General features: G+C 35.1%; 3 protein-coding genes across 6 annotated transcripts; 1 reads left to right on the forward strand and 2 right to left on the reverse strand.

Annotated features, from left to right (window-relative positions):
- Positions 1-21,848: 21,848 nt before the first annotated feature.
- On the reverse strand, positions 21,849-25,899 carry LOC128214608 (uncharacterized). Its single transcript, XM_052921171.1, has 2 exons — positions 24,833-25,899; positions 21,849-24,130 (listed from the first exon to the last, which is right to left on the reverse strand). Exons 1-2 carry the CDS (start codon positions 25,893-25,895, stop codon positions 23,937-23,939), a joined length of 1,257 nt encoding a protein of 418 aa, XP_052777131.1. The 5' UTR covers positions 25,896-25,899; the 3' UTR covers positions 21,849-23,936.
- An 11,477-nt stretch (positions 25,900-37,376) lies between these two features.
- On the reverse strand, positions 37,377-115,774 carry LOC128213548 (dystrobrevin beta-like). 4 transcript variants are annotated; one of them, XM_052919364.1, is made up of 20 exons: positions 115,694-115,774; positions 83,072-83,173; positions 82,508-82,588; positions 81,712-81,925; positions 79,794-79,879; positions 78,459-78,610; positions 76,775-76,883; positions 75,237-75,403; positions 74,701-74,831; positions 73,302-73,337; positions 70,564-70,665; positions 69,761-69,863; positions 60,825-60,910; positions 57,700-57,907; positions 52,641-53,121; positions 49,981-50,019; positions 48,424-48,567; positions 48,092-48,149; positions 45,592-45,721; positions 37,377-45,028 (listed from the first exon to the last, which is right to left on the reverse strand). In XM_052919364.1, the coding sequence occupies exons 1-20, from the start codon at positions 115,710-115,712 to the stop codon at positions 44,873-44,875; spliced, it is 2,604 nt and encodes an 867-aa protein (XP_052775324.1). In that variant the 5' UTR covers positions 115,713-115,774; the 3' UTR covers positions 37,377-44,872. The 4 variants fall into 4 exon arrangements, with proteins under 4 accessions (XP_052775324.1, XP_052775326.1, XP_052775325.1 ...); XM_052919366.1 differs by lacking the exon at positions 115,694-115,774 and adding an exon at positions 93,023-93,100; XM_052919367.1 differs by having other exon boundaries at positions 44,872-45,028; positions 45,611-45,721.
- A 4,836-nt stretch (positions 115,775-120,610) lies between these two features.
- On the forward strand, positions 120,611-125,686 carry LOC128214255 (centromere protein W-like). The gene is made up of 3 exons (XM_052920630.1): positions 120,611-120,742; positions 123,503-123,616; positions 124,239-125,686. The coding sequence occupies exons 1-3, from the start codon at positions 120,656-120,658 to the stop codon at positions 124,263-124,265; spliced, it is 228 nt and encodes a 75-aa protein (XP_052776590.1). The 5' UTR covers positions 120,611-120,655; the 3' UTR covers positions 124,266-125,686.
- Positions 125,687-144,179: the final 18,493 nt, after the last annotated feature.

Here is a 144,179-nt window from a genome sequence, read left to right on the forward strand (position 1 = left end):
GTTTATTCTGAATTCAGGGGTGTTACTCTTTACTTCATACAAAATGGTTAACGAATACCGCAGGAAAATGCGAACATTATTGCAATGATATGTAAGTCATAATGACACAATATATTAAACAAACTGAATAATTTAAAAACAGAAAATTACTGACAAGAAATAATACTTGCTTACACAAAATACAAAAAAATATTTTGAATAAAATTTAATGGCATCGTCCGTTTTTCTCACGCTGACACCTAAGGAATTTATAGTAAGTTTCAAGTTGTCATAGAAATGATGCACTGAGTTTCATAGAATTGATTCTCATCAGTGATCAATAATTCATATCTTTTATCTAATATGTACCATTGTGTCAGTATTTCATGTATTTGTTAATTAAAGCTGGGGATCCATTGTTATATTATTATTGCTGAAATTTAGAATATATGTAAGCAAACACCACTGATTCTTTTAGTGTCAATACACACACATATTATAAGTTTACTTGATCTTTTTTATATCTCCAATGTGAAATGTCATTTCTTGAAGAATTTCATTTAATAAATGCTGCATCCAACCACTTAGTAAATTCATAAGATTATTAAACTACATGCGCCATTTGTATAATATATCAGTTATGTTTATTATTAATGACCAAATGATCTTGAATCCTGATATTGTTTGTGACATATGTATATGTTTGTATAATTATGCTTCTACCCATAGGCTTGCAGTAACTTCATCTTGGCACTAATAGTGCAATCATGTATAATTAACTTAATTTTAGTGTCTGCTCATTCATGTCATCATTGTTTCTGTTTAAAATAGAATGAAACATGATTTTTTCAGTTATTGTCAGCATTATTAAAAAATATTTTTAACTATTTAAAAACTAAGCTGTCTCATTGTGGATGTCAAATTTAAGTGTTAGAAATACTTACTTATAGTAACCATATTTCCATTTTACAGGAGCATAAAGTCAATAGACATGGAGTGTAACTTTTAATTTCGATTTTCATTAAACTATAAATGGTCATATTAAATTCAAAATCAAAGTCAATTCTTATGTAGATACCAAAAACAAAAATCTGCAATGTTTAACAGCATATAATACACTAGCGGCTCCATGTAGTTCATTTTGTGATTCTTGACGGCACATTTGTCCTATAACCTTGGTCCTCCACTGATAGCAAGCAATCTTAAGAAAAGTAAAATTACTTTGTAATCATTAAAATTATCTGTTGTCTGAAAAATCAGATTTATATCTTAAGTGGTGGTGGTGGGGGGGGAGTTGCCGGCGTTCCAAAGAGGCCAATGTTTCTATAAATTTGAAAGGTAATTTAACAAGAGCGTCGGTAAGAGATGATGGCTTTCACGATTAACAAACCAGTTCTTAATGTTTTGCTTTCACTCAAATGACAGTATACTGATAATTTAGCGAAGAAAATATAACATCTAAAAAAACATTACCTCACTGCTCTTCGTGTCTTTAATCATGTGCCTGTTATATGTATTAACATCACACAGGCTCTGCTGGCTTTCGCTGATGAAAAGCCTAAAATGATTATTTATATTCATCATCACAATTATGAAATGGTTGTGTACAGCATTATATAAACGTGTTAATCACAGAACTGAACAGTATATGTAACAGTATAATTTATATACATTTTAACAAACTCAAAAAATCATACTTGGGTATGTTTTCGTACCACAGCTGTTGTTTTTATCAAATATAGAGTGAACTTTAATACTATCAAGTCACTGTACAGTATTTGGTTAGCAATCACCCCATTGTTGTTTACTGGCGGTTCAATTTCATTGTAAATATTTAGGTGCAAAATACTCAAAATATGTACAAAGAGGAATTTCAACAAAGTAAGTTCGAGACCTGCAATCAAGTGTAGCCTAGGTCTCGAACCATTGCATTTAATTTGAAAGATTTTGGAATTATGAAGAGCAAGTGAAACTTTTAGGTGTTGAGGTAGATAGTTTATTAAATTTTGATGCCCAGATTTCTAAAAATGTGTAAAAATGCTGCTAAACTATTAAATATTCTTCAAAGACTAAGCGAATTTTTGACAACCAATACTTAGCTTATTATCTTGAAATCTTTTATCAGATCCAATTTCAACTACTGTCCTGTCGTTTGGCATTTTTGTAGCAAGACCAACACAGAAAAAATGGAAAAGTATCAATACAGAGCTTTAAAATTGTATTCAATGATTACACCTCAACTTACGAAAATCTTCTTCATAGAGTGCATTTGCCAACATAACATTTGAGTAGAGTAAGATACATTGCTATTGAAACTTACAAATGTATGTATGGTATCTCACCAGAAAATGTTCATAACTTTGTAACTTCTAATACATGTAATTTTGATTTGAGAAACGAAATCTGTGTAGACGTTCCATCAGTAAGAACAACTAAATATTGAAAAAACTCTTTCCGTTTGAGGCCAGTCAGGTATGGAACAGCCTCCAAAAGGAAATAAGGGTCTCCCAAAACTACCTTGAATTTAGAAGGCTGATCCGCACCTGGACATGTCCCTCCCTCTTATAAATGTTCAATGTGTAAATAATACCTTCTTGCTTTAAAAATAGAAGAAATTGAGAACTATAAGATGTTGCACAGAATATCTTTTACCTTTGTCTTAACGGAAAAGGAGTTTTGTTTTCAGTGGGATGGCTAAATAAATACACCCACTGGACAAGATATGGGATTTAAATACCAGAAAAGATTTCAGCCTTCTTTGACTAAGATAGCAAATTATTAAATTCAATTACATGGGCTAATATCTAATTATGTTTGTTCAAATTTATATAACATCTGTCGAACACATACAACTACTTGTGTTTCGGCAAGTTTTTTTTTTTCGGTGTTACGACTTTACTTTTTCAATTAACATTCTTTCACAGTGAGGAAATTTAATGTCTGATATACAAGAAAGAAAAGGTATGTAACTCAAACTTACCAGGCCCCAATATCACGAAAATACTTTTTTTTTCGGTGTTACGACTTTACTTTTTCAATTAACATTCTTTCACAGTGATAGGTGTAATATCAAAATAACATGATACATATCATACCTCCTCTAAGCAATACTTGCAAAGTGTTTTCCTATCATGCTAGATTAATTATAAGGTTGTTTTTTGTTTTACAAAGTACATGTCGATGTACAAAGCTGATATTCCCATGTATTCTTTGCTACTTACAATTTTGCTACCTCAATGTATATGATAACCATATATGGTTCTACACTTTTGTAGTGTTTTTAATAGTCACTGAAACTTGCACTTGCAAAGACATCTGGCTCATTGTTTGTGTCTAAAATGTTGATTATTATCATTTTGGGTATATATGAGATAAACAACATATCTGAGGAAATTTAATGTCTGATATACAAGAAAGAAAAGGTATGTAACTCAAACTTACCAGGCCCCGATATCACGAAAATACTTAAGTCAAATCTCAAACTCAGTCTCAACTCATGTCACCATATAAAAGCATAATTTTCTTCAAAATCTTTCAAGTTTTATACTTTTTGAAAATGTATTTTCTTAAAGAATTTGATAGAATATTTTTTTCCATATTTCAAAGAAAACTAATTCTAGAGCAAAAAAAATAATTGAGTATTTTATAATACATAATTGTACTCATATACTTTTTTGGCTGTAGAATAGATTTACCTTGGAATTTGGCCAAAGGCTTTTTAAAGCATATTCTATGATAGAATGTGCTTATAAAACTGTAAAAAACATGTATGATTTTTAACAAATGTTGATGCTATGTGGTATAATGTGTTGAGGCTGAGTTTGAGATTTGACTTAAGTATTTTCGTGATATTGGGGCCAGATTTCACGGTCGAGTCCAGTTTTTTAGTTTCTTAATCAACATACAAACAGTCCATTTTAAAATAGGTGACATGAAAAGAGGAGTCAATTCCCTTTAAAATGGTATGCAATATGTTGGTATAACTTTATTGTCTATTAGACAAACAAGCCAAATCCAATGTCACATTCTCGTCTTTTTCTGTAGTCAGAAACTGTACAGCAAATTCTAATTTTCAGTGTGTCCCCGTGTAAACAGGTCTACACACAGAAATATTTAAGTTATTTTATGCTTCCGATATAAAGAAAATACAATTCCGTTCCGATATCCATAAAAAAACGCCACGATTTTATGAACAACAGTATCAGTCTTCAAACTTAATCCACTTCAAAATTTCGTAAAAGGCAGCCATATTCGTTACAAGCGCTAAGATGATGAAATTAAGCAAGTTTCAAGTTTTATTTTCATCATGGCATGCGGCAGATTTCACAAGTGCTAGTGTTACGTGGACGGAATGTGTTCCGCTAACTTTTGAAATATAAACATGTTATCTTACTGATTTTTCTTGTTGAAACAGAGGAAATAATCCTTAAACTAAGTGTATCTGTCATTTTTTATATAAATTTCATTCTTTAAATGGTTAAAATTATCAATAAAACAAGAGCATGTAAAGTGGACCACGTTTCATCAACGTTTTTCAAGTTGTATTTTTTGCCATTAAACATTTGAAAAAAGTGCTGATATAACTCATTTTCTTTTATTAGTCATAATGAAATATGGATTCATTTGAATTTTTAAAATATCTGTTATATTTCCATAGATATCATACAATTTCAAATACCTTCCATTTTTGGCCGCTATGTGTTCGTTTTTTCCCCACATAATCTTTAATACATGAAATTGGTAACATTTAGTAAGTTGTAGATGGTCATATATGTATTTACTTTAAAAGATGAACATAAATTATATTTCAGTTAAATATTTTTAGTTATTTATACTTAAAAAAAATAAAAATTGCTAATGTTATGGAAAGACGGATGCTAATGTGACAAACACGGAAAATGTCCGGCAAGTGTTACAAGTAGGACAGAACACCAGAATTGCTAATGTTACAGAGGACTGAAACTGTAATTAATACTGTTATATTGTACATAACATTGAGCTTTTACATGTTTAATTATTATTAACCCTATCATTAATATTACAATTATGTTTATATTGCATTAACACAATATTATATACATGTTTTACTATTTTATACCATAAACATCTTCAGTTTCATTTCTTTTATTAGATGTATACATACATGTATGCATGTGAATATTAACAACAGGTATGCACCCTTAACCCATTAGCTACTCCCTGCTGTATGCTATGGTGCAATGTAACACAACAGCAAAGTAGGCAAATGTTGTGACTTTGTGCTTTTTCTCTAATACCTGGTTTATCCAACTGTCAACCTAGTAGTTAGTAGCTTGCTTGCTGCACATTTCATAACATGCCCATTTCTGTATTGGGTTTGAGTATTTCTAGCTTATTCTTTTCTTTCTGTATAAATATGTAGATTTTTTATGTTATTAATACATCAACTGCTAGAAATGTTCCCCAGCCTGAAAGCTGACTGGTTAGCCAGGCAACCACAGTGTAAGTGGACCTGGGGGCTCACCATAGCATTCTAAGTTTTCAGAGCATTAATTGCAATCCAGCTTCAATATATTGGTACATACAAAATTGAAATTAAACAAGTAGTAACTTCTTAACTCTCTTTTATTTTCAAACAACAGTTTATCGACATATACATGTACATGTAATTACTATCGCAAAGCCTATCGCAAAAATATCGCTATAATTCAATAACTGGTATCGATCAAACAATAGTATTCTTGAAAAAAATCTAAGCTACCAACGCAAGAGAGATGAGCAGGCTTCAAAGTGTCGATAAGAAAGTAACCACCCAGCTCCATAAGAGGCTGTTTATATTCATATAGATATCATACAATTTCAAAGACCGTCTATTTTTGGCTGCTATGTGTTGGGTTTTTTAAGATAGATATGTTTTCTTATAAATTTATATGATTAAGATGCTGCACAATATAATGTTGTCATAATAAAGGTGGACAAAAATCATAGTCTTCACTCTTAGATTAATTTTGTTTAATGAGTTCACAAAAGATTTTGCCTAGATTAAATTTGCCTCCTAAATGTTTCATCTTGAATTGACACTGACTCCTTAAAGAGTTAACCATTAATTGACTGTAAACAAAGTCTGATACATAAAGCATATATACAAAATATTATGAAACCTATATTTGCCTATTCTCAATGTTAGACCTTGAACTGATCTTGACATATCAAAATATGGGTTAGACTAACGAAAATCACAACTGTCACTATATGCAAAAAGGTTCCATTTTTTAGAATAAAACACTCAATTCTTTAATATTAAGTTTAAACTGATAATATAATCTTGACCCGGCTGCTGTCAGAGATGGGTACTCCAGAGAACGACTAATGTTCATGTTTTCTACAAAGAAAGGCTTCTCTTCCAGAGTCCAAGGGCTAGCTCTAACTTTTTTGAGGCACTGTACCAAGACACCAACGCCAGGAAGCGCTTCCATGTTGTTAGGAGTCTGTATAACCTGTGAATATATAACAATAGAATTAGGAAAGCATCTCAAACTAGCATTACAACTTTGACAAAAACTGCTCTGCTTGGACCATTTGGACATAGTTACTAGCCTTTTATGCATAACATCCTTTTTGTTACTATCTGAAAAATTGTTATGTTGATGCTTTCATTACTGGTGTTGTCAAACAGAGATTGTTGCCAATAACAAAAACCTGGAACAATGGGATTTTACATGCATTTTCACTGACTAAACTTTTTCATCTGAGTGTACATGTATAGATATTCAAAACTGCCATCTGAACAGATTTAACTACCAAATCCAACAATCAACAGTCTGGATAGCTGCATTGAAAAATTAGAAACACAAATTTATAAACTTGAACAAAAAATTAAACAGTAATAACGCAAGGCTTACAATGCATGGGCAATTTTGGCTGCCAAAAGAATGAAGTCTCCAACTGTGCACCTATCAATTAGTATTGTAATATTCAGTTTGCACGAGTATGTATATGATAGATTGTTGCTAAGCTCAAAAAATGGAAAGCATGTTTTTCCGTCTCAATATTGGATCCACATTTCAACCGAAAAGAATTGCATTTAATTTTTAAGTCATTTAATATAGTCAGTATTACATTAACCCTATGCATGCTGGGTAAAAAATGTTGCCTGCTCAAATGTTGTCTGCTTTGTTTTCCTGTCAATTTACTTAAAACTTGGAGGAAATATTGACTGAGTGGCAAACAGCTTGGAACCTGACCAGACGCAGAGCTACTCGGCATCTGGTCTGGTTCCAAGCTGTTTGCAAAAACTATAATATCGCCGCCAGCATGCTAAGGGTTAACCTAGTACAGCTTTATACTACATTTCATGGTCAGTAAATGCATTAGTTGTTACATGTTAATGTTATAAGACTATACAAGGCTAATTTAATTATATGGTTTGTTTGTTTGAATGTTCAGGCTAAAATATGTTGTCAAGACTGTGGTTTACAAGACTGAGAGCATAATAATCTGAGGCTATGTATAACTTACTTATTAGCGTCAATAGTGCTCAGTGAAACTGCTTCATGGTTTATCTGCTGATTGTCATCAGTAATCTGAAACGATATACAAACGTTTAGACAATATGCTCATGTAATAATCTACTGTGGCAAACACTTACTTGTAAGTAAATATAACAACAATTACTGAGTAACACACACCTCATGAACAGGGTTATCAGCACAAATCTGGTCCACATCAGAGGTAATATCCATGTTGTTGTCCCCAATTTTCGTCTCAGTAACATGCGATTGGTCTGCTTGTTGCATCTTGTCAGTGTTCTGAAAAGATATACAAATGTTAAGACAATATGGTGAGGTTACATTACTGTGGCAAACACTTACAAGTTACATAAGAGCAGGTTAACAGAACAATTACTGAGTAACACACACCTCATGAACAGGGTTGTCAGCACAAATCTGGTCCACATCAGAGGTAATATCCATGTTGTTCCCAATTTTCGTCTCAGTAACATGCGATTGGTCTGCTTGTCGCTTGTCGTAAGTGTTCTGAAAAGATATACAAATGTTAAAATAATATTACAATCTACTGTGGCAAACACAGAATGGCACAATTTCAATTACAGAACCACAGAATCTTACCAATTTATATGTTGTTGTTTTTTTGTTTTTTTTATTGGTCATCTACTAAATAAGGACCATTTAAATACCTTTGGTGCAAACAGTCCAAATATACTATTAATTGACTTGTTAAAAGCCTTCAAACAGTATTTCGTTCATCAGTCACGTTATCACAATAATATATTCAGTCCGTATCATAACACTAGCAAAACATTTCTGTCCATTAATAACGTTATCAAAATTATGAATTGTCTTCTAAATAACGATAGCAAATGAATTTGTGTCCGTAATATAACGATCGCAAGAGTATCAACTGAAAATCTAAATTCTATTCGTTTTCATTTGCAAAGCTGGTGTTGGTTGTGCAAATAAACGTTCCGAGAATTTGAAAAAGTACAAACACGCGATAAATTACATCAGAATATCATCGAACACGAGTCATCATTGCTAACGTCATCTTTTTCTATCGTTACCAACAATGGACAGAAATATTTGTAACATTTTCAACGGCTAATTGTTGTTTTATTACGCTACTGAGATCTGTTTACATACCCGCCTGGGCGCCGCCATTTTGGTTCACGGAATGAATAATGGGAAATCACACGCAATTCGCGAGTGATACGGTAATTTTTCATTGCAATCGTTATCGACAAACCGGACAGAAAAAAATTCCGTAACGATAGCAAAACAATTATCAAACCTGTTGATAGTAAAAATCGTTGTGAGATTGTTCTAAATGGTCGAAAACCTTTGGTGTTGAGTTTTGCAATATTTAGGTACGGCGCTCCCGTAAAACGAAATATAAAAAAACTCTGGCCTTATTTCCAGGTCACAACCTCATTGTTATTTTATTTGATATGTTATGTATGTTTGTTATTCATGTCGGAAAATGGCTCATTGAGCTAATGTTTCTTGTTAACACAAACCCGACTTTAAATAAAGATCCTTGTATCTTGTATTGAGAAGCCATGCACAAAGTTATTTTGGAAATTTGACATCACTGATTGCAATGTTACATACTTTCGCTAGCTTGAGCAAAATAACATATCACCTCCGTACGGTAACATATACAATTTTATCAATAAAACATCAATGCCTTTTTTCGCTTTAGAACAGTTCATCTTTCAGATCATTAAGGTGTAATGAAAAAAAAAAAAAAAAGACTGAGACATTCGCCTTGCTTCACGCCTAACAAACGTTCGAATACTTATCCTGTCTCATGTAATAATTAAACATGCCTTTTTATTCTTCATATTATTTTCCGCTATGTTATGCTTTTCCAAATGATCGAACGTTTTAGAAAAGTCGACAAATCAGCAAAATAACTTCTGCTCACCTAATTAAACACATGGCTGGTCATGCTATTTAATAGAAAAAAATGTCTATTGTGCCCATTTTGGCACGAACCCCAGCTTGAACTTCAACGTAAATATACTTACTTTCAGCCCATTGAATAAGGCGTGCATTAATCTATATTGTAAATTTACCAACAACACTTAGCATATCATCTAAAAACCTTTCTTGTGAATTTAAATAAATAAACCATTCTCTCCATTTGTCTGGAAAATAGTCCATGTTAAACTTTTATAAAATTCTATTCAAAATGTTATGCAGTACTTGACCTAATACATTTTTACCATGAAAAATAAATTCGTTTATGGTTTTATTTGGTCCTGATCGACCTGCGGCCCACATTAAAATATTATATTCTTAAGTTAATACAAGTTTAAATTATACTCTTCGGGTGGAAAAATCTTTATTTTAGATTATTTATTGGATTAAAATAATTAGTGAATTAATCGAATGAAACATTCCGAGGAAATTCGATAACTCCCTGATATCGGCAGATCCTTTTGTGAAAGTCTTTTGTATTGTGTCTGTTATCATTGCATTGTTTACCGAACATCGCCCTTGCGATCGACACACACAGAAAAAGCAGCAAACGTTCAATATCAACATTACACCCTTAGTAGCAATTTCAATTAAACAAGAAGTTCAGCAAGTCTTTTTCAATGAATTACTATCATATAAACCTGCAATATAACTACCTTTTTCTAAACCTTACATTTATAGAAACAAGTCCAAAGCATTTTTATAAGTTGTTTGCGCGTGTACTACGTTTTTTAGTTTTATTAGAATTGTTTTCCCCTAATATTGAAACAATATAAAACCAACTCATCAGGAATTCAATCGTGCGTAATAAATGAAGCAAACTGAGTTAAAATAATCTGACTAACATTACAATAATCTACTTAGCCCGAGTCGTTATTACTCATGTGTGTACAAGCACCGGTGTATTTACACACTATGCCATTTGCAACTCTAAGACCTCTCGGTTTTAAAAAGTCTAACAGTAGCGAACCGTTTGAATGTGTCCCTTTATCCGTTGATATTCGCGGTAATTCATCATCCGCATCAAAATACTCGGGTTGCGGGGGGGGGGGGGGGGGTACACGTATTCCGAATCTGCAATGGTTTAAGTGAGATTTTTGAGTCCGATATGCAAGATGGCGACAAAACAATGAAAAGTACTGTGTATCGTTATTCAAGTCTTGTTTGAGTATAATGCCTTTTTAAATCGTTTAATATACATTCAACTTGGTAAGATCATGCCTACTGGATAAACTAGGCACATTGTAACAAAGACTAAGATAGAGGTCTGTACCAGATTTGAAATAATCACCATTTAGTTAAATCCAAATGTGGGAATCTGTATATTTGAAGATAGTAATGTTGTCAGGGCCAATTTCTCCCTAACATATACAATAACACACCCTGAAAAACATGTGGTTCCTGAAAAGCTGAAGACCTTTGTTTATGTCAGCATTGTACTGTTGGCTGTGTTAAGTAACCTAGACCATGAATCTAAGAGAAACAAGTCTTGAAATGAAACCACAATTAAAATAATATAAGCTTAAATACTAATACTAATTTATATAAATGAGGTTTATAAATGGTATCAGTGACATGTTTGAATTCCTTCGACGCAATCAGCTACATGACATTTACAGAAAAACTGATTCAGTAGAAATCGAAGAATAAAAAAACAATCCTACTCCTACTTCATATGTTAACGAAACACTCGAGCTTTCGTCCAGGGGATTAGAGGAGAATCTTTGGAAAATGCCCGAGCGCTCCGGTAGTGTGTCGAGCATTTGAGAATTTAAGTCAGTGATTTTATGCTAGATCATTTTCGCGTGCGTACATCTTCTTGGGTTCCACATAAGAGCTTATCCCTCACTTAATGGACTATTTGAAATTGTGGGCACTTACAAATGCATGATATAATAACATATTTATATTGTTTCGGACCTGAACCCTCCTTGGAATAAAATAAATCCAATGTACTTGGGAATTTTACAGAATGATTAAGGAAACACATCAGAATAATTAAAATCAATACTCACGTGTAATCTTAAACTATTACTACAGTTACCAAGTTTATAGCAGTCTGGAACAATACAACAGTGATAAGGGATAAAAGAGCTTAACTTTAAAAGACTAATATCCATCTTTCCAGAAGTATTTATCCGCTTCAAGAAAGTAAAACTATCCTCAAGCGAATAACAAATTTCCCACCCATCGTGATTTACATTATGATGAGCATTGCTTATTTGGCTTTAAAAATACTATTCGTAAATTAACTTAAAACACTACTAAGTTCCATTAATTCATCAAACTTATCTGACAAAGTTAGCGAAGAAATCCAGCACTAAACATATGAATTTTCAATAATAGAAAATATATGCAGCCATTTTTTTATTGATTCGGTGAACGTCGGACTCGGTCATTATGTGTCGTTCATGAATATGATTGTGGGTAATTCTGTGAGTATATAAGAGCGGCAAAAGCTCATTTGAACGATGCTACCCGAAGTAATAACATTGAGTTGACATCATGGAACCAGCTACTGTTCAGGAAACCACTTCTGCAAGGATACCAAATTGGTATTCGGTCAGCACCCCTCTATCTTCAGTACCAGTTCTGTGCCGAAAACCATTTTGGTTTCATTAGCCACTTACCTTATACCTATATCCTGAGAATACCATATTGGTATAGATCTCAAAAGACGAAAACAACTGACTGACATTTTATTAAGTGTAATAACCAAATCTGGTAACTTCCCTACTAACAGTGTCTAAGTGTATTAACCACATCAGGTAACTTCCATCCTAAACCGTGTCTAAGTGTAATAACCAAATCTGGTAACTTACAGTGTCTAAGTGTAAAATTCACATCTGGTTTCTGATACCATACTTAAGTGTTTAAGTGTAATAACCATTCTTTCATACAAACAGTGTCTTAAGTGTTATAATCAAATTTGGTAACTGATTCCATACTTACATTGTTTAAGTGTAATAACCAAATTTGGTATCTTCCATGCTAACCGTGTGTAAGTGTTATAACTACACCTGATATCTGATACCATACTTAAGCGTTTAAGTGTTATAACCAAATCTGGTAATTTCCATATACCTCGTGTAAACTAAGTACACATACCAAATCTGGTAACTGATACAATACTAAGTGTTTAAGTGTTATAACCACATCTTGTAACTTCCAACCATATCGTGTTTGACTAAGTGTTAATAACTAATCTGGTATAATTATACAACATGCATATAAGTGGAGTACTTACTTAATAACATCTTTTGTCAACGTTAGAACTGCCTTGATCAAACCTAGTGAATAACAACTAAACATATTACCAGATCAGTACTATCTTCAACATAGTATTATCAACTAGCTGCCAGCCACAATCTAACCTGATCTGATAGATCACTCAACCACCGACCCTAGCTACATAATTTATATTAAGCATTGGACAATAAACACTGAACGATATCAGCCCTAACGACCAGGACGGGCTCTATCGCTACCTGATACAAGTCAACCACACGTGGGCACAACAACGCAACAGACGTCTCTGTGACGATATACCATAAGAACTGTATTAACCATTTAGAGGGAGACGTTATGGACTATCGGATGTTACCTTACGAACTGCTCGGAATAAATTGCTACCAATGAATTAAATACCTATGAAATTCATATGTTAGTTACAGTTTAATAAAAGTATTGAAGAATATCGCCTCTTTATCTGAGTCACCGAAGGTTAATCGAAAGCCAGGTTCAAACGGACCCTGTTACACTAGCTGTGCCGTAAAAAAGTCATAAGCTGGGTCCTAACAAATGTTGGCAGCAGTACTTGTTTGACAGTTTAAAAGAGGAATTTGGAACTGATGATAAACTTTCAAAATGGATGACCCAGAAGAGACAATCAAAAGACCTGACTAAAAATCCAGCATGTCTATTCTAAAAATGGAGACGATTTAGGCGATACTCATTTAGTTAAGCATAGCATAAACACCGGCAATTTCAATATTTATGCAAAAAGCTACAGAAACATGCTCAGTAGCAAAAATCTTAAACATAAACCCGGTTTAGTGGCAATGGGCAAACGCCAAAGATATAGAACACAAAAACCAAGCCCATGAGAGACGTAAGAAGTTCCCTAGGATTGAGTTCCTACTACCGACGATTTGTGCCACAATTTTCTACTCTAGCTAAACCATTGCATAAACTAACTGAGAAAGGGGCTAGTTTTGATTGGAATAACCATTGTGAACACTCATTTGTCAGTTTAGTTTAAACTTTATTTAATTTTACAACGTTTGTGAAACAAGCTATTCCAACTTTTATTAATCACTCTCGTTGGCACGATGTTGCGCGAGATTGTAGTCTTGTGATGACGGGGGAACCGGAGAACCCGGAGAAAACCCACTTGTCCGGCTGAGTGACCACTAACCAAACTCACATGCGCCCAGGCCGGGAAACGAACCCGAGTCGCCTTGGTGAGAAAAGAGTGCACTAACCACTGCGCTAGCCGGTTCAGTAAAACATTTTCACCATTACTTGTACGGACGGTAATTTACCGTACGATCTGATCATGGTGCCTTAAGATGGCTCACCAATTTTATGAATCCAGAAGGACAAATGGCCAGGTGGCTAGATATTTGTCTTTATACGATTATGTTATCCAGCATCGTGCTGGACGGGTTCATTCCAATGCGGTTGCCCTTTCGAAACGTCCTTGTCTTGATTTGAGCTGCAAGTACTGCAGCCAAGCTAAAGAGAAGTATTCTGTGTCATTCGTCAGAAACCTAGAATGTTGGTTGGCAAAGGAAAAATGTTCGGCAGAAGCAAACGAGGGCCTTACCAGTGTTTGTATGAACGTTGCTCGCGAAGTGTATAACGACAGTAGGGGTGTAGTTTTTACCAAAACTAAATCTGGTGATGGTAACAAAAAGGATGGTTCCACGTCCAGTGGTGGACTGATCAACCAAGGTGGGCGTGTTTCATCGGAAGTAAGAAGTACATCATGTACTAGTGTAGGCTGTCCAAGGGGCATTGAATCTGGTGACACCAATCTCCATGAACAGGTACCTTCATCTGAGAAAGTGTCCAACGATAAAAAGAGACATCTAGCGCAGTGTTGAGTATTGATTCCTTAAGAGAGGCACAGAAGAAAGACATAGCTCTTAGTTTATTATGCGAATGGAAGCGTGTCAATAGAAAACCAGACTGACATGAAGTTGCGCCGCAGTCTATTATTGGAATCAGATGGATTCTCTTGTCTTGTCTGACGATAATGTTTTGTACTATGACTGGGACCATGTGGAAAAACCTAATATTAAACAAAACGTCTTGCCAACCGGTATGCAACAACAAGTGAAACGTGAGATACGCGATGCTAATACTGCGGGACATTTTGGCGTTAAAAGAACACTTAAGCGAATCAAGTTACGATTATTTTGGTATGGAATGAAAGAAGCTGTTAAGCAATGGTGTAGGAAGTGCGATGTGTGTGCTGCCAAGAATGGTCCATCAAAGAAAGCAAAAGTAGGAATGAAACAGTATATCGTTGGGGCTCCTCTAAATAAATCGCTATGGATATAATGGGACCCTTTACGAACAGTGATCAAGGCCACATGTATGTTTTGGTGGTTTTTGATTATTTAACTAAGTGGTTGGTAACGTCTCAGTTGTTTACTGAGATGTGCGAACTTCTGGGAACTGATAAAAACCAAGACCACAGCATTTCGACCACAAGCCCACGGACTTGTGGAAAGGGCGAATAGCACTATTCAGATCATGTTATCAAAGTTTATTTCCGACAATCAGCGTAACTGGGACACAATTCTTCCAATAATAAATTTGGCATACAACTCGAGTGGACAAGAAAGCACAGGATATTCCCCTGCTTATCTTATGTTCGGACGAGAGTCCAATCTTCTCGTGGATCTTGCTCTTGGGTGTCCTTGTGAACAAGAGAAAACCCCATATGTGTATCATAATTACGCGTCTGAATTACACGACAATATGATCGAAACTCATGAAATCACCCGACGAAAATTTTGAAATCTAGTGAAATTGTTAAAAGGATATATGACCACAAAGCAGTTGAACATTATAGTGTTGGTGATTTGGTGTGGTTAAGTAATAACCTGAAGTTAGGCAAGTTGTTAGTCGCAAACTTTCGCGCAATTAGCTCGGACCATACACGGTCATTGGAACAATAAATGGTGTCGCTTACCACATACAGCGAAACGCTCATTCGAAATCAAATAGTATTCATCATGACCGCCTGGAAAAGTATAATGACACACAATCCTCCCGGTACGCACCTCCAAATAACTAACTAGTTAGTTCTGTTACAAAATTGTTTCTTGTCTATTTTCAGTACAAATGCAAGATATGCAAAAACAACTACTATGCCTCATTCTCAGCTTTCAGTAGGCATGCAATTGAAGTGCACCCGGGGTTTAAGCACAAGTTTAACACATGTGCCGCCATACTTTCACGTACGAATAAGAACCACGAATGTCGGGAAGCGTCATTTGTCCTTGTTAATAATTGTACGGGAGGCACTGGCTCTACTGTTGAGTACCAATTTCATAAGTGGAAGGTGAACTGTTTAAGTGGCCTTCATGAAAAAGTGACCCTTATTTTGAAGCCCACAATAGAAGAGAGGTTCGAAGAGTACTTCGGGAAACATACTCCAATGATTTCACCTGTTCCCTTTCCAAGGGTTATTATTTCGGATGACTCAGTTCCAATCGACGATGGACAAATATTAATAGCCACGCGAATCAACTTCCCAATCACCTCTACTCCCTCTCAAACTAAAAAAAAGACAATCTCAAAAACGCATTTTAGCGACCATATTCACTAAATGTAGAAGCAAATGAACACAAGAAAAGCAGACACACCAGTGAAACAATGAAAGACCGAAAAGTGGAAAATCCAAAGAAAACTGAAAGTTCCCTAGAGCAAACCAAACCCAAAGAAACACCTTAAATTAATCAACTAAAACCAATGAGAACAAGAAAGAAACACCAAAATGTACAATGCATAGTGAAACTTGAAATCTAACGACAAGGATCAAAATAAAGACGATTTGAAAAGGGCAATCAAAACAAAGGAAGAACCTAAAGCGCATGCAAACCAGACAACTGAAAGATCATCGGTGACAATCAAGGCTGTAGAAACTCTAAAACAAACAAAAGAAACAAGTAATGTAAAGAAACCACTCAAGAAACAGGAAGACAAACAATGTCAAGCTGAAATGATTCCAATCAACAAATTGCCAATTTTTGATAAAAATCATATCTGCACACCATTGGTTGACGAAGAGGACTTAAACAACGTGATCACCCTGAATGTAGGTGGGGACAGTGTTTAAGACCACCGGCAACACATTGGTACAAGTTCTAGAATCACCACTTGCCTCGTTGCGGAACCAGGCCTTCTTCGATAGGGACCCAGAACCATTACGTTTTGTGCTAGGATATCTACCCAATGGAGCTGCCCTAGACATCCGAACCCTTCCTCGGGACTTACCTCTCTTGCATCGAATTTATTATGATTCACTGTTTTATTAATTGCCTGGACTTACGCAGTTGGTTGAATTGAGGATAAACAACCAGGCAATGTAAAACAAACGAAGAATTTCTCTTGACCGTGGAGGACAGTTAGTTTTTTTTTACCATTAATATTGTTGTATTCTAGTCAGTGTTCATGATGACAGAAGAAAGTGTTTTTAATCTAGTCAATGACAGAAAATATCCATAGTGATTATATTTGATGGACATAAATTATACACGACTAAGGTGTTTATATAGTTAATGCTGTTCACGTGTAGTTAACTGTTTTAGGAAGAGGATTCTCAAGATTTGTGCGTGCTTTAAATTGTTCAGTTATAAGCTAGGGATGGCAACGAGTACTCGATCAATCAACCGAGTACCCGATTACCAAATCACTACTCGATTACTCGAAAAAAAAAATGTTTATAAAATTCACCAAATACATGATTTACAGATGTTAGTATCAGATTTGGCGCGTTTCCAAGAAGACAATTGACGGTCCCTCTAATCCCCACTGTGAACATAATTGACCCTAATAAATTAATTGACAGTTGTTGTGAGAGTTGCAAATTGTCAAACAAATGGCCCTAATTTGCAAATAGCACTGATGTCAATTAGCGAAGTTTTACATCTCTTACACAATTGTATTGTTTGCCTATAAGAGGGTTTTCACTAAACAATAGACGTTGACGAGCGAATTAGTAACGACCGTTACGAGCAATGATTCTTGAATGGGCGTATTTTTGCAATGCTTATCACAATTGATTGGTGGATATCTTAATTCAGGAATTTTGCATATTAATAAGGTAAATACCAATATTTCAGTATATTTTTTTTTAAATAATACTTAGTAGAGTAAACAACTAAACAAATTTGTAATTAATTTTCGTTCATTGTCATTCTGATTGTTGTTCATTATTGAGTTATTCCTGATCATTTAGACGCTTGAATATGATTTCCATTTATATTGAAGTACATATATATATATATATATATATGTATAAAATGATATGGAAAAGGACAAATTAAAAGCATGAAACAACATTTGTTTTCCTTTTATTGATTTCTCTGTTAAGGTACATAATGACAGTCTTATTAAAAGATAAAAATGGCCAATATTACGACCAACGCACAATATACATGAACTATACATGTATAAACGAACTCGTCTTTCCCGAAAACCAATTCAAGTTATCCGAGAAATCGAGTACCCGAGTACTCGATCGGAAGATTGTCCAAGTACTCGAGTACCAATTTTACTACTCGTTGCCATCCTTAGTTATAACTTGTTCATTCCAAAAATTAAAAAAAAGTTTAAAACTTTAGCTGATTGTTTTGAAAGAGATTGGGAAGTGACATACATATATTGTGTTTCCTAATAAGCGTCTTCGCTAAAACTTAACTTGCCAGGTTTTGGAAACCAAATTCAAACTTGGAAGAGGCCATTGTTACGGACCTGAGCCCTCCTTGGAATAAAATAAATCCAATGTACTTGGATATTTTACAGAATTATTAAGGAAACACATCAGAATAATTAAAATCTCTCTCTCTCTCTCTCCCTCCCTCCCCCCCCCTCTCTCTCTCTCTCTCTCTCTTTCTCTTTATTCGGTTTAACACTCACTTGATGTTGTTAAAAGTTGGCACTTCCACCAGGGTGTACTTACTTGAAACTCACATACATATTTAAATGTATCTTGTTAAGCAATGAATGCACTAAAATAGGGGAATTGTATGGTTAGCTCAACTTTTGATATAGGAAAGAGATGAGGTATAATTTTAAAAAAATAGGATTTTATTTATGTTATGACTTTTTCAAATGAAACCAAGATATGGCGTTGTCGATATTAGTCGCATTTGCATTTTGACATTCAACTGATCTTGACCTTTACATGTTATATTTTTAAATGATTAGAAGTTTAGGAAGAATAGTTATGACATCTATTCATCAACATATGTTGCGTTGTAATGCTTTTTGGGCAAATTTTCCCCCTGGGGTATTTTGGACACGTTTATATGGTAATTGATACCATTGATTTTTTTTACTAAAATGCAAATAGTTTGTGTTGAAAAGAACATTAGACAATGGTGAGGCAATCTGTATTTTATTTTACTCTTGTTCACTTACTTTTCTTATATTGCTTTAATATAAAAAAAATATATATATATCGGTACCACTCACAAAATGAATATTTTCATACTGTGAAAAATTACCGAAATACGATAAATTACCGAAATACGCTAAATTACCAAAATACGTAGATAATTACCGAACAATACAGACAGAAACCGACTTCTTTCCTTTGCTCCAATTCAAATATTCTCTCACAAATATTGTCCCTACTAAAATCCACCAACCCTGTTCTTAACCCATATACATATAAATTCACCTCACTCGCGCACTATACAATTGCATGTACCTTATCCGAACTGAATTTTTTCCCGAAATAGAAGCTTTCTTTGATCAAAAGCGATGTAGAAATACACTTTTAAATACGTTTAGAATAATTATAAATCACAAAGTGCCTTGAAACAAGTATGGGCTAATATTGACGTTTTCAGTGAAATCCCTTAAACCCAGGGGCATACCTAGTCATTCTCCAATACGCCCAGGCGTACAAATGAATTAAGGTTCCCGAAAAATGGCCAGGAAAAAGTCCCACGTCATGGGATATTGGTCCCGCTCCAACCCCGTATATTTTTTTTGGACGAGAATATAGAAATACATTTTTTCACTGCTCTCAAGTGTACGGGCACACATTTCAAAATGCTTCAGGTACGCCCCGCTTAAAGCTATATATATATATCGAAAAATGTTAGTTTCTAAAAATAAATTTGAAAAATACTTATTAGTAGCATGATATTTTAATATAAAACATTCATTATATCAATCACGTTTGACATTCATTTGTGCGAGGTTTATGCTTTTTTAAATGATAAGTTACCAACATAAAATAATTTGCCATTTGCTCACTTAACGTCTTTCCAATCTAAAAATACGAACTTGTCATTTGTCATTTACAAGTGAGGGGAAGGGATGAGTATTCATGCACTTGCCAATTTATTTCTATATTACTGCGCCGTACCATAATCAATACACGACAATTTTACTGAAGACTAGTGCATTGTTTGACCACGAACGTTGTCATGTCATAAATTATTTCTTTCTATGCACAAATTATAACCCAGAAGCGTATTATCACATCCTTTAGCGATTATCAGCATTTTAAGCGGGTTTTCAAATAATCCTTTTATTATAAACAGTAACAACTAATACATGTTTAGCTGTTTAGAGCCTATTCAATGAAAATGGGTCAATGTCACTGCAACAGGTTATAAAAGGTAACGTTATCGCATAATTTAGACTGCGTTATCGGGGTTTGATCATGTTCAATGATAGCTCTTTTATGAATGGGGAAGGATCGGATAATCGGTATCTTATCTCTGAACAAAACTGTCAAGTAGTTCAATGCGTGTGTTTTCCCTGTAGCTGGGAGCTCCAGTGTTCATCAGCAATGTTCTGTTTTATAATGACCTGATAATATTCTATGTATCATAATCACACCGACCAGTTTCACACGATGGTCTTATGGTAATGGGCTTGACTACCAATACAGCGGTCATGCTGCAGCCGTTTATCACAAATTCCTGTATGTTCATGTATAAAGGGACAGAAGTTTCTTACTGACATAATGTCACGTATACCGACAGAGTTCATGCCTAAAACAAGTATATGAAATAAAAACAAGGGGTACCTGTCCTTGTCTTTAAGAATATGTTCTGTTTCGATTTTTCGTTAACGTCTTTAAATTCTTTCAGACAAGTTTTATCAGTTTTCCCCACCCACACAGTCCTTCGGATGGTACTTAAACGGCGATGGCGTGTTTCACTTCTATATGCAAAAAGTAGTAAAGGTTAGATTATAAGGTAGTAAAACTACCCGCGTATTCAGATTCTCCGTTTTCCCACTCATTTTTCACTGGGGCCGTTGTATTTTACCATAGCAGTAACACAATATGTCTTTATTAAACAATGCAACTGGAACAGTGTTTATTCATGTCGTCTTGATAAGATGATCATTTGACCATAGTTTAAAGTAAATCTTTCAACGGGTTTAAAACTTGTTGAACAGGCACACAATCCTGTGACATTGAGAGCGTGTGGAGAAATGGGTTTTGTGTGTTGGGTTAATTAGGTGAATGATATAACCAATTAAGGACTAATATCCTGTTATTTTACTTAAATGTTGAGTCAACACAGACGGCATCATCATTATACTTTACATAAAGAATATTCTTTCATACTTTAACTGTATACTTCTGCAACTTCGGTAGCATCACGATATGTGGTATTCAAGAACTATACATATAACTTGGCGGTCTAGGTCTGAATGTCTATGTCAAAAATATTCTGGTTGCTGTGGGGAGCGAACCAACGACGATACAGCCAAGAAAAAAATAGTTAACTGACATCTTAGCCACCAAGACTTATGTAATTGCTGAAGGATATTTAAACTTTTATCGAATACATTTGTGACACCACGTAATAATGTCTATCAACCAATCACGTTACTACCTTTTGATGAATCGCGTTCTAACTTTGTTTTCAAAATTGTGGTTTCAAAGGGAATATTTGAGAAAATATCAACAATAGTTGAAGGGTTCCAGCTGCCAGTATCTTAGTTTAAACACCCCTGATGTTTTGTCACACTTTATTTTGTAATATTTTGTTTCGGTAAATATGCATTTTACAAACCATGACCGATTCCCTTTAACAATATGTTTATCAGAAGGATCTTTGGTCTAAATGCTTCTATCTAACAGGTGGAAAAACATACACTTTATTCAGACTTCCATAAGTTTATTGTATAGGGGCGGGTCCAGGAATTGACGTTAGAGGAGGCGTAACTTAAGCGTGCAACCTTTTGACAGAGTTTTATACAGAGATTATTCACAAATACATGGAGGCAAAAATGCCCAGCGTTTTTACAATGACAAACATAATAACATAGTGATCAAGGTACAGTTACAAGAAACTTTTATATGTACATCACACACATACACACACATTATTATACATGACATATCAATATATGAATATCACAACTATATGAAAAAAGACATAGGACGTTGTATTCATAGCGTGACGATTCTTTGAATGGAGTCAGTTTACCCATAATACATGTAACATGTTTCCCTAATTTGCGTAGCATTATACAAGTATACAGCAAGATTTCTATGAATATTATGACATGCGCCCCTACCCTATAACCGAAATGCATAATTATGGTTAAAAATGTTTGCAGGGATGTTTTTGGGAACTCCCACTAGAAATGTTTAACAATTCAAGTCAGAAATGGAGCATTTTAAGCGAAATTCACAAAAGAAAGCGAATACTTTTTTCTCTGATATTGACATAAAATGTTAAATCGGACGATATTAGGACGCCATTATGTATATGTATATATGAAGATTTTTTTACGCATCAGATAAGCCATACGGCCAATGAAGACAAACACAATTTTTATTTACAAATATTTACAGCGTGGTACATACACATACATGATGAGGAGAAGGCACACACTAATGTTTAAACAATGCTCTGAAGAAAACAATATTGCTTGTAATAGTAAGTCGTCTGACATTGCAAATACTATATACAATTATATTATCATAATATATATGCAAAAAGCTACAAAAACATGCTCAGTAGCAAAAAGTTTAAACATAAACCCGGTTCAGTGGCAATGGGCAAACGCCAAAGACATAGAACACAAATTCACAAACAAGAAACATAGAACAGCACACAACTCTACAAACAGCACAGTGCATAAATACTATAAATACACAATATACGTCAGACTTGAATTTTTAACAAAATCATTTAAAGGAAGATTTGATAATGGAATAAGATATTATGATAAGGGTATGCTTAGAATTATAACAGTTAAATGATTTACAGCTAAATATCGTTTGCGTCTGTTTATAAATTAAATGTGTAAATCTATTTACATATCTAACCATGCAGGGGCAGACCTAGCAACTGGTCGAATATGTTTAGGTAAAATAAAGAAAAAAACGTTTTCATACACACACGTGCTCTATCTTACTAAAAACGTGAGTAATTTAAACATGGCGATATAGCTAAATATCAATTCTTTCAGACTTTGAATAAAACAACTTGAACATAGCGATTGTTTAAACATTGATCGAGTTTTTTTTTTTTATATTTGCATTACATTGTAGGACACGAAGATATCGGCAATGTTTGGACGTGAATTAGCATAGCCTTTATTGATATCTTAACACCACTGAAATCTGTACGTGTAAAAGTTTGAATGAATGGAAATCATGATTTCAAAACAAACCTATACAGCTAGTTTAGTTTTGAAGACATTGCAACAACCTGACGGCGGTACATTTGTGATTGTACGAATACCACGTGCACGAACAATTATTTTATACACAAACAAAACACAATTCTAAAGCATTCAATGTTTATATTTACACTCTATACATATGTTCCCAATATTTCCTGCGGATGGTTCAATTACAACGCTGAAAGAGAGCTTCCAAGATAGTTAAACTTTGTATAAATTCGGTTTTTTGAACAGCGGCATCGTCAGTGGATTCACTTATTTCATCAAAATTTATATTCAAAAACAACAGAAAAAATCTCAGTAGTCATACATACATTTTACCGTAATAAAATTAATTTGACCAATTACAAGCGCCGTTTGTGTACTACCAGGGATAAACCGCTGATGCATTCAGATAATGGAAATGAATGCTATTGAAAATATATGCTTTTGTCGAACGAAACGCAGTAGGAGTATAAATGGTTCTACACCTCAACTGTGCTATTTCAAGCACACATCGGTGGTTATAAACGCTGTAGATGCAATTCACATTCAAGTCTGTGTGCTCGAAAAATGATATTTCAGTTTTTAAAGAAGCCGCATTCTTTGCGCGAGTTCATGGTGGTACCTCTGTATATTTCTTCTGTCAGACTCGCAGTACGCTCCTTCAGAACAAAGTCTTAAAGCGTTGCGAACACACCTCAGAGCAAACTGAATGTCAGTTTCCGCTTTCACGATCGCCTTGCAAAAATAGTAGATCATTTTTCTTCTGACCTCAATACCTAAAATGCATAACAGGGCAGTTATATAACAAATTAGCTTAGCATAAGATATCATTGAATGAATTGAATACATATTAGTATATCAGTTTTCGTAGAATATATATTGAATATTAGTATAGTGCGATATCACGTGTTTTGTTTAATTTCAATGTTTCGGCATTACGCCTTCATAGGGCCCAATTTCTCGAAACTTCTTAAGTCCCTTATAACAGGATTAAGCTAAGCTCACTATTTTTGGTTTTCAATAATGTGCGTTATATTTACTTCTTTAAGAACTTTTATACTTAAGATAGGAAATAAATATATGATAATCACAATAAACCATTTTCCTTTCATAAAAGTTCAATTTAAGTATGTATTTTAGCTAATTGAAATAAGTTACTTAAGCCTGTTAAGTTAAGAAGTTTCGAGAAATCGGGGCCATTAGATTAAATTTTATAAAAGCAAGTATTTTAATAATAAACAAGATGTTATCTGAGATGAGAAAGGCCTATAAAGATTGGTTCAATTAAATGATTGTTTTCGAATTGAAGATCCATTAAGGAGATTTAGAACACTTTAAGAAAGTAATCGGACGAAAGAAGCATATCACATAATAATAGTCACGGTCAAGTTGATTTACCTAACGTAAGCTCAATAGAAGAATACAACAATTTATTGAAACTGTAACAAGATTGAAGACATCAAATAAAATGTTATAACCTTCAAAGTAGTTGGTTTCCAAAATAGCCAGGTTTTCTTCAGCTTTCGTGCGACATGTTTGTGGAATTGGTACTGCAAAATCTATTTGAAAATCATTAGTTATCATTAAATAACTTTCAACATTGTTCAAAAGCGTTAGTCTTTTCCCATAAGCAATGTGTTCGTCAGCAAAATCTGAGCTAACAAAATGCTCTGCTCTTTCAAAATACTGCAGAGACCTTTCCAATGTTACTCCTTCCCTGTACCCATGAAAGTGTAGCCTTCTATTTACGTAGTGAGCTATCATGCTGGATACTGCTTTGATGAAACCATCCGAACATTGATCACTGATAACAAACATTTGCCTCAATTTCCCTTCACAGCGCTCCATGTCTAGGTCGGGTCCACCTGTAACCGCTTCAATAAAAGCGCTGTAACCTAGTACAACAACGTCCAGCAACGCAGTGTCTGCGTTTTCGGGACATCTGCTTCTCAGCTTTTCTAATAGCTCTTTTCTTTGTATCGTTTCATCAACAAGTTGAACTAGAAGCACACCAGTACAAATGTATTTCTGAAAAATGTAGCTTGCTTTTGTAGCGTTAAAACTGCATGATAACAGTTCACTTTCTAACTTGTCCATTTGCTCTTGCAGAAATATCTTCGGATTTAACAAAATACCATTGTCAATATTCTGCTTATGGTTGCAGTAAAAGTAGAGTATAGATTTGCATTTGGATATTGTTATGGTTGGTCTACGTGTGAACGGTTCTTTGTAGCCAGACCCAAATCGGAAATAAGCTTCTTTCAGTTGATTTGCTATTTCTACATACCCACATGAAGCGAATAGATCGATAATCGTAGGAACTCGCATGTATTTCATTAGTTTTTTAATAACTTTAAGTATTCTTGTTTTGATCGTATTTGCACTTTCTGTTCGCAGAGTTTGTCCAGCAATATTCAGGTAGGTTTCTACAATACATTCTATATTAATATCAACATATTCCCTCTCACTCAAAACAATAGTTTCTTTTAAAATACGAATAAAATCCTTTTTATTTTTTTCTGATCGAATGCTTATATCCATTTTAAATTGAAGGCCACTGTTTTAAACACCTCTGAATGCGGAACAGAGGCACACAGCTTAGGTTTCACAAAATATTATTTAAAATATCGAATGTCAATTTAACCTTGAGTAACTGCCTACCACTTAACGTGTATCGATTACGTTTTAAGAAATTAAAACGAATTGTATTATGTTTGCTGAATTCATTCATGCATGTTAATGATTTGTCAGTTTTCTGTTTAATGGGCCTTCCACCATATCAATATGGAAGGCTAATTATTTAATGCTTATTTTTTATTGTTGTATTTAGGTTTAAGGTCATTTTTGAAAAAAAGTAAACAAACATCCTTGGCAACATCTGTTCGTGTGATAAAGAGTTGAGAAAGGTTAACGAAATAATATTTATTTCAGAGAGTTGTTATGTCTCCCTCATTCATGGGGAGCCATATTGTTTTTACCCTGTCCGTTAGTCAGTCCGTCAGTCCGTCAGTCAGTCTGTACGTCACACTTTGTTTCCGCTCAATAACTAAAGATCCTCTGGGTCCAGGAACTTCATACTTGGTATGGTAGTTGTTCATGACCAGTAGATGACCCCTATTGATTTTGTGATCAAAGGGTCAAATGTCAAGGTTACCTTCAGGTAAAAAACAATATGTTGGCAGTGACCTTAAGCTTAAAATTGGTTTCTGCTCAATAACTAAAGAACGCTTGCAACCCGGATCTTAATACTTGGTCATGACTAGTAGATGACTCCAATTGATTTTGAGATCAAAAGGTCAAAGGTCAAGGTCACCGTGACCTTAAGGTGAATGAACGGTTTTGGCTCAATAACTAAAGAACGCTTGCACCCAGGAACTTTATACCTGGTATGCTAGTTGGTCGTGAATAGTAGATCAGCCCTATTGATTTTGATATCACTAGGTCAAAGGTCAAGGTCGCCGTAAACTTAAGGTGAAGGAACGGTTTCCGCTCAATAACTAAAGACACTTTGGGTCCAGGAACTTCCTACTTGGAATGCTATTTGTTCATGACTAGGAGATGACTCTTATTGATTTTGAGATCAGTAGATCAAAGGTCAAAGTCACCATGACCTTGAGGTGAAGAAACGGTTTCCGCTCAATAACTAAAGAACGCTTGCACCCAGGAACTTCATACCTGGTATGCTAGTTGGTCATGACTAGTAGATGACCCCTGTTGATTTTGAGATCACTAGATCAAAGGTCAGGGTCGCCGTGACCTTGAGGTGAAGAAACGGTTATCGCTCAGTAACTAAAAAACGCTTGCACCCAGGAACTTCATACTTGGTATGCAAGTTGGTCATGACTAGAAGATGACCCCTATTGATTTTGTGATCAGTCCGTTAATCAGTCAGTCAGTCCGTCAGTCTGTACGTCACACTTTGTTTCCGCTCAATAACTAAAGAACGCTTGCACCCAGGACTTTCTACTTGGTATGCTAGTCGGTCATGATAGTAGATGACCCCTATTGATTTTGAAATCAGTAGGTCAAAGGTCAAGTTCGCCGTGACCTTGAGGTGAAGTAACGTTTACCGCTCAGTAACAAAAGAACGCTTGCACCCAGGAACTTCATATTTGGTATGCAAGTTGGTCATGTAGATGATCCCTCATGATTTTGTGATCAGTAGGTCAAAGGTCAAGGTCACGATGATCTTGAGCTGAAAAATGGTGTCCGATCAATGATTGAATATCGCTTCCGCCCAGAAACTTCATACAATACAAAATTTACATTTTCCAAGATTAATCAACAACACTTTTTTCTCTTCACTATTTAATACGGGTGAATAAACCAAACCTCACTTTTGGTTCGTCTCCAGTCCAAAGTTACAAATTTCATGTCCTTCATTTATTTTTTTCAGATACGACCACACGATAGGGGAGACAAGCGCTTTTTAAAAAAAGCAATCTATAGTTATTATTTCGTTTGCATGTTCAGGGTCGTGTATGGAGAATGTTTGGTCCGATTGTTTTACTCACTACACCAACCTCCTACACTCATTTTACTCCCCTTTTAAGTCTCTTTTACCCTGTCGTCAAAGTCACTGTTTTAACTTTTGCTTGACATTCTTCCTTAACAATGCTTCCCTTATCCTACTTCGGATACTGGACTTACCGAAATACGCTATATTACCTAAATACGTAGATAATTACCTAACTACGCAAAAAAGCAACCGACTTCTCTCCCTTGCTCCAGGTCAACTCTTTTCTTACAAATATTGTCCCTACTAGAATCCCCCAACCCTGTTCTTAACCCATATACATATATCTTTTACCTCACTCCCGCCCTATACAATGCACTTCTGTCTCTGTTTTTTCATCTTCTGTTATAATGAGATTACGAAGCAAACAAAACGATTACCGTTTTTTTTTTGGACAAACTTGAAATCTGAAATAAGTAGTTATTTCATGTATACCTTAAACGAACTGAAGAATTTTTCCCGAAATAGAAGCTTTCTTTGATCAAAAGCGATGTAGAAATTCACTTCAACATAGGTTTAGAGTAATTATATATCACAAAGTGCCTTAAAATCAGTATGGACTAATATTGACATTTTCAGTGAAATCCCTTAAACGGTAAACCTTTATATATCGAAAAATGTTTGTTTCTAAAAATAAATTTGAAAAATACTTATTAGTAGCATGATATTTTAATATTAAACATTTATTATAATAATCACGTTTAACATTCATTTGTGCGAATTTTATGCTACTTTAATGACAAGTTACCAAGATAAAACAATGGTGCCATTTGCTCAATTAAAATTATCTTTCCAATCATAAAAATGCGAAAATGTCATTTGTCATTTATATGTGAGGGGGAGGGGGGCGGGATTCATTGAACTTGATAATTTATTATTATATCACTGCGCTGTACCAAAATCAACACACGACAATTTTACTGAAAACTAGTGCTTTGTTTGAACACGGACTTTGTCATGGAAAATGAGATGTAAAATGGCACTATAATAAAATTTTATTCGGTGCGTTTACCAACATAATTACTTTCTTGGACAAATACAGTGAGAAACAGCAAATTCACTGCACTATACCCTGTAAAATCGTGGTCTTTTTACGTCCATTCAATTTTCCCTGCAAAAATATTTTGTCCTTAAATGAGTTTGTACTCAATTATTAATTGATTATTAATATAAATTAACACCCTAAAGCGATTATCAGGATTTCCCCATAATCGATCTAGCAGCATCAAGTTGCTTTCTATTTCAAATCATTTTTTGATGCGTTTTCTTATCATTTTTTTATAAAAAAAAAAAATTCTATGCACAAATTATCATCCCGAAGCAATTATCAACATGTTCCCATAAAGTCGATCTAGCGGCCTAGGGACGTGAAAATAGAGGCCTAGCGGCCTATATATATATATATATATGTATGTATGTATGTATGTATGTGTGTGTGTGTGTGTGTGTGTGTGTGTGTGTGTGTGTGTGTGTGTGTTAAAAAGTAATGTTATCGTATAATTTAGGCTGCGTTATCGGGGTATTGGGAAGGAACGGATAATCGGTACCTTATCTCTGAACAAAAATGTCAAGTTATAGTTCAATACGTGTGTTCTCCTTGTGGTTTGGAGCTCCAGTGTTCATCAGCATTGTTCTGTTTTATAATAATCTGATAACGTTTTTTTTTGGACCATAATCCTACCGACCAGTTAAACACGATGGTCGTATGGCAATGGTCTTGACCATTTCTGAATGTATATGTCAAGAACATTCTGGTTGCTGTAGGGAGCGAACTAACGACGGTACAGCCAAAACAGAAAAAAAAGTTAACTGACACCTTAACCACTAAGACTTATATAATTGCTGAAGGATATTTAAACTTCTATCGAATACATTTGTGACACCACGTGATAATGTCTATCAACCAATCACGCTACCGTTCTAACTTTGTTTTCAAAATTGTGGTTTTCAAAGAGAATATTTGAGAAAATATCAACAGTTGTTGAAGGGTTCCAGCTGCCAGTATCTTAGTTTAAACATCCCTGATGTTTTGTCACATTTTGTAATATTTATTTTCGGAAAATATGCATTTTACAAACCTTGAGCGAGTCCCTTTAACATTGTGTTTATCTGAAGGGCCTTTGGCCTAAATGCTTCTACGTTTATCTCACAGGTGCAAACACATACACTTTATTCAGACTTGCCATAATTTAATTGTCTAGGGGCGGATCCAGGAATTGACGTTAGAGGGGCGTAACTTAAGGGTGCAACCTTTGACGGAGTTTTATACAGAGATTATTCACAAATACATGGAGGCAAAAATGCCCAGCGTTTTTACTATGACAAACATAATAACATAGTGATCAACGTACAGTTACAACAAACATTTATATGCATACCACACACATACACACATATACATGACATACCAATATATGAATATCAAAATTATATGAAAAAAGATATAGGACGTTGTGTTCATAGCGTGACGATTCTTTGAATGGAGTCAGTTTACCCATAATACATGCAATATGTTTCCCTAATTTGCATAGCATTATACACGTATACAGCAAGACTTCTATGAATATTATGGCATGCGCCCCTACCCTATAACCGAAATGCATATGGTTAAAATGTATGCAGGGATGTTTTTGGGAACTCACCCTAGAAATGTTTAACAATTCAAGTCAGAAATGGAGCATTTTAAGCGAAATTTGATTACTTTTTTTCTCTGATATTGACATAAAATGTTAACTCGGACGATTTTAGGACGCCATTATGTATATGTATATATGAAAAAGTTTTTTTACGCATCAGTTAAGCCATACGGCCAATGAAGACAAACACAATATTTATTTACATATATTTACAGCGTGGTACATACACATACATAATACTGTATACAATTGTATTATCATAATATACGTCAGACTTGAATTTATAACAAAATCATTTAAAGGAAGATTTCATAATGGAATAAGATATTATGATGAGTGTATGCTTAGAATCATAACAGTTAAATGATTTATAGCTAAATATCGTTTGCGTCTGTTTATAAATTAAATGTGTACATCTATTTACATATCTAACCATGCAGTGGCAGACCTAGCAACTGGTCGAATATGTTTAGGTAAAATAAAAAAACGTTTTCATACACACACGTGCTCTATCTTACAAAAAACGTGAGTAATTTAAACATGGCGATATAACTAAATAGCAATTTATCTTTCAGACTTTGATTAAAACAACTTGAACATAGTGAGTATTTAAACATTGATCGAGTCCTTTTTTTATATTTGCATTACATTGTAGGACACGAAGATATCAGCAATGTTTGGACGTGAATTAGCATAGTCTTTATTGATATTTTAACACCACCGAAATCTGTACGTGTAAAAATTTGAATAAATGGAAATCATGATTTCGAAACAAACATATACAGCTAGTTTGGTATGGAAGAAATTGCAACAACCTGACGGTGGTACATTTGTGATTTGCACGCACAATTATTTTATACACATACAAAACACAATTATATAGCATTCACTGTTTATATTTACACTGTACACATATGCTCTCAAAATTTCCTGCGGATGGTCCAATTACAATGCTAAAAGAGAGCTTCCAAGATGGTTAAACTTTGAATAAATTCGGCTGTTTGAACAGCGGCATCGTCAATGGATTCACTTATTTCATCAAAATTTATATCAAAAACAACAGAAAAAATCTCAGTAGTCATACATACATTTTACCGTAATAAAATTGATTTGACCAACTACATTGATGCAATTCACATTCAAGTCTGTGAGCTCGAAAAATGATATTTCAGTTTTTAAAGAGGCCGCATTCTTTGCGTGAGTTCATGGTGGTACCTCTGAATATTTCTTCTGTCAGACTCGCAGTACGCTCCTTCAGAACAAAGTCTTAAAGCGTTGCGAACACACTTCAGGGCAAACTGATTGTCAGTTTCGATCGCCATGCAGAAATAGTAGATCATTCTTCTGATCTCAATACCTGAAATGCATAACAGGGCAGTTGAATAACCAATTAGCTTAGCATACGATATCATTGAATGAATTGAATACATATTAGTATATCAGTTTTCGTAGAATGTATATTGAATATTAGTATAGGGCGATATCACGTGTTTTGTTTAAATTCAATGTTTCGGCATTACGCCTTCATCAGGGCCCAATTTCTCGAAACTTCTTAAGACCTTTATAACAGGATTAAGCTAAGCTCACAATTTCTGTTTTTCAATGAATTGCGTTATATTTGCTTCTTTAAGAACTTTTATACTTTAGATAGGAAATAAATTTATGATAATAACAATAAACCATTTTCCTTTCATAAAAGTTCAATCTAAGTATGTATGTTAGCTAATTGAAATAAGTTACTTAAACCTGTTAATTTAAGAAAGTTGGAGAAATCGGGGCCATTAGATTAAATTTTATAAAAGCAAGTATTGAAATAATAAACAAGATGTTATCTGAGATAAGAAAGGCCTATAAAGATTGGTTCAATTAAATGATTGTTTTCGAATTGAAGATCCATTAAGGAGATTTAGAACACTCTAAGAAAGAAGCATATCACATAATAATAGTCACGGTCAAGTTGATTTACCTAACGTAAGCTCAATAGAAGAATACAACAATTTATTGAAACGGTAACAAGATTGAAGACATCAAATAAAATGTTATAACCTTCAAAGTAGTTGGTTTCCAAAATAGCCAGGTTTTCTTCAGCTTTCGTACGACATGTTTGTGGAATTGGTACTGCAAAATCTATTTGAAAATCATTAGTTATCATTAAATAAATTTCAACATTGTTCAAAAGCGCTAGTCTTTTCCCATAAGCAACGTGTTCGTCAGCAAAATCTGAGCTAACAAAATGCTCTGCTCTTTCAAAATACTGCAGAGACCTTTCCAATGTTACTCCTTCCCTGTACCCATGAAAGTGTAGCCTTCTATTTACGTAGTGAGCTATCATGCTGGATACTGCTTTGATGAAACCATCCGAACATTGATCACTGATAACAAACATTTGCCTCAATTTCCCTTCACAGCGCTCCATGTCTAGGTCGGGTCCACCTGTAACCGCTTCAATAAAAGCGCTGTAACCTAGTACAACAACGTCCAGCAACGCAGTGTCTGAGTTTTCGGAACATCTGCTTCTCAGCTTTTCTAATAGCTCTTTTCTTTGTATCGTTTCATCAACAAGTTGAACTAGAAGCACACCAGTACAAATGTATTTCTGAAAAATGTAGCTTGCTTTTGTAGCGTTAAAACTGCATGATAACAGTTCACTTTCTAACTTGTCCATTTGCTCTTGCAGAAATATCTTCGGATTTAACAAAATACCATTGTCAATATTCTGCTTATGGTTGCAGTAAAAGTAGAGTATAGATTTGCATTTGGATATTGTTATGGTTGGTCTACGTGTGAACGGTTCTTTGTAGCCAGACCCAAATCGGAAATAAGCTTCTTTCAGTTGATTTGCTATTTCTACATACCCACATGAAGCGAATAATCGTAGGAACTCGCATGTATTTCATTAGTTTTTTTAAAAACTTTAATTATTCTTATTTTGATCGTAATTGCACTTTCTGTTCGCAGAGTTTGTCCAGCAATTTTCAGGTAGGTTTCTACAATACATTCTATATTAATATCAACATATTCCCTCTCACTCAAAACAATAGTTTCTTTTAAAATACGACCAAAATCCTTTTTATTTTTTTCTGATCGAATGCTTATATCCATTTTAAATTTAAGGTTATTAATTAAAACACCTCTTAAGTCAGAATGGAAAGGCAATATGCTTAGGTGTATACATTTTTATCTATTGCTTATTCAACCATTCCACTCAACGTGTATCGGTCAATTCATTCTTTAAAAAAAAAAGACGAATGTTGATGTCAGGCATTAAAGACGCGGCTGAATAGGTTTTATTGAATATTAATATATATCTATTTATGTTCATGAAACATTTCCCTCGTTCAGTATACAGTCTACATCGACAGCCGTTAATGAGGACATGTGGTTGTGTTCGTAACTAAAAAAGCCAATAATGCAACCAGAGCCATAGCGGTACATTGCATTCCATTGTATGGAGAAAACAAAGTTTGCCCTTGGTGAAAATGTCCTTAAACACCTCTTACCATAGTGAATTTTCGCGTTTTCTTTCCCCGCAAAAAGATGGAGGAGGAGGCTGAATCGTTGTTTCACGTGAAAAATATCGATACCCCATTGGCTCAATAAAGTCATTTGACAATATATACAATTGTTAACATTCCGAACAAACACGGACATAGCCGAACTATGGCGGTTTAATCAACTTCTTAGATCGTAGTTACTCGGTCGTCTCCGGCATGGGTAAATTATTTAGACTGGTACCTGGCATTATCACCGATAAAATTATTGGTCGATTCGGCCGAGATATCATTTCGACCTGATCCTTTTCGGCCTACTTTTATTTATTAATGTTTGTTTTAAATCGTGTAAATTATGCTTTGAACATTCATTTTATATCAGTTAAATTTAAATTGTGTAAATTTCGTTATTGCGACTTATATTTGTTAGTAAAATCGTGTGAATTAAGCTTTGTACTCCCATTTTATATCACTTAAATTTAAAATAATTAATTAATGTCGTGTTAAGGCACTTATAGTTATCAAATGCATAATTTAAACTATTATTCACAATATGCCCATAAATTCTCACATGCTTATTTACTACCACAGCGTGTATATAAATCGTTTTCACAGAAAGTAAATTTCTAAAATAACGAACTCGTATGACCGGCGACCTGTCAATACAAAAACACAGAGAATAACTTTTTCAATTTTCTGTTTTAAACATTAGGCTTATTCGTTTTATATGACGTTTTGGAAGTTTTACACGCATCAAAACGGTTATTGACGACAAATTTAAAGTAAAGTTGAATAAGAGTTGATATCATTAACAAATCTTCTTTTTTTTCATAACTAAAATTTATCCGTATACACTTCCCCATTGACAATTGCAAACATGTATCCCTATAGACGCGGCCGTCTAATAAAACTTTATTTTGTTTCTATTTCATGGCTTAAAGTGACTCGCTCATGTTTTTGGACCAAAAATTAGTTTTCCCGGCAATGCATCTGAAAACACCTATTTTTTTATTATTTTACTCTATGATATCGAACTTGCAGAAAAAAAATAAAGTTATAGCATAAAAAAGTATTTTGGGTTAAGTGGGGTAAAGTAAAAAAAGAGTAGGAAAAGGCCGGCAAATCCACACGCCAATCGGGACTTTAACAAAATTGGGGGATATGTTGACCTTTTAAGGATACATTGATAACATCACGTGATAATGTCAATCAACCAATCACGGAACACCACAGCGGTAATTAATTTTCAATCGCGTTACTAACGCGATCGAAAATTGTGGTTTTCAAAGACGATCTTTGAACACACCTAGTTTTTATAAAGTATATAAAAATTATGCACTGTACGTGTGTTTGTGGAGTTTTGTGCTGTTGTTCCGTGTTTATTGTTTGTGATTTTTTTGTTTTGGTGTTTCATGTCTTTGTCGTTTACCCTGTGCCATTAAATTGGGTTTATGTTTAAACTTTTGGGTACTGATCTTGTTTCTGTAGCTTTGTATATAAATATTAGCATTTGAAGTGCGTTATTCAGGAGTAGCTCGTACAACCTTGGCAAACGGTTTTTGTGTAATAAGAGATCATTTTGCGAAGGAATATTTTTCAGAGTTTCGTTGTAATTTCATTGTGCAGGGAGTACGATGTCCTATTTGGCACTCTACACATACTTCTTAATCTCCAAAGACCCTGCACATTTAACTCTATTTAACTCTCTCTATGCTTTAAACCTATTATTCGACACTACAGTTTTCCTTAACAACGCTATCCTGTCCTACGTTTCACTCTCGCCCATGCCCAACTCTTTTCTCACGTATCTTTTCCATACCGTGTATCTTTACCTCACTCGCCCTATTTCATCCAGTATAAGAAAACATTCACTATTGTACATTGTCTTTCATTTCTACCCAAAGCGATTCGGGAAGATAATGCTTTAAGTCTTATAATCTATCTAGGTCTAAAAGAAGTCCAAGCATAATCTAAGAAACCGCCTGAATGAGGAGAATTGTCTTTTCTGAAAAAAAAATCATGGTCATCAAATTGTAGAAAGTTATCATTAATATCAGGAGAATGTGTGTCTCAGTGTAACATAAAAGCTCATCTTTGATGGAGTCCATTTTTTTTATAGGTTTAGGGTTAGAACTGGAACGCATGTTGCCTGATCATCGTTGAGATCTGGGTTAGACTCAATGTCGCCCAATAAAAGGAATCAACTCGGCTCTATTAAATGAAATGTGTTAATTTTAACTATTATAAACAGCTTATTTATTTTGCCCATGAATATAGCCCGTGCTAGTTTTGAGCATAAGCACAATATAATGATGCTTGGAGTCGTTTTAACCAGAACAGTATCTACAGAAAAGTAAATTTGTAAATTAATTCCAGAACATAGCATAGCAAAGAAAATACGGAATTGGCGAACTATTCCTCAAAAGGTCTTATACGTACGGAAAGTACAAGAACCAGAAACATTAAAAAATCTTGCGTTGTACTGAAGACCCTATAGAAATTCTGTATGTAGGTATGTCACTAGACATTATTTGATGACGTCGACAATTAAATTCGGTTGACAAAGGGTTGCAAGAAACATTCAACATGAGCACTTTAACACGAACAGGAGCACAGGAGAGAGAAGAGTAGGGGAAGTACACGGGAATCATGAATACAAATAAAAAATATTGCAATGAAAAAATAAACTGAAACCTTTCCATATTTGGCTTTAAGAAAAACATATATAGCTTGAGAGACTTAATTTGCGAAATGTAAACAATTTAATCGTTGTAAATCTTGTCGGTATTCATGTTTATCAATTACAAAATGGATTAAACTAAGGTAAACAATTGTAAATCTTAAAATGAAATATATTAAATCGTAAGTGTAAGACATCCGTTACTAAATGCAATAGAACGCGGAAGTTAACGAGCTTGGTTGTGATTGGCCGTAGGCTGTGATCATTGATTATTAAAACACTGTCAGGAAAGATCAAATCTGAGGTCCTCAAATACTTCACTTATTCATGGTTAAGATACAATCAATCCATGAGATTGTCCTCATTGCTGCAGACATCTTCACCCATAACAAAGCTAACGTGTCGACATCACTGAAATCACAAAAAAATATATCAAGTCATCTTTATGAGGCACATGCATATGGTTCCAAACAGTTACGTCACTCCAACCCTCTTGATTGAAATAATAGCATGTGCTGAAGCGCTCGTGAAAAAGTTCAATACCTCGGACTGTGGCTGCAGTATCCACTACTGACTTAAACTGTTGTCTTAAGATTGTTCCAACGTGGTCATTCGAAATATCCCCCAAACCTGGGGACTAAAATCCAACACAAACCTTCCATGGTCTTAAATTTTGAGAAGAGTAACTATAACACTAAATCATCCTTCAGAATCAGTATTTATTTCATCTAACCTTTGCAAGTGCACAACTCAGAGGAGTGTTCGTTTACAAATCTTTGACAAATATGTATCACATGTAAGCAAACACAAGACTATCACATCTTGAAACCATACAAACCATACACCAGATCATTTTGTGATATTCAATGTTACATTAACGCACCAAAACACCATCTGACTCCAAAACACATGTATGCTTAGACAAAAGATTATACACAATTTTATTTTAGGTAAAACTAGAACAAATTTACATTGAATATTTAAGCCTGCAAATAATATTTTACCAAAATAATTTCATGTTGTGTCCACAATTTTATTGTGTGGCTAACAAAACTATTAAACTACACACAAGATTTAGAGGACTCATGTATGTATAACACATTACATAATATGTGTGGAAAATTACAGGTACACCGTGTAGCTAGCAAGCTAGCATATACATTAAAGGGACCCGATCACAGGTTTGACTTTTGCAATGATCGTTTTTTAACATTGTTGAAATTGAGCTATTTTACCAACTTTCATAAATAAACACAAAACAGCAACTAGAAGAAACTAATTTAAACAGACTTTGGTAAATCCAAGCCTTAAATTATTCAATTTTCTTTAGCCTTACTAATGCTTTGTAGCAAAATAGAGAATTTTTCTGTCACCTTTTTGAAATAAAATATAACAACAATGCTCTGTTTTGACCCTTTGATGATGTTTTATCATTGAATGAAGCATTTTATTCAAAGAACACACAATTTCTTTATTCTATGTCTGAACCTATTAAACATGGTCGAGTCCCTTTAAAATACAGTATGAAGGCTCTGTGTGTCACAACCTTTGTAAATCACAGGAGAAATAACAAAACACCACAGCCTAACAATTACAGTATAGAATTACCCTAACAGCATAGATAGACCTTAACAGTAAAGCATTACCTTAACAAAATAGCATCACCAGACAGAAACCTTAACTGTAAAGTCTAACCTTAACAATATACATGTAGCATTACCTAAATGGTAGTCAATGACTAAACAGAACAGTGTTACATTAACAGTATAGCGTAACCTTAATGGTAAAGCGTTCCCATAACAGTATAGCCTAACCTTAATGGTAAAGAATTACCATAACAGTATAGCGTAACCTTAATGGTAAATGTCCCGTAACAGAACAGCGTAACCTTAATAGTAAATCATTACCATAACAGAACAGCTTTACCATAACAGTAAAGCATAACCTTAACAGTATAGTGTAGCCTTAACAGTATAATGTTATCTTAAAGGTATACATGTAACATCACCATACAACAATATTCATTTTTTGCACTAGGCTTAAGACAATTGCATGACACATATACACAAAGTCTATACATTTACACAGTAAGCACACTTTTAATATTTGATTTGCAAACATTATAAACTGTAAACTTGTTAGACTACAAATACGATCATGCCTACAAGAGTAAGTTTAAATGCATATTTTTTAAGTATCTTTTCAAATTACACTATAACATTGTTCAGTGTCAGTTGTCAATGTGCGGGAAATGCAAAATTCAATGGCAGTGACCAGATGGCTAGGAAGTTTGTTACTCTGGGGCTGTATTTATAAAACATCTTAGTGAAAGATTTCAACTTACTAAAAAAAAGCCTATTTTTGTAAGTTGAATTTTTAAGAAAAATAACAATGTTTATAGATCAGAAATATTAAAAAGCCAAGAAAATGGGCAAAATAATAAATCCATGAGAATACATTGCAAATAAATATAGAGTATCTAATATATTCAGTGTTGAGAATTTGAAATTTGTTACCAAGTTGAAAATTTTCACTGAGAAGATTTTTAAGTACGGCCCCCTGAAGTGATGAGGAAAGTCAATCATGACAGATAGCTAGAAGCACTCAATATACAATCACTAGTCGTCTGGCCCCATTCACTCGAAAAACATCTTAAGTTCCTTGTAACAGGATTAAGCTACATGTAAGCTCACTTTCTCACTTTTTTGTTCAGGTAAAATGTGTGTTATATTTACATTCGTAAGATATTTTGGACATTCAAAGGAAATTATCTTTATGATAGGGATGATGAATTTTTTTTGTATCTGGTAGAAATTAAGCTTAATAAAATATGCTACTTAAGCTTGTAACACATAAAAACTTTCCAGAAATTAGGACGTGTTTTTGTTGTGTTAGTTTAACAAAGGAAGAAATCATTGTAACATAAATCAGCAAGCACCAAATCATTGTCATAAATAAATCTGAACACTTTCTCTGAGGTAAGAAGGAATACAAGCAGACTAGCTTTACACATAGCACAGCTGAGTTAATGAATGCATTTATAAAGCTATAACTTAGTATTACAAATCATACAAAAGCCCTTTCAAATAATCAAAGCAATTGACTGATACAATGACATGAAATGGGAGTCTTCGAGAACAAATATTGGTGAAATAAAAAACATCTTTATTATATAACTTGTAATAACTTTAAAGCTCCACACTTTACAATAGGTGGCATCCAGTTATTACCCCCAGAATATGATTAAAATTGTTGCCTGCGCTCTATTTAACGAATTAATTGACTCAGATTTTTTTCTTTATTACCTGTTTACTAAACATAGAGTTTTGAAGGGACTTTTCTCCCACCTCAGATAAGTAGATCCAATAATTTAACCATGCTAGATATTCTTATCTTGCCCACGGGCGAAGATAAAATGCCCGTATGGAACTCCTTTTACCACATGATAATTACCTCCCTTGTTGAAGACTGTCGTCAGTAGCATCAAGGAAATCTTGTCTTATGGTAATATTTAGAACACTAATTAATTATTTCTCGCTTCAAATGTCACCATAAAACTGCGCGTATATCCATGACAACCACGTGCTATCGCATATCCATACGCAATTATTTTCACTAAGCAAAAAAGAGTTCCAGCAAAAAATACATTTTTACTTAATTTTGTTTAACTGAGGTGGGAGAAAAAGTATCTACCATAGCCGCTCATATAAGATAGCTTCATCCCGACCCTCGCGCAGGGTGTTTTGCTGAAACTCGGTAAACCTCGTTTCCGCAAAACATCCTACGCTCGGGTCGGAATGAACCTATCTTACACTCTCGACCATGGAAGATACTTATAATCTTCCAATTTTTCACTTTATATTATCTATCCTTGTGTATAACTGTCAAATACATGTACACTGACACATACATGCCGTATACCCGGTGGGGGGGGAATCCCTCGAAGTCCAACCCATCCCCTGGTCCCTGTTGTTTTTTCTTATATCATTACTGTATATATCGACCTAAATTTTGCTGCGTAAAAATCAACTGGTGTAATATCAAAATCTCCTGGCCCCAATTTCTCGAAACTTCTTAAGTCCCTTATAACAGGATTAAGCTTAAAGCTCACTATTTTTGTTTTTCAATAATTTGATAGGAATTATCTTGATGATAATCACAATAAACTATTTTTCAATTATCAAAATTCAATTTAAATATGTATTTTGGCTAACTGAAATAAGCTACTTAAGCCAGTTTAGCTTAAGAAGTTTCGAGAAATTGGGGCCTGGTATTCAGACAGAAATCCCCTGGGAAGCCTCTCAGAAATATGGCATGTATGTTCACGTATTACAAACAACTTCCCTGATATGTAAAGCAAAAGAAAAACAAAACAAACAACAATACATGAAAATAAATACTAATAATCAGTAATATAACACAAGCACTCACAACACATAGCACAGATATGTTTGTGGAAAAACAAATTAAATGCAAAAATAAATGTAGCTGCTTTTGATTGTTAAGTAAAATGGTATCACTAAGCAATTTTAAACACAAATAGAACAGAAAATAAACTGTAACATTGTCATGAAAACAACTAAGTTTCAAGTTATTAACAAACATTTTGAAATCTTAATATACCCATGTTTCAAAGTGAACACAAATCGTTATGACCAAAAGAAAGTCAAAACAGTGGAGAAATGTACATGTATTTCTGTGAATATGAAAATAATGTGACTGTTAAAGGGCCTCATTCACCAATGTTATATTGGCAACAACTTGCTGTCACATTGTCTAGATTGATTTTTTATTACTTACTTTTATAAACAAACACCAACCAGCAACTGGCAGTAACTCATTCAAACAGAAGAGTTTAATTTTCAATATCGTTACTTTTTTAGTAAAATAGAGCATTTTCTGTCACCTTTGAAATAATTAGCAATGTAAGAGCTCTTATTTTCTCATTATTTTTTTTGATGATGTTTAATCGTTGTAACAAGTAGTGTGTTCACATTTCACACAAAATTATTATTTACAATGTCTGACCCAATAAAACATGAACATCCCTGTGAACGACCTTGTGAATGATGCCATTTTACAATCACATTATATTTAATTAAAGATAAACGGCATTTGTCTGACAAAAATGAAATTTATATTGGTTGCTAAAAACCTATAACTTAACTAATGTAAATGCCACTTACACTATATCATGGACCAATAACAAAAATCCTACTCCCAGACTATTTGTCATTTAAGCGCCCTATTTTTGTTTCATATTAACTGAACACGTGAAAGGAAAAATGATTGGATCATTTTATAAATGAGCGTACAACAAAATATCCATAAATCAAGAATTTTCATTATACATGAAATGGGGGTCACAAACAAAAATAAAAATCAAATTTGCAAAATAAAATGATTTCTCAGAAATATCAGACCAAAAAGTCAGTCCTCAGATATATGTGTTATAATGAGATGGCCCTATTGTGTATGGTGTTATAAACAGTTCCATGTTAAAACAGGTTTGGTACTGGTTTATGTGAATATAAGCATAAGATTTTCAAAAACATAATATAGATTATCAGTGAAAAGAAATTTGTAAAATCATTAAAATATTTGGAGAAATTTAAAAAAAACTTTGGTGGTTCAAATGCTTTCAGAATTATTTTTTTCAGCAAATATTGTTTTTCTTTGTAAACAAAGTGATATTATATAGAAATGATAGTTATACAAATATACATATTTTAAAATAACTATTGCACATATAAAATAATGACACATCTTAAAAGAATACTTATGAAATAAATTGACAATTACAAAGTCTCAAAATCATATCAATAATTTGCCTCCAATTGAAACCAAAAAGAAGAACAAAACATTGACAAAAATCAGATCTTCAATTTTAATGGCAAAAATAAAATGTTAGTATAATAATGCTGTAGTTAACAAATGCAGAAACAAAAGATTGAACATATAATAACCAAGTAAAATGAGAATTCTTCTAATTTCCAGTTAAATAGAAGCAACTAGGTAATAACTTAACAAGAAATAAAAAGAAGAATTAAAACATTGAGATTGTATTTAAAATAAAATGTTAAAATGCGCATGTTTGTTAATATAGTACAAATGTATTAAAACATGAGAAATAATACAATATTGTTTTTAACCAACAAATAAGATTTTATGAAATTGCAAGTAAACAAATACAATACATGAAATTACAGCTTGTTCTTTGGTCAGACATACATTTATACAATTTTTTAATATTTTTTGGAAAAAAAACATACCGAAAGAAATATTACAAACTTCATATCAAAATTATATGGGGTTACTTTAAGCCATCCTAACTCAGCATATCATGTATTACAAAATGGCTGGATGAAAAAAACAAGCTTAAATGTACAACTATAACCTTCACATGCATGGCACAGTACCGGTGTGCAGAAATCCTAGCAGACCTCTAAATAATTAAATATAAAGTATCAGTAATTATGTACAACAACATGGATATGACATGTTTTCACTTCGGTATAAGATCTTTAATCCACAGTCAAAAATCTTTAACAGAAAAGATTTACTAGCAGGAAAAAATATAGGTGCATCATATGATATTGTCCGAAATTGATCTGGACTTTCTGTGATTAAGTGTTCTTCACTTTAATTACTTTACATATGAAAACATCTCTTATCTAGAAGTGAACTAAGAGTACCGGTAAGTAGGTCTTCCTGTTTATTTTATTACAGGTGTGAATGAATTAAATAATCATTTTCACACTGAAATCCATTTTTTCTTGGTACATTTACAAGTCTTCCTGTGATAGTTAATACCAAATTTGGGCAAAAGGAGAAAAACGGGTCAGCTGGTAATGAAAAGATAAGGTCGGGTCCAAATATTTATTTACACACTATATTAGATGGTAATTAGGACATCTTTTAATTTTGCTTTTTAATGAGTTATTAGAGACCGGGTATAATTTTGCATGCACATATACTTTATTCTGCTAGTATTTGTGAGAACAAAGCCGCAATTCTAAACAAATTAAAAAGGTGTAAATACAATTGTATCACTTCAATGTACACTTTATATTGTAACAAATAACATACCTTCACTACCAGCTTTACTGAACAATCTAATGTATTCAGAAAACTACTACATAATAGCAAACTTTTTATAATGAAATAAATACAAAAAAACATTTATAAAACTGTACCCTGTACTTTTTTTAAATTATTATTTTCATATCTTGAAAAAAAAAAAAATACTAAAATTTGAAGAAAAATATTCCTCAATTTATATTTGGTCATTAATGAGACGATTTTAACTGTTAATGTTTTACCATTCATACTCATCCAAGAACTAATGAAGTGGTATTAAATTTTGATCCTAAAAAAGTGATCTTGATCAATGTTGATGTTGTTTTCCCAATTGTGCTTAGCAAAGCATTCTAGAACACCCTTTCCTTTTATCAAAAGTAGTGTACCAAAAGAGAATAATTCCAGATTACCTCATGGTCAACATTCCATATATATATATGTAGCAAGGTTGAAAATAATCTGTTATTGTACCAATCTGTTAAACCCCAAATCTTATATTGAATTCTGCACAGGGAGCCTACATGTTAATATTCCATACAATCAATCAGAACTAAAAAAAAATGATTGACCACATCTATAAATGACCAATCAGAAAATTAAAATACGAAAGCATAAAGCAGCATTAGATTTGAAAATCAAATCTATCAACTTAAATCTCTTAGACAAACAACCTTAGACAAACATTAAGGCGTGGCTACAAACAATTTGGGGCATGATCAGTTGATCACTGTCAATTTATGAAAAGTCCAAGTGTCTTAAACTTATCTTTGCTCATAAGGCTCCAGTCGACTGATGCATTCAAAACCCTATCACATTCATGGCCCATTCTGCCTTGATGTTAGCCTTAATCTACTTTATCTTGATTCCTTTACTGGAAAGGTATAAATGTAGATATGCAGTGCAAAAGCTTTTCATTCAGACAAAGTAACATCTATTTTACCAGATACATTTAAAAATGTGTATCATGTGCAAGTCTTTATGCGTGATGACGTCATGACCATAAATGGTGACCAGTCAGCAAGCAAAAAGCTATAATTATCATGATGATCATGACTAATTTATGTCTATTTTTAACAGCAAGAGGAATATGTATAAACTATTTTCGTCCCATTTGTTCATCTGTTGATCCAGCGCTTCATGCTCTCCTCCCAGTCGGTATCGGTGTTCGCACCGTCCTCATCGTCCGTCCGTATGTACGACTCACCATCTGACTGGAAGGTCCCCTCCTCCTCTGTTGAGTAACGACTTGCTGTCATCTCGTTAGGCAACTCCTAAAAAGCAGACATTTATGTATATTTATATATATATATATATATATAACCCTACTATTTTTTCAAAATAAAAATGAGATAAAATCATTTCATTCTGTTTTGTTGTTACAAATATCTATATAAACATAAAACAAATGTATTTTATTGCAGCAAACCAACTAATTTAACATGTCGGTCATCATGTTCTGATGCAATGTTTAGCAGTCATTTTCCACTGTGAGGAAGACCATCAACAGATGCCAATGTTTGTCCGTTTTTTGTAGTTATTAACAACTCTAAAATTATTCAACCAAGAGTTATCAGACTTGTTACACACAATATGCATATTGCCACTGGCAACATGTGCACCAAGTTTTATGTGAATATCTTGAATTGGTTTGAGTTGTGGAGAAAACGATGTTCTTGTATGACACCGTTGACAACAATAAAACCTGCAAGGTTTTCAAAATACTTTTCTTATTTTCTTTAAAAAAAAATGAAAAGGCTACAAAATTGAGTATGGTTTTAGTTGTTTTATAAAGGAATATCAATAGTTTCACATTGAAGTGAATATAAATCAAAACCTTTGGGTGGTTATCATACAATTCAGCATCTTCGTCATCTGTACGAGTGTAACTTTCATCGTCGGTCCGAACATACGACTCTCCATCGTCTGTCGTGTAATCGATCTTTGGAAATATATGACGTAGATATCTGAAACATGAAAGTTTAAGGTCATAAAATCAAAGAGCCACAAGTGGATACCATTCTGATCATTGTATTTTTGTATTACTACGTTTATATACTGTGAACTATACCAGTAAATCAATTAAAATTGCTGCTTCACTTTCCCTATTTTTCAATGTGGGATTAACAAAACAGAACGGTTTGCTACAAAATATAGATTTATGTAGGTTAGAAGTTCCAATAATTTGCCTTGTAACAATGCACCCAAGAGAGGCTTGGTAACAATGGTTGACAGAGTTATGGCTCATGTACTATACACAAATTCATATTGACAAATATTGTTGCTTCAAATTCCATTCAATTCCTTCACAACTTCAAGTTGTGGTGAAAAGGAAGTGAATTATACTTTTCTAGATCTGAACAGATTTTATTACAATTTTTTTGTGTGTTACCGCTATAAAAACAAATTAAATTACAAACAGCCATTACCTTGACAATAATTAAGTTGGAGTTATATACTGTAATTTGTCATCAGAGTGACCAATTGTTTGAAGTTTAAAATTGATATCTTAATTTGCTTTGTAGTTATTAAGAGACAGTGGCGTAGCTACATATAGGCCTTGTAGGCTTAGGCCTACAACTTTTTTTTTGAAAAATGACAAAAATTGAAAAACCCAACAAGAGCTGTCACAGAGACAGCGCGCTCGACTATTCCGCTGCTTTTCAATGTAAGGATTGAAAAGTTTTGGCGAAACATGCATGGATCACTGTTAGATTTGATTTTAATGCAATACATGGTGTGTTGAGATATTAACATAAATGTGGTTCCATGCAAAATTTTAACAAGAATTTCTAAGTCTAATAATAAAGGGCCATTATTTGCAAAATACAGTTATCTAACTTGGTTATTCAATTAAGTTGGGTGGTAGAATACCATTGTATAAAGTCTCAATGCAATACATCAAATAGTTGCTGAGATATTATCCTATGTGTGCTAACATGCAAGACCTTAACCAGAATTTCTAAGTCGCATAATAAAGGGGCAAAATATATATATTATAAAAAAGATAGAGTTATCTTACTTAATTAATTAGAAGGTTAAATAGATGGGAGCCTGTGTGTAAGTTTCAAAGCAATACATGATGTATTCGCTGAGGTATTGACTTAAAAGTGGTTACATGCAAAACCTTAACCAGAATTTCTATGTCGAATAAAAAAGGGGCCGTTATTTTAATTTAATGCAAACTGGAGTTATCTTACTTAGTTATTTAAGTAGACTGGATGGTTGAGTAACATTGTTTAAAGTCTCAACGCAATCCATCAAGTAATTGGTGAGATATTAACCTATGTGTGCTTACATGTACATGCAAAACCTTAACCAGAATTTCTAAGTTGAATATTAAACGGCAATTATTGTGTATTAAATGCAAACTAGAGTTATCTTACTTGGTTAATTAAGTAGGTTGGATGGTTGGCTACCATTGTATAAAGTCTCAATGCAATACCTCAAGCAGTTGCTGAGATATTAACCTATGTGTGCTTACACGCAAAACCTTAACCAGAATTTCTAAGTCGAATAATAAAGGGCAATTATTTGCATTAAATGCAAACTAGAGTTATCTAACTTGGGTAATTTAGTAGGTTGGATGGTTGAGTACCATTGTATCAATTATCAATGCAATACCTCAAGTAGTTGCTGAGATTTTAACCTATGTGTGCTTACACGCAAAACCTTAACCAGAATTTTCTAAGACGAATAATAAAGCCTATTTTTTGCATTATATTAAAATAATTATTATCTAACTTCATTAATTTAGTATGTTAGATAGTTGGGAATACATATCCAAAGTTTCAATGCAGTAACTGATGTATTTACTGAGATAATGACTTAAAGGTGCTTACATGCAAAACCTTAATCAAGGTGTGACGCCAACGCCGACGCCAGGGTGAGTAGTATAGCTCTCCTTATTCTTTGAATAGTCAAGCTAAAAATGCAATTAAAGCTAATAGCTACTCAAAAACTGAACAATTCAAAAGTTTTATTTTAACCAAAAACAAACTTGGTGTTTATTTTAACTTCGTGTAGGGTGTTTTGCTTGATTTTATTGTAATCATTGCAAATACAATTAAGTGTGTCTAATGTGCACACCAAAAAGTTTGGCCAGTGCTAATTAACCTACTGTGAACCACATAAGCAACATATCATATGTTCTAAATTAAGCATAATTTATATGTAGTCTCATTAAGAATTCCCCTTGTTTTTTTTTCATTTAACTGCTAGAATAAGCAAAAGTTCTCTATCTGTAAACTTTATCCCTCCCCCTGGAAATTCTGTGTATGGCTGCTTTATACAAACAATTGTTTAAGGATGCCCTAATCATGAGACTTGGGTCTTACCTGTCCCTGTCCTCCTCCTCGCTCTGATTGCTTCCTGTACTGCTGTGTCCGCTACGACCTGTTACACACACAGGTAACATTAATATAACTTACTGTTTAGATACTCATTTGAAAAGAATTTTGTAAAACCATGCCTAAAAAAGTTTATTTTTCAATAGCATTACTTTTCTTATTTTTTAGAGAATAATAATACCAGTAAATAGTTGAGCTCTAGTTCAAACTTAGTACAATGTTTTATCATTAAAACAAGCGAAATGAAATATGACCTCTAAAAAATCATCTCTTTTTCAAATTAAAACCCAGACAAAAGGAAATCTCTACAAGTCTCCCACCAGTGCTGCTGTTATTGCTGTTGGCGGCCTTGACCCGTGTGACGTAGCGTGTCTCCTGGTCGAGGCGTTTCTGCACCTCCCGTTGCCAGGACTCCAGGTCTTCCCGTGTCTGTAACATGTACGTCTCGGCAATCTCCAGCTCACCTGTAATGCAAAATAAACAGTATCATTCTGTTCAAAAAATGCAATTGTCTTTCATCATGAAAGATATTTCATCTTCGACAGCCTTGCTACTTTGTTTGGTTTACACAATGCAAGAACCATGACTGACAAAATCTTGTTTAAATGAATATTAATGAGGTAGGGTAAAACTCTTCTTCCAATGGAATTGTGATTAACCATGAAGTAATACAGGTTATTTTAACTAAACATAGAGAAGCACCCACAACACAATTGCACTGGATTAGATTCCGTAGTGGTCACATTCAGAACCAATGAAACCGCCTAATTTATTATTAATGATTACAAGATTTTCCAATTGAAATGGCCCATGGTTCTCAATAAGGCAGATTATTAGAGTGTACGGGGCCTATCAGACGGCAATCTTCAAGCCAGAGGGAAAGGTCTTGTTTTATAAATGTTTATCAACAATCCAGATATCCATGTGTGAAACATACAATGATGATCAGCAACACTTAATATATAAGTTGTATAAATGTTCAATTTCTTGCACATAGACAATGACTGCTATGCTGACCAAGATAAGACTAGGGCTTTAAAACTATGGCTATAAATATCCAGCATATAAGAATCATTAATTCTGTCCCATTTAGAATCACACAAAAGTCATGTATCATAGTTTTAAACATTATCTATTTCATGAAGATACATTAAAGCACATATATTACATGTATCACCATAAGGATTGAGGAGATACCTTATATTGTTACCTCTCGTCTTAACTACATATTATAATACCCATTTTGTCATATTTCGGCAATGGGTCTGCTAAAATCTTGCTGCATAAGAACACAAGAACACACTTATCTCTCTCCTTAATCTAAGCCACACTGCTGGATAAATGGCCATAATATACTTTGATCATTCTTCATTTAAACATCCTGATATCAAAGTATTGGAACTATTCTATTTAGATGAGCTTGATTGTGAAGACAACAGTAGGCTGGGTCAAGTCAGGCTTGGGTCAAATTTCTAGGTAGAAACCAGTTTAAGCGACCAAAAGAATTTGCCAATGCAGGGATCAAACCCACAACCTCTTTGGTGAGAGATGGACCCTTATGGTTGTCCAGTTAGCCCAGTGGTTAGCACACTCACTTCTCACCAAGGCAACCTGGGTTTGATTCCCAGTCTGAGTATGTGTGAATTAGGTTGGTGGTCACCCAGCCGGACAAGTGGGTTTTCTTCAGGTTCTCTGTTTTCCCACACAACATATGACCACACTCTTGCGCAACATCATGCCAACGAGAGTGACTACCCATAAGTTTCTTCACAATTGTTGTAAAATAAATTAAGTTTAAGTTATACACAGACAACTCTCATATTTATTTCATTACACAGTTTCAAACATATTTAATATACATGTGTGTAGTCACATACCATTTATATTGTCATCTTCATCTTCACTGCCACTGTTTTCTGTAAATAAAACAAATTATTATCTTAATATCAATTTAATATTATCTTAATATTAATTTAATAATAATTTTGTAATTTGGTATCTACTTTCTAAATCAAAGCGCGAGGCGCTGAAAGACTATCTGCGGGCAAATATGTGAGAGTTGCAAATTTTATTTGAACTATGGGAATGGGTGAAGAGCACATAAATAAAAGTGAAAAATGTGCCGACAGCGCTTGTGCCCACACTGGGCGAAGAAACAAACATATCTATATCTTTAAGGCGTCTTGTGTCATTTTGTTTTTGTAAATGTCACTTCAATCGTCGTAATCCCCCATCCCCATGTATTTAGTGTTACAATGCATGCCCCATTTCAATCGTTTCTAAAGGTTTTTCGTTGCTTTGATTAGATATCATATGATAGGTAAATACAATACATCATATATATATATTTATCATTTCCTTTTATTAACATACACGTTTTGTTTAGGGAAAATCATTTTTTTTACAAAACAAAACATCATTTTTTTTACAAACAACTTCAGCTATAATTCCATTCAAAATGCACAGCTTTATATCAGTTCAGTCGACGTATCCCCATGTATTTGAAGTTACAGCAAATGCTCTTTTCAATTGCGTCTAAATGTTTTTCGGTGCTTTGATTAGATAGCATACGTTAGACAAATTTTATGAACTTACACGTTTTAATTCTTTAAGGAAAATGATTTTATTTTTACTTTAGCAATAATATCTTTTAAAATGCAGAGCTCATACATGCCATATTTTCTGGAGACCATTCAGGCTGATTTGTTCAAAAGGCTGAAAATTCAGGGGGATTTTGGTTGTATTCAGGGAGATTTTTTTAGCAGGTCTAAGTTGGCGAAATATTAAAGTATTTTTAGACGCAAGTACGAAAAAATGTATTCACATATAGTTTGCTTTGAAAACCTCCTAACTTTTTCATTATACTAAATTATTTTATGTCATGATTTATCATATTCTTATGATAAACTGTCATGTCATACTGTAATGCACTTGCAGAACAAAATATGTCATTGCAAAAATATGTTTTCGAGACAATTAAATTAAATTTACCTTCCTCCAAAGCCTTTTAAAAAATTGTGCTTAATTCTATCAGCTTTGATGACTTTCAGACAATAAGAGAATAGAATATTATTAATTTCTTCCTTCCAAAATAGTAATACTTCTTTGCCTTTGATAATTACTACAAAGTAATTGATCACTTGTTGTAAAAGTTTCCTTTTGGCATTTCACCCTTGTGGATTTGTACATTCAGTTACACTCACATACTGTGGTTTCACTTTGTCATTATTGCCTGATGTAAAATTTCTAAAAAAAAAAAAAAAAAATTTTTTTTTTTTTTTTTAAATCCGAAGGATTTTTATCTCCCGCCGGGAGACCGGGGGATGGATCGAAATTTCGGGGGATTTTTCCCCCCACCGGGGGATATGGCATGTATGAGAGCTTATCAGATGGTCGTTTTCCAACGGTGAGGACAAACATGTGGTCAGTTAATGTATGTAGAAACTATGTTTAGAATATAGGTCAGTTAATGAAGATGAAACTATTTTTAGATTATCGGAACTAGTCTGTTTTTATGAATGAGAATAGGATTGTGCTTTTTAAAGTTTATTGATAAATTTAATGCTATTTATGTTTAATGTAAGTACCTGTGTAGAAACAGTACTAGTGCTCCGAACTACTTTGCTTCACCAAACGTATGCATGACTCACTGTCATATCAGGGCATGTGTGCTTATATAAATTGAAAGCCTATTGTCTAAAACTATGCCAAGAATACACCGGAACAAAGCTTTTATGCAAAAATGAAAACATCTCATTAGAAATATAAACGCCTAAAATCATAGAATTAATAGTATCTTGTTATTGTGTAGCAGGTAAATTACAATGTATAGTATTTGAAGCATTAGCAATGCGAAACCTGAGATACAACTATTTTAACACTAAGACAATAATTATATTTGTTTCTTATCTCATAAAAGTCAAATAAAAAATCACCATTACAAATAAACGTGCTTCAGGGTCACATCAGGTATAAATCCTGCATGCGATGGGACACTTGCGGTCGGTAATAATTTCTGAAACATCATGGGCTAAACTAGAGTGAATATCAATACTGTATGTTATCTTCCTACCAGAGCCTCCATTATCTTGACCCTCATTAATCTGATATATATAACGATCTAAAAATAGTTATATTCTGCTAAAAATAAAACGCTGGGAAACATAATTACAGTGCGGAAATAGCCGAACAAACAAAAACTCATACTCGGACTGCAACACGACCAATCCATTTGTATGGTTTCGACGTAATTCTGCTTAACATAGAGCGCATTGAGACAAAAAAATGGGTTAAAACAACATGAATAGAAGTAGTTCTTTGGAGTTAGTGGTCTTAAGCCTAATAATGATCTTTAATTGAAGAGTGGCCATTAGCAGTTTCAAAACAGCACTACATATTGACCACTAACTCAACAGATATCTGAATTAATCAAAATTGATGGATAAATGTAACTCTTATTTCTTCCATGATGGAAAATTAATTTGCCTATCTAATTGCATTTATTTAATATATATAAAAAAGAATCTATGTATATTACCAGAGCTGAGCTCTTTCACCAGTGAAGACATGGCCCCTGTTATACTGTCAGCCGCTGATAATAGGTCATTTCTCAGGTTTTTCGAATTCATTGCTGAGCTTGACGGTTGACTGAAGGCCATTTGCACATCACCTTCCAAACCTGACAATGTCAACGATTCCTGGCCAGGAGTAATTGGCACCGTGCCAACACCAGCCTCAGAGGAGGGGCTCACAATGGGGGCGCTCAGTCGACCGAGACTGTAACTGTTTGAACTTGTTGCACTAGTGTTTGTATCTGAGGAGTAGTATGCATTGTGGTACATGATGGGGACACTCGAGCGCCCGGGCGTGTAACTGAGGCTGCTGTACGTGTCGCTAGGGGTGTTTGGGGTGACAAGGGGGGCGCTGGACCGCCCTGGAGTCGTGGCGTACGGCGACACAAGGGTAGGGGATGAGGCACTGGTGATGTGGGGACTAGAGCGGGGAGAGGTAGGCTGGTTCTGAAATTCAAAGGAAACAATAGTTACACTATTTTACAACAAATGTTCGACAATATATAGCTTTGCTTAAATTCCCTCTATATTTAACCAAACTGAAAGAATACTTACATAGAGCAGTTACAAAACATACTTAAAGCTTCAAAGATAAATACAATATTCATAAACATTTCTTTTCGTTCTTCTGTAAAGACTTAAAAAATATGATCACATGCTACTTCAGTGCTCCATAAATCTGAGACCAGTTTGAATAGAACTAACATTTCATTGTCAAACACTGACAATGTTTTTTTTAACTTAATGCGGTCTACATGTAGATTTAATAAATTAAATATCAAATTAAGTAAGGAAATTATTGAATGTAGTGACATGTGTACATGACATAATGACATTTTCCAAACAGACATGTAGAACATCACCCAGATCAAAGGGCCTACAAATCAGCTTGATATCAACAACTTAAAAAGCGTTATTAAAATTATTTCAAGTTTATTTGTGAGGTTTGTCTATATGGTCGGTATATATGATATTTGTCTATATGGTCGGTATATGTGATGTTTGTCTATATGGTCGGTATATATGATATTTGTCTATATGGTCGGTATATGTGATGTTTGTCTGTATGGTGGGTATATATGATATTTGACTATATGGTCGGTATATGTGATGTTTGTCTGTATGGTCGGTATATGTGAGGTTTGTCTATATGGTCGGTATATGTGATGTTTGTCTATATGGTCGGTATATGTGATGTTTGTCTGTATGGACGGTATATGTGATGCTTGTCTGTATGGTCTGTATATGTGATGTTTGTCTGTATGGTCGGTATATGTGATGTTTGTCTGTATGGTCGGTATATGTGATGTTTGTCTATATGGTCGGTATATGTGATGTTTGTCTATATGGTCGGTATATGTGATGTTTGTCTGTATGGTCGGTATATGTGATGTTTGTCTGTATGGTCGGTATATGTGATGTTTGTCTATATGGTCGGTATATGTGATGTTTGTCTATATGGTCGGTATATGTGATGTTTGTCTGTATGGTCGGTATATGTGATGTTTGTCTGTATGGTCGGTATATGTGATGTTTGTCTATATGGTCGGTATATGTGAGGTTTGTCTGTATGGTCGGTATATGTGAGGTTTGTCTGTACGGTCTGTTTATGTGAGGTTTGTCTATATGGTCGGTATATGTGAGGTTTGTCTATATGGACGGTATATGTGATGTTTGTCTATATGGTCGGTATATGTGATGTTTGTCTGTATGGACGGTATATGTGATGCTTGTCTGTATGGTCGGTATATGTGAGGTTTGTCTGTATGGTCGGTATATGTGATGTTTGTCTATATGGTCGGTATATGTGAGGTTTGTCTGTATGGTCGGTATATGTGATGTTTGTCTGTATGGTCGGTATATGTGAGGTTTGTCTATATGGTCGGTATATGTGATGTTTGTCTATATGGTCGGTATATGTGATGTTTGTCTGTATGGTCGGTATATGAGATGTTTGTCTGTATGGTCGGTATATGTGAGGTTTGTCTATATGGTCGGTATATGTGATGTTTGTCTGTATGGTCGGTATATGTGAGGTTTGTCTATATGGTCGGTATATGTGATGTTTGTCTATATGGTCGGTATATGTGATGTTTGTCTGTATGGTCGGTATATGTGAGGTTTGTCTGTATGGTCGGTATATGTGATGTTTGACTATATGGTCGGTATATGTGATGTTTGTCTGTATGGTCGGTATATGTGATGTTTGTCTGTATGGACGGTATATGTGAGGTTTGTCTGTATGGTCGGTATATGTGATGTTTGTCTATATGGTCGGTATATGTGATGTTTGTCTGTATGGTCGGTATATGAGATGTTTGTCTATATGGTCGGTATATGTGATGCTTGTCTATATGGTCTGTATATGTGATGTTTGTCTGTATGGTCGGTATATGTGATGTTTGTCTGTATGGTCGGTATATGTGATGTTTGTCTATATGGTCGGTATATGTGATGTTTGTCTGTATGGTCGGTATATGTGATGTTTGTCTATATGGTCGGTATATGTGATGCTTGTCTGTATGGTCTGTATATGTGATGTTTGTCTATATGGTCGGTATATGTGATGTTTGTCTGTATGGTCTGTATATGTGATGTTTGTCTATATGGTCGGTATATGTGATGTTTGTCTGTATGGTCGGTATATGTGATGTTTGTCTATATGGTCGGTATATGTGATGTTTGTCTGTATGGTCGGTATATGTGATGTTTGTCTATATGGTCGGTATATGTGATGCTTGTCTATATGGTCGGTATATGTGATGCTTGTCTGTATGGTCGGTATATGTGATGTTTGTCTGTATGGTCGGTATATGTGATGTTTGTCTGTATGGTCGGTATATGTGATGTTTGTCTATATGGTCGGTATATGTGATGCTTGTCTATATGGTCGGTATATGTGATGTTTGTCTGTATGGTCGGTATATGTGAGGTTTGTCTATATGGTCGGTATATGTGATGTTTGTCTATATGGTCGGTATATGTGATGTTTGTCTGTATGGACGGTATATGTGAGGTTTGTCTGTATGGTCGGTATATGTGATGTTTGTCTATATGGTCGGTATATGTGATGTTTGTCTATATGGTCGGTATATGTGATGTTTGTCTATATGGTCGGTATATGTGATGTTTGTCTATATGGTCGGTATATGTGATGTTTGTCTATATGGTCGGTATATGTGATGTTTGTCTATATGGTCGGTATATGTGATGTTTGTCTGTATGGACGGTATATGTGAGGTTTGTCTGTATGGTCGGTATATGTGAGGTTTGTCTATATGGTCGGTATATGTGATGTTTGTCTATATGGTCGGTATATGTGATGTTTGTCTATATGGTCGGTATATGTGATGTTTGTCTGTATGGTCGGTATATGAGATGTTTGTCTGCATGGACGGTATATATGATATTTGTCTGTATGGTCAGTATATGTGATGTTTGTCTGTATGGTCGGTATATGTGAGGTTTGTCTATATGGACGGTATATGTGAGGTTTGTCTATATGGTCGGTATATGTGATGTTTGTCTGTATGGACGGTATATGTGAGGTTTGTCTATATGGTCGGTATATGTGATGTTTGTCTGTATGGTCTGTATATGTGATGTTTGTCTGTATGGTCTGTATATGTGATGTTTGTCTGTATGGTCGGTATATGTGAGGTTTGTCTGTATGGTCTGTATATGTGAGGTTTGTCTATATGGTCTGTATATGTGATGTTTGTCTATATGGTCGGTATATGTGAGGTTTGTCTGTATGGTCTGTATATGTGATGTTTGTCTGTATGGTCTGTATATGTGATGTTTGTCTGTATGGTCTGTATATGTGATGTTTGTCTGTATGGTCTGTATATGTGATGTTTGTCTGTATGGTCGGTATATGTGATGTTTGTCTGTATGGTCTGTATATGTGATGTTTGTCTGTATGGTCTGTATATGTGATGTTTGTCTGTATGGTCTGTATATGTGATGTTTGTCTGTATGGTCGGTATATGTGATGTTTGTCTGTATGGTCTGTATATGTGATGTTTGTCTGTATGGTCGGTATATGTATTGTTTGTCTGTATGGTCTGTATATGTGAGGTTTGTCTATATGATAGGTTTATGTGAGGTTTGTATGGTCAGTATATGTGATGTTTGTCTGTATGGTCGGTATATGTATTGTTTGTCTGTATGGTCTGTATATGTGAGGTTTGTCTGTACGGTCTGTTTATGTGAGGTTTGTCTATATGGTCGGTATATGTGATGTTTGTCTGTATGGTCTGTATATGTGATGTTTGTCTGTATGGTCTGTATATGTGATGTTTGTCTGTATGGTCGGTATATGTGATGTTTGTCTGTATGGTCGGTATATGTGAGGTTTGTCTATATGGTCGGTATATGTGATGCTTGTCTGTATGGACGGTATATGTGATGTTTGTCTGTATGGTCGGTATATATGATGTTTGTCTGTATGGTCGGTATATGTGAGGTTTGTCTATATGGTGGGTATATGTGAGGTTTGACTATATGGTGGGTATATGTGATGTTTGTCTGTATGGTCGGTATATGTGATGTTTGTCTGTATGGTCGGTATATGTGATGTTTGTCTATATGGTCGGTATATGTGAGGTTTGACTATATGGTGGGTATATGTGAGGTTTGACTATATGGTGGGTATATGTGATGTTTGTCTGTATGGTCGGTATATGTGAGGTTTGTCTATATGGTGGGTATATGTGAGGTTTGACTATATGGTGGGTATATGTGATGTTTGTCTGTATGGTCGGTATATGTGATGTTTGTCTGTATGGTCGGTATATGTGATGTTTGTCTGTATGGTCGGTATATGTGATGTTTGTCTGTATGGTCGGTATATGTGATGTTTGTCTGTATGGTCGGTATATGTGATGTTTGTCTGTATGGTCGGTATATGTGATGTTTGTCTGTATGGTTGGTATATGTGAGGTTTGACTATGTCGTCGGTATATGTGAGGTTTGTCTGTATGGTCTGTACATGTGAAATTTGTCTGTACGATCACACAATACCTTCAGTAGTTTCATGAGAGACTCCAGCTGAGTAACAAGGTCCTTCCTGCTGTCCTGGAGGGCGGACATTCGCATCTCAAGCTCATCTTTCCGTTGTCGTAGCAACATCAGTTCCGCCATCAAAGTTGGGTTGTACTGGGCATTAGCTGTTGTCTTGGCGTGAGCTTCCTGCTCCATACGCAGTCGTTGGATCTCCCGCATTATCTCCCTGTAAAGTACAATAAACCATCTACATTGGGTTGTAGTAGGCTTTGGCCTTCATTTTGGCATGGGCTTTCTGCTCACTATACAGCCCTTAGACCTCCCGCCTTATTTCTCTGTAAAGTACAATAAATAATCAACATTGGGTTGAACTCCGCCTTGGCTGTCGTCTTGGCTTGGGCTTCCAGCTTCATTTGCAGCTGTTAGATCTCTTTGTTTGGTACAAGAAAAAGCAATGAAATGAAATGAAAAAAGTTAAGAAGTTTTTTTTCCAAATATTTCAGACATACGAGACAGCTACATATGGAAGATCAATATAAAAGAAGCTCAAGGCATATTCCCCCCCACAATATGTATGTGAACTATCAGATAGCTGAAGGTATCACTGTGATTCATACCCTCACTCTGCACTGTTTAAAGTAATTGATGGAGTTTTATTATTGTAAAAATGATATCCTTGAATAATAATGGGATATCATGAGTATACAGGAATAAAGTACCCGGTAGATATATTTTAAATGTTTTTATTCCTGAAACATTCATTAGGCTGATGTCAAGATAATTCTTGTATCTAGGAATCAAGTAGTAGCTTTTTACAATTATGATAAGTAAAAAAAATCAATGAGTATTGTTAGCAATGCAATAATCCTTCAGCGGTTTTAAGGCTTGTCATAACATTCGTCCAATGTTGTTCTTTTTTAAATAATCTCCATACTTTTCTCTCTCCCCATATTAAGTTACGTAATGTCATAATGATAATACTTTTTGCCTTAATGAGGTATTTTCATTATTTCTGTTGCATGAAAGCAACAACAAGTCTCATCTCTATAATGCCCTCCTACAGCATATTAAATTTTACAAAACCAGCCACCATTCTTCTTGAGATATCACCAGTCCCTTTTTTTCCAGAAAGACAAAAAAAAAGTTCACACTATTCCTGTTGCCATGGTAACTTTTTTTGTCACCCATAACCATTAAATAACATGCATTATAACAAAAAATCACCTCCATTTAGATTTAATATGTTTTGAGGTATGCCAGCCTCGAGTTAAATCGTGTTATTTCCACTATTTTTTAGTCCATTATGCAACCAAAATTTATGTCTGTCAAAATTATCTAAATATATTTCAGTTGTCCATCCTCATTCATCAAAAAGCTACTATTTAACCTTTTCATAACAGAAACATGATTGAATATTATATAGCACAAAATATATGCATTAAACATAATTTCATTTTTGCCATATACAAAAGATTATATCGATTCAAGAGCTATTTAATGTATTCTATTATCCTTCAAAATGACAAAAGTATCATTTTTCTTACAGCGTACTCTGTCTTATATATAGTTTTTCCTGTTTTTCCATCTCATGAAATTTAAATAATTTATAAATAAATATGAAAGTAGAACATCTAAGAATCACCAGATCCATACAGAATTCAAATATCCCACAATATAAATGCTACACTTTCAAAACCCATTCACAACCATACAAACTCTTACCAGAAATAATTACTTTTCTAACAATGGCAAAACCTGAAAACAAACACAGGATCCTGGGAATGAGATAAAGCCATGAGCAGTGGGTCTTCCCTGATATTGTATACCTTCTGGTGTGTTACCCTTACCTATTGTTCAGAAATGGATAATCAATCAAAGTATCAATATTGCTCTAATATTTTGGGCTCTTCAAAGCAATCACAACTGTTTTCTGTTTGTTCAATGGAAGGTAGCATTGATGTGTTGTAACATTTAATGGGTAGAAGAGAGAGGTTGAGAACCATTACTTGTGCATGTACAGGTCTGACCAGCTCTTTGATGTTTTGACATCTTATGTATGTTTGTTATTCATGTCGGAAAATAGCTCATTGAGAAAATGTTTCTTTACCGACTTTAAATAATGATTTTTGTATCTTGTCCTGTACATCTATACGTTGAGTATGTCTACTATCAGGCTTGCTAACTCTCAAATGGTTTACATTTTTTGTTATAAGAACATGGCATTACTACCACATTCTTATGTATGCAATGCATAGCCATATAGTCCTTTTATTCAAGACTACTCTTTTTAGGTAACATCAACTGAACACTTTATGTTTATGATTCATGCATATGCTCAAAAACTAATCCTCATGTACAGCTACAAAAACAAGTACTGTTTTACCACCACTTTAAGAAATTTATTTCTGGCATTTAATGATATATTCAACCACTTAATATGTATTCTACTTTCCTTAATTGGCTTATGAGCAACTGGTTATGGCATTATCTAAACAAGGAGACCTTTGCCTTGGTAGCAGGCCTGGCAGCTTGCATTTTCATACATCAATATTTCATAACCATGGCACACACCTAATTTGCTAGAAAAACAGGTGCCCCTGTCAGCCAATCAATCACAGGCAATAATTGTTGTGGGAAGGTAACCTGATATATCACACAAAGGCAACGCAGATAACACTTATTTGTCGTTATCATGTTCTGATCTTTTATATTAACCTGGGAATACATTTGAGAATGTAAGGTAAAATTAAAGACAACTTGACACAACAGATTGCGAGGGAAGAGAATGGTGTTGACGTTTGATTCTTATTGACGTGTCTAACAAAAGCAAGCCATCAATAGTTGTTCTTGGAAACAAAAATCAATGATTAGTGATGTAATATAAAAAATAACCAACAGCGGGTTGTGATGATTATTCTTCAGTTTAGGTTTTGAACCTGCAAATGGGCAACAACTACCAGCAATGAGCAATACGTTATGATATTTTTTTATTGGTGCACACTAGAGGTGTGACCAATCAGGCGCATGCTTTCAGAATAACAGTGAATATTTGGTAATCCCTCCCATTCAATCATATTAAAAAAATCAACCTACATTTTAAAGTGAAACCAAGTTGTGTATCTGTGTTGAACCAAATTGTGTACCTGTTTTTCTGCTCCAACTTGAAGATGAGCTCTCGCTGAGCCTTGTTTGTGTCCAAGGTGAAATTCATCTCTGCTGGGCTCCGAGCCTGAAACAAAGACATAATGTTAGTTGACCAATATCGTGTAATCATATAACATTATGTACAGTATTTTTCCAACCTTTTTATTGCTTAAGTTGTTGTCACAAGAAAAACCATAAAAAGTCGTAGGGTGTAAAAGATAGTAGTAAAAAATATGTTTGTGTAAGGTTTAAGACCCAAAAGAAATAGGGTGAGTAGGCTGGAAGATCTTCTCATTTTTTATAAGGCAAATTGTTGCTTGAGATTTTTTGTTGAATCAAAGCCAAAAAAAATGATTTTTAATTTTTAAGAGAAAATAATGAAAAAAAAAAGATGACAAATATTTCTCAAGGCAATAAAAAGATTAAGGGTCGGGGCAACAAAATAGGGTAGACTGGGATACCTGAAGCCAACATTATTATTCAACACCAAAAAAATGATGTTGTTGTTTTATATAACAAACAAGTGCTCTTCACCTAATGTGACATCATTCCCGTTGCAAGCTATGAAAAAATAGAAGAATTAATGGAAGTGACTAACAGTCCTTAGCATTTCGTTTGTGAGCATATTGCATAAATATATGATGTGAAACAAAGTGCTTAGGAAGATTATTACTGTAAGCATTTAATAAAACATTTACAGACTTTTAGTAAGGATGTACATTCTATTTTATGGACCTCAAACTTTGTTTTGGATAATATCATTTTCTATGGCCCATTAATTATGGGATAAACACTTCTGAAAAATGAGAAGTCCTTTGGAATCACAAAAATACATGACATTAAATTTGCAGCCTCCGTTTTCCTGACATCATTTATTCAAAGCAATGGTTCATGTAATTTAAACTATTAGAATCAACAGATAAGACATTAAATATTTATCAAGATACCATTAAATATCAAACAAATAATTACTATCCGACTATTCTTAGAAATTAAGTACTGTCACATACATGACGACAACAAGAATTATAAGTTTGCATAATATGTATAAATTAGGAGTTTTGTCTCATTTACACAATTATTGAAGCTCCTCCTGTTCGCAGCTTTGTAAAATGTCTGCAGGAAGGCTGGTCGGCCGTAAATCAAAGTGTTCCCTGATTTACAGCACTTTAACGACAGCCACATGTGTTTTGTACAATCATACCTGATTACTGGAAACATTTAATGGCCCTTCCAGGGAAATCAAGCAACCCACCACAGAGATATGCTTTCCCATTACAGTTTTCTTGTTGCTTTAAATGGTTCTTCTACGATGAAAAACAGACAGTGAATACTTGTTTTATTTCTTTAAATAACCATGTTTAAATCCCAACATTTAATTCTATGCTAAAGTCTGTTTTAGGTATTTTGTTTCAGTTTTCCTTTACAATACAAATGGCGGCGATGTAAGTCAACCTTTTTTTTATGGATTAACATTTGATATTCATGCTGATCTTTTAAATTGGCAATTAATTAATTTGAGATTTTGAAAAACTAACCACGTTCGAAGTGTCATAAATTATCTAATGTTATTAGTGTTATTAGTATTGTAATATTATAAGTGTAAGAAGTTAAGTACCGGTAATGTTATTTTCTAAGCATCAATATTCATCTAATGTTATTAGCATTCAGTAGTCATATCAATTGTATAAGCTATTTACTGTTATTTAAGCAATATGAGTTATCTAATGTAATTTGTCTTAGGTCTATTGTGAATTTATTGGCTTGTTCAACCATGTGATCTTTATAATTCTTATTATATACATATCATTGTTATGTCAAATGTGTATCTATGGCTTGAGTATTACGAACTGTGTAACATTGTTATTTAATTTGTACAAACAAGATAATTGCAAACAGTGGCAAAAATCAACAGTTTTCTTTAAGTCGATAATGGGCTATTACTCAACAATTATTAAAGCAAGAGTTATGGGCCTTGCTATACATCTGCTTATTGTCTCTGGCAACATGTGTACTAAATTTCAATTGAATCTTTTGAAGAGCTTTTTTTCAACGTTTGGCTAACAATGGATGTATTTTCATCCCTATAACAATGACAATCAACTACCTCAACACCTTGTCTTCTTTTGTGTGCAAAATAAGACAAGTTGAAAATCAAGAAGCTAGCTGCAATATTACAATGCAATTTGGAAGTGAGTCATAGAAGTTTCCCCATGGAATGATAAAAATTAAAGCTATTTATTAAGTGGTTTCCATATATAGAAGAGCGTATCTATACGACTGCAACAGATATCGACACTATGCAACAGCAGTCTGTCATCATCAGAACCGGGATGCCGTATCTTTGGCAGAGACATTAAAATAATTGGGTGAAATCTGCATATCAACAATCATTACCGAGTAACATTTCCGCATACTGCATTTAGAATTCACATTCAAATGACAATAGAATATTAGATGTAGTTTTTGTCAGACACATAAAACAAGAATTTTGTTTTGTCAATTTCATATCAATTATTGTTGATATTGATTGGCTATATCAAATCATAAAATCATACAAACATGTTATGTCTATTTAAACTTTTTAATAAATGTTTAATGGTTACACCCTAATCAGAAGGGTAAAAAAAACACAATCCTGTTTTAAAGCAGCAATAAATATTATGTTTTTTGTGGGGGGTTTAATTATTGATTTTATTTTTCATATAAATCAGCACATAAACAGGTTGGTAAGCAAAAAAATGGGGTTAAAACAGTCTTTAAAAACAGCATTATATTACATGCTTAGTATTTTTAATAAAATATTAATTACAGGTATACCTTAATATTAAGATTTTACATGTCCAGTTCCCTGTTAGTTTTAAGATTAAAACAGCAGTAGATGGGATGATATAAACTAGCCTTCATGACATTGACTTTGACATTTTTGAAAAAAAATACCGGGTAACAGGGTTTGATTAGGGAAAAAAATGACAGAAAGGTTGACAAAGGGGGTATTATGAGGGTTTGCGAGGGGTGGCTGCAAACATGGGCCATGCATTAAAAACTGACTTGCTCACAGGCAATAAACATTTTTTTTGTTTATGCTTTGTATTGAAATATAAACAACAACCTGGTCCAGTGCCTAATTTGTGAATATAAACTAAGGCAAGATGGTCTGCAAAATGACATAGGATTAAATGTGTCATTACCCTATGTGTCAATAGGTTCTGGGAGAGTGTGTACACATTTTTATTTCCATCCAATCCAAAAAAGAGCAACCTTACAGTAAGCCCCATACAAAGTTTAATTAACATCAAACAAAAAACACATGAAGGTTTAAAGGCAACAATATGGCTGTATAAATTGATAAAATATTTATTATATGCCGACTATCAATTTCCTTTTCCAATTCCGACAGTGAAAATACAGTATGTTGTTGTGAAGAACTTGTATCATGTTACTGTCGTTTTCCAAACCTGTATCAGCATAGCAGCATGTGTTGAGTGCTGCCTTTTATAGACCAATGTTAATTTCAAGTTCTTTACCATATAAACTAACTATTCAGAAACAATGATTTGCAGGAACATACTATATTTGCTAAAAAAATGATTTTGAATGTATTAATTTGTGATTTATGTCTATATTCAAGAAATATAAAATATTTGTGTGTCAAGGGAAATATGTGGGAACTAAAACGCAAAGAAGACATGATGGCTATTAATGTTCAATTAATGTTTCATTTTATTTCATCCCAAACTGTAAAAGTTATAATTATAAGTAAATTTATTAGAAAAGTGATTCACCCCAGGGAAGGAAATTTGGAAACAATGAACAACATGGTTATGGTTCTTGTAATGAAAATGTGCACAGGTTCAACTTATTCAAACTATTAAATTAAAGGTCTAAGTAAGCAAACTTTCAACCTTCAACAATACTTTCCAAAACTTTTCAAGCTGGTATAAAATTAAATATTTCTTAGATTAAAATACATTTATAAAGGGCAAAATTTTGACTAAATTAGCCATTAAACTAAATATTAACTTATGCAAAGGCACACTGTTAGGGATATAAGATGAAAAAAAAACTTGAGAAAGTAAGCGTACTCGCAACAGCCCTGAATTTCTCGCCCAGCTGATACAGCGTTCACAATTACAGATTGAGTATTCCATCATCTCTCTGCCTTATTATTCCGAGCACAGAGGAAAAAACAACACCACTATCACATATAAAATGTCCGCTGTCTTTTTCCCAATTGTTGACACTTTGCAGACATAAAAATTAGTTAACTTCACACAGTCAAAGTCAAACATGAGTTCCAATCTGGCATTTTCACATTAATATTTTATCACCATGTTATTCTACGGACCAATATCTTGGGAGAAAGACCTGAATAAGAGGAATTCTATACAAGGCGGCCTGTCTGTCACACCGTTATCGAGTTAAACAATACCCACAACATCATGTCATCAAACAAAACTCTCAATATGTATATTATGCTGATTTAACATTATTGTGTGAAATATATGTAAGAGAATGGTAATTTCAATTATAAATATCTATATAAGAGAAACCCATGAAAACAGCAAATGGTTTCCGATGCTCCTCTTTTTTAAATATATTATTGAAAATCATACAGGGTATGGTAATATGAGGTTTAACCACTAATAAATATCTAGCCATAGTGATATTTTAGTAATACTTCACATATCAAGTTGTAAAATTGTGAACTTCTGCATAACTTTCTGAGTCACTTGCAAAATTATTATTTAATGCTGTGTTTTTAAGAATATCAAGTGGAACAAGCAAATTCGTTGAATTGATATCCCCCACCTAATGAGGCAAAGTTCATGGATTGGAAATGAAAAGTAGGTGGAATATTCCTATATTAACATGTAATATGGCTGCAGAGAAATGGACTGTTATAATCGTTGGATATAAGTTTGAGTTTATTTGGAATTATTTGAAATAAAAGTTTTGTATAAAGAGTAACATTTGTAATAGTTTCTATGAATTTGAATGATTTTTCTAAGACTTGACCTAGTGACCTAATTTTCGATCATATGCGACCCAGTTTTATATAGGTCCAAGAGTTCATCAAGGAAAACATTTTGATTTAGTTTCATGAATATTTGACATGAGCTAGTTTTTTACCCCATCTGACCCACTTTTACAAGTGGTCGAGATATGATCAAGGGATGGATGGAAGGACGGACGGACGGACAGACGGAATGATGGACAACGCCAAAACAAAATCCCCCTCCCGAAACCTTCGATTCAGCGGGGGATAATAACTGAACAATCAGTACAGCTTTAGTGATGGGACTTCTACACACTTTCAGACAGTAGTTTAATACCATACATTCCAAGATTCATATAGATGTACATTAAGGCCTCTGAGTAATTGCAAACAGTAAAGCATTATCTTTGGCAGGACAACAAGGACAATTATAACTACAATGAAATAAATATCAATGAACACAAGGCTTAAAATCATGTGTTTGTTTTTTTTTAAAAGTGAACAAAGAAAGTAATATTTTCACTAGTGAAAATAAATTTCTGTGATCACAAGATAAAAAATCTAATTCTCTAATGCTTTAAATTAAGAAAACAATCATTGAGTTAATTGGAAATTGAGTGCTTAACATAACATTGAGACATCATTTCAGAAAAAAACATCAAAGAACAAAAAAACACACAAAAATCAGGGAGCTGCTATTACTTCTATGTTTGTTCCCTGTTAGGAACTCTTTCAGAATAATGAAATATTGAAGATTATTATTATTATAATTACCATATTTATTATTTTATCATATACAATTATGTCCTTATTTTATAATTTACTGTGAAATATACTGTCATATTGACCAAAATTCTTTAATGACCAAGCGATAGCTGGGGTCAATATGATTTTGCAGCTTATAAGTAAAGAACTCTTTAAATATTACATGATACCACATGATATATTATGACATCATACGCTTAACTTTTTCCAGTCAATAACAAGACAGGTCAATATTGTGTTTATTTTGTGTATGAAAATTGTTTTTTTTCCAGTCATAATTATTATTATTACTACAGTATTATCTTTCTATTATTATTATTTTATTTTCTTCTTCTTCTTCTTTTTATCATTATTATTATTGTTATTATTATTATCATTCTATCTTTTATGCATGCAAGAAATTGCATACAATAGGTGAATGGTAATATTATAACATTTTGTAATATCTTAAATTCCTCTCTAGACAGTGTTTCAATAAAGCATCTTAGTCATGATCGTCACAGCTGGAAACAAGTTAATTATTTAAAAAAAATCAACTTCAATACCGTCTAGAAAATCAAAATAACACAAATATGAAGTTACAACACTTTCACTTTATGATGAAGATCCTTATAGAACCAGGCCCAGGGGATGCTAACCGTTACCCTAGGCCCTTATTCACTAAATTTTAAATGTACTGAGTATGTTTGGGACTCACATTCAGGAAAGCTAAATTTTTATTATGTTGTAAAAATGCTATTATAGGAGCAAATATGGTAAAAAAAAGGTGTATGTTTTACAAGTAATCTGTTCTAAAATCAGGCACACTTAATCTTTGGTCAAAATTAGTTCTTTTATATATAAAAACATCTTAAAGAACGCAGTTTTTTGGGCCCAAGTCTGAAACTCAGACTATTGACTTTAGTGAAAGCAGACCCTGGTCTGCAGATCTTAAAACTGCCCTTTCTGTTCTGCCATAGGTTCCCGTGCATGGTTTATATAATTGTTTTCACAAAACGGAAACAATTTAAGAATCAAACAAATTTGCTGTTTTTAGTCATTTGAATGTAAAGTATTAAAAATGGCAATAATTACAATGAAAATACGGCAAAATGAAATAAAATAGATTTATGAAAGCCAAACAGACTTCATTATTTATTGTAAAGTCGAAGTAATAATCACAAATAGTGAAAACCGAGAACTGTTGATGGGTAAAAAATACCATTATTACCATGTTTTGAGAAGATTCTGTTGGGAATTAGCAACTAAATACGGAGAAATAGTCTCCCTATTGTCTTAAATATCACATGAATAGGAAAATAGCCATCCATCACAACCAATTATTCCATGCTAATGTAGCACGAAGCTGACTGTATGTAACCTAAGCCGGGGATCTATATGTTTTCCTCTCTTTTATATGCCTGATAAATTGCTTGTGTTTATAATTAATGACGATTTTATTATGTCACACTCTTTTTTTAGACATTTTGAGAAGATGAAAATTATTAATTTATTCGATTTTATGAGGTAAATTAAGATCTTTATATTTTAATTGCTGACATATAATGGTGTATATAAGACAAGATAAAACTTGCTTTATTTGGAATCATTATCAAAATAAATATAAATATACCATTGCTCAAAATATCATTACTGCATAATGCAGCACATAAAGTGATTCTACCGGTACATATATTTATTGACCATTCCTGAACCATTCCCACAGGAACTGCTGGACATAATTACTTGACCTTAACAAGAGCTAGAATCTATTTATTTGCAGAACATATGGCTATGTTTGTCAGAAATAAAATTTCCTATTGGTATTTCTAACTCAGGTGGAATATTAAATCAAAAGTTCAGAAGGATATGGTCAACTACCAGATTTAAGCGTGTACGTAATAAAAAAAAATGAACTTTTGACCTCTTAATATAACTTTGACTTTTGACCTTTAAACTTGGCTCTTGAATCCAACAAAAGGACTCTTCGTGGTGAACACAGTGGTGCCATAATATTATATTAAAATATTCTTCAAAGTATGGCCAAGTAACAGGCTAGACTTTGCCTACACTTTGTAATTTGACTGACTTTGACCTTTGACCTCTAAGTGTGACCTTGACTTACAATATAAAGACAAGAGTTTTGCATATCACACACCATATCTTCATAGTGAACATGTGTACAAGTTGTTTTAAAATCTGTCATAGAATGATCGAGTTACAATCCAGACACAGTAAAAACTAGATATTTTAACATTGTCCCCTTGAAGATCTGGGGCCGTGATTGTGAACAGTCTTTTGCTGAATTTATTACTATTCGAAGTTGTTCAACTATTTACATCTATGTTGTAAAAAAACAGAATAAAGATGATTCTTTGTAATTTGATAAAACTCTTGGACTCGAGACTTTTCGTAATCATGTCCCCTGGATCTTGTATGCGACACTTTCCCTCATCATGATGAATAATTGTGCTAAATTACTGGAAAACTCTTCCAGATATAAGTACAAATGTGACCTTGACCTATAACTTACTTCACTGGGATTTGTATGAGACACAGTGTCTTGTCATAATTGGATTCCAGAATGAATCTGTAGTTTCTTAATAACTTTTCAAGCTCTTTGGACACCAAGTGCATCATAATTATGGAAATGTGCTGCTCGAAGTTGATAGAATCTGTTTTCATATGTATACTCGAATATGTAATGTAAATCATGAGGAAACTGAAGATAAGGGAGAAACTGAAGTCAGCAGAACGGGGGAAACAGTTCTGAGCCTTATTGTTATTCCGGAACCCAGGCAAATATATCATTCCTAATCCAGATTGTCACAATGTAAATACACTGAATATTTTATCAATGACGAAGCTTATTCACCATAGATGGATGGTCTATTAAATATTGCTTTGTCTTGTGGTTAATTTATTGTCGAAAACAAAAGTTCAATGTCAAGAAAGTGATTTCAACTGTTAACATTTAAAGTACATAATCTGGTACATGCTATTTTTTTTCTTAAAATACTTCAAATTACAGTTCTATATTTTAGATTATGTTAGTATATTTTGGGAGGCTAAATAATATTGAGCCAAGAGTCACAGTTACTTCTACTTCATTTCACTTCCAATAATGAGCACCAAGATACAATTCAGATTCATTTCTTTTGTTAACACGAACATCTGACAAATTCTACTCACAGCGTTGTTTGTATCAGCTGCCAGCCGAGCAGCATACCGAGCTATCAGTCGATGTTCGTCATCCGTGGACTGGGTGGTGATTGCCAGACTCATCTTACCTGGGCTGGAACACAAAATCATAAGAGTTAGGATGTGGCTTAAAGCTGCATATACACAAATTGACCATTTTGACCTTTTTTATTTTGTTTTGTCTCAGAATCAGCCGCAGTGCCTTCAATTTAGTCATATTAGATAACACAAAATAGAACAGATTTCAATTTAAGTGGTAAACTGCAGAAAATTTCATTTTTCTTAAAGCATAAGTATAGCTTTTAGCCATGAAACATCAATTTTCAAATGTAAACATGAAAACTGCCATCTGCTATTTTATCAACAGTCTTATATCACTGCTTTCCAAACATTAACGCAAAAATAAGCTCTTTCCAAGACAAAAAGAAATTAAAAAAACATCAAAACAATCAATCTGTTAGAGTGCTGCTTTAAAGGACAAGCATTATTGCAAAAGTAATCTTACCTTGATGTCTCTATGATCATGTTGCCAGAGCACCTACGAAATTACTAACTAAAATGACAGCACTCCAAGCAAAAGACAATGAATGTCCGCATTCCAACTCCGCCTAATGTCATAACTAGACAATAATTTCAACAAGTACAATTGCCTTTCTACACATACTCTTACTGTCATTTGAAAATATGTCTACTTAATTAACTTAGCAGATGTTTTAGTTGAAGTTAAAGACTAAACTTCTATACAACTTATGTAAAAACACTTAATGCCAACAATAGTAAAGACCAGCACATACCTTCTGAGCACCTGTGGGGATGAACATATGGAGCTGAGATCTGGGGAGGTTTCATGTCCACAACCATGGAAACCATTCCTCACAGAACTCGGAGTGGCTGGGCTGGAAACACAGAATTAAATAGACATTAGTTTTAACTTTCATATAATCCTTAATTAACTTTCATATAATCCTTAATTTCATGGTGAAAACACTTCTATTGCCAATATGTCTGGTATAATGATATAAGAAATCTAAATGATATTGAAATAATTTGAAATGAAAATAGCAGAGTTACAGGCTTTCCATAAACCTAGTAGATAGAATCAAACATAACTGTTACAAATATAACAAAATTACAAAAATCAGTTATCAAAATGGGTATAAAGTTGAAATGATACCTGCCATATACCACATTAGGAAATAAAACAAGTGTTTAAATATAAGTAAGTGAGTATGCAGTTTACAAACTTATTTGATCATGCAACCATCTACAAAGTTATGGTTAGCAAAGAAGTTACAATTATTTAACATGCATAAAACAAACCATCATAACATTAATATAAAACATTTCTGAGATGTCATCAGAATGGTTTTAGCTAATTCTGCTATGGTCGATCATCCAAAGATTTTTTTTTCATTCCAAAGGCCTAGGAGAAATTTGGGTTGCAACTTGTTTATGCTTATCCTCTGCAACATAAAATTGCCGTTTAATTTTAAACACTGCATCAATGACTCCATTTGACAGGATTATAGCTACAACAGATAACTGAAATAGCAAAATACAAGGCCAACTAAACTTTATTGACAATCTTTCAGCAATACAAGTATTAAGAATAATTCACTTATTTTAATATTTTTAAGAAATTCACTTGATAGAAATGACTTCATAATGTTATGAAGTTCTCCGCTTTCCAAAAACATGTTATAGTCTTAACCACAATAGACCATTATAATCTTTATTAGTCTTAAAAGCATATTAAAATCTTTTATTTTATTTTGTTAAATAAGTTTTGGGTACTTATGCACTGACAAATCTTCAAATATGTTACGTCTAAAACCTATATGTATCACCAACAGCATACATTTCAATTTTGAGATAATTTTCTGAAGCGAAAGTACTAGAATTATACCCACAGCAAAGATATCCATAACACCCTGCGCTCAGGTACTGTATTATAAGTGTGCAGTTGATATAGATTCTTGTCACATTACTGTCCCATTTTCAAGCCAAGCTAAACAAACCATCCATAACAACACTCGTAGTAACTTAGTAATATATTTTTATAGTTAGAAATACCTTAAAAAACTTCTTGACAGTTTTAGAACACATTTATGAAGAAATATTCAAAATCATTTTAAAATAAAGTGTTGGTCAAACTTATTTTCTGTCCTTTTAATGACTATTATAAGAAAGGCTCGCTCTCTGCACTCTCTCTGCCTGTCTTTATCCTTAAAGCATTCCTGGTTTACAGCATCACCATGGCGACTGTTGCCCCTCTCAAAAAGACAATCTTACAGGTTGAAATGCACTATCACCATGGGATCTGTTGCCCTTCTCAGTCAATCTTACAGGATGAAATGGAATCAAAACAAATTCATATAAGCTGATACTGTCTTTACTAATGAACTACATATGAATTAGTTTCAGTCATCACTTATAAACATGCATGCTTTCAAATTGTTATTCAATAGCAAAATCAGCCATTATGGCAGATGCTATTTTAGCAACGAGTGTTTATGCTTTTTTGTATATTTCAAGCATGCAAACAATGAAACTTTGTAGAAAGCCTAGGACTGCTGGGTGTTAGATCGGCAATGGATTTCCCGCGATGGCAATTAAAGGCAGGCTCACAACATCCATACACTACACACGGCCTGCATGCATAGCATGATGCATTTACAATTTCCTGCTCAGAATTCTACTGCAAACTTCCGAATAACATTCTGAACAAAATTGTCCAACTCAGTCCTAAAATAGCTTTACTTATTTTTTTTGCTTTTGTCTTAAAGAATGCTAATCATCCAAGTTCATGACAAGAAACTATGTTCTGGATAGCTTTAACAAAATATTAAAATTTGAACAACACATTATAAACAGGAAAAAGACAATCTATACACATTAGATGCTTTAAATGTTAAGAAAAATATAGAGATTTTAAAATTGTCATTTATTCTTAAATCCAAATTATGATAAGAATAAATAAAAAATAAAAATCTGTACACTTATGAAAAGATTCTTTAAAGTGACACTCTTATTCATAATCAATACATACACATGTATAACAAACATAAATTTTTGGTAATATACCTTTAACTACTTACTAAATAATGCATTTATGGAAAATATTAATTACTGATAACAAGATTGTTACCGTGTATTTAATATCTGAAAACACAAATAGTAATAAATAATTGGTGAATGCTAAAAGATTTACTGTGATCTACTATAGTCTCATATCGTGGAAATACCTTGTTTTATGCACATTTCTTTCAAATTAAACTCGGTATCCCTCATAAGTACCATTGTTTTCGACATTTATTCATCCTTTTTGGACTATTAAAACAAAATTGTTAATTGTGGTAAATCTTACGTGGGAATAAGAGTGCATCTCTAAATGTTAAGATAAAATTATACATAAGATTTTAAAATTGTCATTTTTGATGAGAATGAAGAGGTTTGCAGTGGAATATATGATGACTTTGCTCAATGTTGGTACGTAATGACAACACAGGGTAAGGTGACTAGAGATAATTACACAACGATAGGATGAAAGTCCTCGGGTGTATCAGTACTGAAAACAAAACATGATCCCATATGTAAAAATAAACATTACTGCCAGTATGAAACAAATAGCATTCAGAATGAGATATGTATGCCCCAAAAAAGAGCTGTCACTATAAGTGATGAATGCCCTCTAAATGCCAGACAGATAAATTGAATATGCATACATTCAGGAAGAGCTGACATAAGCTATTAGCATTATATGCAGGACCGCAAGATTGACGACTTCAAGTGTTGGAGAGCAGTGAACTAAGAGGTGGGGACCTGGGGGGTGCATGCCTAAATATCAAGAGATAAGGATCTGCGGCTGGCACCTGACACAGTGCCTTTTTGATCCGACCATCTGTGCCATGTTATTTCAAAATCACCCTTTGCACATTAAAAGTTATAGCCCCGACCACCTATACTCAATGTAGATGTATACAGCATTCCGTAAGGATTGACCTCCTCAGTGTGACCTTGACTTCAATGCAAGGAAGGGGGTTGTGCAAGCAACACTTCCCCTTTGCGTGCCAAACGTCTGCGGCATGTTATTTCAATATCCACCATGCATGATAAAGTTACCGCCCGTACAAGACCATCTGTACTGTATGTGCATATAAGCAGCATTCCATTAAGATGTACCTCTAAGTGTGACCTTGACCTTCAAGGTTGTGGTGTGGGTTTGGCGAACAACACATTCACTTTGTGTGTTAACAATTGTAACATTTTATTTTAATAACCCGACTTGATTAACCTCTCAGCATGACCTTGACCTTGATGGTCTTGCACGTGACACACCATCTTGATGAAAAAATCCCCTTACCATCTTTTTTCTATGTGCATAAATGCAGCATCCCACAAAAATTTAATAATTAACTTCTAAGTGTGACCTTGACTTTTGAGCCTAATATCTGTGCAAGACTTTTCAGAATTGTAAAGTTCATGATGAAATTACAGCCTAAAGTTAACCGAAGAAGGGAGGGACACATGTACAGATGGACGGTGTGATTTTAATATGCCACACATTTGGGGCATAAAAGAAGACAAATTTGTATAGCAAATAATTTTCAAAATGCCCAAAATAAAATGAAATGATCAAGCCATTATCAGTAGAATTAGACAAGAGAGCAGAGTTTCAGCTACACTCAATATTTCTAGCTTTACAATACAATTTATGCTTGCTTGTAAACAGCCATTGGATTTGTTTCTGACAAAAATAATAAAACTAACTTTACAGGTACATCTTTAATTTAAATTAACTGTCTATATTTTAACTGACATGGCTATATATGGAACATACAAGATGAGAACCACCAGTTTAGAAACACATGTAACCAAACATTGCACTACAATATCCAACAGCCTTAATATGACACCTAAGCCATACATACACGATGTACGAGAGGTCGACAGTTTTCTCCGGCAGATCTGGGAACACAGGGGGTTTCTCGTCCAACGATGTGCTGGGAACACATTGGAATGACTTCTTTATGGAATGGCCAATCTGCTTGGCTGGAGACTTCTGGAATCATAACAGTTTTACTGTTGTATATTAATTTTGGATTTAAAATTTTCCTTAAATTTAGGCAGGTTAACCATGAACAAAGTATTTAGTTAACAGGAAAAGAAATCCTAAAAAAAGTATAAATCAAAACAAGCCCTTAAAAAAACTGTTTAACAGCTTAATCAATGTTAACACAAAAAGGCGTATGTCTGCCGGGGGCGGGTAGGGGCTCTTTAAATCAACAAATAACAAAATAACTACAAACAGTAATACACTTTGTTAGGTACAGTCATTGACATTCATATTTTTCAGACAAACATAACTATTTAAGTACCTTAATATGTGCTTGATTAAGATTGCCACTTAACAACTAATTCCATGACCCCAGGTGTCCTGAAGTACTCACTTAAGTCAGTTACTTACATAAGCCAGGTACTCCTTCATCTGGTGATCAGGGCTGTGGTTTCCCGAGGTACGACCACGCCAAAAGCAATCCTGACACAGCTGGTAGTTATGGCAACGCTGACATCGGTAACGGAAACCCATGAAAGACTCTCGGTGACAGCCGTCACACTGTACTGGGTGGAACACTGGAATTGTAGAAATAAGAGAGTAATGCATCACGTTAAAATAATTTTTATTTTTTATCACTTCAGCATGAAGTACAAAAATATTTTATACATCTACAAAGCTGCTAATGGAGTACATAATCAAGCCTTCTTTTTATATAACTTCTAAAATGATTACCATTAACAGGCTTAATGTTTTTCGATTTATATCTTCAAATTATTACAATGATTATATGATAGTAACAGACATACACATTTTCACTAAATAAAAGTGAATTGAACAATAACGCGGTAGTTTTGACTATCAAAACATTTATTGAAAAGCTAAGGTCTTCAACATGCATAGAAGTACTTGACAGGGGGCCGGGGTCAGACACCAGCACATTGAAACACTCCACACACAACATGATACATACCATTCTCCACCTGAGCCATCCTGTGCAGTATGGGCAGCCACATGAGACACTGAGGGCCGGGTCAAATACCAGAACATTGAAACATACCACACACAACATGGTACATACCATTCTCCACCTGAGCCATCCTGTGCAGTATGGGCAGCCACATGAGACACAGAGGGCCCGGGTCAGACACCAGCACATTGAAACACTCCACACACAACATGATACATACCATTCTCCACCTGAGCCATCCTGTGCAGTATGGGCAGCCACATCTTCACTGAGACCCGGGTCAAATACCAGAACATTGAAACATACCACACACAACATGGTACATACCATTCTCCACCTGAGCCATCCTGTGCAGTATGGGCAGCCACATGAGACACTGGGGGCCGGGGTCAGACACCAGCACATTGAAACACTCCACACACAACATGGTACATACCATTCTCCACCTGAGCCATCCTGTGCAGTATGGGCAGCCACATGAGACACTGAGGCCCGGGTCAAATACCAGAACATTGAAACATACCACATACAACATGGTACATACCATTCTCCACCTGAGCCATCCTGTGCAGTATGGGCAGCCACATGAGACACTGGGGGCCGGGGTCAGACACCAGAACATTGAAACACTCCACACACAACATGGTACATACCATTCTCCACCTGAGCCATCCTGTGCAGTATGGGCAGCCACATGAGACACTGAGGGCCGGGTCAAATACCAGAACATTGAAACATACCACACACAACATGGTACATACCATTCTCCACCTGAGCCATCCTGTGCAGTATGGGCAGCCACATGAGACACAGAGGGCCCGGGTCAGACACCAGCACATTGAAACACTCCACACACAACATGGTACATACCATTCTCCACCTGAGCCATCCTGTGCAGTATGGGCAGCCACATGAGACACTGGGGGCCGGGGTCAGACACCAGCACATTGAAACACTCCACACACAACATGGTACATACCATTCTCCACCTGAGCCATCCTGTGCAGTATGGGCAGCCACATGAGACACTGGGGGCCGGGGTCAGACACCAGAACATTCAGGAAGTTGTTTATGTTCACACCACTCCTCTGTAAGTATATCCACATTTTGTGTTTATTTACCACAACAAATCAGCCTTTGTGACCAACTTTAAAGCCCCAATTTTTCCTATTGCCAAGGGTTTATTCTATTTCCAATGCTAGGTCAATGGCTTGTACACAGTGTCACAAACAAAGCTCTATGTTCTTTTGTATAAACAAATGAGCATAAGATTTCTGATGGTTACAAGTTCTTGAAATGATAGCTCATAAAAGTGCTGTTTCATTTTATATCATAAATGACGTCAACATCATTATATATTTTTTATATATAACTGGTGTAAGTACTCTTGCCGAGACATTATAAAAAAATAGTGAATGTACGTGCGCCATATAGCGATACTTTATTTTTTTGTGCTTCAAATCATCAATTTAGTATACATGATATAAATTGAATAATTGCATTTATGGAAGTTTGATATGAAATTTATTTTACTTGTTTGCCAAGGCTCATTTTCATCATGATTCTTCCATGTCAACTATTTGAGACAAGGGAAAAAAATCATGTTATCCTGAGTTTCACTGAGACCCAGAGTTAATCCCCTTACATCATAGTGATTTTAACCAAAGAATCAGAGAAAGCAATATTTGAATGAGTGGGGCAGCCACAAGTGGAAAAATAATATTCTGTGTTAATAAGTGTATATTACACTGAAATTCATGTTGTTGTCTTAAAGCTGCACTCTTACAGATTTTCCATTTTTACAAAAAAAAAAAAATTGTCTTGGAAAGAGCAATTTTTTGCGATAATATCTGCAAACCAATGACATAAGATTGCTGACAAAGATCTGATCGCAGATTTACATATTTCCTTTCAGAAAATAACGTTTTATGACTTAAACCGTAACGGTTCAAGAAATATGCATAAAACATTTTTTTTTTTACTTAAATATAAAAATCTGTGATCTAAGTTTAAGCTTTCGTCAGCAGTCTTATATTTTTATAACTGGTTTCCATGGATTTTCGCATAAATTGGCTCCTTCAAAGACAAAAAATATTAAAAAGTTGTCAAAACGTTCAATCTGTGATAGTGCAGCTTTAAGGTAAATGGGCAAATCTTCAGAAATATGAAACTCAGAGTTATGGGAATTGATATATTTATATAAATTGTTTCTTTTACCTCTTGAATCAAGTTTCATTGGAGCATCTTGTTAAGTTTTTCAGTTATTTTCGAGATTTAATTTTGCATGATGTTGATTCAATAGCAACATAATGGCTTTAACAACGGCCCCCCAATTTTATTCGAAGAAGAGACAGGCATTTGGAATCAATTCAAGTCGTGGAATAATGATGAACAAAATTTTGTGCTACATTTTGGTGATGTCATTTCATGCACAATAAACGCTATTATTAAGCATCAAGAGAGCCAATTTTTTTATAGCAGTGAAAATATGCAGTGTATGTTAAATATCAGGAGTGAAAATAACATTTCTTGAAAATTATAAAAGAAACTAACAGAAACTATAATCAGTACTAATTAAACAAAATTATTATTCCCATAAAACTTTGAAAGAGCTCAATTTAATGTAAATTTTAAAAATGTTGAATATCAATTTTATTACAAACCATATCAAAGCAGGCCCTGACAGCAGTTTCGTTGTAGCCGAAAGACGGGCCCTCGAAAACGGCTGTCGGTAGAGCTAGAACTGCCTGCAGATACTGCTCAAACCTCTGACGAATAAGCAGCCCACTTGAGTCCGATATCTGGGTGAATATATCTGAAATACACAAATTATTATGGCAGCTGGAGACCGATATCTGGGTGAATATAATTTTTCTATATTATACAATAATGGCAGCTGGAGACTGATATCTGTGTGAATATATCTGAAATATACAAATTATTATGGCAGCTGGAGACCGATATCTGGGTGAATATAATTTTTCTGAAATATGCAATAATGGCAGCTGGAGACTGATATCTGGGTGAATATATCTGAAATACACAAATTATTATGGCAGCTGGAGACCGATATCTGGGTGAATATAATTTTTCTGAAATATACAATAATGGCAGCTGGAGACTGATATCTGTGTGAATATATCTGAAATACACAAATTATTATGGCAGCTGGAGACCGATATCTGGGTGAATATAATTTTTCTGAAATATGCAATAATGGCAGCTGGAGACTGATATCTGTGTGAATATATCTGAAATACACAAATTATTATGGCAGCTGGAGACCGATATCTGGGTGAATATAATTTTTCTGAAATATACAATAATGGCAGCTGGAGACTGATATCTGGGTGAATATATCTGAAATATACAAATTATTATGGCAGCTGGAGACTGATATCTGCTTAAAAACATCCAAACTATGCAATAATAGTAAACAAGTGCAGATAAATGGAAATTTGAGCTGTCTTATTTCATGTTGTGAGAAAATGTTGACCGACATAATTATATTGTTTAAAAAAAATAATATTGTAGATACTTTTAAATGAAGCATCTTGTGACATCTTTACTATTGACAAACAGAGAGAGTACAGGTATGATAATTCTGACCAACGAATATTACCTAGAATAATGTCTCGTCACAAATTTCATAAGAAATCAGGATTAGAGATGAAATCATGTACAGCTACGAGCCTATTTCACGGCAATTAAGTGCACCACAAGTGGGCGTCAATGGTCTTCTACTTTTTTCTAAATCAGTCAAGTGAAATGACAAGACAAATATTTGAAACCTTAGTGATAAAACTTGCTTAACATGTGCATACTGTTAAAAAAGGAAAGGTAACACATTTATCACATAGATTTACAATCAGTTTCTAGCAAGTGCTTTCACTCCAACAATTCAGATAAAGAAGTTTTTGACAACTGCACTGCTTTGACAATGTCTTATCTTTACTTCGCAAAAACCGCTTTTGCCATCTAACACTCTAGAAACTTACATCTCAGCTTATCTATGAGTTTCCCGGAGCACAGGTGTGAAAGCGCCACCTTCAGGTAAAACACCTTCACTCTGCCATGACACGAGCTGAAATGTAGAAGCAAAATATTGCTGTGCTTTACTTTTGTGACACATCAATAGAAACTGTAATTTTCCAGAAACTTTAAACTGGGTCTATGCAATAAGAGCATCATGTGCTACTTAAAGGGACTGAACACCAGATTGGCACCAAAAAAAGTTTTTTTCTGTAACGCATCTTGGGACAATTGTTTAATAAAATGTTTTACTCTTTGATATCATAATTGTAAAAAATTCCAAAATGTAAAAAAAATTGAGTCGGAGACCGGGTTCCAACTGGTGTCGCCAAAATTGCAGTCCAGTGCTGTATCCACTGTGCTACGAAGGCTTACTCAAAACTAATGGAATATTTAAGCTATATACCTAACTTGGTAATATCACATGATAACATTGACTAGCCAATCACGTATAAGGAATGAATTCTACTAGGTAGACATACCTATTAATCTTTTTTAATGGAAAAATACGAAAAAACTGCGAAAACTGAATTAATTGTAAACTATGTAGTACTTTAGTTAGTAACTTTCAATGCATTGTACACATCGATACCAAGTTTATGTCAGTTTTCAACAATTTTCCTTTTTTTTCGCTATTTCATCATACGGAGTACAGCCCCTTTAAAGCTTTTTATTTATATGACCTGCTAATCAAACTACCAAAAAATGAATGCTGGGCCCATATTCATTAAATAAATGCTATAAATCTGAGGTTGAAAATCTTGATTTTCTAATGAAATAATGACTAAATGAAGCATCGATATTAAAAACTGCAGTATATGTTATATATGACTACTTTTACTTTAAATTTATGCTTTCTTCTTTTGTCAATAAAAGGAATATTAATGACTTTTGATCAAATTTTAAAATATTTAATTTTTGAGTCCACGATTCGCTCAGGCTCCAGTCATTAGTGAATACCAGCCCTTAGGCCATATTAACTAATGCTTGAGTTTGAGACTAAATATTGACAATATTTGTATGCCTGAGTGTAAAACATATTATTTGTAATGCACCAGTCAATTGTAACCACGGCCCCCTCCCCCCACACGTCCGGGGAATAGTGGGGACTTTGACTTTCGGTCAAGCCAACCCCGGCTAAAATCCCCGGGGAAGAACAGATATTAAAATCCCCGCCAAATGCCCCCACACCCCAGGGACCCTAGGTAAGGCCCATACCCTGCTATATTTAAAGCGATGACAAAACCACCACATTCACCCGGCACTGCGGGGCCACCTAAAAGGTAAAAAAAACAGCCCAATTCCCCGGCTATCCCCTGTATACCCCCGGACCTGGGGGGGTCATGGTTACAATTGACTGGTGCTCATCTGAGCTGGAGTCTTAAACTCAGCCTCGGGACAATAGTAAATATATATATTTAAAGGCCCAGTTAGGGCTCACAGCATCTTTTCAAGCTTTTTCTTTTTTAAAAAGATAGTGGTTTAAAACTTTATTTTATTACAAATCTGTCTACAAGCAGACTTTCTGTCTGTTAAGATCAATATTATAATCATTTTGCTTCCAGACTCTTTTTCAAAACAGGCCTTCACATATACATCACATTGTATTTCAAAATAGTGTTTCAATTTCTTATTTTCAAACACTTCCAGCATGTCTATATTATGCTCATTTATGTAATATTCTGTATTGACCAATCAGAAATTGAACACCATTGAATACCATAAATATGCTATCATCACTGGCCAATCACAATCTTCGATAAGCAACAATCATTGACTAATTACAACTCAAATATTCGCAAGCCAATCACAACTAACCTATCAAACAATCACTAGCCAATCACAATTCACCAATCAAACAATTACTAGCCAATTTCAACTCACCTATCATAAGCACTGATAAGCCAGTTGAGCAGCATGCTTGCTGACATTTTAACATCCACCTGGCGTGTGATGGGCACTCTTTTGTTCAGTTGCATGAAGATACTGGTCAGAATGGATTCCACCCTCGAAGCATTCAGTTCCGTGTCTGATTCCAGTGTGTTTAGGCCATTTTCACGAAAACATTCTATAATGTTCCAGATGTCAACCATTTCCACTGAATAAAAATAATCATTCTCCAATATAAAATATTTCTATAATACATTCAATATACATCTCCAACTTATATCACTTAAACAACTGTAGATAGCAATTACAATATATAATACATAATTACAGTAAATAATTGTCACCCTTAATTGCAAGGACTGAATAAGTGCATAGACAAAAAGAATCAGTTATTGACTTCGGGCATTAAGGTGACAACATGTTTTCGAAAAATTGATCTGATAGAAAGTTCTTCAAAATTAATAAAAATATATTTGTCACTGCTTAACAAACAATGCAGAACAACAGTTCTGGTAGTCTTCCAATATTTAGGATAATACAACCACATCAAACAAACAAAATAATTTATTGAATAAGGAAGATGATACAAGTTCTGCAATTTGAAGTATTTCTTCACAATCATGCAATTATAAATGGATTTTAGTGAATTTTTTGTGCCATATAATTTCAATATTTATGCATACTGACTACTCCAAGGTCAAAATGGGAAGAATTGATAAAATCCTTCCATCAGAAACTGTTAGACTGTATTAGACTGTATTGGACTATATTAGGAGAATATGTCACTTACAGTTTGTCTTCTTCTGGATGTATCTCAGTTTACAGGCGGTGCGGTAGGTGGCAAATCGAATAACGTCAAAGTTCTGCGCCCCTTGGCAAACAACAAGAATGTGTTAATGGAATATGGCAAAAACAGCTTAAATCATGATGTCCTTTGACAACATTCAGTCTGATCTCAGCAAGACTCCTTGTGCATGTGTTAATGAAATATATCATGGAAATACTAGTCCTAGAAAGGTTTATAACTGTAGAAATTCATTAACTCACAAACCAATAATGATTTTCCAAAAGAAACGTCAACTGTTATAAGAATAACATATTTTTTTTAAAACCTTATGAGTCATAAATTTTTCATAGAAGTCTTTAAATATCAAAAGCAGAGGCTATATATAAAGACTCATATCCATAAAAGCCCAGTGAAGAGACCTGGTGAACATTACCCATGTCGAAAAATATTAGCTCACTGAACTTATGTTTCTTGTGAGCATATACCCAAGTTCAAATAAAGATTCTTGTATCCTGAATAGATTGAAAATCATGTCTCTGAAAACACAAGACAACATGCAATGCCTACTCATGTCTGTGATGAGTTGCCGGTTGCCTATCAGTTTCTGCTGAGTGGGGCTAAGATCGTCCAGCCCTCCATCTAGGCCCCCTCCTGGCCCTGACACGAACCCTGTAATGAAAACATAGGGTCAATAATGGGTAAATGGGATACACATGGGTAAAAACATGTAAACTGCCCTACAAAACCCAACCCTTCCTCTCCTAGCCCCACTACAACCTACAACAGAAGTACCGCCCACTAGGGTAAACATAGGAGAAGTAAGTCCCCACGGTGATTCAACCCCCGTCCCTTCTTGGTACTTTATAGGCCCCGACAAAAATTCTGTGTGAGCAGAGAACATATTGATACGTCATGTTGCTATTTTAGAGAACAAAATATACATGGCACTCTGACATTCCGAATAAACTACAATCAAACACACGTTCAGTCTCTTAAATCTTTTATAAAGCAAGTGAAATTGCCAATTTCCACTCTGGTAATTTGTGTTTAAAACAATAGAGGAACAAGCATCCCATTAAATATCCCTCTAGACTGCAGTACTGTGAAATCCTCCCATTAGAGTTAATTATTTAAAATGAATCCCTTTTGGTATTCAACAATCATAATAATTTACACATTCATTTCATGCACTTCTCTTCTTATTGTTATATTTTATTGTTTGAAGGAGAGTATATTAGAGGAACATTCTGTAAAACTGCTAGCAGGTTAGAATTTTAAACAGAAGCACCATTGAGCAAACACCAACACTAGTCTGTTTTTGTTGAGCGAGTCGAAAAAGGGGCATAACTCAATGATTCTTAAAGCTAAGTGTACCTTGCTCTAGATGTGCGTATTGTCTTTGGCAACTTGTGTACCCAGTTCCATTCAAATATCTTTAATGGTTCTTGAGTTATGGCCAAATAAACAATCTACACAACACCAAGGCCATCGCTATAGCCAAACTTTTATTACTTCAAACAACAGAAAAGTAAAAAGAATATAATGTTTCAAAAAGAATGTATAAATTATTATCTTTAATGCAAGTTATAAGAGCATGTTATAAAGCTGCATTCTCAAAGATTTACCGATTTGACAACTTTTTTATTTTTTGCCATGGAATGAGCCAATTTTTGTGCACAAGCCTGAAAACCAGTGCTAAAGCACTGATGACTAGAGGTCAGATCATACTTTTTTATATTAACATTCGAAAATTTATGATTTATGGCTAAATGCATTTCTTACGCTTTAAAAAACACATAAAACCCCAAATTTTTATCATAAATATGAAAACCTGCCATCAGATTTTTTGTCAGCAGTCTTATAACACTCAGGTTTCTTTGCTTTTTCACCAAAATTGGCTTTTTCACCAAAATAGGCCTGTTCCAAGATAAAAAATAAAACAGTTAGTTGTCAAAAGGTTTAATCTGTGAAAGTGCAGCTTTAAGAGCAAAATAATGATAGATATTTTCTAAACATATTTAGAATTTCAAATTGTTCTATAATATTAGCATTTTCAACAATATATATATATGCCTGTGTAATATTATAGATTGTGAAACATCTCCAAAACAAAAACAGGCAGTAACTGATCTCACAGACCTAACAAAAGCTTCCCCTCAATGAATAATACAGGAAGCAAGAAATCATAAAACACAGTATCAATGGCATTGTAAATGATATTATTCATGATGAAGTTTATGAGGACATGAGCAAACATAAGATGTCATGCAGCAAAGTTACAGTATGTTTTATTACCCTTCATGAATTAAAATATTAATAAAACAATATTACCCGAGCTATCACTGAGGTGAAAAATACCCTACCAGGTATATATACCGGTATATTTTATATGTCACAGGTAGACACAGGAATGGATAAATGTTGTGTTTCAGAATTAACAGCATTGACATGCGCATTATAAAACTGGTCAACATTCTGCTATTGTTATAACAGCCTAATTAACATTTTCAAATCATATTTCAATAAATTATAAGTCAAGGGCCATAACTCTTGCAAGACAATTTAAAATGTCACACAAATTGCAAGTGCACAATTTCCTATGTCGACCATTGACCAATATTCCCATAAGGTTTCATGTGTTTAAGTGCAATACTGTCTCTAATTCAAGGGCCATAACTCTTGTTCAACAAAGTGAAATGTCACAGAAACAGCAGGTGCACTATTTCCCAAACTGACCAACACTGTAAGTGTTATGAAGTTACATGTGAAACTATTGCACATGCTTTTGGAGTTATGACACAATGTTTTGAAACAGGACAGAATATATGTAGCTCCAATGCAGCCCTAAGATATATCTTTCCAGATTTACAAGGGAGACAAGCATGATTGATGAAATTGTCCCCCCTGTCTTTCAGATCAGTTTCTACCTCAAAGACAACATATTTATCCTTTACAATTGACCACATGATACATGTATACAAACCTGGAAAAATTATCTACATACAAGCACAAGGACAAAGTTGACAGAGATATTCAGAAACAAAAATCAGTGAAATATAAAAAACATATGGTAATTTGAACCACACACATCTATTTTTAAACAAAATGTGCAAAGCTCGAACCAAACGTGAAGTGTCAAAACAAAATTATTTGATCAGATCGGACCAAAAACAAACAGGATGAATGTAACTGTGGCAGATAAGGTAGTTAACCAAACGCACAGGAAAGCTGATAACAACAACAACAGCTGTCAGCAATAACAGCAGCACCACCTTTTTCTTGAAGTTCCCGGTTGATGTTTTGAATAACATTGGCAAACCGTTGCTGGTTATGCAGTAGGTTCTCTGTATTTAACATGGCTCTGTCGTTGAAATTCCCTCCGTCAAATCATATCCTATTTACTGATAAAAGTTTGGGGGTCGTGTATTAGTCTTGACTCTGTCCGCAGGCATGGTGGGAAAAAACTGTCACATATTAACCACAATCTTAAATACTTGGCTTAAGGCCTAAAAAAACACACATTTGGTTAACTGACCCTACCTATGTAATAGGCCCTACCTGCCATTTTTATATTTACATATTTTTTCTTTTAATTTTCTTTTAAAGTGTTTTTAATATGTAGTTTGAAACTTTTACGGCTTCATACATAAGAATACTTTTAACACGGTATCCTCAAATCATGAAAATAACATTCTTATATAAAGCCTAATCAAAATATAAATAAGAAAAAGCTTACCTACCCTCTCTGTTTTTGAAAAGGATGTATCCCTAACCAGACAAATTTTTGGGGGCCTAACAAGAGATGAAATGAAGTTTTTTTGCATTAAAAAAACTCATTTATTTTACTGAAAATATCATTAGATGATGATACTGACAAACTGATTGAAATGACTTGATGTTCAGTGCACCATCATCTGTTATTTCTATTATATGTTATTAGTTCTCAGTAATTAAAACATGCTTGTTGTTCTTTCACATATTGTTCATTCATATTTAAACCTACATTTTTTCAGCAATGAAATTGAAGGACATGACAATTGTACTTTTAGACTTGAAATGAACTAGCAGTAACCTTGAGGTATGGCCTATTTAACTGTGTTCAACCTTGACCTTTGACCTTAACTGATCTCAAAATCAACCTGACATCTACTGTTCTACTATTCAAGACCAACTGGCATACCATGTATGAATTTCCTGGGTGCAAGCATTCTTAAGATATTGGGCAGAACATTTTTCAGAATAAGGTCACTGTTTTCCACCTGAAGGTCACTGCAACCTTGACCTTTGACCTACTTATTTCAAAAACAATAGGGGTCATCTACTAGTCATGACCAACTTGCATACCAAGTATGAAATTCCTGGACCCAAAGGTTCTTAAATTATTGAGCAGAAACCTTTTTGTTACCACAAGGTCACTGTGACCTTGACCTTTGACCTGCTGATCTAAAATAATCAATAGGGGCCATCTACTGGTCATGACCAACCTGCATACTAAGTATGAAGTTCCAGGGTCCAAGTGCTCTATAGATATTGAGTGGAAAAGGAAGTGCTCATGGACAGGGCAGAAACAATATGTCTCCCCATGAGTATTAGCTGGACAATTACTTACTTATTTAGGTGGTTCAATCGAAACTTTTTGAGAACCCTGTAAATCTTCATGGTTGTTTACCCACCATGTGCTTTGCAATTTGATATAAATTTACATAAAATGATAAAATTATTACGCCCAGGTGAAAACAGTTCATAACATCAAAGTATACTTGGCTATAAATTCTTCAGCAGATTTGATATTAGGCGTAATAAATAATATGTTGGCTTCTGAGGTTTCACATCCACCTGAGAATTAGGATAATTTAGATGAGTCAGTAATGGGCTTGCTGGGTAGAGGTTGGCTAGTAATAGGGCTCACTTAAATCCCACCAAAATCAGCTCACATTCCTAAGTAACACATGAACATTGTAACATAAATTGTATGGTATTATGTAATCAAGCCTGATTGTTGGTGTACTGTTTTCTAGATAAATGATTCAGATTAACTTTAACATTTACCCAAAGAAAACAAATCTCATTATTGCCAAGGAAACCAGCTCATATTTTGTTACCCTGTATCCCCTGCACAATTGGAGCAACTGTTTAGAACGTATTTATCTTGTTTTCTCCCAGAACTTGTATTTTTTATTCTGAAAACCAATTCAGAAAACATAATGCTCAAGCTTAATTAGGTTTATGAGAATAATTTTGAAATCTCAGCTGCAGATCATTTTGCTCCCTGGAAAAACTACCTGGATATTAGCTTAAGTTTAGAAGATTGGGTGGATAAGAGTGTCCTGATCAAGGAAATAAATAAATTGTGCAGATTTCTCATTTTCAACCTTTTTCAGGGTTTTACTTATATCATTATATAAACTCCTACATATCTATTATGTACAACACTCTCAAGTCCATCCATGGATTAACATTGCTCTTAAGGGTCCGTAAATAAAGATACTCTTAATAGCCCATAAATTTACAATGCTCTGAAGAGTCCAGGAATTTTCAATACTCTTAAGAGTCAATGAATTAACAATGTTCTCAAAAGTCCAGGAATTTACGACACCCTCAAAAGTCCATGTGTTAACAAAACTCCCAAGAGTCCATCAATTAAAACTCTCTATTATATCCCATAAAATTACGATTCTCTCAAGAGAGCATGAATTAACAATGCTCTAAAGAGTCCATGGATTTACAATGCTCCCCAAACTCACAATTCTCTGAAGAGCTAGTCCATGGATTTACAATGCTCCCCAAACTCACAATTCTCTGTAGAGCTAGTCTATGGATTTACAATGCTCCCCAAACTCACAATTCTCTGAAGAGCTAGTCCATGGATTTACAATGCTCCCCAAACTCACAATTCTCTGAAGAGCTAGTCCATGGATTTACAATGCTCCCCAAACTCACAATTCTCTGAAGAGCTAGTCCATGGATTTACAATGCTCCCCAAACTCACAATTCTCTGAAGAGCTAGTCCATGGATTTACAATGCTCCCCAAACTCACAATTCTCTGAAGAGCTAGTCCATGGATTTACAATGCTCCCCAAACTCACAATTCTCTGAAGAGCTAGTCCATGGATTTACAATGCTCCCCAAACTCACAATTCTCTGAAGAGCTAGTCCATGGATTTACAATGCTCCCCAAACTCACAATTCTCTGAAGAGCTAGTCCATGGATTTACAATGCTCCCCAAACTCACAATTCTCTGAAGAGCTAGTCCATGGATTTACAATGCTCCCCAAACTCACAATTCTCTGAAGAGCTAGTCCATGGATTTACAATGCTCCCCAAACTCACAATTCTCTGAAGAGCTAGTCCATGGATTTACAATGCTCCCCAAACTCACAATTCTCTGAAGAGCTAGTCCATGGATTTACAATGCTCCCCAAACTCACAATTCTCTGAAGAGCTAGTCCATGGATTTACAATGCTCCCCAAACTCACAATTCTCTGAAGAGCTAGTCCATGGATTTACAACACACTCAAGAGCCCCATGAAGTGATGATCTTCATGGTGGTTTTAAAAATACTTGCTCTAAACAAGATAAATTATTATTTTATTTATTCAAAAACCAAAAAAATTGAATATTCGAATACTGATTTTGACATTCGAATACCAAACGTTTGATCAAATATTTGAATATTCGAATATTTGTTTGCATCCCTACTCTAAACTCTTCTCAATTTCATCATCCTAAACAATTGATTCAATTCTGTCTTCAATTCAAACAACTTTTATATCAAGTTAAAGCAATATTTATTTCATGAAAATATATTGACACAACTCATATTAATCATATATCATTGTAAGAATTGAGGAGATAGCTAAGAGTTATTTCATTTATACCTCTCTTCTTGTCTCCAGTTTACTTATCCATCAAGTAAATTAAAAAAAATCTTCAGAAATAAAATTTCTCTCAAATATGTACAGATCTCTCTTGTCCATATAATGAGCTAATATTTGTTCTGTAAAACTAGAAAGGAAGCAAGTTGTCTGTAGTTAATTTTCATGAAACATTCTTTATGAATACATTTAAAGGCCCACATGATCAATCATTTTCTCATTTTTCCTCTAAATATTGAACTACTCTTTACACCTTTGTCTTTTAGTATCAAAGTTAATACCTTAGACAATATAAATTGATTGCTTTAATTAAAGCGGCTGTCTCAAGTATGATAAAATAGCGAAAAAATTGTCGAAAACTGACATAAACTTGGCATCGATGTGTACAATGCATTGAAACTTACTAACTGAAGTACCACATAGTTTACAATTTATTTAAGTATAGCAGTTATTTCGTATTTTTCCATTAAAAATGATTACTGGGTATGTCTACCCAGTAGAATGCATTCCTTATGCATGATTGGCTAGTCGGTGTTATCAAGTGATATTACCGAGGTAGGTGTATAGCTTAATTATGTCACCTGTCTAGAATAAGCCTTTGTAGCTCAGTGAGTAAGATGCTGGACTTCAATTTTGGCGACGCGGGTTCGAACCCAGTCTCTGACACAATTTTTTTTTACCTTTTGGTATTTTTTTACAATTATGATATCAAAGCATAACACATTCTATTAGATAATTGTCCTGAGATTTGTTACAGAAAAAAACTTTTTTTGGTGCCAATCTGTGACACAGTCCTTTTAAGCTATTGCTAAGATATTATAGTTTAGGTAATAGCTTATGCACCAGTCAATTGTAACTCTGCCCCCCCCCCGGTCCAGGGATTAGCGGGGACTTTGACTTTCGGTCCAGCCAAGCCCGGGTAAAATCCCCGCCATGCAGGGGATGAACTGCTTGTAAAATCCCTGCAAAATGCCCCGCACCCCAGGGACACTAGGTAAGACACATTCCCACTATCTTTGGCAAGAGGACAAATCACTGCAGGCCACCTGGAAGTTAAAAACACGGCCCCTTTCCCAGGCTATCCCTAGTGGTTACAATTGACTGGTGCATAAGTTATCAATTTAAAGACATAAACAAGATTGATTCATTCAAACAAACTGAATTCCTCCAGGATTGATGAATTAGTTTCTCAGAAATTCCTTAGAGATTTTATTCTTCCCTCCCATCGATAAACACAATACATATATATATTACCTGTCAAGAAATAAAGTCCACCTAGCACAGGTAGGCAAAGTTTTAATTTTCATAAAGACATTCAATTAAATTATAGCATATAATTATAGTGGTTGAAATTATTTATGTATACTGATAAGGCAAGCCCTCAGTGTTCTTAATAAGAACCGGCTGCCGGCCAAAATGGACGGTTCAAATGGCAATAGGGCCAGTTCAAATTTGGAAAACTAAATGATTTTTCAGTAGAATAAGTAAAAGCTGGTCGGTTAGTAAAAGCTGGTCAGTTCTTTTACTATTTGAGACGGTTCAACCGAAACTTATTGAGAACCCTGAGCCCTTTACAAGCATTTTAGTTATTATATTCATTATTAGAAATTTTAACACTATGAACGGAAGTTATTGTTTTAATCATTTTGAAGCAAGATGGCAATGCATGTTGTTGTTGTGTTTTTCCCCCCATGAATACCAAGAGCATGACTTTTGTCATGTATGCATGGCAGCCATGGTGGTGTTGCTGTCTTCATGGAAACTTATATGTTGACCATTAATTAAAACCTGTTTAAGATTTAATAACTGCATACGAGTCTTTAAGTCTAAAAACATCAATCACCTTTTAGGATAAGTTATATTTAAGTATGCCTTGACTCAGTGTGTATATACCACGTGATAAATTACTTCATATATGCTACGTCGTTTAAAGTCTTTTTTTAAATCAAAATATTGCCTTCCGACGTAGCATTTATGACGCAATTTATCACGTGGTATACACACACCGTACTGACAAGCATCAAAATTGCATGAAAAGCCCTTGATTTTATCATTGATGACGTTTGCTTAATATTTCCAATAATTTTGCAGTTTAAAACAGCATGTAATCTTAACATATCTACATTTAATATTACAATTACTTGCATACATGTTACATTATGACCAATATATTGAAGATTCAACTAAAAAGCACTGTGCGTAAAACGCTGATCAATGATGATTTTCAAAATTATATATCTTTAATAATACAGTTGAAAACCGTTAATCTGAAATTGTAGGGACCTAAATATTTATTTCAAAATAGCAATATTTCGGATTAACAACTTTCTGAAAATTCACAAATTAAAGATGACGTGAAATATTCAGTTGTGAATATTGCAATGTCAGTTGTTCTGCTATTGGATTGGTTTAAAAATGATTTCAACTAGGGATGGCAACGAGTACCCGAGTACTCGAGTACTTGATCGTACGTCCGAGTACTCGAGTACCAAATCACTACTCGATTACTCAGAAAAAAAAAAAATCTATAAAAATCACCAAATACACGAGTTACAGACAAAATATCAGATCTGGTTGGTTGCCAAGAGGACAATATATGGTCCCTCTAATCCCTGCTGTGTACACAATTGTCAATTAGTTGACAGTTGTTGTGATAGTTGCAAACTGTCAACAAAGGACCGCTATTTCAAATTAGCACTGATGTCAATTAGCCAAGTTTTGATAGCGGAACTTTCACCTACACAATTCTATTGTATACCAATTAAAGACCTTTCACCAAACAATGGACGCTTACGAGCGAAAGAGTATCGACCGTTACGAGAATTGATTTCTTAATGGTAGTATTTTAACTATTTTTGCAATGATTATAATCACAATTGATTGGTTGATATTTTAAATCAAGAATTATGAATATTAATGAGGTAAACAACAATAACACAGTACGAAAAACTATCATTCTAAAAAAATAATTTGTAGAGTAAACAACTGAACAACTGAACTTCATATTGAATTACGTTCACTATTTTTATGTATGCTATTAATTTTCGTTCATTGTAATTCTGATTGTTGTTCATTTCTGCAGTGCATACTTGTATAAAATGAAACAAATAAGACACATTAAAAGCCTGAAACAACATTTTTTTTCTTTTTATATCATTTTTGGTTAAAATACGTAATGAAAGTTTACTTTAAAGGTGAAAATGACCATTAATACGACCAACGCACAATATACGTCATTAACGATACAATAAAATTATGTATACGCAATCTTGTCTTTGCGAACACATATTCAATTTTTCCGAGTAATCGAGTACCCGAGTACTCGATCGAAAGATCGTCCGAGTACTCAAGTATTAATTTTACTACTCGTTGCCATCCCTAATTTCAACCATTACACAGTTTTATCGGAAAATGCCTATTGCAAAAAAAATCTCCCTTAATTTAATGCTAGGGTTAGTTATAAAAAAAATATTGCAAAATACTTCTTTAATTTAAAGGACTGAAAAAACAAAAACAAATGGTATAAAAACATTGATGTAAAACTGTAACAAATAATTTTACTTTCATTAAACTAAAAGTTGACTGTTGAACTTATTTCAGAAATATGATACCTTTGGTAACATTAGAAGCCATTACTTACTTTTGTGGTAAAAACATTAAATCATGAGGACGCAGTCTTTAACACAGCTTCAAATAACTATCCGAAAACTGATCGACATCTTACTCTGACAGAGAGAAATGGCACGAGAACAGATACCACAAGTACAATGTATCATTCAGGAATAATCGAGTTCTTTATGAAATATTAATGGCTGTCACTGTTACAATCTTTAAGTTGTGTGATGCTGAATGAGAGGCTAACACATTGTCTCGATATTTTCAGACAGATGTTTTAGCATTGCAGTACTGCAGTGGACACATTGTCTCAGGGATTGTCAGACAGATGTTATATCATCACAGTACTGCAGTGAACACATTGTCTCAGGTATTGTCAGACACCTGTTATACCATCACAATACAGCAGTGAACACATTGTCTCAGGGATTGTCAGACACCTGTTATATAATCACAGTACAGCAGTGAACACATTGTCTTAGGGATTGTCAGACACCTGTTATATCATCACAGTACAGCAGTGAACACATTGTCCCAGAGAGTGTCAGACACCTGTTATACCATCACAATACAGTAGTGAACACATTGTCTCAGAGATTGTCAGACACCTGTTATACCATCACAGTACAGCAGTGAACACATTGTCTCAGAGATTGTCAGACACCTGTTATACCATCACAATACTGCAGTGAACACATTGTCTCAGAGAGTGTCAGACACCTGTTATACCATCACAGTACAGCAGTGAACACATTGTCTCAGAGAGTGTCAGACACCTGTTATACCATCACAATACTGCAGTGAACACATTGTCTCAGAGAGTGTCAGACACCTGTTATACTATCACAGTACAGCAGTGAACACATTGTCTCAGAGATTGTCAGTCACCTGTTATATCATCACAGTACTGCAGTGATTACATTGTCTCAGAGATTGTCAGACACCTGTTATACCATCACAGTACTGCAGTGAACACATTGTCTCAGAGATTGTCAGTCACCTGTTATATCATCACAATACTGCAGTGAACACATTGTCTCAGAGAGTGTCAGACACCTGTTATACCATCACAATACTGCAGTGAACACATTGTCTCAGAGAGTGTCAGACACCTGTTATACCATCACAATACTGCAGTGAACACATTGTCTCAGATAGTGTCAGACACCTGTTATACTATCACAGTACTGCAGTGAACACATTGTCTCAGGGAGTGTCAGACACCTGTTATACCATCACAGTACTGCAGTGAACACATTGTCTCAAGGATTGTCAGACACCTGTTATACCATCACAGTACAGCAGTGAACACATTGTCTCAGAGATTGTCAGACACCTGTTATACCATCACAGTACTGCAGTGAACACATTGTCTCAGAGAGTGTCAGACACCTGTATACCATCACAGTACAGCAGTGAACACATTGTCTCAGAGAGTGTCAGACACCTGTTATACCATCACAGTACAGCAGTGAACACATTGTCTCAGAGATTGTCAGACACCTGTTATACCATCACAATACTGCAGTGAACACATTGTCTCAGAGAGTGTCAGACACCTGTTATACCATCACAGTACAGCAGTGAACACATTGTCTCAGAGAGTGTCAGATACCTGTTATACCATCACAGTACTGCAGTGAACACATTGTCCCAGAGATTGTCAGACACCTGTTATACCATCACAATACTGCAGTGAACACATTGTCTCAGAGAGTGTCAGACACCTGTTATACCATCACAATACTGCAGTGAACACATTGTCTCAGAGAGTGTCAGACACCTGTTATACCATCACAGTACTGCAGTGAACACATTGTCTCAGAGAGTGTCAGACACCTGTTATACCATCACAATACTGCAGTGAACACATTGTCTCAGATATTGTCAGACACCTGTTATACCATCACAGTACAGCAGTGAACACATTGTCTCAGGGCATTTCAGACACCTGTTATACCATCACAATACTGCAGTGGACACATTGTCTCAGAGATTGTCAGACACCTGTTATACCATCACAGTACAGCAGTGAACACATTGTCTCAGAGAGTGTCAGAGACCTGTTATTCCATCACAGTACAGCAGTGAACACATTGTCTCAGATATTGTCAGACACCTGTTATATCATCACAATACAGCAGTGAACACATTGTCTCAGAGAGTGTCAGAGACCTGTTATTCCATCACAGTACAGCAGTGAACACATTGTCTCAGAGAGTGTCAGAGACCTGTTATTCCATCACAGTACAGCAGTGAACACATTGTCCCAGAGAGTGTCAGACACCTGTTATACCATCACAGTACAGCAGTGAACACATTGTCTCAGAGAGTGTCAGAGACCTGTTATACAATCACAGTACAGCAGTGAACACATTGTCTCAGAGAGTGTCAGACACCTGTTATACCATCACAGTACAGCAGTGAACACATTGTCTCAGAGAGTGTCAGACACCTGTTATACCATCACAGTACAGCAGTGAACACATTGTCTCAGAGATTGTCAGACACCTGTTATACAATCACAGTACAGCAGTGAACACATTGTCTCAGGGATTGTCAGACACCTGTATACCATCACAGTACAGCAGTGAACACATTGTCTCAGAGATTGTCAGACACCTGTTATACCATCACAGTATTACAGTGAACACATTGTCTCAGAGAGTGTCAGACACCTGTTATACAATCACAGTACAGCAGTGAACACATTGTCTCAGGGATTGTCAGACACCTGTTATACCATCACAATACTGCAGTGAACACATTGTCTCAGAGAGTGTCAGACACCTGTTATACCATCACAATACTGCAGTGAACACATTGTCTCAGAGAGTGTCAGACACCCGTTATACCATCACAGTACTGCAGTGAACACATTGTCTCAGAGATTGTCAGACACCTGTTATACCATCACAATACTGCAGTGAACACATTGTCCCAGAGAGTGTCAGACACCTGTTATACCATCACAATACTGCAGTGAACACATTGTCTCAGAGATTGTCAGACACCTGTTATACCATCACAGTACAGCAGTGAACACATTGTCCCAGAGAGTGTCAGAGACCTGTTATTCCATCACAATACTGCAGTGAACACATTGTCTCAGAGAATGTCAGACACCTGTTATACCATCACAGTACAGCAGTGATTACATTGTCTCAGAGAGTGTCAGACACCTGTTATACCATCACAATACTGCAGTGATTACATTGTCTCAGAGATTGTCAGACACCTGTTATACCATCACAATACTGCAGTGAACACATTGTCTCAGAGAGTGTCAGACACCTGTTATACCATCACAATACTGCAGTGAACACATTGTCTCAGAGAGTGTCAGACACCTGTTATACCATCACAATACTGCAGTGAACACATTGTCTCAGAGAGTGTCAGACACCTGTTATATCATCACAATACTGCAGTGAACACATTGTCTCAGAGAGTGTCAGACACCCGTTATACCATCACAATACAGCAGTGAACACATTGTCTCAGAGATTGTCAGTCACCTGTTATATCATCACAATACAGCAGTGAACATATTGTCTCAGAGATTGTCAGTCACCTGTTATATCATCACAATACAGCAGTGAACACATTGTCTCAGAGATTGTCAGTCACCTGTTATATCATCACAATACAGCAGTGAACATATTGTCTCAGAGAGTGTCAGTCACCTGTTATATCATCACAATACTGCAGTGAACACATTGTCTCAGAGAGTGTCAGACACCCGTTATACCATCACAATACAGCAGTGAACACATTGTCTCAGAGATTGTCAGTCACCTGTTATATCATCACAATACAGCAGTGAACATATTGTCTCAGAGAGTGTCAGACACCTGTTATACCATCACAGTACAGCAGTGAACACATTGTCCCAGAGAGTGTCAGACACCTGTTATACCATCACAGTACAGCAGTGAACACATTGTCTCAGAGATTGTCAGTCACCTGTTATATCATCACAATACAGCAGTGAACATATTGTCTCAGAGAGTGTCAGACACCTGTTATACCATCACAGTACAGCAGTGAACACATTGTCTCAGAGAGTGTCAGACACCTGTTATACCATCACAGTACAGCAGTGATTACATTGTCTCAGAGATTGTCAGACACCTGTTATACCATCACAGTACTGCAGTAAACACATTGTCTCAGAGATTGTCAGACACCTGTTATACCATCACAGTACAGCAGTGAACACATTGTCTCAGAGAGTGTCAGACACCTGTTATACCATCACAGTACTGCAGTGAACACATTGTCTCAGAGAGTGTCAGACACCTGTTATACCATCACAGTACAGCAGTGAACACATTGTCTCAGAGAGTGTCAGACACCTGTTATACCATCACAGTACTGCAGTGAACACATTGTTGCAGAGAGTGTCAGACACCTGTTATACCATCACAGTACTGCAGTGAACACATTGTCTCAGAGATTGTCAGACACCTGTTATACCATCACAGTACAGCAGTGAACACATAGTCTCAGAGATTGTCAGACACCTGTTATACCATCACAGTACAGCAGTGAACACATTGTCTCAGAGATTGTCAGTCACCTGTTATACCATCACAGTACAGCAGTGAACACATTGTCTCAGAGATTGTCAGTCACCTGTTATACCATCACAGTACTGCAGTGAACACATTGTCTCAGAGATTGTCAGACACCCGTTATACCATCACAGTACAGCAGTGAACAAATTGTCTCAGAGATTGTCAGACACCCGTTATACCATCACAGTACTGCAGTGAACACATTGTCTCAGAGATTGTCAGACACCCGTTATACCATCACAGTACTGCAGTGAACACATTGTCTCAGAGAGTGTCAGACACCCGTTATACCATCACAATACTGCAGTGAACACATTGTCTCAGAGATTGTCAGACACCTGTTATACCATCACAGTACTGCAGTGAAAACATTGTCTCAGGGATTGTCAGACACCTGTTATACCATCACAATACTGCAGTGAACACATTGTCTCAGGGATTGTCAGACAGATGTTATACCATCACAATACTGCAGTGAACACATTGTCTCAGAGATTGTCAGACACCTGTTATACCATCACAATACTGCAGTGAACACATTGTCTCAGGGATTGTCAGACAGATGTTATACCATCACAATACTGCAGTGAACACATTGTCTCAGAGATTGTCAGACACGTGTTATACCATCACAGTCCTGCAGTGAACACATTGTCTCAGAGATTGTCAGACACCTGTTATACCATCACAATACTGCAGTGAACACATTGTCTCAGAGATTGTCAGACACCTGTTATACCATCACAATACTGCAGTGAACACATTGTCTCAGAGATTGTCAGACACCTGTTATACCATCACAATACTGCAGTGAACACATTGTCTCACGGATTGTCAGACACCTGTTATACCATCACAGTACAGCAGTGAACACATTGTCTCAGAGATTGTCAGACACCTGTTATACCATCACAGTACAGCAGTGAACACATTGTCTCAGAGAGTGTCAGACACCTGTTAAACCATCACAATACTGCAGTGAACACATTGTCTCAGATATTGTCAGACACCTGTTATACCATCACAGTACAGCAGTGAACACATTGTCTCAGGGCGTTTCAGACACCTGTTATACCATCACAATACTGCAGTGAACACATTGTCTCAGAGATTGTCAGACACCTGTTATACCATCACAGTACTGCAGTGAACACATTGTCTCAGAGAGTGTCAGACACCTGTTATACCATCACAGTACTGCAGTGAACACATTGTCTCAGAGATTGTCAGACACCTGTTATACCATCACAGTACAGCAGTGAACACATTGTCTCAGAGAGTGTCAGACACCTGTTATACCATCACAGTACAGCAGTGAACACATTGTCTCAGAGAGTGTCAGACACCTGTTATACCATCACAGTACAGCAGTGAACACATTGTCTCAGAGATTGTCAGACACCTGTTATACCATCACAGTACAGCAGTGAACACATTGTCCCAGAGAGTGTCAGACACCTGTATACCATCACAATACTGCAGTGAACACATTGTCTCAGAGATTGTCAGACACCTGTTATACCATCACAGTACAGCAGTGAACACATTGTCCCAGAGAGTGTCAGACACCTGTTATACCATCACAATACTGCAGAGAACACATTGTCTCAGAGAGTGTCAGACACCTGTTATACCATCACAGTACAGCAGTGATTACATTGTCTCAGAGAGTGTCAGACACCTGTTATACCATCACAATACTGCAGTGATTACATTGTCTCAGAGATTGTCAGACACCTGTTATACCATCACAATACTGCAGTGAACACATTGTCTCAGAGAGTGTCAGACACCTGTTATACCATCACAATACTGCAGTGAACACATTGTCTCAGAGATTGTCAGTCACCTGTTATATCATCACAATACAGCAGTGAACACATTGTCTCAGAGAGTGTCAGACACCTGTTATACCATCACAGTACAGCAGTGAACACATTGTCCCAGAGAGTGTCAGACACCTGTTATACCATCACAGTACAGCAGTGATTACATTGTCTCAGAGATTGTCAGACACCTGTTATACCATCACAGTACTGCAGTAAACACATTGTCTCAGAGATTGTCAGACACCTGTTATACCATCACAGTACAGCAGTGAACACATTGTCTCAGAGAGTGTCAGACACCTGTTATACCATCACAGTACTGCAGTGAACACATTGTCTCAGAGAGTGTCAGACACCTGTTATACCATCACAGTACAGCAGTGAACACATTGTCTCATAGATTGTCAGACACCTGTTATACCATCACAGTACAGCAGTGAACACATTGTCTCAGAGAGTGTCAGACACCTGTTATATCATCACAGTACAGCAGTGAACACATTGTCTCAGAGAGTGTCAGACACCTGTTATACCATCACAGTACTGCAATCACATTGTCTCAGAGAGTGTCAGACACCTGTTATACCATCACAATACAGCAGTGAACACATAGTCTCAGAGATTGTCAGACACCTGTTATACCATCACAGTACAGCAGTGAACACATTATCTCAGAGATTGTCAGTCACCTGTTATACCATCACAGTACAGCAGTGAACACATTGTCTCAGAGATTGTCAGTCACCTGTTATACCATCACAGTACTGCAGTGAACACATTGTCTCAGAGATTGTCAGACACCCGTTATACCATCACAGTACAGCAGTGAACAAATTGTCTCAGAGATTGTCAGACACCCGTTATACCATCACAGTACTGCAGTGAACACATTGTCTCAGAGATTGTCAGACACCCGTTATACCATCACAGTACTGCAGTGAACACATTGTCTCAGAGAGTGTCAGACACCCGTTATACCATCACAGTACTGCAGTGAACACATTGTCTCAGGGATTGTCAGACACCTGTTATACCATCACAATACTGCAGTGAACACATTGTCTCAGGGATTGTCAGACAGATGTTATACCATCACAATACTGCAGTGAACACATTGTCTCAGAGATTGTCAGACACCTGTTATACCATCACAATACTGCAGTGAACACATTGTCTCAGAGATTGTCAGACACCTGTTATACCATCACAATACTGCAGTGAACACATTGTCTCAGAGATTGTCAGACACCTGTTATACCATCACAATACTGCAGTGAACACATTGTCTCAGAGATTGTCAGACACCTGTTATACCATCACAATACTGCAGTGAACACATTGTCTCAGAGATTGTCAGACACCTGTTATACCATCACAATACTGCAGTGAACACATTGTCTCACGGATTGTCAGACACCTGTTATACCATCACAATACTGCAGTGAACACATTGTCTCAGGAATTGTCAGACACCTGTTATACCATCACAATACTGCAGTGAACACATTGTCTCAGGGATTGTCAGACACCTGTTATACCATCACAATACTGCAGTGAACACATTGTCTCAGGGATTGTCAGACACCTGTTATACCATCACAATACTGCAGTGAACACATTGTCTCAGGGATTATCAGACACCTGTTATACAATCACAATACTGCAGTGAACACATTGTCTCAGGGAGTGTCAGACACCTGTTATACCATCACAATACTGCAGTGAACACATTGTCTCAGGGATTGTCAGACACCTGTTATACCATCACAGTACTGCAGTGAACACATTGTCTCAGAGAGTGTCAGACACCTGTTATACCATCACAGTACAGCAGTGAACACATTGTCTCAGAGATTGTCAGACACCTGTTATACCATCACAGTACAGCAGTGAACACATTGTCTCAGAGAGTGTCAGACACCTGTTATACCATCACAGTACTGCAGTGAACACATTGTCTCAGAGATTGTCAGACACCTGTTATACCATCACAGTACAGCAGTGAACACATTGTCTCAGAGAGTGTCAGACACCTGTTATACCATCACAGTACAGCAGTGAACACATTGTCTCAGAGAGTGTCAGACACCTGTTATACCATCACAGTACTGCAGTGAACACATTGTCTCAGAGATTGTCAGACACCTGTTATACCATCACAGTACAGCAGTGAACACATTGTCTCAGAGATTGTCAGACACCTGTTATACCATCACAATACTGCAGTGAACACATTGTCTCAGAGATTGTCAGTCACCTGTTATATCATCACAGTACAGCAGTGAACACATTGTCTCAGAGATTGTCAGACACCTGTTATACCATCACAATACTGCAGTGAACACATTGTCTCAGAGATTGTCAGACACCTGTTATACCATCACAGTACAGCAGTGAACACATTGTCTCAGAGAGTGTCAGACACCTGTTATACCATCACAATACTGCAGTGAACACATTGTCTCAGAGATTGTCAGACACCTGTTATACCATCACAATACTGCAGTGAACACATTGTCTCAGAGAGTGTCAGACACCTGTATACCATCACAATACTGCAGTGAACACATTGTCTCAGAGAGTGTCAGACACCTGTATACCATCACAATACTGCAGTGAACACATTGTCCCAGAGAGTGTCAGACACCTGTATACCATCACAATACTGCAGTGAACACATTGTCTCAGAGATTGTCAGACACCTGTTATACCATCACAGTACAGCAGTGAACACATTGTCTCAGAGAGTGTCAGACACCTGTTATACCATCACAGTACAGCAGTGAACACATTGTCTCAGAGATTGTCAGTCACCTGTTATACCATCATAGTACTGCAGTGAACACATTGTCTCAGAGAGTGTCAGACACCTGTTATACCATCACAATACTGCAGTGAACACATTGTCTCAGAGATTGTCAGTCACCTGTTATATCATCACAATACAGCAGTGAACACATTGTCCCAGAGAGTGTCAGACACCCGTTATACCATCACAATACTGCAGTGAACACATTGTCTCAGAGAGTGTCAGACACCTGTTATACCATCACAGTACAGCAGTGAACACATTGTCTCAGAGATTGTCAGACACCTGTATACCATCACAGTACAGCAGTGAACACATTGTCTCAGAGAGTGTCAGACACCTGTTATACCATCACAGTACTGCAGTGAACACATTGTCTCAGAGAGTGTCAGACACCTGTTATACCATCACAGTACAGCAGTGAACACATTGTCTCAGAGATTGTCAGACACCTGTTATACCATCACAGTACAGCAGTGAACACATTGTCTCAGAGATTGTCAGACACCTGTTATACCATCACAGTACAGCAGTGAACACATTGTCTCAGGGATTGTCAGTCACCAGTTATACCATCACAATACTGCAGTGAACACATTGTCTCAGAGAGTGTCAGACACCTGTTATACCATCACAATACTGCAGTGAACACATTGTCCCAGAGAGTGTCAGACACCTGTATACCATCACAATACTGCAGTGAACACATTGTCTCAGGGATTGTCAGTCACCTGTTATACCATCACAATACTGCAGTGAACACATTGTCTCAGAGAGTGTCAGACACCTGTTATACCATCACAATACTGCAGTGAACACATTGTCTCAGAGATTGTCAGACACCTGTTATACCATCACAGTACAGCAGTGAACACATTGTCTCAGAGATTGTCAGACACCTGTTATACCATCACAGTACAGCAGTGAACACATTGTCTCAGAGATTGTCAGACACCTGTTATACCATCACAATACTGCAGTGAACACATTGTCTCAGAGATTGTCAGACACCTGTTATACCATCACAATACTGCAGTGAACACATTGTCTCAGGGATTGTCAGTCACCTGTTATACCATCACAATACTGCAGTGAACACATTGTCTCAGAGAGTGTCAGACACCTGTTATACCATCACAATACTGCAGAGAACACATTGTCTCAGAGAGTGTCAGACACCTGTTATACCATCACAGTACAGCAGTGATTACATTGTCTCAGAGAGTGTCAGACACCTGTTATACCATCACAATACTGCAGTGATTACATTGTCTCAGAGATTGTCAGACACCTGTTATACCATCACAATACTGCAGTGAACACATTGTCTCAGAGAGTGTCAGACACCTGTTATACCATCACAATACAGCAGTGATTACATTGTCTCAGAGAGTGTCAGACACCTGTTATACCATCACAATACTGCAGTGATTACATTGTCTCAGAGATTGTCAGACACCTGTTATACCATCACAATACAGCAGTGAACACATTGTCTCAGAGAGTGTCAGACACCTGTTATACAATCACAATACTGCAGTGAACACATTGTCTCAGAGATTGTCAGTCACCTGTTATATCATCACAGTACAGCAGTGAACACATTGTCTCAGAGATTGTCAGACACCTGTATATCATCACAATACAGCAGTGAACACATTGTCTCAGAGATTGTCAGACACCTGTTATACCATCACAGTACTGCAGTGAACACATTGTCTCATAGATTGTCAGTCACCTGTTATATCATCACAATACAGCAGTGAACACATTGTCTCAGAGAGTGTCAGACACCTGTTATACCATCACAGTACAGCAGTGAACACATTGTCCCAGAGAGTGTCAGACACCCGTTATACCATCACAGTACAGCAGTGATTACATTGTCTCAGAGATTGTCAGACACCTGTTATACCATCACAGTACTGCAGTAAACACATTGTCTCAGAGATTGTCAGACACCTGTTATACCATCACAGTACAGCAGTGAACACATTGTCTCAGAGAGTGTCAGACACCTGTTATACCATCACAGTACTGCAGTGAACACATTGTCTCAGAGAGTGTCAGACACCTGTTATACCATCACAGTACAGCAGTGAACACATTGTCTCAGAGATTGTCAGTCACCTGTTATATCATCACAATACAGCAGTGAACACATTGTCTCAGAGAGTGTCAGACACCTGTTATACCATCACAGTACAGCAGTGAACACATTGTCCCAGAGAGTGTCAGACACCCGTTATACCATCACAGTACAGCAGTGATTACATTGTCTCAGAGATTGTCAGACACCTGTTATACCATCACAGTACTGCAGTAAACACATTGTCTCAGAGATTGTCAGACACCTGTTATACCATCACAGTACAGCAGTGAACACATTGTCTCAGAGAGTGTCAGACACCTGTTATACCATCACAGTACTGCAGTGAACACATTGTCTCAGAGAGTGTCAGACACCTGTTATACCATCACAGTACAGCAGTGAACACATTGTCTCATAGATTGTCAGACACCTGTTATACCATCACAGTACAGCAGTGAACACATTGTCTCAGATATTGTCAGACACCTGTTATACCATCACAGTACAGCAGTGAACACATTGTCTCAGAGAGTGTCAGACACCTGTTATACCATCACAGTACTGCAGTGAACACATTGTCGCAGAGAGTGTCAGACACCTGTTATACCATCACAGTACAGCAGTGAACACATAGTCTCAGAGATTGTCAGACACCTGTTATACCATCACAGTACAGCAGTGAACACATTGTCTCAGAGATTGTCAGTCACCTGTTATACCATCACAGTACAGCAGTGAACACATTGTCTCAGAGATTGTCAGTCACCTGTTATACCATCACAGTACTGCAGTGAACACATTGTCTCAGAGATTGTCAGACACCCGTTATACCATCACAGTACAGCAGTGAACAAATTGTCTCAGAGATTGTCAGACACCCGTTATACCATCACAGTACTGCAGTGAACACATTGTCTCAGAGATTGTCAGACACCCGTTATACCATCACAGTACTGCAGTGAACACATTGTCTCAGAGAGTGTCAGACACCCGTTATACCATCACAGTACTGCAGTGAACACATTGTCTCAGGGATTGTCAGACACCTGTTATACCATCACAATACTGCAGTGAACACATTGTCTCAGGGATTGTCAGACAGATGTTATACCATCACAATACTGCAGTGAACACATTGTCTCAGAGATTGTCAGACACCTGTTATACCATCACAATACTGCAGTGAACACATTGTCTCAGAGATTGTCAGACACCTGTTATACCATCACAATACTGCAGTGAACACATTGTCTCAGAGATTGTCAGACACCTGTTATACCATCACAATACTGCAGTGAACACATTGTCTCAGAGATTGTCAGACACCTGTTATACCATCACAATACTGCAGTGAACACATTGTCTCAGAGATTGTCAGACACCTGTTATACCATCACAATACTGCAGTGAACACATTGTCTCACGGATTGTCAGACACCTGTTATACCATCACAATACTGCAGTGAACACATTGTCTCAGGAATTGTCAGACACCTGTTATACCATCACAATACTGCAGTGAACACATTGTCTCAGGGATTGTCAGACACCTGTTATACCATCACAATACTGCAGTGTACACATTGTCTCAGGGATTGTCAGACACCTGTTATACCATCACAATACTGCAGTGAACACATTGTCTCAGGGATTATCAGACACCTGTTATACCATCACAATACTGCAGTGAACACATTGTCTCAGGGAGTGTCAGACACCTGTTATACCATCACAATACTGCAGTGAACACATTGTCTCAGGGATTGTCAGACACCTGTTATACCATCACAATACTGCAGTGAACACATTGTCTCAGAGAGTGTCAGACACCTGTTATACCATCACAGTACAGCAGTGAACACATTGTCTCAGAGATTGTCAGACACCTGTTATACCATCACAGTACAGCAGTGAACACATTGTCTCAGAGAGTGTCAGACACCTGTTATACCATCACAGTACTGCAGTGAACACATTGTCTCAGAGATTGTCAGACACCTGTTATACCATCACAGTACAGCAGTGAACACATTGTCTCAGAGAGTGTCAGACACCTGTTATACCATCACAGTACAGCAGTGAACACATTGTCTCAGAGAGTGTCAGACACCTGTTATACCATCACAATACTGCAGTGAACACATTGTCTCAGAGATTGTCAGACACCTGTTATACCATCACAGTACAGCAGTGAACACATTGTCTCAGAGATTGTCAGACACCTGTTATACCATCACAATACTGCAGTGAACACATTGTCTCAGAGATTGTCAGTCACCTGTTATATCATCACAGTACAGCAGTGAACACATTGTCTCAGAGATTGTCAGACACCTGTTATACCATCACAATACTGCAGTGAACACATTGTCTCAGAGATTGTCAGACACCTGTTATACCATCACAGTACAGCAGTGAACACATTGTCTCAGAGAGTGTCAGACACCTGTTATACCATCACAATACTGCAGTGAACACATTGTCTCAGAGAGTGTCAGACACCTGTTATACCATCACAATACTGCAGTGAACACATTGTCTCAGAGAGTGTCAGACACCTGTATACCATCACAATACTGCAGTGAACACATTGTCTCAGAGAGTGTCAGACACCTGTATACCATCACAATACTGCAGTGAACACATTGTCCCAGAGAGTGTCAGACACCTGTATACCATCACAATACTGCAGTGAACACATTGTCCCAGAGAGTGTCAGACACCTGTATACCATCACAATACTGCAGTGAACACATTGTCTCAGAGATTGTCAGACACCTGTTATACCATCACAATACTGCAGTGAACACATTGTCTCAGAGAGTGTCAGACACCTGTTATACAATCACAATACAGCAGTGAACACATTGTCTCAGAGAGTGTCAGACACCTGTTATACCATCACAGTACAGCAGTGAACACATTGTCTCAGAGATTGTCAGACACCTGTTATACCATCACAATACTGCAGTGAACACATTGTCTCAGAGATTGTCAGACACCTGTTATACCATCACAATACTGCAGTGAACACATTGTCTCAGGGATTGTCAGTCACCTGTTATACCATCACAATACTGCAGTGAACACATTGTCTCAGAGAGTGTCAGACACCTGTTATACCATCACAATACTGCAGTGAACACATTGTCTCAGAGAGTGTCAGACACCTGTTATACCATCACAATACTGCAGTGAACACATTGTCTCAGAGAGTGTCAGACACCTGTTATACCATCACAATACAGTAGTGAACACATTGTCTCAGAGATTGTCAGACACCTGTTATACCATCACAGTACAGCAGTGAACACATTGTCTCAGGGAGTGTCAGACACCTGTTATACCATCACAATACTGCAGTGAACACATTGTCTCAGAGATTGTCAGTCACCTGTTATATCATCACAGTACAGCAGTGGACACATTGTCTCAGGGAGTGTCAGACACCTGTTATACAATCACAATACTGCAGTGAACACATTGTCTCAGAGATTGTCAGACACCTGTTATACCATCACTGTACAGCAGTGAACACATTGTCTCAGAGAGTGTCAGACACCTGTATACCATCACAGTACAGCAGTGAACACATTGTCTCAGAGATTGTCAGACACCTGTTATACCATCACAGTACAGCAGTGAACACATTGTCTCAGAGATTGTCAGACACCTGTTATACCATCACAGTACAGCAGTGAACACATTGTCTCAGAGAGTGTCAGACACCTGTTATACCATCACAGTACAGCAGTGAACACATTGTCTCAGAGATTGTCAGACACCTGTTATACCATCACAGTACAGCAGTGGACACATTGTCCCAGAGAGTGTCAGACACCTGTTATACCATCACAGTACAGCAGTGGACACATTGTCTCAGGGATTGTCAGACACCTGTTATACCATCACAGTACTGCAGTGAACACATTGTCTCAGAGAGTGTCAGACACCTGTTATACCATCACAATACAGCAGTGAACACATTGTCACAGACATTGTCAGACACCTGTTATACTATCACAGTACAGCAGTGAACACATTGTCTCAGAGAGTGTCAGACACCTGTTATACCATCACAGTACTGCAGTGAACACATTGTCACAGAGAGTGTCAGACACCTGTTATACCATCACAATACTGCAGTGAACACATTGTCTCAGAGATTGTCAGACACCTGTTATACCATCACAATACTGCAGTGAACACATTGTCTCAGAGATTGTCAGACACCTGTTATACCATCACAATACTGCAGTGAACACATTGTCTCAGAGATTGTCAGACACCTGTTATACCATCACAATACTGCAGTGAACACATTGTCTCAGGGATTGTCAGTCACCTGTTATACCATCACAATACTGCAGTGAACACATTGTCTCAGGGATTGTCAGTCACCTGTTATACCATCACAATACTGCAGTGAACACATTGTCTCAGAGAGTGTCAGACACCTGTTATACCATCACAATACTGCAGTGAACACATTGTCTCAGAGAGTGTCAGACACCTGTTATACCATCACAATACTGCAGTGAACACATTGTCACAGAGATTGTCAGACACCTGTTATACCATCACAGTCCTGCAGTGAACACATTGTCACAGAGATTGTCAGACACCTGTTATACCATCACAATACTGCAGTGAACACATTGTCTCAGAGAGTGTCAGACACCTGTTATAACATCACAGTACTGCAGTGAACACATTGTCTCAGAGAGTGTCAGACACCTGTTATACCATCACAGTACTGCAGTGAACACATTGTCTCAGAGAGTGTCAGTCACCTGTTATACCATCACAGTACAGCAGTGAACACATTGTCTCAGAGAGTGTCAGTCACCTGTTATACCATCACAGTACAGCAGTGAACACATTGTCTCAGAGATTGTCAGACACCTGTTATACCATCACAGTACATTGTCTCGGAGAGTGTCAGACACCTGTTATACCATCACAGTACAGCAGTGATCACATTGTCTCAGAGATTGTCAGACACCTGTTATACCATCACAGTATTACAGTGAACACATTGTCTCAGAGATTGTCAGACACCTGTTATACCATCACAGTACAGCAGTGAACACATTGTCTCAGAGATTGTCAGTCACCTGTTATACCATCACAATACTGCAGTGAACACATTGTCTCAGAGATTGTCAGTCACCTGTTATATCATCACAATACTGCAGTGAACACATTGTCTCAGAGAAACACATTGTCTCAGAGAGTGTCAGTCACCTGTTATACCATCACAGTACAGCAGTGAACACATTGCCTCAGAGATTGTCAGACACCTGTTATACCATCACAGTATTACAGTGAACACTTTGTCTCAAGGATTGTCAGACACCTGTTATACCATCACAGTACTGCAGTGAACACATTGTCTCAGAGATTGTCAGACACCTGTTATACCATCACAGTATTACAGTGAACACATTGTCTCAGGAATTGTCAGACACCTGTTATACCATCACAGTACATCAGTGAACACATTGTCTCAGAGATTGTCAGACACCTGTTATACCATCACAGTACTGCAGTGAACACATTGTCTCAGAGATTGTCAGACACCTGTTATACCATCACAATACTGCAGTGAACACATTGTCTCAGAGATTGTCAGACACCTGTTATACCATCACAATACTGCAGTGAACACATTGTCTCAGAGATTGTCAGACACCTGTTATACCATCACAGTACAGCAGTGAACACATTGTCTCAGAGATTGTCAGACACCTGTTATACCATCACAGTATTACAGTGAACACATTGTCTCAGGGATTGTCAGACACCTGTTATACCATCACAGTACATCAGTGAACACATTGTCTCAGAGATTGTCAGACACCTGTTATACCATCACAGTACTGCAGTGAACACATTGTCTCAGAGATTGTCAGACACCTGTTATACCATCACAGTACAGCAGTGAACACATTGTCTCAGAGATTGTCAGACACCTGTTATACCATCACAGTACTGCAGTGAACACATTGTCTCAGAGATTGTCAGTCACCTGTTATACCATCACAATACTACAGTGAACACATTGTCTCAGAGAGTGTCAGTCACCTGTTATACCATCACAATACTGCAGTGAACACATTGTCTCAGAGATTGTCAGACACCTGTTATACCATCACAATACTGCAGTGAACACATTGTCTCAGAGATTGTCAGACACCTGTTATACCATCACAGTACAGCAGTGAACACATTGTCTCAGAGATTGTCAGACACCTGTTATACCATCACAGTATTACAGTGAACACATTGTCTCAGGGATTGTCAGACACCTGTTATACCATCACAGTACATCAGTGTACACATTGTCTCAGAGATTGTCAGTCACCTGTTATACCATCACAGTATTACAGTGAACACATTGTCTCAGAGATTGTCAGACACCTGTTATACCATCACAATACTGCAGTGAACACAATGTCTCAGAGATTGTCAGACACCTGTTATACCATCACAATACTGCAGTGAACACATTGTCTCAGAGATTGTCAGACACCTGTTATACCATCACAATATTACAGTGAACACATTGTCTCAGGGATTGTCAGACACCTGTTATACCATCACAATACTGTAGTGAACACATTGTCTCAGAGATTGTCAGACACCTGTTATACCATCACAGTACAGCAGTGAACACATTGTCTCAGAGATTGTCAGACACCTGTTATACCATCACAATACTGCAGTGAACACATTGTCTCAGAGATTGTCAGACACCTGTTATACCATCACAATACTGCAGTGAACACATTGTCTCAGAGAGTGTCAGACACCTGTTATACCATCACAGTACAGCAGTGAACACATTGTCTCAGAGAGTGTCAGACACCTGTTATACCATCACAGTATTACAGTGAACACATTGTCTCAGAGATTGTCAGACACCTGTTATACCATCACAATACTGCAGTGAACACATTGTCTCAGAGATTGTCAGACACCTGTTATACCATCACAATACTGCAGTGAACACATTGTCTCAGAGATTGTCAGACACCTGTTATACCATCACAATACTGCAGTGAACACATTGTCTCAGAGATTGTCAGACACCTGTTATACCATCACAATACTGCAGTGAACACATTGTCTCAGAGATTGTCAGACACCTGTTATACCATCACAGTATTACAGTGAACACATTGTCTCAGAGAGTGTCAGACACCTGTTATACCATCACAGTATTACAGTGAACACATTGTCAAAGAGATAGTCCAACAACTGTTTTATCATCACAGTAATTGGTAACTGCAGCATTATAAATATACATGTCTGTATGTAGCTGTCTGTTTTATATCGAACATGTGTAAAATAATTGACCTTACTACTGTGATTATTTTCTACAATCAATCATTTTACAACTGTCATGTCTTAAACAATCCAAAAAATACACACTTATTCTTTGAGATGATCTATTTGTTCTGTGTTTTTTTTCCTAATATTTGGTGAAAAAAGAAGCAATCCTTCAGATCATTATAAAGAATGTTTTTCATATTTCAGGAGCATATAGTTGTGGTAAATCTGATGAATTAAATATCCATTTTGTTCGGCCTGAAGTCAGACTGCATGGCAGCTTAGATCTTTTTTCAGAGGCAGGAAGTTTTTCAATCAGATGCCTTATAGACTGAATTATCTGAATTTCTATATTCTGATAGGGTATGATAAATCTATTATTTATTTTTAAAAGAAAATGTTCAGTAAGGGTTAATACTGATGCTATGTCACAGTATAAGAGTATCCCTTATATGTTTATCAACTCTTCTAACTTCAAACAACTTGGACAACTGGTATTTATAAGACCTTTTTAAAAGGAAGATCCCAAAATTATTTCATCAAAATATTATTTAAGTAAATTTACTTTTCATTCCTTAAACGAAAAATCACCAAACAATACATGCATTGCATCCATTCTTTTTCTGAGAAATTCACCATGTCTACAGCTCTCCAAGGTTCTTGCTTCAGAATAAATTGAAAACTTTTCTCAGAATGTGAGAGCATGCCCGAAAATCAATATTCATTAAATAAGGTAGTGGTCATTGAGGACTAATTACAGAGAGGCAACTGTGAGATTAATGGCACTAACGCTTCTTATCAACAATACATGGCACAGGAACTTAGGGGGATCTAGCTAAATGCCAAAAAAGGGTGGCCTAATGGACTGAGAAATTCAATATTCACTGTACGATTTCCCTGAATACCATTGATATCATGATCATATTTCTTCCAAAGAGCAATGTCTTTTAAAACTGATCACCGATTTTTTCACATTTGAGGCCCTGAGGCCTTAAAAAATATATATATTTGGTTCGGGTTACCCGACCTTACCATTATGCTGACTGTACAGTTCTTATAGTCAGTTGGTAAAAAAAGTGTCTGTTTCAATATGAAGTTTAAAACATTTAAAGTGTTATACAGAAGATTACTTTACCACAATTATCCAATGCTGACAATAACTTTCTTACATAAAGCCAGTGAAATTTACTGCCTTCTAGAGGCTGTTTCCCCTTGCGAAAAATGTCCATTTTTCCCAAAAATTAATAATTGTTTCCCAATTTGATAAATGCAGACTACGTCTAAGCATAAAAAAGCAATGAATTTCTTGAAAAATAAGCAAAATTTTGATAAGACTAGCTCCTTGACAGCGTAATGTACTCATAAAGAAGTGAGAACATGTATATTTGCCATTAAATTAGCTTTTGTGGCCCGAGTTTGAACTTTTCCCAAAGTTGACTTTTTTCTCAATTTGCAAGGCACAGGCAGTGAAAATAATTCCAAAAAAATTCACTGAAAGCCTAATAAAAAAAGAAATAAAAAGCCTTGTATTCCAACCCTACCTGTTTTTGAAAAGGATATTACCCTAACCAAACCAATTTTTTTTGGCCTCATAGCTTTTTAGTCAGATTCATTTATGCCTATTAGTACAAGTATGGTATCATTTAAGCTTTACATTTTTAATTGATTTTGTTCATTTAACATTCCTGATGATATTAAACAAGTATTTAGACATGCATTTATAACTAACAATAAGTAGTTATATCTAGTGTTATTGAAATGCATCCACAGATGTCTGATTATTTTAAAACTTTGTTTCAATACAATGTTTTCTTTACATTACACGTATAAAGCTGATAAGGTTTCACACTAGATATAAAAACACATACTTTTCAAAAAAAATAATGAAAAATTCTTATTTTTGTTTTTAAACTGGTACGATTGACACTTATTTTGTAGGTAAGATCAAGTAATCCAAACCAGAGAGGGTTTTTTAGGTCTAGACAGAAAACCATTCACCATGGAGATTGTGCTAACTATGGATACACAGTCACTATTTTCAATAGATATAGAATGACAACCAATCTCGCTGAGATATCTTTTAAAGAATATTTCCAACAAATATTCATGTAAATCAATTAGTATTTTGTAACCTCTGAAGTAGTGTTTCCAGTCTGTGGTACATGATATTTCATTTGTAGTTAACCGTTTATTTATGGTATTTGTAAGCATTATAGATCGTATTTTTAGTCTTCTTTGAATTTTCAACTGACTTTCTGGTTTAAATCTTGCTTTGGTAGAATGTTAGTGAACATGTATTTCAGATATACTTTTAAGTAAAGACAATATATCAGAAAACATAGCTGAATTGAAATTAATTTAACTCAGTTGACTTATTAGTATTTACAAATTTATTTTAGCTCGATTGTGATGAAAGTTAAGCTTATAGAATCACTCTCAAGTCCATTTCCGGAGCAGAGACCAGTACTGTGTCCTTTTTGAGAGGCCATGAGAAAGTACCCCTGATGGGGATCAAAACCTCAACCTCTTCGGTGAGAGGGGGACACCTATACCACTCTCACCCTCAATTGACTTATTAAATAATAAAATGAAATTGAATAAATATTGATAAATATCAATATCCATGTAGGTATTAAGTTTTAATAGTTTACTAAATTTAAAAAAGATTTTACTGTAATTTACTTCAGTTTTAAATGTTGTGTTAAACTATTTTTTAAACTTCAGTATGAATGTTCGAAAAGATCAACTAATATCAGTTTTGGTAATGTATTTTTCTCAATTCAAATGGGACATTCTATACATTTGTTCCTGTTGGAAAACAGGAACTAGTTTAAACCAGTCCTTCCATGAATAATGTAAAGAGGCTAATTATTGGACACTTAGGTGCATTTAAATTCCTTTTAAGGAAATTAAATCTGCATTTTTGGTTTTAATGGTAACTCTATATAAACATAAATGTAACAGTATATATTTGTAACAATTATTAAATAGCATAATGCTCTTTTTAAAGAAGGAGAAATGTGTATGGTACGGTGAACAGTACAGTGTACCCATCAAAAAAGTTTATTAAAAGCGTATTTAGTACAAGTGCATGAAATGCAATGGTACTGGCATCATATTTTTAATCATACTTTTTCTTACCGAATTTTGTGAAGAAAAATGTAATTAAAAATGTAAACTGAAAGTATAACTAAGGAACGAATTGGGGGATTGATGTCATTATCGGGGTATGAATGGTTGAAGCATGTGGAGTACGAAGGGCCTGCTGACACAATAGAAACTTTAACATGGTAAACAATCTTCAATTTACATTTATATTGTTTTGCGATGATTCGCGATCCAAACATATGTGAAGATGTTGCGTTCATAGGAAAATACTCGTAGTAACCAAAAGGCAGTTCATTAAAGGATTATGGAAGTTGAGGTGTAAATATTCTAGATTTAGCGCACACGTCTTTATATTTGCATATCACCGGACTTTCTGAAAACGTAAAATTCGATGTTGCTTTGTATACAAATGATTTGCATCTTTTAACGAAGAAGAAGTTATTATTAATAAAAAAAATTATGCAGCAATTGATGTGAAAACAACTTAATTTTATATGTTCGAAAGAGTGAAAAGTTCTGATAGGCAGAAAAAATGCATATAAATATTTTGGAGAAGTATTTAATATATAAACAGGTAAAACAGCTACTGCATGATTTTCATTTAAATAGCATTTAAATAGTTGTATATTTGTCTTGCTGATGTTTACTTTCTTCTTTAAATCAATCTGATTTTTTAATCACTGTATGCATGTTTGTGGACATTGCTTATGTCCACATTTCAAAAGGAATATTCTATTTTAATAAATTGGATTTTCTTTAATACTATTTCTGCATCTGTTTATTAGTAGGACCACTTTTATGGCCGCACTAAAAAAGTAAACAAAATATTTATTTTTTTTAAATTGCCTTTGACAATTGGTATGGAGTCGGACATCAACCTTGATCCGCTTCAAAACACTCAATTATTTGCAAATGACGCTTTCATAATGACAAGCAATAATACCTGGTCTATAAGTGTCCATTGTCAGCAGAAACAACTGTCATCTTGGTAGAAACTAAAAGCAAGTCATTTTGTTTAATTATGTACATATGTCAGGTCAAAGTTTATATGTGCATGCGTTTGTTGACCAAGATTTAGCGCACCAAGACAAAACGGCAAATTGGTTTTGTCGTTTATTTTGTCGTTTATTAAAGAATTGCGAACTGCATGCAGTGTTACTTCCCTTACAATACAAGAACCACTGTCACCATTACGTTTACATCTTTAGCAAGCATTTCATAAATGGTAATGTATCAAAAATAATTATTATATTTTACTTGTTTCGCTTAAATTGAATATTTTTTTACATTACCAATTCATGCATATCATGAAACAGTGTCTAGAGAATGAAATAATATGTTTAAATCTTTATTTGTGGTTTAAACTTTCTTTAACCTGCCATGCAGTCACAGTGAGCAGCAAGTACACTTCCATCCTTAGATATGGAAACCATTGGGTGATGAGGGTCATCATTTACACTATAAGACGGTTTCACATCTGCCTTTAACAGAAAGTTTGAGGTGTTTGGAACTTTCAGGTGTACTACTGTCTGGGCTTAAGCTGATATGAAGATGTTGTGGGCGCCAAGGCTCTTAAAATTCTTCATCGACTCCTTAGTTATACACCCCTGTAAAGATGAACATGATTTAAAGAACAACAATACTTTAAGTTAGCTGCAAATTAAATTATTTATTGTTTAACTGATTTATAAATCATGACCGATTGATGAACAGTGATTGATTGACTGATTGAATTAGTTATTAATCATTTATTAGTAAATGAGTGAGTGAAGGAATAATATTAAGAGGTCATAAATGGATGATTGGTTGATTAATTGATTGTTGTTTTTTTTCTATATTCATTTATTCGTAATTGAGTGAGTGAATGAATGGATGATTGGAACCCGGACGGATTCTAATTTCATAATTAAAAAAATCTTCTTACAAAAACGACCGCCAGCGTTGGTTATTCAGTGTTTCGTGCAAGCACACGGGTAAGTATAGAGAGATTTCGCGCTAAAGAATATACAATAACTATTACTTTTCGCTGGACGTTCAACACCAGCACGGCAAGTGCAGGTTGGTCGTTTTGTTTATTTACATAATTTAACATAATCTTAATAAAAGGTTGGAAAGGTTTATGGAAATGTTGTGCGTCCGAAATTAACAGTAAAGCAAGCAACATACTTATGAAATACATAATAAACTTATTTAAAATGATATGAAATTGTTATCGAAACGAACGAAATAAAACCTTAGCAATATTGAACTTTAACTGACACAGAATTTTTAAGGAAGATAAATATTCAGTATAATGGTTTTAACAAAACAGAGCTAGCTTTATCAAAATTAAATAGTAATGCACATTAAATTTCTGAAATTCACTTTTTATATAAAAAATATTATTTACATATGTCTTTCATATACCCCTAGTACGGAAACTCACCCTCTTCTTAATTTTTACTTGGATCGGTTAGAGGTCTAGATAGATGGGTGTATTTAACATTAATTTAAATATACAATTAAATTCATAATATTATTACTTTCCCGTAATTTTAACTGGTGTCGAAATTTTGCCCGGAGGACCAAAATCGCATGCTGCAGCTGATATAATATATAGTTATTTATTAATAGAATCTACCACGGACCTATAAATTATATATGGTTTATAGGTCCGTGAATCTACGAATGATACAAAATGATTTAAATGACAATATCCGCAGAAATCAAATATATATTATAATTTATTATATGCAGATATATTGATGAAATATCAATATTGTACAGACATTTTTATGAATGATACGTTAAAATATATCATTATGAAATAAGTAACATTTACAATAATGTTGTTTTATATCAAGCTTTTATTTTGTACTGTATTTACAATGTAACAGTTTTGATCTTTGGAAAGTCTTGAAATATATATGGACCCATAACTATCTCTATCCACTTCCGATATATATTAAAAAAACGTATACTTTTCATTTGTACTTACTGGGCAAAACCCACGATAGATTATGCCACTTTTGCTCTGGCTTCCTTCTAAGACAAATAAAAAACTCTCAAGTTAAGTTAACGCTAACAGTCGCTCACGGTAGCTAGTTAACGTGTGCGATTTGGTTCCTCGCTTGCAGTGCATGCGCTCCGATACAACGGAGGGGGTACATTTTTTGCGTCTGTACGGTTGAACACGAGGACGTTTTGACCATAATATCACCAATGCCAAGCGTTTACATGACTATGATCTTGGGGAATTTTTAAAGGTCGGCCCAGTTTTCTATCCTAAATTATGATCGGACCTGCTTGAGGCCATCAGAATTATTAATGTCGTTCATCTTTGTCGTGATATTTTTTTTTACTTTTATGTTATAAAAGGAATGGCAATATTACTATATTATAGTATATTCCATACTTTTTTAGGAGTCTATCATGAACTATTTTAATGCAACGTTTATAAATACGTTGAAACTGTTGTCTATCACAGATTATTTAGCTTGACGAAATAGGCTATTGAGCAAACAGATTTTAGGCTTAAAAGTATCACGTTTATGAAACTGTTGTCCGCATCTCAATAATATGTACCATTTAATACGACGTTGTTAGTGTCTATCAAAGAAATATTTTAATTGATATTTATGTATGTCATACAAAAATAACCCTATCATATACCATTTCTTTTATGGACATTTGAAGGTACATATTAACAAAATCAAATCATACATTTTATTTTTTGCATCAAATATGTTCTTTGATAATATAAAGAAAAGTACATTGATCAAACAAGTGTAAGTGAGAAAGAAATAGAATTGGCTTCAATTGCCAATCAATAATTTCTGCTCACAGTCTGCAGTCTATCACAGATCAATGAGCAATTGCAATGACCAACAGTTAACACAAACGCTTCCGTGGGAGGGGGGATGGCACACCCGGCACATGCCCCATCACTAAAGTCTTCAAAGTTTGCATTCTATCTCAAAGGAGTGGAAATTAATAAACTACACCTTTCAAATGCCATCATGTGCAGGCGATGTGAACTCATAAAAACAACAAATTCAAACAGCGCAACTTCCTTTAATTATGTCCTCTTGATGTTTCTTCATCCGTATATAAACAACAGTTTCCACGTCTTCCAACAATTTCCAATACTGGTGAAAATGTATCCATCATCCGTGTGATATATGTTGAAAACAAGAAAAGCATACATGCCATAAAACTGAGAAAAAAGTTATTTTCTCCAGTCTTGTAGCAGAACGCAATCCTTGAACATGTGCAAGATATGCCATGAAGTCAATATCACCACTACTTGAAGGCCACCGATGTGATATGTTCACTTGTATGTCTTTCTGATTTCTTCACAAATTGCTTACGTCTAGCGGACCCTTGGGGGGAGGGGTACGCCCCTTAGGTATGTCCTCTCTTGGGGAGCGGAGTACGCCCCTTAGGTATGCCCTTTCTTGGGGAGCGGAGTACGCCCCTTAGGTATGCCCGTTCTTGGGGAGCGGAGTACGCCCCTTAGGTATGCCCTCTCTAACGTCTATTCCTGAACTCTCCCCTGCTTTTAAGATAAACTTTCATAACCAGTATCACTTATTACCTTATTATTATAATAAAATTCATTAAACTTATCTTGAAGCCATATGATGGCAGATAAACAATGGTTAAAGTTAAATGAACAGTAATGTTCATTTCTATTTTTTTTATTGATAAGATTAATCCTAGTATGAAAGATTCATTTTATATTAGAAAATAAATAAAATATATATGTTTAGGAAAGACAATTAAGAAAACCATGTTTTATGATAGACAATATTTTTTATGTAAATGATAAATAAGAAAAAATATTCTTATTGTCTATCATGAAATATATATTTCTTATTGTCTATCATGAAAAATATTTCTTACTGTCTATCAAAAATTGTTTTTATTATTGCCTATCATGAAATATTTTTCTAACTGTCTATCATAAATATTATTATATTTTATGATAGACAATAAGATTTTTTTTTTTTAATATTTCTTATTGTCTATCATGAAAAATATTTCTTACTGTCTATCATGAATTATTTTTATTATTGTCTATCATGAAATATTTTTCTGTCTATCATAAATTTTAATACATATATATGTTTAAATTAAAATATTTCTTATTGTCTATCATGAATTTTTTTCTTACTGTCTATCAGGAATTATTTTCATTATTATCTATCATGAAATATTTTTCTTACTGTCTATCATAAATTTTAATAAATATATTTTATGATAGACAATACGAAAACAAATTATACATAATTACAGTAAAGCAATAACCATGATTGACTGTAAGAAACTTACTACTTGTGTTTTCATGTAATTATAGGACAAATAAGAAAAATATAAATAATTCTTATTGTCTATCATAAATTAAAAAACAACAACATATTTTACGATAGATAATAAGAAAAAATCTGGATAAACAGCTAAAGTTCAACATTTCAAGAATAATATTTTACGATAGACAAGAGGAACTGCGTTGATCATGAATGATAGATAATATGACAAATAAGACCACTTTTTTATGCTTCAACTATAAATTTTCATAATTTGTTTTCAAGATAGACACCAAAAATGTGTTTCTCCTTTGTTGACTTTCGTCTATAAACTCGAAGTTAGAGCAATATTAAAACCATTCCAAATCCTTTAGGCGAAGACCATGACAAAAAACGAGTTGTCGTTTCAATTTCATGTGTTCGAATCGCATCCAGAGCCTCCAATAAACTTTTTTGCACGGTCGCCGCCATGTTGTATCACCTACAACGACCAATTTACGGTAGTCGAGCTACTTTACATTACTTTACAGTATATTAATAATTGTGATGCCCAATAAGAGGTCGTATAATAATCTGAGATAGACAATAGCATCGACGATTTTTTAAAACATGACAAAATGTTGACAAAATTGCCAACAGCAAATCTCAAGAAGGTTGTGAAGCAGCGGTTTGATGATGCTAGTTTGCCTAAGACACATGCAATGGTGAGATTGTCTGAAATTACTGGATTCATTTGAGATTTTTGGTTGTATTCATATTTTTCCATGTAATTACCCCCTCCCTGAGTAAACAGCACTGTAATTCTCACCGACATGCCTTCTGGGTTTCATCGCTCCTGATAGGCTGATACATAATCATACAAATCATGGCTGTCAGTCAACCTTTGCAACCGTTGCAATTGCAGCATAAACATGTATTATCAAAATTCATTTCAATTTTGATAAGGCTTGTTACTGCGTAGTCTAGTCCACCTAAATGGCCGTCAACCAGTCTTTTGACAATTTTTAGACTATGGCAGACTGGTGACGTCCACCATCCCAGCAAAAAGTAGCAAACGGGCCTTGCGCAGAGGATCCTCGCGGCCACAATTTTTAAATTATCTTTGTTATAAATTCAAATTTCTACGAAAATATCATTGCCTACTATCAAACATACATTTATTTATGTCGTTATGCCAAAAAAACATGTTCAGATACCATAATGCACTTACATGCATCGATTGTATCCATTAATCTGTAAATCTAGGACAAATCTGACAGGTTGTGTACATGTATGAAACGGGGTAGAGGATTTCGAATATTTTGGTCGTTAATAGGCTCGGTTAAATAACACTATTAAAATGCAACCATTTCAATGCGCTGAACGCTAACGTGTTTGATGGGTCATGTTGGGAGAAGTTGATGATGATGATGTTCGTGATGATGATGATGATGATGATGATAATGATGATTAGGTATCACCATTTTTTAACACTGTTGCGTTGCTCTGCACAATACATAGAAAAGGGAGGATAACTGTGACTGCGCACAGGGTTAACCATCATTGACGGATGGGTACAAATTTATTCGATAAAAATCAACATGTATAAAAAATGGTGGACTGCTACGCTCATTTCGTGACCCAGAGTATATTTATGTGAAAATAACGACTCTAACGACAAATCCAACCCAGTTAAGATCACTGTTAGGTACATTTGTAACAATTATATCATTATTAATCAACATCGATGCATAATATTACTATATATTGTTTCGTCCAGTGTTAAATGGTAGAGAGTTGTAGCGTTACAGGGATACACATGAAATGTCAAAATAATAAAAAAGTATCCCTGATCGCTCATTATTGTAGCTACTGCGTAGTCCAAATAATTGGACATTGACAGATTTTTTTAACGATTTTTGATATGGCAAATCCTTCATGTATAAATTGTTTTGTAGCAAAATGTGGGTTGATGTTCCGATCGGGATTCCGGGTTAAAGCATATTGCGTCCATAAAATATCATAAAAACAAGAAATATTAATAGATAATGTTATTTTATATTAGTTCTGTACACAAAAAATAAATATCCAATGAATAATTATGAGTTTGATGGAGTTTTCTTCATTTCATTCTGTCAAAACATAACGCAAGGCTGCAGTTCACAGTTTTTCAACAATAGAAGCACTTTGGTTATGGCCGAGTTGTTACGATTGTATTTATGAGGTCTATCACGAAGCTTGTCGGAGGTGCCCGAGTTATTTAAATTGGGTCGAGTTGTTCCACTTGGCATAATTGTTGTCTGTATCAGTCAAGTTTCGTTTCATTGGAAATGTAGATCATGTGTTTAATGCTTGTTTTGTGCAAAATAGCTTTGTACTTACATGGTAAAATATGAATATAAACCTTTATTAAAATCCATTTCAAACATAAAATACTTCACCAAATACAATTTCAATATTTTTCAAACCCACCCAGTTTTTGCACAAACCTGTTTAGACGTTAGGGATTGGAAGAATCCCGTATAACACGTCTATTATTTTAGACTAGTAACTGCGCTGATCAAAGCATTTTGGTACAATAAACACGTGTCAATAAATAGCCTTGCCAGGTAGGAGGGGAAGGCGCATCAGTCCAACAAGCCATAAAGGCCTGGCGGAAACCCTACTAAATATTTCCTTGTTTTAACTGCATTGAAATTATTTGAATAGTTTATAACACAACTTTCAATTTCTTGTTTCAATATCAATCTTGAGCCCCACACCAACATACTTATATACCCAGGTTAAAGTATATAAATTATATAAATACATATATAAAGAAATACTATTTTGTAAAGCTGTCAGTGTTTAAATATATCCAGTTATTAAATTCAACAGTGTTTAAATATATCCAGTTAATTAAATTCAACTACTCGAATGGAACTTATAAAATAATGTATCTTTGTTAAAGTCAAAAGAATCACTTAAAATGATATCAAGCTTACTAAATGTAAATACTTAATTACATTATAAGCCATGTTCACCTTCTCATTGATTGTTTTAATATTGATTTTTTTCTACATATTTGTATGTTGTTATGTGTTTTTATTATTGTTGTTTTTATCATTGCCCATACACGTTGAAAAAATGTGTTATAAAGTGTTTGTGTTGAGACGATGTTCTATGTGCAAGTCAATAAATTGTTTGTCTGTCTGTTAACTCTAGTAGTACTAAGCTGCTGAACATAAAGTTTTAAACCTCAAGTGTGTTTGTGATAATTATAAAGCTTTTTTGTTTAGCAATACATGTACACTGTACACAAAATGTGGTTGAATAATTAGTTTGGAAATTAAAAACAAAAAGAAATAAAACTTATTTTGAATAAAGACAATACTATATTTCATGTTTTCTTCAATTTTTTATTGGCTTATAAGTTTATATGTCTTGTTGCTTTCTTTCTTTGTTTTTGTTGTTTTAGATTCTACATTTTCCATTAACTATTTCAGACATGGTTGAATTATCAGCTGTTTCTGCAGAAGCTTGCGAAGGCAGCTGCAGACAATGCAAGAGAAGACAAATCCGCCGTCATCCGTGCACAACATGTGCGCAGTGCTGCCAAGGTAACTGTCAATATTTTTCTTATACCTGTTCATGTGTTTTCCATTCTCATTCATCAGAGCATTGATAATGATAAATATCATCGTCGCTTTGGTGTACGAAAATGTTTTTTTCAGTCGCTGTTAAATCTTGTAAAAAATGTTCAGAATTCATAATTTAGAGGCATTGATGAGTCATATTCAGCATATTACAATGTACTGGTACATGTGCACTTTTACATGCATATGATTTTATGTAAAAAATGCATGCATTTACTTATTTTTGGATTAGTAATTATTTCAAACTGATAATTTACAAGCATTTCTTTACTTGTTTTAGTTCCTTTTCTTTTATGTAGTAAAACTATTTTTCTTTTAAAGACATGTATTACCGATTTTTGTACTATGATTTCTTAAAAACACATTTTATAACTCTGCTGAGTCAAATGCATGTTGTAGTGATATCAATTGTATAAAAAAATATTAACAGTATTTGTATTGAAAAAAAATAGCAACTATATTTCATACTTTTGTTAGATTCGTGAAGTTGATTTATTCCATTAAACTCTGCTTTCTTTAGAATTGCATCTGAAACCTTAAAGTCTCTTGAAAGTGCTTCACACAATGCAATATTTTCTCGTTTCAGACAATCCTGGGTTCAAACAAAGGATAAAACAGCCAGATGTGTTCATCTTTCTTCTTGGGAATAGTTTGTTTCCTATGCCTGTATAAGAATTGCTCTCCTTTTGTGTAGAAGATAAGAACTTCTAGATGTATTTTCTTTGATGCACATATGGAGGGGTGAACGCAAAAACGTCCTAAGTGATATTAGGTAAAGAATCAGATAAAAGCTTTCTGCCGTCACCTTCGATGAATGAAGTAAAATACCGGCAGGATATACATTTTGTATGTGATAGTGAGAGAGAATAACAAAAATAAAATAGTTTGATGTAAATACAAATGATATACCACTGGTATGTTTAGAGATGAAAATACTACACAACATGGTTCTTAATGCAAGAGACATCTTCAGAGTAAATATTTGTACAGAAATAGTCATGTCTTAAAAACATAAAACATGAGCACTTCAACACACCATGAACACTTCAACTTGAACAGGGAAACAGCTACAACAGACTTTAACCAATGAACAAAGAACATGTTGTTTTTTTAAGAAATTTGTAAACACTCCATATAGAACTTGTTAAACAGGCCCCCTAACATCTCGAAACTTGTGAAGTCCCATATAACCAAATGAAGCTTAGCTCGCTAAAAAAAAATCCTTTAATTTGTGTAATATTTATTTATCAAAGAGTTTTTAGACTTAAAATAGGAAATATCTTTATGATAATCACAATTAACCATTGTTCAAATTTAGGTACATGTATGTTTTTTGGTTAATTGGAAGAAGCTTCTGCTTAGTGTAAGAAGTTTCTAGAAAATAGGACCAATAGATTAAAAGCTAACATTTAAGCAGTTCTTAAGAATATATCGCAGAAATTATCATAACATGGCAGCGATTTTTTGTTGTTGCAATTTACTGCCTTTTAAAAGCTGTTTCCCCTTACCAAAAATGTCCATTTTTCTCCAAAATGTTACATTTTTCCCAATTTGATTAATGTAGATTACGTTAATGAATTAAAATAGCAATGAATTTCTTGAAATATGAACAAAATCTTGACAAAACTTACTCTTTCACAGCTTAATGTAAGCATAAAAGTTAGAACATGTATATTTACCATTATATTATCTATTTTGGCTTAATTTAGTATTAAATAATTTTTCCCAAAGTCACTTTTTTCCAGATTTGCAAGGCACAGGCGGTAAAAATAATTTCAATAAAAATCGCTGCATGGTATGCAAAGTACTAAAATATGGGCAGTGAATTTAAATGCTTCTTAATATTCAATGCATTTTTAGACAAAGATCTTGGAAACTCAAATAGATCCCTCTACCTAGGTAAAAAGGTTGATTTAAAGTTAGTGTGTAATAACCTAGAACGACATATGAAATCATTGTAGCATATTAACGCCAATAAATTTTCCCCTATTGTCCAACTACCTGTATTATGTTTAAAATAAATAACCAAATTGATGTTTTGTTCCATGGATTTATTACACCCATATTAATGCCACTGAAAGATGGCACATACTAATGGACCATCCGTCCCACAGTTTCAATCAATAACTTCTGAGCACTTTGGCCCAGGGACCTCGAACTTGGTAGACAGGATGGTGATGACTAGCGGATGAACCCTATTTGTTTTGAAATCAGTGAATTAAAGGTAACGGTCATGATGTCAATGAGTTGAAAATATGTTTCATATCAATAACTGAAGAACGCTGGGCCTTAGGAACCTCAAACTTAGGAAACATGTTGGTCATGGCCAGTATATGAACCCTATAGATTTTGAGGTCAGTGGGTGAAATTTAAAGGCCGTGATGACTGAGCTGGAAATCTGTTTATGATCAATAACTAAGAGCGCTGGGGCCCAGATAGCAAGGTTTGTTATGACCAGTAGATGAGCCCTTTGATTTTGAGGTCAGTGGGTCAATGGTCAAGTCGTGGTGATTGAGCTAAAAATCCGTTTTCGATCAATAACAGGAGGATGCTGGATGTCAGAAACCTCTTACCTGTTGCGATGACCAGTAGATGAACCCTATTGATTTTAAGGTCAGGGGTCGAATTTTGATCTGAACATCTGTTTTAAGATAAATAATTGAAGAATGCCGGGACCCAGAGACCTCATACCTGTTCCGCAGGTTTGTAGTGAACAGTAGATGGATGAGCCTTAGTGAATTTTAGTTCAATGATCAAAGAGCTGTCTAAAATATGTTTCAAATCAATAACTTAAGAACGCTTGGGCCTATAGATCTAACCCTATGGCAGGGAAGTACTGACCAGAAGATGAAATTAATTGATGTTGATGTCAGTGGGTCAAAGGTCAAGGTCGTGTAGGCCTTGAGCTGAAAATTTGTGTACATACAGTAACTGAATATCCCTGGAGTCCAGGGACCTCAAACACGGTAGGCAAGTTGATTATGACCAGTATATCAACCTTGCTCAATTTGAGGTCAGTGAGTCAAAGCCAGTCAAAAGGTCAAGTGGTGTCTTAGAGCTGACAATCCGTTTCCGATCTTAAACTGAAGAATGCTTGGGTCCAGGGACCTTTTACCTGTCAGGTAGGGTGGTGTTGACCATTAGATTAACCATATTGATTTTGAGGTCAGTGGGTCAAAGTTTATAATTGAGATGACCTTGAGCTGAAAATATATTCCCAATAAATAACTGAAGAACGCTTGGGCACAGGTACATCGTACTTGATAGGCAGGATGGTCATGTCTAGCAAATTAACCCAATTGATTTTATAGTCAGTAGGTCAAAGGTCAGTGGTTGGTTTCCTTTAGCTGAAAGTGTTTTCGATGAATATACATTAACTAAAACACTTCTAACCAGAGACTTCAAAATATGTAGGCAGGTTGGTCGTGATCAGTAGGTAAACGCTATTGTTTTTGTGTCAGTGGGTCAAGGCCGTTGTAAGTTTGAGCTGAAACCCCGTTTCCCTTCAATAACTGAAGAACGCTCGAATCAGAGGATCTCAAACTTGTTAGGCAGATTGGTCAAGACCTGTATAGGACACAATTTTAGGTATCTTACAAAAATTACTGTCTAATTTTCAGGACAATGGTGGTTACTTATCGGTTACAGTTTGGGGCACTCAATATTTAGGATTGTTTTTATTCGGAACTTATTGTCTGTGAAAATAAAAAAAAATAAAAATAAAGTCACGCTTGTCCCGCCTACAGCCTTTCAATGCTCTCAAAGCGCTTTCATTGTTACCGCCACTCCCGTTGTCTTTTTTACGTGTTCGGACGTCGTAATTTCTCTCAATCGTTTGTCCGAAACCAATCGATGTTTTAATGTGTTATCAAGTGGCGTTGTCGCAACCAAAGCGTTCGTCTCCGTTCTAGCTCATGCTCAGGCGCAGTCGTCGGCTATAGATTTTGAGGTCAGTGGGTAAATGTTAGGGTAAGTAACTGATGAACAATTGGGCCTATTTACCTCATACATGTACATGTTTATTTCATGGCTTTCAGTACTGTTAAAAATGATGAAGTCATTCGTTAGTTATTTATTCTTTTTAACATAACAGTTTTTTTAAAACCACATGTTTCTTTTCTAGGTTTTCATAAAAAAAAACTTTGCGAAATATATCTCTAACATTATGTAAATATTCACACACATGATAAATGTTCAAGTATCCTTAACAATCGAATATAATGTATTACAGGCACGAATTGACATCCAGTCTTGCAGTTACTTGTCATCTCCGTGTAAAAATGGAAACTATCAATAATTCTACACTTCATGGGAAGATAGGCAAGGTCGTCATAAAAAATGTTCGAAACTGAAGGCCTAAATACTATCAGCTTTCTTCCCAACGATGCCTTACGGAGGCATGTGACACGATCCTGTGCCTGCTTTTGATTAGAAATGTAAAAAAAAAGTTTGGTGCGAACGCACATATAGTTTCACGCGAACCGTTTTTGTGGTGTCTAGCTTTCTTGAAAGCTGCAAATTAATAGATCATAAGTTTGAAAAGCACCTAACCGATGCGTGGATTTGAGACCCCTATTAAGCATTGCTTTCGGTATACAAGTGTTCTCAGTTTTGTGTTGGAATGTTGTTTTACCGCTTTAATTAAATCCTAAGATATCATTTGACTGAAATGTCATGTCATACTGATAAAAATACAAATTACGTCAAATTCAAATAGAATATCACTTTGTTATAAATGGTCAGATAGTCGTTGTTCTTGCGAGGTTCACAAAGGACAACTACGTCGTGTTTTCGTTACTGCGGGCCCCAGTCATAATGCAGCCATTAGGTGCGGGCAGACCTTGATAAACTCAAATAAACAAACAAGACACGCCCTCTCCGATTAACATATAAACCAATAAAAACGCTTCATTGACTGTGGATTCAAACACTGCCTTTATTAGTATCTCGGTAAATTCCTAATGTACATGATAGTATCGAAGATCAAAAGGCTTCAACACAGGTAATGGCTAATGGTTTAATAAATACTGTCCAGAAAATAGTTTCAATAACCCTGTTTACTAAAATTCTGTCAGACGGGCTTGGTCAAGCTATTTTTACGTCACTGAAACACTTGATTGACAAGCCCCTTTTTGTGACGATACCCAGTAACATCCTTGGTAGATGCACTTTATTTATTACATATTATCTTTGTACGATTGTATTCGTGCCCTAACCCCAACCCTTATCCTTGTCATGTGAGGGTGAACGTATCACATGATATCATTCATTTTACTCGCTCATGGTTCGTAAAATTGCATTTTTTACGAAATCAAGTGTGGCAAATCATTATGAGTGTTTAAACTAAGATACTGACAGCTGTAACCCTTCTGAAATATCGTCTTTGAAGACCACAATTGAATTTTCAATCGCGTTCCTAACGGATAGTAAGTCAACTAAGAAGTACATTTAGTCATTAATACATATAAGAAAAACAATATTTTATTTCCATTTCATATCCAAACGATTTTGAAGCGTATTAAATAAGCAAATTTTGACCAAATACGATTTGTTCATAATCTATTCATCCAAATATGGAATGAATTATTCCGATTTCGTGAGGAACATCGGAATTCCTGCCGCCATTCCCAATAACGCCGCCAAGATACAGAGTGCGAAGCCGGCGTGTAGAGTGACGCCGCCGAGCTGCAAGGCAAGTTTGATATTAGATGAGGTGGCGTATATGATTGGACCAAGCAGCATCACAATACCTGTAAGAAAAGAAAGGAAACATGTCACGTGATCTTATAGGGACAAAAGAAGACTATAGTTACAGAAGATGAATATGTTGAATGATTTTAAAATACATGTAGTTAAAATTGTTTGTAAAACTGCTGTTCCATCTTCATAAAAATACTTTTTGTTATTTACGAAACTAAAGCTGTCAATAAAAGCTGCATATGCTCTAGTTCTGCAGTCCACATATGGGGCCATAAGGAGCATTTTTTACTTCAAGGCAGTATTACCGAAACATATGATACTAATTGAGCAATTGCTTCATCTTGTGTAACATATATTGCAGATATGCCCATATAACATGTACATCGGTTAACATTAAATACAGCCATAGATTGTGCACAACAAGAATAAATATATACAAACCTCCCGTAACCGCGAGTCCAGCGGCGACTTTTGTGAGCATTTGGTTGCTCTTCATCGCCAATCTCTGTAAGAGATACGAGACGAAAGCCCCGACCATTAACAGCAGTCCAAGAATCACCATGGCCCGTACTGCCTGCATCCGTCCAGCTGCAGAAAAGCAAATAATGAGCAATTTGTCTAGTAATTACATTTCCTTTCTAATAATGAGCAATTTGTCTAGCAATTACATTTTCTTTCTAATAATGAGCAATGTGTCTAGTAATTACATTTTCTTTCTAGCATTTGGTCTTTTCATTCATTTGCTGTAGAAATGACCCAGCAGTTATGATATTATCAAATATAAAACTACATGTATACTATGAAGCGTATGAGATTACAAGTTAAAACAATAAACTAATTTTAAAAACATCAGTAAAATAATAAATTAAAAAATAAGAAACAAATTATTGCGCGCCCCAGGCATGATTCATATCCCGGGCAATATCAGTCTTCAGGCGGGAAACATGTATGCATTTATCAACATTGCAGACTGAGTGGTCAACGTTCAAATTTTTATGTTTTACTGGTAAGTAAACATAGTATTAAACAAAGTTATCTATTTGGTCAGCACATCGCTGGATCAGACATGATATTAATACATTAATAAAGAAAAAAATTTAGAGGACTAATGCAAATTATAAAAAAAAATATTAATAAAAATAGGTGGAAAAAATGCCACCTAAAACGGAGAGGGGGACTTTTACCAGTTGACTGGATCGAATATTAACCAAATTCGGAATCATTTAAAATAAATGCTTAACAAATAACGGCCGAATATTTGGAATAGTCTGTTTCGACGTAAAAGCAGTTGTTGTTGTTGTTGTTGTTGTTTTTAAAACTTGAAATTTGTTATGTGAACTTTGCCTTTTTTAGTGTCATTTAAGTATGACGCGTATCAGAAAGCAACTTCGTAGAAAAATACGACTACGCTTTGTGAAACTCACCAAATGTCTTATCTGGAATATTGCGATTTTTTCTTCTTCAATTGATGTTTATTTATATAAACTGATGACTTAGACTAAGATCTAGACCTATTTTGTTATTATTTCATATCTATAAATCAAATTAATTTTACAGATCTCTTTATAGCCAATTTACAAAAGTGTACTTTCTATAACATTAGTTTCCTGAAAACAAGAACAAGGAGATGTAGTTGACTTTCCTGGTTGGATAAATCAAATTTGATTGAATTGATAACAAATACTTACAAGACTATAGATAGAATATCAGCTATGTTTACCAATAAGACCTTTGCTTTTAGTTTTCCATATTTAATAACATTGCAATGTAATGATGCAACTAAAAACCATTACCTCCTCTCGGTGCTACCCTGTATTTGATTTACATTTGTTACATTTGTTTACATGCACTCTTACTCCCAAATAAGATTTACCACAACTCATACAAATGTTTTAATATACCAAAAGGATGAACAAATGTCGAAAACAATTGTTCTTATTAAGGATACATAGTCTAATATGAAATAAGGTGCAGAAAACACGGTATTTCTACCTTATGAGGCGATAGTTAACCATAGTAAATATTTAAGCACTCACCAATCATTTAATATTTTTGCGTGTTCAGCTATTAAATACACGGTTACAATCTAGTTATCAGGAATTAATGTTTTCCAAAAAATGCGTTATTTAGTATCTTTAATAGAGTGATAAATGTGTTATCTTTTAATCTTTATAATTGTGGCAATATAATGGTCATCGATATTGTGACATGTATGCTATTCATTACCATGTTTAGTATGCACATGGGCCTACAAAACAATAAGTGCTGTAACGTGTTCAGTCATTCAATCCTTGTTCACTAAATTTCAACTTTGCCTTTACAAATTTGTGATCGCAGTATTATACATTAGTTTGTAATGCCCTTGCGTAATTAAAAATGTATAAATAAAACCACTCACCAACTTCGGGAAAGTCTTGACATGTTGACAGTTGACAAATTTTCCAAAGGCCAGAATAACTGTTCGAATTATACAACCAGTAGGGTATAGCAAGGCCGACGATGTCCAACAGAGCTGACCCACCGGCTAGAGCAAGACTAACAAGCGCCAAAGTATCCATTTTAAATTTCTTAATTCCTGCAAGTGTTCGTCCTGGCCAAGAAGCTCTGTTGAGAATGAGGTAAAGTCGGTCCCAGACATCCCTTTAAGTCGTTCCGAAAAGTGCAAGTTCATCTGATAAAATTTATTGAGATAATGCAGGCAAAGCCTGTACGGGGAGTATATAAACTCAAGCTGATATTTGATTTCAAAACAAGTTATGACACAATGATGAGCTTTCGTCAACGCTAGGCGGGAAGTTGATCATTAAAATTGTTGTTCGCACATATTTGTGAACCAATGGTAATTTAAGATTTACTTTACTTCAGTTCATAACATGTAGAAAATATTTGACGGTTAATATAAACATTTTTAAACAGCAGCAGTCCGTGCGGAATACCCAGGACAAGAGGATATGTAATCTGAACATTGTATTAGACCGACTAATCTTCTTCTCTAGCATGCGACTTGTGCATTGAGTCGTCGAAAGCTGCCGTTGATTACAGAGCATTTTACCTCAGGAGTTCGTAGAAGTGTACCAAAGATTAACTCTAAAACACTAGGCAGATTCTCTAGAAAGCCATTTTTTCATGTTCAAATCCTCATGTATTTTGTTCACTCCAAATTCTTAAGTACAATATGTTTACTGCCATAATTGGTAAAGTTTGCCTATCTTATTTCTTGTCTTGTTGTTATCATGAGAAGCAGAATATATTATGAAACTACCTAGCACAAAAAACTTTCTGCTTTAAGGGATGCGTATAATTTTTTTCTTAGGTTTGCCTCATGAAATACAATGGAATATAATCTCCTGTTAGTCATGATAAGGCGAGCCGCAAAATGTCCGAAAAATCTACACCGCGACATTATATATGCTTCACCATATGGTATTAATCAATCCAAGAATATCCGTTATTTCAGATTCATTATTGTTGATATTCTAAAGTTATATTGATATAAATTTGCCGGTTCATTTGAAGATTTACTTCTTGAAAACAAAGCTAATATGTTTTAACACAAACAAGCATTACTAATTTTGATCAGAAAGTTGTAGGCATATATTAAACATTTATTTTGTAAACCTTTCAAGAACTTCTACGAAAATATAGTCAGTCTCGCCAAAATATTAGGTGCGGGCGAAATTTGTATTAGTATATTTTTCGCATTGCGATAAAATGAGTGGGGTTAATCCTACGAACAACTGATTAATTTGTTGTGGCCTCATATTTTGTATTTATTTGGCTAGTTCCGAAACTCAAGATACGTTTTTTCACAACATGTCTTTAGTGTTCATATTTATCTATACATTTAATTTGACAATTATTTCTATTAATGATATGCTGATGATATCTCCATAAAACATACAAAATGCCGCGTAATTTCCACCAAGTGAAACATTGGCATGGCATTTGGTGAAAAACAGATAAAAAACCCAGATCATTGCATGTGGCGGAAAATTCGTGAAAAACGTTCCAATACTCCATCAACTGTCACACTTGGGTGGCATTTGATGAACAATTTGCCAACAACTGCCTGGTGGCATTTGGTTGAAAACGTTTAAATACTCGAACATTTGCCACGTTGGGTCGGCATCTGGTTAAAGTATTGTCACCAACTTTCACGTGGTATTTGGTGGAAGAAGTAATCGAGGGTTAAAAGAGAAAAGGTTCTATCTTCTTCTTTATTTAATGCCACTTAGAACCTTTTCGCCTCGAGTTACAATGCTCCACAAACTGGCAAACTGGTGTTGCATTTGGTGAAAGAAAGGTGGAAAACGTAGACAATATCTGGTAAGTCATTACGTCCCTTTTGCTTCAGTTATTCATCGTTTTTCACAAAGTGCTAATTGTTCCAATATTCGCCAACTGCCACGCACTTGTGATCCATTTAGGAAAGGATGATGCTTTGCACCAATGTGGTCTTTATGTTTGCGTTTTAATAACATGTACGATAACACAAGGAAATATTTTTTTGCGATTATCAGTCAGCCTACCATATTGTTATGAAAAATTACAGAAACAAGCTACGTAGTCGAAAGTTTGAACATAAACCCAGTTTAATGACACATGGTAAACGCCAAAGACAAAGAGCACAAAAACAAACCAAAACATAGAACAACAGCACACAACTCAACACTTTAAGTATATACTATATAAAAAAACTATGGGTGTTTATCAAGCATTGTTAAGTACCGCCTTGGAACGGTCAGTAAAATGTTAATTTACTGGGAGGTTAAACCAGTTTGTGTGCGCAAACTTACTCTTATCCAAACAATCCCGAATTAAGTAAAAACGTAAATGGTAAATCTTATCAAAATATGCATTATGAAAAAAAGCTCCCTATAATCTTGACTTGATGTAATGACCCTAACATAAACAGGGGTCCAATACTGTTTATGATTAATTTTCCATACAGTACAAGTTTAAGTTGAACTTTAACAAACGATTTTCAAACTCTACTGTACTTTTTGCATGCGCATGCAACTAAACGTACAAGCACAGGTCGTGTTTTAAGACCTCTCTATTATTCCACATGCACAATATAAAAATAGTATAAAAACGTTTCAATCAAAATCTTAAGTTTCATAGAAACTAAACCCGCTCTTATATATAAAGATAATGATGTGATAAGATAGCTTTAAAGCTTTCGCATTCTATATTTGCAAAGTACTTGTACCGTAAGTTAATCATAGCTATTTCGAAAAACGCACGACTGTTGAATAAAAAGTGGATTATATGTTTTCACCCTTTTCCAAAAAAACCTCTTATTTTTTTGACAGCTTGACTTATGTTACTAGCTTATGAATGCACAGTAATCTACTTAATATTTTCAATATTTGTAATTGCAATAAAGAAATTCTTCCAGTCGTGCTGGTGATAACACGTCTCCACATCACATAGTACCCCCAGACATGTTCACCCTGATACTGATTTGAAGTGGACGTGCCAGAGCCAGGGATTTTTCATACTTTTATAAACATAATAACCGTATGTAAATACTTCTGTCAAATTTTGTTCAACATATCTGAACAATGTTGCCACCTACATGTTAAAATAAAGATGAGAATTTTAGCTGACGTGAGTCCATCTTGATGGGATATGGGTTTTTTTACATTTATTACATAAACACATAACGTAATACATAACAAAACGTTGTAAGAAAAGAAATATAACTATCATATAATGTGTTTGGTATTAGCAATGTTATTACTAGAAGTTATGTGTGGCGAAGTGCTTCATTCAAAACATTGAAGTCTCTCCTAAATTGCAGTGAGTTAAAGGGAGTCGCTGATGTTTTATGGACCAAAAGTTAATTTTCCGGGTAATGCTTCTGAAAACACTTATTAATGGTATAAGTATTTTACTCTATGATATTGAAATGGCTTAAAAATATAAATATTAAAAGTATAAAATGAAGTACTTTGGTGTTAGTGAGATGCGATCCAACGCCGGGAACATCAAGAAAAAAACATAGAAAATAGACGCCTTAACCACTAGACTTGAAAAAAGTGATGGATATTTTGACCATTTAACAAGAAATTCATATCATTACGTGACAATGTCAATCACCCCGTCACGCAACAATAAAGTCGATAAGGCTTTCGATAACATTTAAAGTGCTATAAGGGACCTAACTTTACTAGAAGTTGCTTATGAATTTAAATTCCTGTGCTAAACACAACTCCACATTGCTATTCATCAATGATCAACGTTTTATTCAAGTCCTTACAGTTGTTTGCCAGTAATGCTTGGACAATGAGTTTTTTTCAAGAAATTCAATGAACACTTGTTAATACCTTTGCATCCATTATTTTTATAATTTACTGAGGTATGCTTCAGACAAACCTTTTGCATTCAAGCGCCCGAAAATTTGAATTTGCATTCAAATCCTTCCAGTAGCTTCCAAATTATGCTTTGTACAAACTTGTTTTATTAAATGTGGTCTAAGGGTAGATAACTATGCAATAGTGTGACAAAGAGTGGATAAGAGTTATTTTTCATGCACGGTGCACAAGTTAACATTATTATCTATAAAATATAATGTTCAAGGTTTCTATAAAAACTTTTGAAATTGTTAGCAATGGACTGGACAAAGTGTTTTATTGTTTTTATGATCAAGAAAATATAACTGCAACCAAATGCCCCCAAGTGTTATAACTCTTGCTAGGTGCAACATTTATTTCGCATTTCATCAATGTTCAAAGATTCGAGAAAATATTTTTTTCAATCAAACTTCGAATTTCAATCAAATCCCTTTTCAGTATATATAATCATATATATGTTCAAAGTTGCAATCAAGTCCTTTACTTACATTTCGAGTTCTGCTTCGGACAATGTTTGTTTGAACAAAAATAGATGGGATAGTAAACGTTTATTTTAAGAAAAAGATAACCGACGTATAATATTTGCCGTGTGTTTAAACTAGTAAACTCCCCAAAAAAGTCTACAGATATATAAACCTTACGCTGTAATTCATAATATGGGTTTCTATTAAATTGTTACTACTCGGCGGTTTCCGGCAAACTTCGGAGTGGAATTGAGTTAATGTATGGATAAAATAATTACCCCCACCCCCCCGTCTTGATATAAAGAGTATTCCGTTAATTCCTGTTGTATGTGAATTGAATCAAACAAGATTTAACCTTTTACATATTATATAGCTCACAAAAAGATCAAATTATATTTCATATGGTAATGGACTCTGAGAAGGTTTCATAGTTTGTCAATGGTGCGGCAGCTACATTGCTCGATATGAAAAATGTACATTTGAACATTCTCTCTGCCTTCGGTGTTTCGAAAATGTCTGCCAACATTGTTGGATAAACCAACCGATACAACGTGAGCATAGAAGAAATAGAAAAACGTTACGTGGTGTGTCTTGAACTATTGAGAACATTATCTAGCCAGAATCAAGCAAAACACAATTTAAACACGATGAGATTTTGTCTTAAATCATCTCGGTCTGGAATATGACATGTTGAAATGTCAAACAATTTGCATCATGACAAACAATCGTCTTGAGATCTACCAGTGCGACGACTTAGCAGAGGCTCGATTGGTGTCGAGCGTTTCAACGGTTTGTTTATTTACTGTTTTATTCAGGACTATACAATGTCGACAAAGCCTTATTGTTTTGTACTATACTAGCATCTCAGTGGGGCGAGGAGAAGCAGCCGGCGGTGTTCGATGCCCTGAAGTTTGCGATTGAAGTTGTGCTGAGCCAGATCCAGGCTGGGGTATAGCGGATTGACGGTCTGGTAGTTGGCTATGTTTCATTCAAGCGAGCAAAAACATTACTGTGCAACGCTCTAAGAGCTACTAGCGGTAGTTTGGCTCACCCGGCAGTATCGCCATTATAATTTTGGATATTCCTTAATTGTTTGTACTGCTCATTCGAGTCTTTCATGGCTGATGCGGTTTAGGCAGCCACTGGGTCTTTTGACCATGACGATGGAAGAACCATCTCAGTATAACATGGTTCTCCGTCATTGAGCGGGCAACACCTGAATGCGAAAACCCTGTCCAAACTACCAGAACATGGAAATCCAAAAGATCATATGACAATGTTGCCTTGTGCCTTGTGCAAATACTATCTTTTGGTAGATAAGTGAAGTACGTTCACTGACGTAGTCGGTGATGTAGTTCCATTGGCTCCTCGGGTATCGTAGTAGAAACCGACCCTGATCAAGTTGGTAACGATGCAAGGGACTGGCGTGGTGGTTCTGTGTGCATTGACACTAGTGTAAGTGTTTCGTAGTTAATCATGCTGGTAAGGCGGATGCGGCTTCTATAACACAGATTCGAAAGATTTCAGTAGGTGACTCTTGCGAAAGTTTCGATAGAGCAAGTAATGTAGATACAATCTAATGTGAGGACCAGTTTCACATTTTGAGTGACTCAGGGGGCGAGTAGTTTAACCTCATCCAAGAGTAATGGCCTTTCCATAGATTATTTTAAAGTAACGCAGGGTTGGGATTCTGACTTTGTGATTGTTTTTCAGTGGCCCATTGGCGCTTTTCAGCCTAGTGAAACCTAGTAGTTTTCAGGAAGTCTATCAGCAAATTAAGTCCTGCTGGATGAAGAAAGAACATATAGTTCTGCTTATGGGTGTTATGTACCAGAATGGCCATGCCGGTAAAGGCTACCGTTTCCTCTCCATCTAGTTGATAGGCGCTATCACCGGCAGAAGATAGAGGAACGTGACGATAAAGGCCTCCATAAAAATAAGGGTGTTGCCAGATAACTGACTCTCTAAAGGGGTTGGTTTGATGAGGTCGTAGGAGCTTTAAGAAAAATGCACAGCGCATGACTAGTGCGGCACCTTGCAGCATGGGTTGGTGTAGCGGTATACTAGGACACCATATGCTAAGATTGGAAGATATGTAGTCGGAGCTGTAGCCGGAGCTGTATATACCAAAACACCGGAAACACAGTATTTATGTGAAAATAACATAGAAATAAGCTCAGTAGCCAAAGGTTTAAACATAAACCCATGTTAATGGCACCGGGTAAACGCAAAAGACATAGAACACAAAAACAAAAAAATCACGGACAAGAAAAAGTAGGAAAACTGTTTCCAAAAAAAGTAGACGCGCCTTAAACGAACGCGAAGCAATATTTGAGAATGTTTAAAGATTCTTCAGTTAAGTCAACATCAGATTAAATTTGCATAATTAGACATAAGAACTTACATAAGAAGAAATAAATGGATCTATTAAACAACTACGAAAGAATACTAGCGGCGGGATGGATTTATATTGGATGATATATTAATACATGGTGAAGAAATTTTAGCATACTGTTCATGCTTTATTTAATTTGTGTTTAAAACGGGGGCGTTTCCCAGAAATTTGGTCTGAGGATATTATTGTCCCGAAACTTAAAACTGGTGACGAAAATCATCCGGGCAATTAAAGAGGAATATCATTATTATGTACATTAGGACAATTTTCACAATAATTCTTAAAGCTGCACTCTCACAGATTGAACGTTTTGACAACATTTTTTTTATTTTTTGTCATGGAACGAGCCATTTTTTTTGCGTGGAAACCAGTTATAAAAGACCGCTGACAAAATATTAGATCGCAGACTTGTTTTTAAGTTAAAAATGATGTGTAATGCATTTTTCTTTAACCGTTAGTAACGGTTTAAGCCATAAAACTTTAATATTCGACGGAAATATGAAAATCTACGATCTGATTTTTTGTCAGCAAACTTGTATCATTGGTTTGCAAATATTTATGCAAATATTTGCTCTTTCCAAGACAAAACATATAATTGTTGTAAAAATGGTATATCTGCGAGAGTGCAGCTCTCTAAAAATGGTATATCTACAGAAAAAAAATACAAATATATATGCAAAAAACTACAGAAACATGCTCAGTAGCAAAAAGTTTAAACATAAACCCGGTTTAGTGGCAATGGGCAACGCCAAAAGACATAGAACACAAGTTCACAAACAAGAAACATAGAACAGCATACAACTATGTAGAATCTCATCTAGGTTTCCATAAAGGCATGAGTACAGTGGAAACAGTATTTATACTGTACTGTTTAAGTAGTACTTGTTTAAGTAACGACATTGTATTCTGCACATTTGTTGATTTCCAAAAGGCTTTTGATGTTGGTGTAAGAGATGTGTTATGGTTTAAATTACTTAAATATGGGGTAAGGGGTAACATATTAAATGTCATCAAATCTTTGTATAAGAATGTTTAGACGAAAGTGAAAATGTGCGATAACCTTAGTGTTTCTTTCACATGTGATTTAGGGATACGTCAAGGTGAAAATATTTAACCTTTTTTATTTAAAATGTATTCAAATGCCATAGAGGAGACATTTGTTCTACAAGAAGTGCAGGATGGAACTAGGAGGTTTGAAATAATTTATGTTATTGTACGCGGACGATTGTATTTTGTTCGCAAACAATGCACAGGCACTACAGAATTTCATTAAATGTTTTAGACGAGTATTGTGATAGATGAAAGCTGACGGTGAAAATTTAAAGAAAACACGAAAAAAAATGATTTTAATAGAGGCATCAGACATCCACAAAATTTGTCTTTCAATTATAAGAATGAAGAATAAGGATAGGAAGAGTAAGTAAATCAAATACCTTGGCATTTTATTCACCAATTCTGTTTAAATGCTAGGACGTCAAGCATTAAAGGCTAATTTAAAATAAATAAGTAAATTTTCGACTACTGGATATGTTTCTGTAGTTTTTCATATAAATATTTATTTAAGTGCACCGATATTTCACCAAAATAATTCTTGATCTTTTTGATAAATATAGCTCAAATTCTCAATTATTCAAGTGAAGTATGGGATTCAATACTGGGTCAGGTTGTGCTCACTCATTTAACATTTTGCAAAAAGGCTATTTTGCGTTAAAATATTAACGCAAAATGACTCTATTTATGGTGGAAGAAGAAGATTAAATCTAATAAATGGAAGATATTGTACTGTTTTCAAGTTGGTTAAAACTCTGTACGTGTGGGGGTAACAATTATATGAAATACGCGTAGAATATGTTAAAGAATTAAATTGATGCAAAAATAAATTGGCCTTCGAAAGTTAAAGTGTTACTTACCCAGTTACCTTTTTACGAAACTTTGTTTAATACAGGAGTAAGTAACTAAGTTTACTAAGTTTACTTTACTGTTAGTTAAACAAAGACTGTTTGTTCAAAATTTAAGTGCATGAATATACATATGAATAATGTAGGTCAATGTTTTACAGAACTATTTTTTTAAGTTTTATGTTTAGCGAAAAGTCAACCTAGTAAACAAATCAAAATTCAGAAGTGCTCTAGATTACGCTTGTCATCACACAGGTTAGTTTGTGGAGACTGGACGGTGGCGGAGACCTCAAAGTATACCATATAACAAATGCAAATGTATTAATAATTCGGGGTATTGGAAGATGAATTTCATTTTGTTTTGGAATACGATGGTTATAAAGATAAACAAATATATATTTTTGGCCTTATCCAAGCTTCTTAAAATTTGTGCAATTGATAGATAGTGAAAATACTTGCCACTTTACTGACAAGGTTGTTGATATAAGATGCCATTAAGTAGCTGAATGACGTGTTTTCCCAATATGCATGTTGTCTCTTCTGTACGACATGAGACATTCTTCATTCCAGAGTAAGCCAAATAATATCTGCTGTTTTAAGTAGTTAATTTTGCATGAAAAGCTTACAAATGCATTCAAGTAAGTGGAATACGCAATAATATGAAAAATAATAAGAAGGACGAGAAAGAGTTAACGATGAGACTCGGGAATGTGGACAGGTCAAGTCAATGGTTGATTTAGGTTTGTTCTTATTGATGTGGGAGATCAGACACGTTTAGTTTGTCAAATATTGCTAAAATTGTTGGAAATCATTATGTTTGTGTGAAGAATGGCTTCGTTTGATCCAAACTGTATTATTTGAAGAGACAATGACCTGATATTTGATAACTGGTCAAAGGGATGGTTTCTTTGAGCATGATAAAGTGGACAGGTAAAAAGAAATGATATGTATCCTCGATTTCTCCACATTGGTAGTACGGGAAATCGACAATGACTTTGGCGAACAGATGCTCGTTGAGCCTGCTACAGTGCATACGCAGTCTTGCGTGAGCAGCACTATAGTTGCGTTCACCATCATAAGAGACTTCGTGTACTGTTCTATTCTTGTTAAGGTTATGCTTGAAAGAAGGCAACGATGGAGAAGAACGAACATCTTCTGATTGACCATTCCAAGAAGATATGGTAGATGACATAAAGGAGGTCGATAGTAATTGTGATTTACATGCAAAATTATGAAGGTTAAATGAGATTGTAGGAGGTTGTATCTCCAAGACGGGATGGAAAAAGTGTTGCAAGAGTCCCGTTCCAGTGTAAAAGTTCTTCTTTAGGTCTTTGTTAGCTTGAGTCTTTAGGCTAACTAAGGATATCAAGAATTCATCAAAAGTACAAGCTTCATTTTTCATATAGTCCGATTTCTTTCATTTCATGAAACCTGAAAAAATGTTCTACGACGGAAACTGATGTATGAGCCCCTTGTAGTTAAAAGAAGCAACCTCACTTCAAACCACTGCAATTAGTCTCTCATGTCCAAATACTGAAAATTACTAAAATTGTATGCATTCGAACACTCAAATATTTCCGAATATTGAGCAATTTGTCCACAAATACTGCAAAATCAAGTCTATGAAAAACGAAAAATATTGCTCTCATGTCGAACATTTAAAAAAGCGGAACAATTTTCCATAACTATAATGCAATGCATTATTTTTGGTCATTGAGTAATAAGCTGCACATTTTCAGTGCTCATTTCTCCAGTAGCAAGCTCTCAAGTCAAAAGTGCTGTTAGTCTGCTGGAACGTCTCAGATATCTCCTCGCGCTTTAAACTATGAACTTGCGTTAGAGATACAGATAAAATGTCTGAGACGTTTTTGACCTTCTGGTTTGTAGATGGAAACGTGTGTCGCGGTACCATCATATCGCGCTAAGGACAATGAAAGATAGGGAGTGACAATCTCTATGTAGGGAATACCCCTTTCTGTACGCTAGCGAGTGCATAGAAAGTGGAAAAAGCGAATAGAACGCTAGTCGTAAGGGTGGCTGGTCGGTTGGCTGCCTTTAGCGCTGCTTCAGTTTTCAAATTCAAAGATGAAAACAATCGCTTCCTTGCTCATAATGTGCGATACAGAATTCAAAAGTGTATATGCTTTTTGAGATGATAATAAGCATTAAATTTTCGTACGTGCAAGTAAAGCGAGCAAACTTGCAACTATGTGCTAAAGAGGTGTGTTTGAATGTGAACTCCGTAGCTTTCTCGTGTTGCATACGATATGTCAGTCTATAGAGTGTTCAAGCTCTTGGATTGGATTGCAGAAGTCCCTTTGTAAACTGGTCGGCTAATGCAGTAATTTGATTCAGTATAGACATTATTTTATCTAAAATCACTCGTTCAGCGTAATAGGCAATACCACGTCTGTTACATCCGAGTAGCCAAGCACTCTACACTATAGACTTACAAACTGTAGAAGGTTTACCTGGGAGGCCTCTTATGGGTTCTGGCTTTGCCTAGTGTATAACACAAACAGATTTTTTGCGAAGAGTTACCATTTTCCGGTCTTTACGTTGCGGTGGGTAACCTGACCAATGCCAGTCACAATGTGGATGAAAAACAGGGAGATGCCACATTATATTACAAACAATCTCTTTTTTGAACACTGGTCTCATATGTATTAACTGTGGACATTTGAAATATAAAGTTGTTGTAATATTTTGCTTGTCTTTGAATTTCATGAATCAGATATGTTATGTATAATTATGTATACTGTTATGTTTACAATGTTCATGCATTTTTTTTTAACTTTGTTACTTCCTCCTACCATTAAATAAATCTGAAACTGAAATTATAAGTATTAGTTCTGTATGAAAAAAGTTCAACTGTTATGCAAAGACCGAGTGAAACAAAGTTTAAACATCAAAGACATTTCCGTCTTTTAAAACTCAAGTATCATTATTGTAAAATATTATTTTCTCCTAATAAATTCGTTTTGTTGAAGGGTTTTGAAAATTTTCGTGCCAGTACGTACTAACGTAGTATTTTTTGCTTTCAAAATGTAACTAAGGCCACACCAAATTAATATTCTGTTCTACGGATTTTCAAGTAAGAAAATTATGGCGAACGAGCGAAAACATAATAAAAATACATTTTATAAATATTACGAAGCGGCGAAAGGTGATTTTTTTAAAACTCATTATAATGGCGAGCGAAAGGACGTATATAATTATATATTAACATATGTGATGCAAAACATATTTTACTCTGATGTATGCAGGATTTGTTAGCATATTTCATTATTTCTACAAGTACAACATGAAATAGAGGTAGTGTTACATGAACAGTGTATTTGAAATTGAAAGAACAATTCACTAATTTTTCTGTTTTGTTATATACAGAGTGTCACGCCTGTGAACTTAATTATATCATAGTTTTATCCTTTGGGCCGATTGTTCAGAACCTTGTTAAAGTTAACAACGTGATTAACAACATCGTTGTTTACTTTTAAACGTGATCTATTTGATGATGTGTTAATATATTCAAAGAAACAAATGCAGCTAAAACATTTGTTTTAAACCTTTTTGGGAACACTGCAGACCACATGTGTGTTCATTAAACTTCTAGAATAGAACATTGAAACTTTACCAATGATGACGTTAACACCGTTGTTAACTTTAACAAATTTCTGAACAATCGGCCCATTGTTACACACTGAGAAGAGA

Source organism: Mya arenaria, chromosome 13, assembly GCF_026914265.1.
Source record: "Mya arenaria isolate MELC-2E11 chromosome 13, ASM2691426v1".
Classification (NCBI taxonomy): domain Eukaryota; kingdom Metazoa; phylum Mollusca; class Bivalvia; order Myida; family Myidae; genus Mya; species Mya arenaria.

Bases quoted from the DNA above. Each gene is read 5' to 3' on its own strand.
- LOC128214608 (XM_052921171.1), bottom strand. From the start codon at position 25,895: ATGGATATAAGCATTCGATCAGAAAAAAATAAAAAGGATTTTATTCGT. The intron at 24,131-24,832 runs GTTATAACATTT...TATGCATTTTAG, and splicing joins GGAAACCAACTACTTTGAAG to GTATTGAGGTCAGAAGAAAA.
- LOC128213548 (XM_052919364.1), bottom strand. The intron at 76,884-78,458 runs GTTTGTAATAAA...ATATACTTACAG, and splicing joins TCAGGGCCTGCTTTGATATG to AGGAGTGGTGTGAACATAAA. The intron at 50,020-52,640 runs GTAATATACATA...TTTTATTTACAG, and splicing joins GGTGAAAGAGCTCAGCTCTG to AAAACAGTGGCAGTGAAGAT.
- LOC128214255 (XM_052920630.1), top strand. From the start codon at position 120,656: ATGTTGACAAAATTGCCAACAGCAAATCTCAAGAAGGTTGTGAAGCAG. The intron at 120,743-123,502 runs GTGAGATTGTCT...TAACTATTTCAG, and splicing joins TGCCTAAGACACATGCAATG to ACATGGTTGAATTATCAGCT. The intron at 123,617-124,238 runs GTAACTGTCAAT...TTCTCGTTTCAG, and splicing joins ATGTGCGCAGTGCTGCCAAG to ACAATCCTGGGTTCAAACAA.